Genomic DNA, 111,844 nt, shown 5'->3' on the forward strand with positions numbered 1-111,844 from the left:
CCTTTTAGGTTTTTTTTGGGGGGGGGTTAGGTTTACATTTAATGGTTCTATCTTTAGTATCTTGCTTGATGGCATCAATCCAGTGTGGGCTTTTTCAGCTTCAGCTTCTAGTACCTGCAACCATTCCTGCCGTAACGAATTATTTCAAACAAGTTAATTGCTTGAAATGTTCAAAGTTAGACCGACTTAGCTTGGCCATCTTAGCTTCTGGTGATATTTTTGGCTTGGAAGTGGTCTCAAAGCTTCACATTTGGTATTTTTGCTCTCCAAGGGATTCACTATATCTGTCACCAAACCCAGATTCCAAATCTGTTGGAAATCACTGCCCCAATGCTAGCCAGCCAACATGGGCATTAGAAATATTGGGATTTATCTTCTTGCAAAAACTATACAAAGTTGGACTACTTAGATGAGGACTGTAGGATAGACCTTAAAGATAGAAAAAATACCCCAAAGAATGCAACATTTATGCAATATATATTTCTCTACTCTAAAGCCAGGTTATAGGGAAACATTATGGCTGTGTTCACATAATATGCAATTCCCAAAGGATCCATATTATAGTGGGGTGTCCTGATTCACACAATATGCAGAGTCAAAGGCTGAGTTTCCTACCACCTACAGAACACCAAACCACCCAACCCTGTTTTAACCTAGTTTATCATTTTAAGAAACCATCACTCATTTCAATCATCATCCTAAAGCAGGACTAAAAAATTTCTTTTATTGCCACCATGTGGGGGGAAAACACATTGTAGATCTAAAAAAAAAAATTTTTGGTATTCTTTTTTTAATTATGTTGTAATCTTAACCCATTCTATTGTTTCAATACAGTGATACACACACACATATATATACTATTAATTGAAGATTATTAACACTCTATATATGTGAATATTAATTACAGTTTAGGATGTCAATGTTACTGAGCATAAGGTTATTTGGTTTTTTATCTGGGATTGAATATAACATTAGAAAAGAAACAACTGCAGATTGCATCGAAGTATTTGTTTTACAATAAAGGTTTTGGTCTCCATTGTATTGTTACTTAGTATTTTTTCTACATGTTAATAAAGGGGAAAAAAGTAGATAAACAAAGGGAATTTAACAATAATTAAATAATCAAAAAAATAAAGTGGAAAAAAAGAGAGAAAAAAACTATTAGATTTCTAACTTCCCCCTTTTTATGCATCTGCTAATTTACAATGTTGATAAACATTTACGACTCCTTAGATCTAACAAATCTTATGATACTACCATAGATGCAACTCCTTCTTTATCTTTATTCTTCCCCAGGTTCTGCTGCCCCTGAACAGACTTCCTCCATGCTCCTCTTCAACTATCTTTCCACCCCCAGATGTAAAACAAAGCATTATCCCTGGTTCTGAATTAAAATTTGACACCATATCAGAATTCATCTTCTTAGCTTGGGTCATACACCATGTTAAATAACAGCCACCAGATCTGGGGCGCAAAACTCTGATTGACCACAAGAGGGCAGCAGAACATTTCGGTCTCTTTCTGCCTTTGCTGCCCCCTAGAGGTCATTAAGAGCAGTATTTCTCAACCTTGGCCATTTTAAGAGGTGTGGACTTCAACTCCCAGAATTCCCCCACCAGCATGCACACATCTTAAAGTCACCAAGATTGAGAAGCATTCATTTAGAGTTTTGCAGTCCTGATATGGTAGTCCAATGCTAAACTCTAAACCTAGATAAAGCAAAGGGCTGGATTCACACATGTCAATGAAGATTCTCAGTCATCCAGGTGGAATTGTCTGTAGGTTGAGTCATGGCAACTGGATTTTCCTTTCTTTTTGGTTGAAACGTTTTGCTGCTTGTCCAAGCAGCTTCTTCAGTCTGGGCAAAGGTTCACACAACATGTAATGCCCTAACTAAAGAAACCATGTTATGGCTTAATTAATACGATGATCTGGTCCACAGAATTTGCTAAAATCACAGCTGAGGTTCCCTAACATACTGAACCACAAAGGTGCATTAACCGCATTTTAACCTAGTCAAATGTATTGTGGGGCGTCAGTTCTTACGTAGCATAGGAGGAGAAACCAGCATTGTTCACTCTATAAAAAGTCTAAGAACAGACTGGGGCACTCTTCATGTTGCCAGAGAATCAAACAAGAGGCTGGTTCACCCAGGAAAACAGGAGACAAGTAATTTAGGGTTATAGCTTTGAATCAATGGCTTTGAAGACAGTCTTCAATCCAGAATTATGTGTATCTATTTCATAGTTTTCTCTTGCTCTGTGGATTTCCCTTCATCTCTCACCTGTGAAAGTTAGTCTTGCTCCAAGGGGAGTGGAATAATCAGCTCTAACTCAATCCCACTTTATGAATTACAGTTAATTTCCATTGTGGCCTTGAACACAAAAGGTTGTTCTGGTTCTCCTGCTGGGCTGGAGATCCGTTTACTGTATTTCATCTTTCCCGCAGGGCTTAAAAAAAGAAAAGGAATAAAAATTAATGATCATGGGCTCCAGGAAAGATATGGATACAAGCAATTAGCAATATTATTTTTCTTACACATCATTAGCATAGCTTTACATAGAAATGAAGAAAATTGGTGCGCTGAGGTAGAAAGCAGGGAGGGATGAAATTTCTGCTTGCCGTTGGAGCAACTAGGAAAAAACTCAGGAAAAATGCAAAAAAGGGTTTGTTTTTTTTAATGATGTCCTTGTTTCATCTGGCTAGGCTACAGGTATTCTGTGTTTATCTGTTGTGTTTGTTAGGTACTACAGGGTGCAAAGCCCTTTAAAAAACCATTCTAATTGGTCAGGATTCCCTTCACAGCATCTCAAAGCACTTGCCCCCTTTTGTCCTGTGCATCTGATGGCCACATATAGGTTCCATATCCATAGTTGGCCTCAACTATTTCACAGAGGAAAATGGAGGACAAGTTTGCAGAAACTACACCCAAGGAACTGGATCTGGAGGCTTAATTGCTCTCTGAGATACTTCCTTAAATTGGGGCCATGACTCTGGAGGTGCTCCTAGTGCAGAGTTTCTCAACCTTGGAAACTTGAAAATGCTGGCTGGGGAATTCTGGGAGCTGGTCCACACATCTTCAAGTTGCCAGAGTTGAGGAACACTCGCCTAGTGTGTTGAAGGCTAGAGCTTCCTGACCTTCTTCTCTGATCCCCTCCTGACTGAAAGGCCCTTTGTGGACTGTAAGTAAACTTCATATGTGAATCCAACTTTTGTGTCTTATGCAACAAACCATAAATTGCCACCTCTGTATCATAATAAGGGCAAACTCTTCATTCATACACCACTAATTAGGAAGTGAGAGAGATAAGGAAGAAACAAGTCCATTCAGTGAGTAGGCCTACTGAAAGCCCTTATCCATTGATTCATTCATTATATATCATCAAGTTGGTGTCAGCTCTTAGCAACCACTTAGACAGACCATCTGGATGATCTACCACCAATCTGATCCTTCAGATCTTCCAATGGTCCATCTACCACCACTGTAATTGAGACCATCCACCTTGGTGCTGGATGTCCACTTCTCTTTGCTTCTATCTTTCCCAGCATGATAGATTTCTCTAGGGATTGTTTGGTGTGCCTGGATAGAGATTGATTGATTGATTGATTGATTGATTGATTCATTCATTCATTCATTCATTCATTCATTCATTCTGTGCCACCAAGTCAGTATTGACCCTTAGGGACTACATAGATAGATCAGGATGATCTGTCCCCAACCTGCTCCTTCAAATCTTCCAACCCATCACTGCTGTAATTAAGTCCATTTGCCTTGCTGCAGGTCATCTTCTTCTCTATCCCTCCACCTTTCCCAACATTATGGACTTCTCCAGAGAGCTTGGTCTTCACAGAATGCGTCCACAGCCCTTACCCAAGGACCCCGCAAAACTAGAACCAATATTCAGGAGGCTTTCTAGGTAGACAACCATGGTGGCTAGCTTGAACAACCTGGTGTATCTAGCAATCCTTTACATTTCCCATAATGCCCAAGGAAGGTGTTTTTCAGAGGCATTGTGGGAAAGCGGTGAGCCAGAAAAAGACAATTGAAAGGCTCCAGAGCAGATGCAGGTGTGAACTCTGAACAGGTGTGCTCAGAGATGCTTTGGGCTGGTGGATTAGCAAAGATTTTTCCAAGGATATCAAGAAAACTCTGATTTGTGGCTCCCTCTCCTGATTTTACTTTTTTCCTGATTAAGGCTTGACGTGTGAGTTTTCCCTTCCCAGGGACCTATTTTCACAGGTAGTGAGGAAGAAAGAAACCTCAAGTCTCCTGTTGAAAAGGATGCAAATGACTGCCTCACCATCCCTTTGAGGGCATTGTTTCCTTAATGCAAAACAGGGCAAGATTGCTGCATAATTAACAGTGGAAGAAAGGAGGAAAGGGGAAGCTGTTGCCAAAATAAAGAGGAAAGATCGAGATGCTTGACAGACAAAGGGGCCAAGTTCCAGCCTTGCAGACGAGCAGGGAACAGCCTCTTCGTTTCTCAGAAGGCCTTTAAGGAAAGGAAAGGAGGAAAAGGCCAGAACCAGCTGATTTTTCTGCAAAAAGAAACGTGTGCGTCTGTGTGTTGTTGAAGAAATGAAATAACCGCAGCAGATAGCACCAGCTTTAAAAATAAGAGTAGAAGACCAACTACCCCAGAAAAAATTCTGATAATGATAGAAGCAGTCCTGGCCCAGATTTTGTGACCTGCTCTGAATTTGATCTGGGGGCAGAAGTGGGCTTCTGTTGGGGGTCAGAGAGCCAGAAACACAGCAGGAGGAAGGCAACTTTGCCTTGTAACAATCCGGTCAATTGTCTGAAAGCAGTATAGGGTCGTTCTATTCTTTCAGTGGGCTTAAAACCTGAGCAAGCCATTCAGCACCAAGAAAAAAACTCAAAGCAGTTGGATTATTGGCCAACATTGTCATCATCGTTGATGCTGTTCCCATTCTTTCTATCGCTTGCCTTCTGTTAAGAATTTTCAGGACACCTTTCATAAGAAACGGTTGTATCCGAGGCCCAGTGCTATTTGGGACCTTGTTTAGTTGTATCTGAGAACAAAGTGTCCAATGCAGGGGTCTTGCAACCACCTGTTAGGACAGTGTTTCTCAACCTTGGCAACTTTAAGTTATTTGGACTTCAATTCCCAGAATTCTGGGAGTTGAGGTCCACACATCTTAAAGTTGCCACAGTTGAGAAACACTGTGTTAGGAGACCTGTAGCTGTGAGATCCCTGCAAAGTCCACAAGATGGACCTTCTAGTCCCTTTTTACCATCTGTGATTCTGTCTCATGCACTTTGAGATTTTATTCCAGTCAAACCAGCTGTCACAATAACCTCTGGAAATAATCTGCTGGAAAAACCTACAGGCCCCCTCAGAATGTAGCTTAAACCCTAAAAGACATTTCCCCTAGAGATTGAGCACCCAAAATCATGTTAACTAGCAAGGCATTGGTGAAGTAAACGGTAGCCCAGTTAAGCTATTACATCTATATCAATTGGCTAATAGATCTCTTTGTATATTGAAAAACTATAATTTTAAAACTCTGTTACATTTAATAAACAGTTTTAAAATTATAGAGTTTTTCGATACATAAAGAGATCTAGGTTTAGGTGGGGCTTAAAAAAGATATATAATTCCTGGCTATTCCTCTATGACAGCACAGTTAAGCTGTAAAATTTGAATAAACCTGCTTAGCTGGGAGGGAGGCTCTATAAAGATATAATGTTTTAAGATTATGAAGTCCTGTATATTGAAGAGACTGCTTGGTGTAGTGGTTCTCATATAGCTTAGGTTAGAAAGTGGGAGATTGTGAGTTCTAATCCTGACTTAGGCATGAAGCCAACTGGGTGACTTTGGGCCAGTCTCTCCCTCTCAGCCCTAGGAAGAAGATAATGGCAAACCACTTCCTTATAATGTTGCCAAGAAAACATAGATATGATTTCAGGTTGTGTGCCTGTGACAATTTTAGAATATAAGCAGCAGGGATCTGGCCTCTCTAACTAAGAAGTTATAAAACAAAACGATGATGTGTTAATGTGATGGACAGTAGAGCTCAATGTCTATGACTCTACTTGGTGATGACCATGGCATGCTGAAGATGATGTCTTGGAATGGAACGTGGAAAAATTAAATAAAGTCCCCATCAAGTCATAATTGAATCCTGGTGGTTCCATACAGTTTTCTTGGCAACGGTGGAAAAGTGGTTTGCCAGTGTCTTCTGGGATATTTTTTTTCATTTCCAAGCATGAATTAATGAACAGAAGGAATTGAAAGAAAAAGAGGTCTTTTGTGGACACGTGAAACAAAGAGAAAGGGGAAAGAGGTCATAGAACTGAATGATGGGGCTGATCTGCTGCAGTGGAATTGATTACCTACAGAGAAATGAAGGTAGACATTTAGATCTGAATGAAAAGGCAAAAATGTACATTGCAAACTATACCTGCATTCCACTTAGGTATAAGCACACACCAAATAGAATATTACTGTAATTCCAAAAACGAATAGTGTGCTTGTGCTATTTAAAATACTACCAGAAGGTGGTACCAGAACCAGAATATTCCCCTATTCTACTAGCCATACGAAAAACAAAACATCTATTTGAGACCACATCTTTATAGAAAGAGGACATTAAAGAAGGTATACCTTGTCCAGAACCTTTTCATCAAGCCAGAGAGCCATCCAGGCAAAGCGAAACGAAGTGGGGATGAAGAACAGGAACGCAGGAGGTGAGGAAGAATGCAGCTGGAGTCAAAACTGATCTGAAGATGAAATGTGAGAAAAAATTGGGGAAAAAGTTCCCCTGTTCCTAAAAATCTTGGTTGAGAAAACGAATATACTGTAAGTTGATTCCTCCCCACCCATCCGCCCATTTTTTAAAATAGAACATCCAACTGTTACAGAAACAGCTTTTACCCACAGATGAAATACACAGCTTCTTTAGTAGATGGAAGACAGAAGTGGGACTATCTAGGAGTTTTTATGTAAAAAATGGGGATAATTTCAGATTATCTACTAGAATTTTATCAGACCTGAACAGCCTAATTTTACAAAACACCCTGCTAGGAACTGCCTACATTCTCAGATGCTACCTTAATAATTCTTAGTTCCTTGGTTAGACTTGGACTGAATTTAATTGTAAATTACCAATAATAACAATAACAATACATTGCCTTTTAGAAAAACAGGCCTTTGCAACCGGCTTAGAAGCAACATGAACAATATGAACGTGCATTAATATCAACTTGGGCTGATCCCCAAAACAGGGTTGATCCCTAAACGGGATTCGACCTGTCTGGATAGGAGACCAGCAAGACTTTTGAGCCAGAGAGGACAGTTGAAAGAAACAGTCCGGAAGAAGTCAGTTGCAAATCCATCTGATGGCTCAGAAAAGGACCTGAGCATACCCATTAATGATTGCCAGGAATCAAGCTAATTTGAGGAAATAAAATAATTACTAACATGTTGGAAGGGGAGGAATAGACAAATACAGTAGCTTTATTCCTTGTTGCAGACCATCTTACAGCAAGATCAACAGCAATGTATTGCTTGGCAAGCAACACTGGCTTCTTCCAGCATCTGCCAGTTGCGTATATTATATTTTCCTTCTCGCTTGCTCTCTCTTTTTTAAAAAAAAATCAGTATCTCAAAAGAACACTCCACCAAAACAGCCCAGCGACCAATAATCTGCGGAAGGCTGCAACTTCTGGCCTTTGCAATTGAGCAATGCAAAATGTTCAAGTTTTTGAAGTCTGGGTTGTTTTGATAAGCAAATACTGTCAAGGGTTTTATTCTGTCATTGGCTGGGGCCGCTCACCACCAGATTTTGACACGAATAATCTGATTGAAAAATCAGGGAGGGGAATGAAGGGCCTGGGGGTGGGGGGGGGGGGGAGAGAGAAGAAGAAAACCAAGAGTGAAATAGACAGAGAAAGGGATCTACCCCTTGCAGATAACAGAAGTGTGAAAAACTTAGAGGCACAAAAGAACTAAGGATTCAGAACCATCACAAGCATCCCTTGGAGACAACTTTCAAGGCTAATCGTCTACCAACCGCCCTGTATGCAGGTGATTTCCCCTCTCCAAAGCATTAAAGAAATCTAAATTTATCTGCAGAGCTACCTCTTCTTGCAAATGATGGTAGTTTAGGAATAAAGTATCTGGGAACACATTGGTGGCAATTGGGCAGTGGAGGATCTCTCTCCAGGGGGATCCTGGAGAGTTTTATCCTCCCTCCCAAACCAATTTTAAACAGTTTTTAAGAAGTTATAGGAGCATCACTTGCAAAAAGATTGGGTTAGGACGAACTTAGCTGGGGAATAGGGACTCTGCGATACGTAGCTACCTTTCGGGGCTTCAGTAAACTAGTGTCCCCTGGTTGAGGCATGGGGGGAAGCAAATTAAAGGCTGTGTTTTCATTATTTTGTAACTTGCTTTGGGAGCGTTTCGGAGGGGATGGGAAAAACGCTTGGAGAAAACGCTTGGAACAATCAAGGAATATTGTGCAGTTGATCGTTTTGCTGATCGCTGGAAATAAGGAATTAAACAAAACAGTGTAAGAGAATGTGGCAAAGAGACCTTGCTTGTAAATTCATCTTGCATAAGAAAGCCTTAAGCCTGGGATCGTATACACAGGGGCTGCGAAAATCTGGACAGCTGCTGGGGGATAGCTAAGGAGTCAAGTTTTTCATAGCACATCTGGAGTTTCGCAGCTCAGATCTGATAGCTTTACCTTAGATTATTATTTCTGGTCTAGATTTTTATGGTTCCTTTAAGCCTTTTGTGTGTGTGTGTGTGTGCGAGAGAGAGAGAGAAATCTCTTTTTTATGTATATATGTACAATTATGTTATAGCGTGTCTGTTTTTAAAAATATGCACTACAGCCAAGAAGCTTAATTTGCACAGTTAATTTTGCTACACCTAACAGTTGCATTTACATAGCATGTTACGCTTAGTTAATTTTATTCTTGCCTCTGTTTGCTTTAATGGCTTGGCATAAAGTGTGAACTTCTAAACCTGTTTGGTTATTTTATAGTTTGGTAAAGTGTACAAATCCAAAGAGGTGGATTTAATAATCTAGTTAAGCATGTGCATGCCTATCCATATTTCTGCTAAATATCTATAATGGAAGGCTTCCATGAAAATTGTTTTTAAAGGGTGTTTGGGCAGGGCAGTTAAAATCTGATAAATGTTGCCTGTTTGGGTGGGACCTGTTTTCGCATCTCCTTATTTATTATCGGTTTCTGTATTATTTGCATTGCACACGTCCAACATTGATGAAAAATCCTTTAAGCACTAATTGGGAATGAACAGAGTAATGCAAGATAAAAATCTTAGGGCAACACTACCGCAAAGGGCAAAAAAATGCAGAAGCGAAAGTCAATGCTGTTGTAAACACCAAGTTAGGCCCATAAAATGTTGCGAGTGAATGAATGAATGAAGAGCAAAGAAATCTGCACAAGGAAGCGTTTTTTAAAAGCACCAACTTTAAAAGATTTTAATAACAACATTCAAACTATGAGTTAAGGGGCCAAGGAGAAAAACAATCAACATCCAGTGTTTTGGAAACAAACGTCTGTATACACATTTGGGTAAAAGTGAATTTGAAGAACGAGTGACCAATCGCTTATCCATACCATCTTGCACTCACATGTTGTACTAAGGCATAAAAATGTTTGATTTTGTCTTAGTGTCGCGTGAACCCAACCTAGAAGAAAACCAGTTATGGTTTTAATTGCACAGGGGTGATCCAAATCCTTGCAAACATGTCTTCCATTTCTGCAGTTCGGATGTGGAAGTTGGGAGGACAATACAACATCTTAAATCCTTCTTACTCCAGCTAAAACAGCGAAATCTCTTTTCTTCATATGTTAGAAGAGTTAGGCCAGCTTCTTCAACCAAGAATGAGGCTCTTTGGTTGAAGCATACCATGTTATGCTAATGTCCCATGGTTGAACAGTTTAATTGAATTAAACATTGTTTAAACTTGAGTTGTCCGTGTTGTGGGAACCCAACCAGGGTGAAGATGTTTCCTGGTGCCTTCACCACATGCACACAATGCAGGGAGAAAAACTAACCAAGATCTTTGGTATGCTTCAACTTAAAAAGAAATGCCATTGGGGTCTGTGGGTCTAACCCCTAGGTAAATCTGAATAAGAGTTCAGTTTCATTAGCAGAAGGCATTTTTTTTTAAGAGAAATTTAAAAAATCCAGGGATGACCACTGGACAAAGTTAAAACTGCTTTAACAAAAGCAGGATCGAATCTTAGGGTATTAAAGAAGTGAATCTATTTCAGAGTTGAAAGCAGTTTGGACTGAAAAAAGGCCATTCAGCTCTGATTGATCAAGTTTGAAAAGTTTCTTCACTGGAGGAATGTGCTGCCCAGGATGGAAGAGTGAATTTCATCTCCTGCCACCCAAGTTAAATTACGGGGTGAGGGTGGGGGCAGTTATTTAGGACATCGGAAATAGAAGATATCACAAACATTTTTTCCTTCAGAATAAAAATAAAGAATAAGATATTTTAACAGTCTGCCTGGGTGGAACTTTCCACATTATCAAAATCCCCAGTGAGAGGGATTCGTTGTTTAACCCTTGCACAAAATCCGATTTAGCCGTCCTGCAGACCAAAGATGATAGTTGAAGAACACAAAACAATGTAGAGGTAGTCTTCACTTAATGACCACAATTGGGACCAGAATTTTGGTGGCTAAGCGAAGCAGTCATTAAGCGAAACTGACCCGATTTTATTACCTTTTTTGCAGTGCTTGTTAAGTAAATTACGCAGGCATTAAGCGAACCAAATGGTTGTTAAGCGAATCACTTGGTTCCCCATTGATTTTGCTTGCCGAAGCTGGCCAGGAAAGTTGAAAATGGCGATCACATGACCATGGGATGCTGCAACGGTCATAACTGTGAACCAGTTGCCAAGTGCCCCAAATCGTGATCACATGACTGTGGGGACTCTGCAATGGTTGTAAGTGTGAGGACAAATGGTTGTTAAGTGAGGACTACCTGTATGTCTTCCTAGCGGTGTTTCGCAAAGTGCAGTTCACTTGCTGGCTTTGAGTTTGCCCAATATACAGCTTTGCTTCAAAACGAAGAGCATGCAAGAACTGACTATAATTTTAAGTTGGTCAGGGTGGGGGAAGAGGAAGAAAAAGCAGAGATAAGCATATGGAGAAGTAGAGATAAAACATTGCTGTGTCCTCAGGCCATGAGGTTGAAGTGAGCGTCCAAGGCTTTGAATAGGGACTTGGTTAGGAGAGTAAGTATTTTTGTGTATTTGAGGCTGGAAATGAAAAATTGCAAATAGAATATCCCAGAAAACAGACATGATTGGCTGGTTGGACCTCTGAACTGAATCTTCTGCAACGGCAAACTTTTTTTCAAGAGTGTGCGTCTGTGTTATTTTTTCATCTTTTTAAATTAAGAAGGAAAGGAGAGGAGAGGAGAGGAGCTGGGCTTCAAACTCTCAATATTGCTTGAACGATTGATTGATTGATTGATTGATCAGGTGCCATCAAGTCAGTGTTGACTCTTAGTGACAATTTAGTATTATTTATTTATTTATTTATTTATTTATTTTTTGCAAATTTCTATCACCACCCATCTTTCCCGAAAATTAATTAATATTGATGAAATGAAAACAATTTAGCAACAATTAAAAAGCTCCCTTCCCCTCCATCCTCACCTACGCAAGTTAGGTTTTTGGGCTTGGGAACAGAAGAAGGGGGAACAGGGATGTTTTTTTTTTCTTTTTAAAACAAAGTTCTAGTGTGGATCACACCTCTCTGGGCTGAATTCTGGCCAGACAAGCTCTGTTCCTTAATTCTTACATTGGGTTTCACTTTTGCCTTTATTTAAGCATGGTTTATTAAATAAGCCACGGTTTGCACATTCCACAATGTTCAGCCATGAACCACAGTTTACAAACCACAGGGGCTGTGGGCTAAGCCAAAATCAAACAAACCACGTTGTGCTTCTGCTGATGTGTAAATTCAGCCAGTGAGTATTTTGCCTTGCCTGAGCAAGCCTTTCCTACCTGGCTCCCCAAAACGTTGGCTGTTTCCTTTTTAAAGGAAGCACATCTCCCAAGCCTGAAGTTTGCTCTAATCTGGTAAGGCAGGCCCAAATTCAACAGGAGAAGCTTTCCACCTCCGCCATGCCAGGACAAGCCACACCTGCTGAATGTTTGCCTGGCTGAGAAACCTGGCCAGGTGACACCTTTAGCCAGAATGCATGGATGAGTTGAAGCAGCAGACCTCATCATGCTGGTGGGAGCTGAGACCCCAACTGGAAGACCCAGATGCTCCAGATTCGGGTAAATTTATCTGAATCTGCTGGAGAATGTTGACCTTATGGCAGAAATTGCCTTCCAAGGTGGGGTGGGAATCCATTCAATTAATTCCATTGCTTATCAGATAGCGGATGACCAGTCGTCAGCGATAAATTTCCACTCAGCAGAGCTTGGTGATAGCACATTTTTCTCATGCTGCTTTCTCGCTCTGACCCTGGCTGGGACTGCACCTTTAAATCATGGTTTATTTCCACCAGGGCTTACTCAACAAGCCACAGTGGGCTAGGCTGAGTCATTAACTGTGTGTGACTGTCCCTTGTGGACTGTAACTAGCAACTGAGGGTTCTTTATCAAGCGTGGCTTAGTAAGATATATAAACTAGGTTTCTCCGAATTGACCCTGATAGCAAATGCCCTTAAATCTGGGAGGAAAATCATATATCCTAAAAGCCAAGATTGTGAGTCTCTATTTCCCTGGGCAACAAACGCTAGAATTGTGTGTGTGCTGTTTGTGAACTGAGCCACTGTGGGAGAAAGCGCAAACATCCATGCAAATAAAAGCATACTTTATTGCCTTCCAGTTTATTACGGTTTTGCATGGATTCTGCCAACTGTTCGGAGGAAACAAAGATATCTCCTATGTGAAATGAGGGTGAGGGATGGCCTGTGGTAACTTTCCCTAACTCTGGTGCCTGGATTTCAACGCCCAGAATTCTCAGCAATGGATTTCAGTTCCCAGAATTCTCAGCCACTCTGTGATGAGGGAGGCTGGGAGTTGAAGTCCAAATATCTGGAGGGCACCCCATTTGGGGAAGGTTGTCCTATGTTGCTTTCTCCTCCCCAACTCATTGGTAGAGTGCATGCAGCACGTTAAACAAACATAGTTGGTTTGTTAAGCCTTAGCATATGAACTCAGCCTGCTGGGTTGTGAAACCATGGCTTATGGTTCCCCACTTGGGACTGTGTTCAACTTTGGGGTATGTCTCTGCCCCTAAAGCCTTACCGTGTTACATTGATCACAGAAAAAAAGGGGGGATAAGCATGATCGCTACTGAAAGCATGGCATTCAACAAGTCTTCGGCATATTTATATGTTGATTGATTATGTGCCATCAAGTCAGTGTTGACTCTGAACAACCACACAGATAGATTATCTCCAGGAGGATCTGTCCCCAACCTGGTCCTTCAAGTCTTCCAACGTTGCACCCATTGCCACTGTAACTGAGTCCATCCCCCTTGCTGCTGGTGACCCTCTTCTCCTCTTTCCTTCCACCTTTCCCAGGTTTATGGACTTCTGTAGGAATTGTACAGCTTGCCCAGATAGAAATGGATGAATGGATTGACTGTGTGCCATTAAATCAGTGTGGACTCTTAGCAATCACACAGATAGGCCTTTTCCAGGAGGATCTATCCCAACCTGGTCCTTCAGCTCTTCCAATGATCCACCCATCACCATGTAACTGAGTCCCTCCACCTTGCTGCTGGTCATCCTCTTTCTTTCTACCTTTCCTAGCATTACAGCCTTTTCCAGAGAGCTGGGTCTTTGCATAATATGTAGGATACCTTGAGCCTGGTCATTTGTGCCTCGAGTGAGAAGTCTGGGTTGATTTGTTTGATGATCCATTCTTAAATTAAATAGTAATCTCAGCACATTAGACTACCCCATTTGGGAAGAGATGTTATAATGAATGACCCATTCAGAAGAGCATGCAAAGGTCTGGAGGGCAGTTGGGGAGAGGGATGGCAGAGAGGCTCAAATTCTCCTTGGCTCCCTCTCTGTCTCTTACAGCCCGCCTTCCTGGATCTCTGATCCCCAGGTGAATGGGAGATGCCACGGTCATTCTTGGTGAAGAATAGGAAGGCACACGCTTACCATCACCGTGCAGTGGATGACAGCGTCCTGGTGCCCAGGTGGGATACAGGAACTTCAGCAGCGTTATCTGCTGGTAGGTTGGATGACTACACCACCAATAATCAAGCAAGGGTGCAGGCTGTGTACTGAGAGGAACTTCTTCTTCTTCCCCATTTCTCCAGTTTTTGTGCATACTTCTGTGTCCTGGGCCCAGCTGTTGGCTGTTCCTTCTTCCTTCTTCAACCCCTGCAAAGGAAGCCCTTGTCGAATATCTGAACCCCATTGAAATGCCACTTCTCTTACACCACTTCTAAACCATGGAAGTTGGGTTTTTGGAGAACCACGTTCTTTCTCCATTTTCAGAAGATAACAAAGCACTTCTCTCCCAAATTGTTCCTACTGGATATTTTAGTACCCTTTAGGCACCTCCTCCTCCTCCTCCTCCTCCTCCTCCTCCTCCTCCTCCTCCTCCTCCTCCTCCTTTCCTTCTCCTCCTCCTCCTCCTCCTTTCCTTCTCCTTCTCCTCCTCCTTTCCTTCTCCTCCTCCTTTCCTTCTCCTCCTCCTTCTCCTCCTCCTTTCCTTCTCCTTCTCCTTCTCCTCCTCCTCTCCTTCTCTTTCTCTTTCTCCTTCCCCATCTCTCCTTCTTCTCCTTCTCCTCCTTCCTCATCTCTCCTTCTCTTTCTTCTCCTTCTCCTTCTCCTCCTTCTCCTTCTTCATTACTGGCTGCCTTGGGCACCTGGTTGGATTGGAAATTGGGGTATAAATGAAATATTTGCAGGGCTGGGCAACTGTCTGATCTTAGAAGATTTCACTGACAGGTTGAACAAACTTTTTGAACTGGACCAGAACATCTGGCAAAAGGGGCTGAACGTTTTTTAAGTCCAGAACATCCAGATAACATTCAGAAGCAGCCCAGAGAGACACCTCCCTGATTCACTGGAGTATGAGAAGGCGGGGAGGTCCAGCACAACCAGACTTGCAAGATGCTGTTATTATCACCAATCTCAATAAAAGCAGTTTTAGTCTTCCTGTGGAGTTGAGTTCCTAGTCTGGTCTACCTAGTCGGGCTGACTTTCTGGTTTTAACACCAGGGATGTTTGTCGCTGCCCCATCACTCCCTGGTGATTATCTGGACCTTTCTTGATCTTAGGACTTCATTTGTGGACCACTTTTGATATTGCAGTTATTTCCGGCGGCAGCATCCCGGAAGAAAGCAAGGCCTTCCAGGCAGATGATGCACCAGGCTCTTCTCCAAAAGAAAAACAGGACTCCAAGGGGGTCAAGGAAGAACATTTTCCTGTTCAGAATGTAACACTGATAGCTCCAAAGCAGCCAAATCAAGGTGAGCAGCTCTGGCTGGATTTACATGCCTGGCAGGGAAAGGTGAGAAGTCACTAGCCGAGTCCTGATATTTGCTAGCCTCAAATGTGGAACCCCTCAGCTTTGCCCCAAATGTAAGAGCTTAAAAAAGCAGAGATGATATCCTAAAAAAGACAGGCTGATACTTTAAGGTCTGAGTCCTCCCAGTTGTGAGGAAAAAAATCCACCCCTATTGCTGGTGGCTCTCCTGGCATGCCCCCACTGCTGCTTGTAGCTGATGATGGAGTGCCACCATTGATCCCAAGTTCCAACTTCTCTCCACCCCCTTGAAACAAGGCCCTGTTGCTCTCCCTGTCCCTGCCCAGGAGGAATTCACAAACCTTTTAAAAGGGAATCGTATTGCCCTTTTAAGCAAGAAACACAAAGAAAACAAATTAGAGGAGCAAATTAAGAACCACAGTCATATATGCACATCCAAGACATTAATGGATTATGAAGTTGGAAAACTGGAATTTGCAGTATTGCTGATATGGGACGCCTGTCCTTTGGTCACACAAAGCTCTTTCTTAAAGGGTTTTTGCAAAATCCAAGAACAATAGAAACGGGTTGACAATAATAATTTCTTCAGTATGGCCTTGGGGACATAAATAGCCCCTTCCATATTGAATTGATTGATTGATTGATTGATTGATTGATTCGTTCATTCATTCATTCATTCATTCATTCACCTCTGAGGCTGTCCAGCTCCACAAGACTTTGAGTGGCTAACAACATTGAAAGGAACACACACACACACACATAAACACACACACAGTAAAACACTAAGAACAAAGATTTGTCCAGAAGAAAAGATACTTAGTCTAGTAAAATTCTGCAGGGGTTCAACTTCACCCTACCCCAAGGCTGTTCTAGAGGGCAGACTCTAAAACACAGAAGGCTCACTTCTTTGGCCTCAAAAGATGGCATTGCCTAATCAGAACTATCTGATGTTCTCTGATGCTCCTCTTCTCTTGTCCCAGAGATGCCCATCCTGACTTTAAAAGCCCAAGATGAGAATGCTCCCACTTTCTACAACTCCAGCTTTGCTTGGAATGCCTTCTGTCCTCCATATGGGTACAGACCAATGTCTTCTACCGTGCTGGAGCACTCCATTCACCTGTATGGGACCCCAGTCCTTCCTGCCACAGACCTCCCTCTTGACTACAGCATGCAGTTCTCGCCCGACATGGAGGCCTACCACTGTGTCATATGCAATAAAGTGAGTTACTCAGAAGCTATATCCTTGTTCTGTGGTCTCCGTTTACCAGGGACAATCCCAATCATATGGAACTTGTCCCTAGGTGTAGAGGGAACACTTGGCACTTGAAAGTGTGCTGGTCTTCAGTTTAAATAAATTCCAAAATTCTTATACAATGTGGTGTCAGGAGTAGGATGATGGATAATTATGTGCCATCAAGTTGTTGCTTGATTTATGGGACTAGTGACCCATAAATAGATTTTCTCCATGATGATCTGTCCCCAACCTGGTCCTTCAGGTCTTCCAACTTTGCACCCATCACCACTATTTATTTTATTTTTTTATTTTATTGATCAAATTTTATCACCGCCCATCTCCCTCCCAAGGAGGGACTCTGGGCGGTTTACAATAAAATAGAATTAAAAAGCCCAAACAGTTATAAATACAATAAACACAGTAAGAGTAAGAAGGTGATGGAATCAAGACGGGAGAGAGTTCTTTATCAGCCCATGAGTGTAGCAGGTCTGTCTGAAGTCACTCTAGGGCGCTAGCCATCCCCAAGTACGACTGTTCCCCCTTCCATTCCAAGCCAGCTGGCAAAACCAGGCCTTTCATCTTTTTCGGACGTCCAGGAGTGAGGTGGCCTGTCTCACCTCTGGGGGGAGGATGTTCCAATGGGCGGGAGCTACAGCAGAGAAGGCCCACTTCCGAGACCCCGCTAGGTGGAATTCTTTTATGGATGGGGTCCGTAGCGTGCCCTCCCTGCATGACCAGGTGGGGCTATAACTGAATCCCTCCCCCCTTGCTGCTGGTCATCTTCTCTTTCCTTCCACCTTTCCCAGCATTAGATCCTTCTCCAGAGAGCTGGGTCTTTGCATAATGCATCCAAAATGGGGTAATTTGAGCCTGGTCATTAGTGCCTTGAGTGAGGCTCTGGGCTGATTTGCTTCACAGTCCATCAGTTTGTTTCCACGGCTATTCATGGACTTCTCAGGAGTCTTCTCCAACCCAAAGTTCAAAGCCCTCAAGTCTTCCTCTCCTGCCTCTTCGAAGTCCAACTTCCACTTCCATAGAGTGTCAGGGAATACCATAGCTTGCCTGTATCTGTAGGTATAGACACATCCTGGCATTTGGCTATCTTTTCCAAGATATTCCAAGATATTTTCCCAGAAGTGGGATACCAGGAAAGTATTAGGTTTCTTCTAATGGGCTCTGGTATCACTGTTGCCTACAGAACAAGCTTAAACACAAGTGGCAAGAAAGGGTGGCCTTACTCTCTGCTATTGCAGAGATTGTTTAGACTCCAAAAATGCTGCATGAGGTCCTTCTGGCCACTTCACTCTACATCCTAGGACAATGCACCTTTCCTTTCTAGATGTTTTCTACCCCACATGGCCTGGAGGTCCATGTCCGAAGATCACACAGCGGCACACGGCCTTTCGCTTGCAGCGTTTGTGGGAAAACCTTTGGGCACGCCGTGAGTTTGGAGCAACACACCAACATCCACTCTCAGGTCAGTCTGGGTGCTGGGGAGCGGAGAAAAACAAAATCATGGATCAAGCTTCTGTGGCTTGTGCCCAGATCCTGCTGACCTGCCTTGTAGAGTAAATACAGCCATTAAAATAGATATAATGGGGCTTGTAAGGCTCAAGAACGAGGAGCAAGTTTTTCGGGGTCCGTGAACAGTTTCCTGGTCCAAGAAAGGCTAAAGGAATTGCTTGGCGGGGTCCTAAACCCCCAAACTTGGGCGGGGGGGCAGAGAGACCTCTCCCTGACCACCTTTGCTAAAAGTCTGCGATGTATTTTTTGCCGTTTCGGTGGAAATAATAAACTCAAACCGTAGCATCAGCCCCAAAATAAGTGTTTCGCTTTTAAATACACTTCCTTACCCCGAAAACTTTTTAAAAATTGCAAATCTCAGCTTGTCCCCATGATGTAGCAGCCTGCCCAGTTTGCATCAAAACAACTCCCCATGCACCTCCTCCCAGCCCGTCCAACGCATGAAATGCACCCCAGCCATCCAAAGGCACCAAAGGGGTTTCATTAGTAATGCTCATCATGCATAGAAAAACTGACATTGCATTTTTAAAAAAATCCCCTATTGCATATAAATATTGCAGCCCCTGGCCTCGTTTCTTCCCCTCCTTTGATATCGGTCATGATCCCCACGATTGGATTCTTCCTCCTGGGAGGCTCCTGCTGTGATGTTTTTTCTCAACCCTTTCCCCATGCCATCCTTATCGCCAGGAGAAAAGTTTTGAGTGCAAAATGTGCGGGAAGACATTCAAGCGGTCATCCACCTTATCTACTCACCTGCTGATCCACTCGGACACCCGGCCGTACCCCTGCCAGTATTGCGGGAAACGGTTCCACCAGAAGTCGGACATGAAGAAACACACCTACATTCACACAGGTGAGCAGGAAGGGATTCAAGAGAAGGGCCGTGCAAAGCCTTGGAAAGAGGGTGCGCCCTGTTTCAGAAGAAAGAATGCTTTGATTGGAGTCCTGCGCTGAGTAAGGGGTCAGACTGGATTTCTTCATGGCCCCTTCTAATGCTATGAGACATCAACAAATCCTGATGTGTGTATGAACAATCATATATATATACTGTGTGTGTGTGTGTGTGTGTGTGTGTGTATATATATATATATAGGGATGCAGTGGCGCTGTGGTTTAAACCACTGAGCTGCTGAGCTTGCCAATCAGAAGGTCGGCGGTTCGAATCCGCGTGACGGGGTGAGCTCCCGTTGCTAGTCCCAGCTCCTGCCAACCTAGCAGTTCGAAAACATGCAAATGTGAGTAGATTAATAGGTACCACTTCGGCGGGCAGGTAACGGCGTTCCGTGTAGTCATGCTGGCCACATGACCACGGAGGAAGTGTCTACGGACAAACGCCGGCTCTTCGTCTTTGAAACGGAGATGAGCACCGCCCCCTAGAGTCGGATGCGACTGGACTTAATGCCAAGGGAAACCTTTACCTTTACCTTTACCTTTACCTTTACCTTTACCTTTACCTTTACCTTTACATATATATATATATATATATATATATATATATATATATATATATTTTATATATATGTCATGAGTAAGGATGGCGAGCAGGGGGCTCCCATCCAGACTGTTAAGCGCATGCGTAGCACTGAGGAATTGGGCAGCCATTCAAAGAGACACAGATCGGGACCGCCTTAACCTTTGGGGTTCATATGTCTGGGTTTTCCCACGCTTCTTCAGTTTGTTAGGATTCCTGTTATGTACTAGCAATAAACATTAGAGACCAGTTCCTTGTTTCAGCGTGTTTCCTGGCTGTTAGGACAATATATAATAATATATAATATAAAATTATATATATGTAATTTTAAGAAAGAAGATAAAAACTAATACAAACTAACACAGAGTGAGAAAAAGAAAAGAAGGAAAAAAGAAATCAAAACAAGAGCTAAAAGGGCAAGAAAGGGGGGAAAAGAGAAAAAATAGGAAAAGGCAAATAGAAAAGAAAGAAAAAAGATACAAAGAAGTAGCTTCTGATTTTCTTTACAGCAGCTCTTTTTTGAATAAGAACTTTATTAAATTTCAAAATATATAATTAAAATACAAAACAGAAAATGCAGAAAAGCAAGAAGATAGAACTTAAAAAAAAGAAATAGCTATAAAATGAAAATAGATAGGAAACAGAAAGGAAAGGTGGCTTCTAACTTCTCCAATACAGATATAGATACAATTAAAAATATAATCTCTTACCATTAATTAAACCATATTAACGTGATTTCCATCAAAACAAACCATTTAATCACTCAAACCCACAATTAAAGCTTCATTTGTTTCCAGCACAAGCAAGTAGTCAAAGTGGTTTTCTTTACCGCAGTTCTCAGTCCATCGTCACAATGCTTCTATGCTTCGGAAACAGCATTGTGCATGCTCAGATACTGTCAAAGCACAGCTCGGTTCTTGCTTGCAGGCAAAAAACAGGCCAGCCCGCCAGCCCCACTGGCTTGTTTTCTGCTGGTAATAACAATTACTGGACCAGCTGCAGCCTGCTGTTTCTAGCCTGTTTGAAAGACACCCTCTGCTTGGATTTTTTTTTTAAAATCTAGGAATCAAGTTATGTCCACTGATTTCACTGGCTGTAATCCACGGTTTTTAGTCCAGTTGAACTAGAAGGCACGAGGAACGGTTGTGATATATTAATTTAGGCATGTAAGATTGGGTTTTCCTTTCTTAATTTTCCCCTTCTCTGTTCTACCCAGGGGAGAAGCCACACAAATGCCAAGTCTGTGGGAAAGCCTTCAGCCAAAGCTCTAATCTCATCACACACAGCCGGAAACACACCGGCTTCAAGCCATTCAGCTGTGAGCTCTGTGAGAAAGGTTTCCAGCGCAAAGTGGACTTGCGGCGTCACCGGGAAAGCCAGCACAGCCTCAAGTGAAAGAGGAACCCCATTGTGGAATTAGCTATGGCAGAGGGTCGGGAACGTTTAGCCCAAGAGCTGTAGACAGACCTTGGCCCAGATTGTAAATCCTGCCCACTTTGGTTCTAGCTCCGCCCACTCTTGCTTCTGATTCCGCCTACTTTGGGCCCTGGCCTCACCCACCGGTGGGATGTCGATGCCAGACTGGATCTAAAACCTTGCAGCCTTTAGCCCATAAAAAGCCTTTCCCTGCCCTTTGAGTTAAGAACGGTGGAAAAGTAATAATAATGCCTCCAAGAAAGATTATCTTTTTCACTCTCTTTCGCCAGGCCAAGACTGGGAGAAAAGAGTGGCAAGGATCTGTATTTGTTTCTCAAAGTCTGAGAGAGGGATAGAAAGAGGGCAAGTGAGTCTGAATTTACTGTACTTCTGTGGGCTTTGTCTGCAACGGTGCTCAGATTACAAGGCTAAAATAAAAGGAAGTGCTTAGTAGAAGTAACTGGGCTGTCCAGGCAAGGAAAATCTGTAAAACTACCCATAAAAACAAATCAGACACCAGGTTTCTGTTCTGGGAAACAAACAGTCTCATGTTCAGGACATTTCCATCTCTATCAATGATTTACACGGTCCGTTGTGCAAAGGTATCATGATTTTGCGTCTGTGTTTGAATCTGTGTTTCCTGAAAAAAAGAAAGCACCCCTTTTAGCTTCTTTTGCCTACCAAATGTGGAATTCCATTGTTTGGCAGAGAAACACCAGTTCTCTGTTGTTTTTCCATGTCAGGAGCGAGCCTCATCAGCCGAAAGTTGAAGATATGGCCTCCCCTGTTCGGAAGGAGATGTTACGCTGAATTTTATTTCTCTGTCTTCTGCCAAAGCTACACGTAGATTTACTCCCTCCTGAAAATTACTGCAGTGTAAGGGGACTGGAAGCTTGTAGCCTCCTCTGTTTTAAATCTCTTTGAACAGAAGTTGGACATTTTAGAATCAGTACACCTAAGCTTCTTCCGATATACTTTCATTCCCTGTTCTTGTTTAGTGGCTGTAATTTGGATTGCTCTTACCGTTCTTAATGGCTGTAAGTTAAAGTCAGTTTAAGACCTAGTAATTGCTTGTGCAGAACATGGTTAGCATTAACTGGGCTGGTTTGGGCTCAGGGGGCAGGCTTTTTGATTAAACACTGCCATTCTGGTTAATTCTGAACTCAGGGCATGGTGTAAACCCAGAATAATAATAACCAGGTTATTATCGTTCATACAGCAGTGTTTTTATATCCCTAGCTCTCGATTGAAATCATCAATGGCCTCAAAGCAGGGTCAGATGCCGGCTAGCCCTCGTATGGGAGACCACCAGGAGATCCCCAGCTGTCGACTAGACCAGGCAATCAAGCCAGCTTTCAAAAACAAAGCAACCGTTTCCGTATTGCTGCCAGAAAAGCAACATGGACATGTCAAGGCAAAGTTATCAGGCAAAGAGCAGGACTTAGGGAAGACTTCTTAGGATTTAGAGCTCACAACTCAGTGTCTCTCTGATTGGGGCAGCTTGCAAATATTGCAAAAAAGTGCATATTTTACAGCAGTCTCATAGGGATCATCCATTTTGCTCAAAACGTTCCTAAATTCCACAGGCCATCCAAATAACAATGGGTTAGGTCCTTTAGATAATCTTTTTTCCCATCTCCATAGACCTGATTGAGGAGAAACCATTTATGCTTGTTAAAAAGCCTCTGAATTTACATGCCAAGCTGCATGGAATAGATGTGGGTTCTATATTTTAGTAGGATGAGTGAATCAGAAAAATACTCCGTTATGCCTCTTTAGTTATTAAAGTAACACACACGTTCATTCCCAGACTGTTGTTTCCCACACTCTTATGATTTTAAGCTCCATTTGGTGAATAGCTTCCTAAAACCTTGTCTGTTAGGGTGGCTTGGAAATATGGTGAAGTAAATAAATGCTATTAACAAACATCTGAGCCATGAAATCTGTTTTGGTGTATGTGAAAGGGATCACTGTCAATGTTCGACGCTCCAAGACATATTCACACAACACATTGGACCCTAATCCAGGTTAACAGCACAGGATGGATGTGTTCCCACCACAGATGTGCCCAAAGAACAAAACCATCTTAGGGCTTAACATTGCAGGCTGGATCACATAGCAAACTAAGACATGGCTCGATTCCCACAACACAGTAAACTCAGGTTAACAAAACACAATGGTCACAATCACAATCTCCACAATGCCAATACAAGTAGACCAAACACAGCTTTTAATTAATGGCCTGTATCAGACAACCATCCAAAGTCATTTTAGTTTAAGCTAGGATTTTGTGTGAATCCAACCGAAAGGTGAGGGGTTTCTTCTCCAAAATCTCCAGACAGGTATTTAAAAAAAAAAAACAGCCTAGCTGGCACCTAATAATGTTGGGAATCCTGCCTCAGACAGAATAAGGAATGACTTGGTGAGATGCGGGGATTTTTGCTAATTTAGATCATGAGGATGAATATTATTTTTAGAAGAAGGACAAGTGTTTAATGTTGAGCACTTGCTTTCTATACAAAAGGTCCACTTTTTTATCCTTGGAGACTCCAAGAATGGCTGGGAAAATCCCTGCCTTGAAAATCTTTGCTGTGTGGAGTCCATGGTGCTCTCTAAGCTCAGTTGTTTGCTTGCAAGCATTGCATTGCATTATCCAACTAGGTAACATCATCAATGCAAAGGAGGGTGGATTTGCTGCCAGAATTCTTGGGAGTTGAATTCCACATGTCTTAAAGTTGCCACGTTTGAGAAACACTGGGCTTGATGAAGAAATGCTACAATCCTATCCTTGTAGGGCTATCATATCTTGGGCGCAACCATTCAGATGCCCATTAGATGTCAGCGAAGAGTTAGAGATTTCTAGGTCACACCGCTGCCCTCTACTGGTGATTGAGATTCCTGCAGCCCAGATTTGATCGCCCTAATATTATGTCCTCCTGTGTTCTGGTTCCATGGGCTCACTGTAAAGCTAGACTGCATGAGAATTTCATAAAGGTGAGATGTGAAAGGGATAAACTCTGGCTAACTTTTCTCCTGCTTTCTGACATTTTCCATCACATTAAAAAAACGAAGCAACTTTGTGTCACATCCTGTGTATTATTAACATAGTTGGAAGCTGTTCAGCCTCGTCTTTGGGCAGTAATCAATCCACAGCTTAGGTGAAGACAGCTGAAAGGAATAACAGTAAATACACAAACACTCACACACAGTGTTTTTCCTGGAAGCACCCTCCAGGCATCACTTTGCATGATCCTGATTTGCTAACCAAAGCAGCCCATCCAAATATTTCTCTCCAAAGACAGAGGCAGGGCGGTGTTGCGCAAGGGAACCAGAGTTCGGAGAACTGGTTTCTCTGCGGTTCCAGCTCAGATGAGATTTTGGCACCAGCTTCTGTCTTGGTTAAGTCTCAGTCAAATGTTGCAGGGGGAAAAGCGTTGGGGTGGGGAATGATAAAGAAGTGTTGTTGAGTGGAGGTGGGATTCAAATTTGCATGTTGGGGAACAAGAAGAAGTGGGTTGATTCACATCACAAGCTCTAATCTGGTAGAAGGTCTTGAGGTGGGGAGGACAGGTGGTCCTCAAATACAGGTGTCAAGCATCTTAAACAGGGAAGGGCTTAAAAAGAAATTTTGAATTAGGCTGAGGAAGATACAAGGAGGGGATATCATTGATGGAAGTCTCCCCTGAAAATGATCTTCTAAGTTCTTATTATAGTAGACAGAAATGTATATAGTGGAAGGAAGGGAATAATTAAATAGGTTTTATCTTTTGGAGGGGAGAAAGATGTTTAGGAGGTTTATATGAATTTTTTTTCTTTATTTTCATATAAGGGGGAAGAGTGTTATTGTGAACCACCCAGGGTCCCCCGAGTGGGGGGAGATGGGCGGTAATAAAAATATGACAAATAAAAAATAAATATATAATTTTTGTTATGTGATAGAGTGGAATGACTTATAGAAATAATGTGGTGTTTTGGTTTAATATAGAGTAAGAGATTGATTGTGGAAATTTTGTACATCCTTGCTGTTAAACGCCGGAAGCCACATTTTTTTGTCAATTTAAAAAATTTTCTCTTGTGTTTCTGCGCTTTTTAATTTTTTTTTCTCTCTTTGTGGTTTTTTTGGTTTTTGTAGTTTTTATTCTTTTCTTGAAACCTAATAAAATTTACCATTAAAAAAATGATCTAAGTTCTCTGTCTGAAATGGCCTCCTAATCATTCCTTCCCAGATTCCTGACTTCAGGAATGATAAGATGAACGCTCCGTCTGACCACCAACGAAGGAGGAGTTTGGAATACTCCTGGCAACACTTTTTCAGTCATAAAACTCCTTCATTCTAGGCAACGGTGTGGTGAATATTCTCATGTGCTGCGCAAGAGTTTCAAAATATAGAAGGAGAACGTTGGTGTTTTGGTTTGGATTTTTTTTTAAATGTTCCCACAGGACGTTGGAGTGGGCATCAAAATTTGGAGTGGCCTTTTTTTTTTTAATCCCCATTGAAAAAGCTGGCAAAGCAAAGAGGGTGGGTTGATATGGGAAAGTGCCGCTTGGAAATCTGAAGCCAGCGAGGGGCTGGCTGACGACCCGTGCTTGGAGTGATAAGGTTATCAAGCCTCGCCTGCTGTCAACGGTCAGAAAGCCTGTTTGGGAGGAGAGGGACCCACTCCCAGGGCAAGATAGGTCAGCCTTGGTCTTATCAGCCCCAGTCTGAGTGAGAGTCCAAAAAGACCTCTCTCTCCCCTCCACGCATGCAACAGGCAGACTGGCAGCAATGGGGAGAGCGAAACCAAAGTCCCAAATCTCTCAGGAACTCTCCTCCAATCCTCCTCCTCTTCCCCCTCCTCCCCCTCCTCCTCCTATAAGTTTTACTAAGAATTTTGATTATAATAGTAAAATCCAATACAATTCCTTCTCCTTCTCCTCCATTTTCTCCTTCCCCTTCCTCCTCCTCCTCCTTTCCTTCTCCTTCTCCTCCTTCATCTCCATCTCCATCATCATCATCATCCCTTCTCCTTCTCCCTCATCTCCCTCATCATCATCATCATCATCATCATCCCTCCTCCTCCCCCTCCATCATCATCATCATCATCATCCCTTCTCCTTCTCCATCATCATCATCATCCCGTCTCCTTCTCCTTCTCCTTCTTCTCTACCTCCTCTTTCTTCTCCTCCTCCTGCCCTTCCTTGGTCTCATCTTCCCTCTTTTCCTTCCCCTTCTTTCAAGGTGCTGGAATTAAGCCGCAAAGACTTTCAAAGGTTGGGACCACAGGACTTGAAGGAATGCCTTTTCCCATATATCCCTACCATTCTCTAAAATCATTCCCAGCATCCCAGCTTCAGCAGCTATCCTTCCAGGCCAAATGCAGCAAAAGGCTTCCCTGGACAGGACTTTTCAGTGGTGGTCCCTGAACTTAGAAATGTCTTTCCTGACATCAACTTTATTATATTTTTGATACCAGATAATTTTTTTTTCTCCCTGTGCCCCTTAGAATGCTCCAAGGGGCTAATAATGTAATATAAAATATCCCAATTAAAAAGCAAATAAAAAGATGATTGATGTAATGACAAATGCCTTACTGGCTGTGTTCCATGGTGACTGAATTGTTATTTGCTGCCTGCTGGAATGAAATGGGGAGGGGAGGGATTATGTGGAAGAGCCGTGGATGATGGGCTTAGCCAACCGGGTGTTCTCCAATGGCATGTGTGGGTCATGTGTTTGGCCCCCAGCATCCTTTGGCCCAGACAGAGGTTCCGTGGCAGGCAAACTGATGTAAAAACGGCTTACAAGAAAGCTTTTTTTTTGCTTTTCCAGATCATTTCCAAACGAGGTCGCTTATCTTCTCTCCAAAATTTGCAGCTTTAATTTCATTTTCCACTGTGGCTAAAGAACTGGCCTGCTTCTTCCTTTCTGCCGGAAACAAACTATCTCTCAGGAGCAGGAAGTTTTTAAAAAGAGCAAGAAAACCGCCCGGCAACCACAGCTGAATAAAGCTGTCCCTCAAATGATTGTATCCCCAAACATCCTGTTGGTTTAACCTGTCAGTCACACACTGCCGAGGCCACTGAAGGCACCGATAAATCCTTGGTGTTCAAGAAACTGGAGCGTGCAATATCACATCAAAGTCTTCCAGCTACCCTCCTTTGCACACTGACTTCTGCAAATGTAAATATTCTTGCTGGCAACCTGCTGGCAACCACCTTCTCCAAAATTCGTTCATTGATTTAAAAATATGTGCATGCCCTCCCCCACCCCCATTCTGTACAGCTCCAAGTGGCTTGCAGCAAACACAAAAACCACAGAGTTAAAACCATAAAAACAAAACTAAAACCATCTTCTTCCAAATCTCTTCTACTTTCCAGCAAAAGAAAATGCCGTGGGGCCTCCTGTACTGGTCAGAAGTGGGCTTATTTGTTTGTTTGTTTGTTTGTTTACAATATTTGTGTGGCCACCCATCTTAGAGCACAACTCTCGGTGAACCTCAATAAATAAAACCACCCACCCAGTAAAAAATCCAGAAAAGCCAAACTAAAACCATCTTCTCCAAAATGTATGTATTTGTTTTAAAATATCCGTGCGGCCACAACTTAGAGCACAACTCTAGGTGGCTCGCAACAACAATAAAACCACAACTGAGTAAAAACCATCAATGCCAAACTAAAGCCAGGAGCCACAGTCAACTAAGTAGCATCTTTCGTAGATGATCGGTGAAGAAGAACCAGATGCTATTTTCTTTTCTTTCCTTTGCATGTTACAGAAGGCTGATCTGGGAAAACCTGTGCATTCCAGCACCTGTTCTCCCCTCCTCAGCCTGCAGAAATGAAATTGCTTGGAAGGGCGCCCGGTAGCAGCCACAGTGTTATCACTTCTTGCCACCTGCCGCCATTTTCCTTTGCCTTCCCCGCCCGTGGGTGATTCAGCAAAATCTTCCTGGGGAGAAAAACAGGCCTCAAAGAAGCAAATCACAATGGCAGATGACCAAGAGGAAGCAAAGGAAAATTGCAACGGGGTGCCTCTTTCCCTGAATAGCAAGACTTATTAATATAAATTCTCCATATTGCCTCTTCTCTGAGCGATGACAAAGAGCACTGGCATTGTCAGGGTGGATGGATTTGGATGTGAAGTGGAACTGAAGCATGGAGATTTAGAACTGACGAAGAACATTTTACTTCCCTCAAGGCGCTGGGAGAATTCACGTCCCCCAGATGTGGTGATGGCTCCCCCTTTAAATGGCTTGCAGAAGAGAGCAAATGGCAAACCCTCACTAACTTTTTAATAGGATCTTTATGAAAACTTTTAAAAAGGGAGATAAAAACGAACACAAACTAATCTAAAGGAAGGAAGGAAAAAGAAAAGGAAAGCAAAAAGGGCACGAAAAGAAAAAAGATGAAGAAAAATAGAAAAGAAAGAAAAAAGACACAAAGGAGTGGCTTCTGATATTCTTCACGGCAGTTTTAAGCACAATTATATTTTAACCCCTCTCTCTAAAGTTACATCATGGCTCTCTTTGTTCCATAATCAATCCAGTCTAATTGTCAAAACCATACATCGCAAATTCATTTTTTTTTTCATTTTTACACAAAAGCCCATAAGGGGTTTCCAGTCACCAATAAATGTAGATAATGTCTTTGATTAGAGAAATCAAAGAAGTCAATTTATCCATCCCAGCAAGATCTGTCCATTTCACCAACCAATCCTCCATAGTGGGTAGTGCTGAATCTTTCCATTTCTGTGCTTGTAATAATCTCAGCACAGTATCCCATATTGAAAGAATCTCTTGCTAAATTTGATAGGATTTGGAAGCTAAGCAGGGTCAAACTAGTAAGTCTTTGGATGGGAGAATTCCAGCAATCCCAAGGCTGTGGGCTAGACTGGAGAACTGAAAAATAATCAGGAGGCAGCAGTGACAAAATTCTCCCCCAGATCAGGCTTGAATGCTAGTGGCTATATGGGCATATGCTATCTATCTCAGCTCTAGTGACTATCCATAACTCTTTCAAAGCTATTCTACTGATCCCATCCACTCATTTTATCCACTGCCTTTCTCTCCTTCTTCCTTCAACCTTGCCAAGCAAGACTCTTTTTTATTGATTGATTGATTTATATTTCAAATTTCATCACTGCCCATCTTGCACAAAGCGACTCTGGATGCTTTACAATAAACCTAAGAATAAATACAATTTAAAATACCCTAAAAAAAAACCTGCATTTCCCAAATACAAATGTAGATACAAATATAAGTATAAAAGACAAAAGATAAAATCCAAGATGGTGGTATTAGCAGTTCTTAATTTAAATTGGTACATTCATAAAATCATGGAGCCGCCTTAGGGCACTAACCACCCCCAGGATTGGCTCCCCCCCTTCCCGCCCCAAGCGAGATGGCAGAGCCAGGCTTTTTCTAGCCAATGGCCGACTCGCATCACATGAGTTTCTATTTCCTGATCATCACCTCAAGGGAGCAGTCAGCCTTGATCTGGTTCGGTCCTGATTAATGGTTTCTTTCTGCAGTTCTTGGCACTCTCTGCAATTGTCTCCAAAGCCATAATTGGAAGCTGTCTATTTCCTTTTTCCTTTGGCATCCAGCTTTCACAAGTGGACATTACCATTAAAAAGAGCATTGGTTTAACCCACAACATCTGCAACAACCCACAATGATGTCAAAAGGACTGTATGCAAAATGGAGCGGTATCCCTTTCTTCCTCCTGGAGGAACTACACTAAACCCAGTTGACACAGTTCTTATCCTTCACAATCTGGAATAAGATTCTCATCCCTTCCTCCTGAGGGTCTTCTCCTCTTCTGCAGCATGCATCCATCTTTAGCTACTCTCGAATCCAAGAAAAAACAAGACTATCCACTTGCTTTGCTTCCTCACCCTCGACTATGAATTCACTAAGCATAAGTTGAAATTACCTCTGTATTCTTAACATTGAGCAGTTTTTCACCTGCCGCTGTTATTTTTGTAATGAAGTCTTCTCATACTTGACTTTCAGCTCTCAAAGTTGTGTCAACCACATCTCCCAAATTGTCAGTGTTTTCCAGTTTGGGTTTCCATTTTGATTCTGAATCACTGTCTCTTCAAACTCAGTCTTCCAATGGTTCTTCACAGTACTAATGGGTATTCTGGAACATCCATCAGTCACAATACTGTATGTTCCACATTTAACTGCCAAGGAAACTATGCAAACATATTCATGAGGTCACCACAGGTTTTAAAGGAGACTTCAACTTTTAAAAGGGGACAGCAAGGAGTTCTGGAAAGTTACCAGAATTTCTAGTTGTGATGTCTGTATAGCACCTCCTGAAATACAGGCAGCATCCCTTGTAAATATTTAAATACCATTAAAATCTGTTACTTAATCTCAGGCTTCTTACTTTCTTAGGAGCCAACTGGGAAGAAAAACACTAAAATTGAAACCAAGTCATTGGCCTAAATACATGCTTAGAAGCCTTTTGTTTCTTAACAGTGAGTGTACATCCTTCCCCAGTTTTTCAGCCCAGCACATGCTTTTGAATCTCAGGATTCTAGTAACAAATCAAGGAACCCCAAGCTAATAATTTCTTTAAAATTCCAGTGTGTAGCTATTTTGCTCATACTTGTCAAACAGCGCCCCCTTGTGTCTTGGAAATCATTGCAACGGATAAATCTAGGACATTGCTCCCCCCCCCGCCCCCACTGTTTGTAAAACAAGTTTATAGAGGACTAGCATGAGGGAAGTGGGATGAGAAATGTTCAGCAGGGAAGTACCTGTTTGCCACCTTAACCTGCTATAACCTATTATTGGGGACTTTCAGGTGGGAATGCAGGGTTGGGATCCCAGGCCAGGACTGGCACCATCATCATGGCTCAAAGCTTCAATAGACCAATTTACTGTGGCACTGGCTTTCATAGACAAAAGGTCAATTTGGTTAGATTTATGAAGGTCTGGCCTTAGTAATCCCTGTGGAATTTCCTGGCCTGCAATTTTTATTTTTTACTAGTCTGTTAGTGGTCTGTGTTTCCATACCAATAATGTAGGGCAAAAAGACTGCATCCAAGATGGAAGCAATGATAGAAGCTGCTCTGGGGGTCTGTCTCAAGCCTTCTCCACCCTGCCCTCTAGATATATTCAGTAGAGGCCATGGGATGCGGTTGGTGGGGATGGGAGGGTACCGTCCAATGTATTTGGGAGGCATCAGGCTGACAAGATTCAGGATGACTGTAGTTATTGGGTGCTACGAAAGACAGAGGAAGGTAAAGATGGAAAAGAAAAAAGAGATTGGGAAATCGTAAGAAAGATTTTACAAATGAAGAGGAAGAGAGAAGAGAAATTACAGAAGAGAGTAGGAAGGAATGGAGAAAGAGAGAAGGGGAGAGAGGAAGGAAGGAAGATAGGAAGGAAGGAAGGAAGGAAGGAAGGAAGGAAGGAAGGAGGAAGGAAGGAAGGAAGGAAGGAAGGAAGGAAGGAAGGAAGGGGATGAGAGGAAGAGAGATTAAAGAAAGAAAAGGAAGGAAGGGAAAGAGATTAAAGGAAAAAAAAGAAGACAAATGAGGGAACAATGAAGAAAGAAGAAAGAAGGGAAAGATTAAAGAAGGAAAATAAAGAAAAGAGAAGAGAAGAGAATAAAAAAAATGAGAGGCATTACAGGGGAAAGAAAAGGAAGGAAAAGAGAAGGAAGGGAAGGAAGGAAGAAAGATGGCAACAAGAGATAAAAGGAAAGAGTATAGAAAAAAAATTACAGATAAGAAAGCAAGAAAGAAGATTAAACAAGGAAAAAAGAAGATAAATGAGGGAACAATGAAGAGAGAAGAACGGAGGGGAAGAGATTAAAGAAGGAAAATACAGAAAAAGGGAGAGAGAGAGATATAAATAGAGAATAAAGAAAAAGGAGAGAGAGGCGTTACAGAAGAGAAAGAAAAAGGCGGCTGAACCGAAAGCGGGAGCGCCGCCCGGGACGCGACCACACGCCTCTTGTTTCGAGTAAGCTAAGAACTCTCCTCCCTCGGAACCTTAGTTGCTGCAGCCGCTTGGCTCCGGGACGCGGGGGGGACGCATTCAAGGGACGGACCGAGGCGTTCTCCTTCGCGTCGGCAGCGAACGGGACATGGCGGCGGCCGCGGCGGGAGGCGAGGGGAACCCGTCCCGTTGGGCGGGCGCCAGCGGCTCGGTGCTTTCAGAGCTGCAGCGGGAGAAGCGGCTGGTGTGCGTGGAGTACCCCGGCGTGGTGCAGGACGTGAGCAAGACCCTCCTGACCCTGGGGGGCGAAGAGGGGGTCTCCCGGGTGAGGTTCCCCCCCACCCCCGCCTCGCCTGTTCCTCGCGAGGCAGCAGCCCCGTTAGCCTCTCTAAGCGCAGGAGCATGGGCAGGGTCAGGGGCGGCATTTCGTACATGCTCAGAGGAATTACGATTATCCTTATTGCTATTTTTACCAAAAATTCAGCTGTGGCATTAGGATTCAGAGAGAATGTTTCAGTACATTGAAAGTATATTTTAAAAAAAGATAGAAAGTAGGGAAGATGAAAAATAAATAAATAAAACATATAGTTATGCCTTCTGCCCTTCTTTCTATCAAGTAATTTACCATCTTATTCTTTTCCCCATCCTCTTTGGCCCTTTTTAATCCGCAGATCCAGAAATCATCAGTCTTTTCTTCTTTCAACAAAAAGTGCATACAACATTTTTTTAGATTTTTTGAAGATTTCAAAAAAAAATCTTCATTTTTTTTCCCTTGAGTACTAGGATTCCAATGACTAAAGGTATCTGAAAGTATTAGGATTCCAATGACTAAAATGTAAGGTTGGGGCAGAGTCCTAGTTTCAGATAAATAATTCTGTCTCCTCTCCCTTCCGTACTGATCATGAACTGGCCTGGAAAAAGATAAGTCATACGTTTATTTCTGCCCTAATAGTTTGCTGGTTAGCTAGAATTCTATGGCGCGGAGTGAATGTGTTGCCTTTCTCTCAAATTAAGATACGTCAGTTTGTTTTTAATCACGATTTATCATCTTGTTTAGATATGTCCATGCTACAGATACCTTAGAATTTTAGCCCTGTGTCAGTTTTAGACAAATAACAGTTCTAAAGACGCAGCTTATCTTGGTAATAATAGTGATGATAATATTGTATATTATTCCTTTAGCTTGTGTTTTATATTCAGTCCTCCTTTTTTACTTTTAAATAGTTGGTTAATTGTTTTGTTCTAGACTGATCTTTGACCGAAATACATTTTGACAGACATCTAGAGCCGACCAAATCAAAAAACTAATTCTGATCCTAAATGATGCTTGCAGGCTAGAATGTTGGTGAATTATGTGGTTGATTAATGTCCACATGTCTAAATGGGTTAGTCACTTTATCTGAAAAAGTAAACAACAGTTTTATAACTTGCAGTATCGTATTGTAAAGGACACATTGGGTTTAATTAGTTATTCCTTATGGCTGTTAGTCACAGCTCATGGCAGTGTTGGCTGATCTTATAAGAGGTAAGCAGGATCAGTCCAGGTTAATATGTGGGTGGGAAATGACTAAGAAATTGTAGGACTGTACGAAGACTGGAAAATAAAAAAAAATAAATCCCAGGAGAATATCTCTTCAGGCAAATGTCACTTCTGTCTTGATGCTAAGAAGAACTGCATGGACATGTCCATGTATTCACTGGGAACTGAGCTTGACCTATGGGCTGTTGCGTCCTTCTTAGACCTATGCCGATCCCAGCAAAAGACTTGAGCTGTATTTCCGTCCAAAAGACGCCTACTGTCACCCGGTGTGTGCCAATCGCTTCCCTACCTCTTCCATGCTGCTTAAAATAAAGAGGAAAACGAGGAAGAAACAGACAGAGGTGGGAGGGCTGGAAGAAGAAGAAATCAAGTTTGAAGTGGAGGTACTTGGTGTAATTGCCACCGTTTATAAGTTTCAAGGTAATTTGTTCTGACACATTTGGAGTTTGCGTATAAGTAAGCCCTTGCATCTGCTTGTCGTACAATATGCATTTTTTGTGTGTTTTCTTTCCTCCTTTGCTTTGGATGATCTCTTTCACAACCACCAGCCATGACAGTTTATGAATGAAAGATTAGGGTCACACAGCACTCTGGATTCTAAGAGGAAAACGTGACTTAGAATGTGCAGGGATGCCCATGTAACACCTATCAGCAACTCTTTAAAATCTTTAAATAATCGTCAACAAGTGGTAAGCACGCATCCATGCACACTCCAAATTGCCTTTTCTTCTTCCCAAGGTGGCAGCGCTGGTGATTTTTGAAAAGCTAAGCAGGGTTGAACCTGGTTAGAACTTTGATGGGAAACCATTAAGAAACAGAAATGTAGGCTCACCTGGGAAGTCTGCAAACTGGAAGAAGAAGAGGTGAATCATTTTGTATTGTTGCTAGGAAAATCACACTGTTGTGTCCAGAGGGTCACCAGAAGTGAAGGTCACCTTGAGGAAGACTTACCTTATGAGAATATACAAACACGCAGGATGAATAATTTTGTCAACTACAAAATAATTTTCTATTTTGTATAATTATTTTAAATAATACTATAAAATAATTTTGTAGTTTCTGGGAAGACCAATTTTCATAGACCTTTATTTAGTATATATCTGATTATATGGGTTTTCATTTATGTCAAAATACTCTTTCCCCTTAAATATTTTTGGTCAAGATAGCAATTCATTTTAGGCATTGATTGTATTTGCTTTTATTCAGAGTTAACCTAGTTAAAAGAAACTTAGCATTTTCAGTTTTAAAAAATCCAGTTAAAATAACATGGATTTAAATTTTGGTTAAATGTTGCTTCTAAAGTTGTTTGTTTATCTAGTTGTTTCTTTTTAGGGTTGTGTTTGTTTATCTAGTTGGGTTATAAGAGCCACAGAGCTGTTTCACAATCAGAATGGCTTATAAGCCTAGTAAAGATACATACATGCACACATAAATAATCTGGTATTTTTATTCTTGTCCACTCTGGCTAGCTAATTTGATAACTTTCCGATTTGCCTATTTCTTTCACCTGTTTCTGTGTACAGACCTAATATCTGATGGGCATTTTGCCATAGATAATTCTTAGTTACATACCTGATTCTAAGAATGTTAAAATAGCTTACTGTTTATATTGATCTATTTTTTTTATTGTGCTAGCTTCTTAATAATGCAGAGTGAGAGAAAATCCAGTTGCTGCTGAATGAATGTCCTGTATGTACTTTCATTTCACTCTATAGGTATGTCTGATTTCCAATACTTGGTAATGCATTCAGAGCCAGGCGGTAAACAAACATCAATGTATGACAAAGTCTTGATGCTCAGGCCAGAAAAAAAAGATTTTTTTATGAATGAGCTACCACTTTATATTCCTCCACCCATTTTCTCACGCCTGGACACTCCTGTTGATTATTACTATCGGCCAGATGTGCAACACAGGTGAGTGCCTTTCTTGCGATATAAGTGAAGCATCTATTGATATTTACTGGAATAGCCTATCTCTGGAGATATGGACAGATTTCTCTGCTTGTGTTCTGGAGAGCAGGAAATTCTAGCTCTCAACAGAGAGGGTTATAATTACTGTAAATAAATAGATGGTAAGAAATTTCTCAATAGTAGTAGTAGCTTGACTGGGAAAGCCATTGTGGAAGGATGCATTGAAGCAAAGGCTGGACAATCTTTGTCAAAAGAGGCCTTTGTCCTTGTACTGAATACGTGTTTTGATTTGATACAACTCTGGAATTCTATTCTTAAATTTTACAATGAAGCTGCCCGTGGGTTCTACCAGCTCAGCTGATCCAGGAGGCCATATTCTCTAAGTTGGTTTGTCCTCCACATCTTCAGAAGCCTCTTGATTCCAGCAAGTATCAGGTACTAGTTTTGACACTTGCAACAGGCAGCTGTAATCGATTCCAGCGTTCTCCACACCCCTGCTTACTCACCTGTGTTGCGGCCCCATAGAGGACCCTGCCGTTTAAATGACTGGTGCGTAACCGCGCTAATCCAAACTTGTGCATAAATGCATTAATCATATTTGAAAGAGTTTTCCAAATATGTGATGATGCCTGGGCTGAATTCCATTTGCTTTTGCGTATAGAGCGGCAGAAAAACATAATAGTGGGAGCTAATACAAGCAACTGCGTAATTTCTTTGATGTCAGTGCAGCTATTTCTCTTTTAGCAGCCAAATGCCAAGCTGTCTGGCATTGACCAGAAATGACCCTGTACCTCTTGCTTTTCCATTGCTCAGTGTAACATCTGGACGGCCTCCCATGCTCACATCTGTGCTTTTTCTCACTCTTGCCCTTCGTCCAAACTAAAAATCCTCCAAAATACATCCTCCAGAACGTAATGCATTCTGATTAATTACCTCTATTATATAATTCTGGGTGGCGATATGGCATAGTGTTTTATTGTAGTCTGAGGCTCTGGCGTGGGCTGGTCCGTGAAGTCACGAAGAGTCGGAAGCGACTAAACGAATAAACAGCAACCACAACAAGGAGTGATTGACCAAGCGTCGGAGGACCAGGGTTCCCTGCAGGGAGTCCTGCTCCCATCTTTCCCGCAAACTCTAGCATGGAGAACTTGGAAAACTGATGAAACTGTAGACGTCCTTTAGACCAGTGTTTCTGAACCGTAGCAACTTTAAGAGGTGTGGAGTTCAACTCCCAGAATTCCCCAGCCAGCATGGGGAATAAATAATCGACTCCTAGCTTTGGATGTATTAATACTGACACCTCGAACCTTTCTGCTTTAGCCTTCAGCTCTAGCTGCTTGGTATCCAGGCGTCCACGTGTGCGCTTTTTTGGGGGGGGGTAATTTTAATAGACGGCTTTCGTTTTACACTATTTCCAATTCAGTTGTTTCCCGTACACGGCCCGTAATTGTAAGATCCTGATTGATTTAGATCTGTTATAGCCACCCAACTTCAGTGGACTCCGTTCAGATCAAGGTGGTTGAAAATATTTGTTAAATACAGTAATCGAAAAAGATACCCAAGCCTGCCTTAGCTGGGGACCTTGGGCTCATCAGCAATCAAAATAAGGATGTGGCTGCTGGAATTTGATCATGGGGAGGCTTAAGGATAGGTCATCACAGGAATAAGCGGACAGCTGTTTTTTTGTGAGCCACTTAGAGTTGTTGAAAGTTGGGCGGCATCCAAGTTTAACAAATTATTATTATTATTATTCTTTTCTGTGGATTTTATTTATTTAATTCATTTATCAAATTTCGTCACTGCCCCTCTCCCCCGAAAGAGGGACTCTGGGCGGTTTACAATAAAGCTAAAAAGATTAAAAGACAGGAAAGACAAAACATATGACAAACGTATAAATATAATTCATATTGCCTGGGGCCTGTTGATTGTCTGCCCTGCTTGCTCCCTTTTAAGGTGGCCGTCGTCATAACCAAGCACTACATTTAGCTAGAGTTGTTTCCTTTGTTTATTTTGTCTTGCTCCCCAGGGAAGGCCATCACAACCCTCCACTTTCTAGCAACAGCCTGATTGGTCTCAGCAGGGCACGTCGACCCCACAATGCTATCTTTGTCAACTTTGAGGATGAAGACGTCCCCTCAAAGCCCTTGGAGGCAGCTGCACAGGCTTGGAGGAAAGTTTGCAGCAATGTTGTGGATCACCAAGCAGAAGAAGAACTGAAGAAAGTAGGTTTGCCTAAGCTCGCAACACCCGCTCCCCCCCAAAGAATCCAAAACGGCGATCCATACTTCGGACAGAAAACGCAAGTCTGCTGAGGATTTGGGCCTCGTGTTACTTTGATAGTGCAAGGCCGTAGTCCCGATGGCCGCAGAAGTGAACTGGGACATATAATGCCATTGACTGCCACGATTTCAAAAGCTGGGGTTGACATAAGGCCAGGAATTGGACTTTGGAATTCTGTGGCCCTCCCTACCCCTTCGTGACAAATGAAAAAAAACGACACTGCAAAAACAGGGTCTGTGTACAAATTCCCAGAGTTTAACAGGTCACAGAATTTTGCTTTTCCTTCTTTCAGGAAAAGCTGTGGAAGCTTTCCCTCTCCTCCCCCGCCCCACCCCTCTGTGTGTGTGTGTATAAAACAGTGTACATACACACACAAACACAAGTTTACAAAGCGGCCTTAGGCCCATTTGAAACAGAACCAAGCCATAATAGCCTGAAGGGAACATGTTGGAGATCATATTGAGGTAACTTAGTGGCAAATTCAGTGGGTGCTTTATTTTACGGATTTAATATCTTCACCCTCTTTTAGTGGAAGAGTTTGAAGGACAGTTCATAAAACATAGCCTGAAGTGGAAGTCTTTTTTATATTCGTTATTAGTTCACTCATCCATCCATCTATTCGTTCTGCAGTATTGACATACCATCCAGTTAGTTTCCAAAGAAAGCATAATAAAAATAAGTTCAACCACAGTATAAATATGTAAACCAAATCAGTCTTCACTGCCATCATGAACCAGCACAGCAATCTTATAAATATATTTTAAAAGGTAACTAAAGTACCCCCATTCTCTATTCTGTGGGCAATTCATAAAACGTGATCTGAAATGGCAGTCCAGGAGAAATGATTTATGGAGCGGAGATTTTTTACCGTCGCAATGCTAACCAAGTTTATTATGGTGAGACAGAAAGCACCAAGCTGACTTCTTGAAACTGTTTCTTTGAAAAAGATCGCGTATCGTTAAAAAAAAGGATAAGTCTGGCAGGATCTCACCTTTTTACTTTTTCATGTCTGTGTAATTTCTTTTCAGCTTTTTGAACTCCGTCCTGTGTGGTCCCGCAATGCAGTGAGAGCCAATCTCAGCATCCACCCTGAGAAACTCAAACTGCTTCTACCCCATTTAGCTTATTACATGGTGAGTCTCTTCTTTATCAGCATTATTGTGCCTTCTTATAAAAAACCTGATTTATAATAATTTTTAAACAGCAGCGTAGAAATCAGGGTACTTCACACATCATCTATATTGTCGATTCTTATGTCAGATCCCCCGATCAGAGGTTTCACAGAAACCCTTATCAGGGCATCTCCCATCATGTCATTCTCTCATGTTGCCGGATGGGAGGGGTAGGTGTGAAGTTGGAGTGTAAAGGGGTTTATTGTGGCTATGGAGCACATCAAGGTTGAGATACGACAGGAATACCATCTGGATGGGAGGGGGAGTGACACGCTTCGTGGGAAAGGGGACTAGGTAAGGGAATGTAGTTTTAAATTAGGTTTTGGACGGAAATCTTTATTCACAGCTTGCCTTCTGTACTGTTCATTATGCTTCATTAAAACAGTTCAAAGAAATCCAGTTTCTTTACTGTGTGTGTGTGAATGCTCAAATGAGCAGGTGCTGACACTTGTATTTTTCTGCATGCTTGCCTTTTTAGCTCACGGGTCCCTGGAGAAGCCTCTGGGTTCGCTATGGTTACGATCCCAGGAAGCATCCTGAAGCAAAAGTCTATCAGGTCCTGGATTTCAGAATTCGCTGTGGCATGAAATATGGTAAATTGGAGAGCCAGTTTGGTGTAGTGATTAAGGTGCCAGGCTAGAAACCAGGAGTCAGTGAGTTCTAGTCCTGCCTTAGGCATGAAAGCTGGCTGGGTGACCTTGGGCCAGTCCCTCTCTCTCTCAGCCCAACTCACCTCACAGGGTTGTAGTGGGGAAAATAGGAGGAGGAAGGAGTATTAGGGATGTTCCCCGCCTTAAGTTATTTATAAAAATAATAAGGGCAGGATAAAAAAAAATTGTAAACCCACCAGCCAGAACATTGCTCCAGCTTTCAGTCCCATTCTGAGTTTGGTGGGGGGCTTTTTTGTGGCATAAACCATTCTGGGCTTCCCCTGGTAACTGTAAAACTGGGGAACCTTTTTAAAAGCAGAAGGTTAAAGATAAAAGGGGAGGGAGGGAAGGGAAAACCCCCAGCCCTGCAAATCCAAGGCTTTTCCCCCTCCCCTGAAATTTTGTCCGCTAGCAAAACTGCAAACTAAGCACATCAGCTCCTTTTGTTAGAAATGGGACTCCAGATATGTGCCTCTGGAGAGGCTTTGCCACGTTGATCTGGTTTGCGCACGAGAGCTTTGAAGTCACAACAGAACCTCTGGGCTTTGCAGAAAATTGCAGAGAATAGTTGACCATCTGAGTTAATTCGAGGCACTGGCTGTACTCCGGGCCTCACCGGGGCCCCGTGCAGTGTGAAAAATTTGGCGCTGTCCTCTGCGCTGGCTCAGTAAAACTGTGGAAAGTCTCTCTTCCCCACTAATACCTCTTTTTCTCTCTCGAGGAATTGAAAATTGCTTCCAGAGAGGTTCAGATTTTGGCCAAAGTCCAAAGAGCCCATGCCAGTTGCACCTGTCCTGCCCTCCCCACTAGTTGCAATTAATTTCTTCTTCACTGACCATGTTTCTTCTTCTTAGGGTGCACCCCAAATGACATGCCGGTGAAAGCAAAACGCAGCACATACAACTACAGTCTCCCGATTACTCTTAAAAAACCAGGTACACCGGGCGATTGGGATTTTTGAGTTGTTTGGCAGCCCGTAAGAAATAGGAATGAAATTGCTTTGATTCCTGCTAGTAAGCAAGTTTCTTTTGGGCACCAGTCTGGACATGTTTGGGACAGGAAGCAAAGGATCCCTTGGAAAATGCCTGCTGTTGGCAGTATCTTAAATTAGGATGTCTGGTTTGTGTCTGTGGGACACATACTTTGTTCACAGGAGAGCCCTTAATGGTGCTTTACGTGTCATAAAATTTCTCTCCTGACCCAATCCGAGTATTTTACAGACTATTAGAAGATTAGCACCAATCTGTCTTACCAGGGCTGAGGAAGTCTTGTTCTGAACCCACAGAGAGCTTCCACTGGTCCACATAGATAATTCTTCTCCAGCCTGAATGCCCTCCAGATGTGTAGACTTCAACTCCCAGAATTCTCTAGCCAACAAGGCTGCTGCTGAGAACTCTGGGATCTGAAGGAACCCCCATCCCCCACCCTTCAACTCCCCAAGTTCCCTGGCCAGCATGCTTTTGCTGAAAATTCTGAGGATGATGATGATTGAATTTATACCCCACCATTCCAATTAAGTAGGCACCCCTGGCAACTGGCCACGTCAAAGGAAGTCCGCATACCTGGAGGCCAGCAGCGTAGGGGTAGGCTGGTGCAGACAATACCAAACCAAAACTGTCAGGGGTCTGTCCGAATGGAAGGCAGTATATTCAGTGAAGATTAGTTGTTACACAGTGTATGGTTTCCCCACTCATGTAAATCTGAATTAAAAAGGAAAAGGTTCAATTTAGAGATGCGCTACAGGAGTGGAAGGCCCGTAGCTGTCCAGAAGTCGCTGAACTACAGTTCCCAGCATCCTGCTCCCTTGGCCTGGCTGGCTAAGGCTGCCAAGGGTCATAGTTCAGCGACGTCTCAAGACTCAGTGGTTTCCCATTCACATCCCAATATGTTCTTGTTACCCTAAAGAAATTAAGATGCTCTTCTTACATCCCTTCCAGGAAGTCATACGCTTGGCATCCAAGACCTAAAACAAGGGCTGAGCACATCCGGGACATCCGGTGCGAAGTCCCCAGTTTTTAGCAAGTACAAACTTAAAGTAAGTATTTGGTCTTTGCACGTGTCTTCTTCTCTTTTTACCTGGGCGCGTGGCATACCAGGAAGGTCTTAGCTTCAGGCATCTTGTTTCTTTTTGGGAGATCTACTGTAGATTCACAGAAGTTTCCAAGATAATTTGAAGGGAGAGCTAAATAGATAATAAAAGCTAATCTGTAAAGAACTGTGTATTATTAATTTTATCTGCAGCGTAAGGATGAGCCTCCTTGGAGCTGGTGCAGATCTAAAAATTGGTACAGGTAGTCCTCACTTAACAACCATTCGTTTAGTGATAGTTCAGACTATCCCAACTGAAGTGTTGGGAAAAAGGACTTATGACTGTTCGCATGCTTATGACCATTGCAGCATCCCCGCAGTCACATGATCACGATTTGGGTGCTTGGCAACCAGTCCGCCTTTACTACCATTGCAGCGTCCCGTGGTCACGTGATCGCCATTTTTGACCTTCCCGGCCAGCTTCTGGCAAGCAAAATCAATGGGGAACCGTGCGATTTGCTTAACGACCATGTGGTTCACCTAACGATTGCCACAAAAGTCACAATCGGGTTGGATTTGCTTAATGACCACTTCATTTAGCAACCAAAATTCCGGCCCCAATTGTCGTTAAGTGAGGACTACCTGTAATTTGTCTTCTGAAGACAGTTGAAAGGCAATGGGTCAAGGAGTTTAAGTCCTCATAGGGACTACCGGTGGACCTTGGTAGAGAAAGATCTAAGGGGGTCCTACTTTTGGTGCTGAGACTTTCCATAGATAGGATTCAGTCTGGCCCTGCCGCTGATTCTCTGCCTTCTTCTGTTCCTAGGACTCCATTTATATCTTCCAGGAAGGGTCTTTGCCCCCTTATCGACAGATGTTCTACCAGCTGTGCGATTTGAAAGTGGAATGGTATTTGCATTGACCTTTGGAAGCTACTAAAATCATGTGTTTTAGTCACGTTCTGCTTGGGCAGCAGGGAGTCCTTTCTCCAGTTCTTGCTTACAGCTGGAAAAAACCTCCTTCGGCAGTGGTGAAAATTTGCTTCCCTCTTAGAAAGCTCGAGGCGTTTACTCATGGAACATTTGATCTGCAGAAGGAGAACACCTCCAGTCTCTTTCCCAGTAGCTCCAATTTCGGGTCCTGTCTCCAGAAACATAGACTTGGGATAGCCTTTCTCAAGGCACTCTCCGAGCTGGTCACTCCCAGAATTCCCTAGCCTAGCTGTTCCAGAGAATTCTGGGACCTGGGAAAGTGGGTTGAATGTGCTTATCTAGTCATCTGGAGGGACATTCAAGGAGTACAACTCATACCCAGAGCTTGTCCAGCTTGCCCAGGGCCCCTCCTCCCTGGTTTGAGTGGGACAGGAGGCATCTCAACTATGCAGACGAGACCAAACTTGGTTTTCAAGGTCCCTTATTGCAGAGTTGAGCTCCCCACCATGATGTCTTTACTTCCTTCTGCATACTGTATGGCTGCCATTAATTCCCATGGGATACAGTTAAACCCCTGAAGTTGGGAGTAGGACGCAGAAAAAGGGGGGAAAGAAGCTGGGGGTCTGAGAATAGGGAGGATGAAACGGGCAAGGGAGAGAGAATTATCTGTGTAACAACCAACTTGTAGAATTCGGGAGTGATTCGAGAGCATGGAATGAAGGGATTCTGTGGGTATGGATGGATTAAAAAACTTCATCTCTGTCTCTTCCAGCTGGCAAAATTTCATGGGATGTGGGGCAACACAATCTTACTGCTGAACTGTAGCTGAGAAGCCTAGTAGCTGCATTTAAATAATATATTAAGTTTAACTAATCTAGTTCCTTTTCTTCTGGCTAATCTGTGGTTGAAACCCAGACGGTTTATTGGTTTGGATGTTCTTTGCTTTACAACTCCAGAAATTCAACTGATGCTTTTCCTGGCTGTTTAGACACACCCCAACCCATCCTCTCAAGTAACAAGTGTACGCTAGCAAAGGTCGGGCCACCACCGTTAGCTACGTCTTCCCAAGAAATGGCTCTGGTAACAGCCACGGCTTGGAGGCAGGTTTCTCTTGACCCTAGTTGTCAGAACAGGGCCGGCCCTTGCTTCATGTTTTGGTTGTCGGATTCTCTGCACTGGGAAGAACAACCCTGAAATCAGCCTCTGTTCAGCTTGCAGAAGATCATCCACCGAAATGATGGCACGGAGGTGGCCTGTACGGAGCGGGACGGCTGGTGTCTTCCGAAGACCAACGATGACTTGAGGGATGCCATGTCGCTGATGATAAGGCAGATCATCCGGTCGCAAAGGCCAGGTAAAGGGGAAAAGGGGTGTAATGGGATGTGGGAAAGACCTTGGGAGATGGGGCGAAGAGATGCTGCTTGAGGATTGGTCAGATAAGAGGCAGCTGAGCCTGCAGCTGCATAATGGGTGGAGAAAGGGGCTCAGAAGGGACCCTCCCTGGTTTCCTGGGCTGTTAAAGAGATGGGGAGAGATGTACTTTTAGACTTGTAAGAATCTTGCAATGGTATGTGGGAAAGGCCTTGAGAGATGGGGTGAAGAGATGATGCCTGGGGAATGGTCAGATAAGAGGAAGCATAGCCCACAGCTGGATAGCAGGCAGGGCAAGAGGCTCAGAAGGGACCCTCCCTAGTTTCTTGGGCTGTAAAGGAGAGAGAGGCAGATTTGTACTTTCAGACTTGCAAGATTCTGTCAGTGTAGCTTTACAATAAAGTAGAATTAGCTCATCTGGTCTTGTTTCCTGTCTGGTCTACCTAGTAAGGCTGACAAGGGGCCTTGTCCCAGCCTCTAAGAGTTTTTAAAACTATTCTAAAAAATATTTACTGGTGAAATACAGAAAGCTATAAACACCAACAGGAAAGTAAAAGATAAATACTGGTTATACAGTGTAAAGAGAAAAAAAACTAAATCTAAATTATGGTGATTAAAATAAACATGACAAAAAGGCTAAACACAGAAAAAGAGATAGAAGATCCATATAATATCCATAGGTATTGATATAAAATGAATTCAGTCTGCAAGCTTCAGTGGCAACGGGATTTTCCCAAGTGCCAGATCCTGTACTAAACTGTCATGCTGAATTATTCTGAGCAGGTCTTCTGAGCCTTCTGCTTCTAATTTGTAATTCTCTCTTCTCTGGCCTGCTTCAGCTCTGTTCCGAAGCTCTTCCTGTGCTGCAGAGGGCAAAGAACGGCTGGCTTTTGAATCTGGGGAAGAGGAGGAGGAGGAGGAGGAAGAAGAGGAAGTGTTCAAGCCCTCGGACGGGAGCGAAAACGAAATGGAGACTGAAATTCTGAACTACATGTAATGGCCTGGAGCTGATGGGCTAGACTGGTTCTTGTGTGGGGGGGAAGTTTTGCTCCTAACTTTGGAGGAAACATGGAAGGAAGGAAGGAAGGAAACAAAACCAGCCAACAGGCTGCATTGTGTCTTTGACTTGACCGGCTTGGTGCAGAAGCATCGTTCATAGGCTGCGTCTTGCAGCGTTGCATGCTTTTTTTTTCTGAACAGCAACAGTTGGGTTTTGCCCTTTCCTGGATGCATCCTCCTTCAGCTGCTGTGTTCAAATGCAGATATGAAACCCTCACTTCGAGGAATCCCTCTGCCATTTCAGCATATTTGCAGTCATGGACTGAGCCCGTCTAACTCCAATTTTGACTCATGGTCTTATTCTGGATCGGCCCCGCAGAACTCCGAAGCAAGTCTTGATGGTTTCTCAGGCCTTCAAAACTGGCAAGCAAAATTACCATTCCGTTCTTACTATGACTTTGTTGTTCCTGCCCTTGTCAGACCAAAGTAATTTGGAATTCGTTTCACGAAGCCGTGAGAAAAACCTCTGTGATTCTATTGTTCTGGTTTTTGCGGGGCATCTGAGAAACAAATGGAAAGCCCAAGGGGTTTCCACTGTCTTGTTCAGCGAGAGAGATTTCTTTTTCACCTTGAGCGCGAGTAAAGGAATAGATTTGTGCCTTCAGAATAGTTTAAGTGAGATTTGTTTTCAGGATGCTTGGAAGCAACTTGGAGCTACTTTATTTGAAAATCCAATTTGGAGACAGCTGCCTTTGAGAACAACCCCCTGCTTAGTGCAGGATCTGGGCAAGAATATGAATGTTCTGGCCCAACACTTTGATCCCAACTTAAGAAGGAACTTGAAAAAGTTCCAGAACGTATCTACAAATTTGGAATTGCTGGGGTAGATGAATTCAAAATACATTCTACAGGTAGTCCTCAACTTACGACCACAATTAGGACTGGAACTTCCGTTGCTAAGCAAGGCAGTTGTTAAGTGAGTTACACCTGATTTTACAACCATTTTTGCCATGGTCATTAAGCGAATCCATTGATTTTGCTTGTTGGAAGCTGGCTGGGAAGGCTGCAGATTGCGATCACCTGAGACTGGAATGCTGCAACCATCATAAGCGCGCCTGAATTTTTATCATGTGACTGCAGAGACACTGTGACGGTCGTAAGTGCGAGGACAGTCGTAAGTCACTTTTTTCAGTGTCATCGCAACTTTGAACAGTCACCTAACAAATGGTCGTAAGTCAAGGACTACCTGTATATTCCTTGTGGAGGGCCAATAGTTTTTTTTTTAAGTATCTTTTTTCCTAGTTCTTCTAAATTTTTTACTGTTTGTTCTAGGAGAGAGTTTTATTTACTGTCTGTCGGGGGCTATCCATGTGAGAGCGCCAGCTGGTGGGTAGATGGAAGTCGAAGGGGAAGATAAGTTTTTCCATTTACAGCATTTACCTTGGATGTTTCCCCGCAAACCTTGGCAGCAAGCAAAGCAACTTTTGTGGCTGTTGTTCAGCTGCGCTGGGGGCAGCAGTGCCCTTGAGCTGCCTAGAGATAACTTGAGCTGAGCCTGGGGTATAAAGCCACCCATCTGGAACGCAGCGGCCCTGTTGGGAGCTCATCATGGGTCGCTGGGCTGTTCTGGGCTTTGCCTTCATCTTCTGCCTGGAGGCAGCTGGGGCTGCAAAGGTAACCCTCAGCTAGCTAAGGGATGCACAGATCTTGGCCAGGCGGGAAAAAGGTGTTCTGGAGAAGAGAAAATGGAATTAAAGCCAGAAGGGGTGTGGGGGGCTGGAAGATGCCAAGCCCACTGTTTCCAAATGAGATCATAAAGCTCAAGATTCGAAAGCAAAAAAAGGGGGGGGGGCTTTCCTCACTCTTGCCTTTATCTGGCACTCACTCACCTGGGGTTATCTTCATTGTTTCTTTGGATCCTGAAGTTTACAGCTCCAGCATTAGGAAGTGCATTGTGTTCGGTCTTTCTTTCTTTCTTTCTTTCTTTCCTTTCTTTCTTCAATGTTTAGTTGAATGAGTGTTATCTCAACTCAGATAGCCTTCAAAGAATCTGGATCTTTGCCCTCTTCCTTTTGGGGAGTTCCCTTTTATAGCAAGGCAGATTTGCACATTAGGGAAAGGTATGGGGCAGAGTGCATTTCTGAGAGCAGAGGTACTGCTGAATGGGTTTCTGAGAGAGTGAATGCCACGTCCTTACTGCTACGCGAGCCTGCCTCAAAAGGTCACAGGTGAGTTTCTCGGTACCTCCATTGAAGATTTTTAGAGCGCGAGGCCAAGGGGATGCTTGGAGAGCAAAGTACATAGCTGTGGGTCAAACAGCCTGATGTTTTGGCTTAATATAAAGCACTTTTCTAGGCCTGCACAAGTTCCTCTTGCGGTCATATTTTATGACCACACTGGTTAAGTATCCCTGTGCAGAAAACCGTTTCCCCATCCAGCTTGCCTGGAAAAAGTGAGGCCCCTAACTGCACGGAAGGGGAAAGAGTTGGGAATGAAAAAGCAGGGAAAGCAGGCTCCATCAGGGATGCAAATAGAAAGAGTTCTTCTTTGAAGTCGGACCACTGGTCCATCTTGGATAGTCTTGCCCACTCTTGGTCTGGGCCAGCTCCTTTGGGTCAACAATAAATACAAGCCTGCATTTATTCATTCATTGCAATTATACTTTGACTTTTCCCCGAGTTCAAGGCAGCAAACAAGGGGGAAATTCCTGATTTTTACTCCTGCAGTAACAACTCTGCAAGAGGGCTTGGCCACAAATCCCCAGCTTATCCCCTGGGTTGAGGTGGCCTTTCAACCAGCTTTAAGCCTCCTGCAGCAACTGAGCCGAAAACGCGCTCCAGAATTCAGCAGCAAAGTGGCCCACTTGGGGCAGCACGTTTGATTTGTTCTGCTTTTATGTTGTTTCTGGGTTTTCCAGGGGGAAAACGGGGGCAGGAGGTCCTTCCAACCTGAAAATTGAGCTTCCAAGATGCAGCTTCCCAAACAAAATGATGAAATTCTGTTTCCAAGATTGGACTCTTCTGGTGCCAAGACCCAGAGATCTGATTTGGGCCAGTTTTCAAATCTAAGAATGCTTGAAGGTCAAGAATGGAAGAGGTTGGCCTCCTGGGACTCCCAGGCCCATTTTCAGCCTTAAACTACCCACTTCCCCAAATCCAAAAAAAAATAAAAAAAATCCAAAAGATTGGGCCCTGGGATTTCATTCCAACCTCCAGCGGCTCCTCAGAAAGACTAAGTTGCAGTTAGAGACTGTGGATAATGTTCACTTTACTTAACGCAAAGTTTCTCAGCCTTGGCAACTTTAAGATGCGTGGACTTCAACTCCCAGAATTCCCCCAGCATCGGCATGAATGTTGACATTGCTATTTTCTGTGCAAAATTGCCGTGCCTTTCTCCGTGGGAGAAAATAACTCCCGCTTCTTCCCTCTTGTGGTGTGAGTTTAGCTGGGTGTTGTCATCACAGAAGGCGGGTTCGTGGAAGGTGTCAACAAAAAGCTGAGCCTTTTTGGAAATTATATGGATATCTTCAAAGGGATCCCTTTTGCTGCACCGACAAAGACTTTGGAAGACCCCCAGCCCCACCCAGGCTGGCCAGGTAAGGTGGGAGGAGGCAAAGTTCCTTCTTTTTTCAGCTGATAATGATGGTACTGAGAGAAGTCCCTTTGGGCATCTTGTTCTAAAGCTACTGAAATGCCTCTCTTACCAGAAACAATTTAGGCCCCTCTTCTGCACAACTGCACGTTGTACAAACCCACATAGGTGTGATTCAGCATCGCTTCTCCAGGTTTGTCTTAATTGTGGGTGAGGAACAAACTCACAAGGTTGGTAACTTTGGGGCACTAGAAAGAAAAAAGAATCACAGCCTTTTGGATCTCGCTAGACGTTCCCCAGAGGTTTTTGAAAGCCGCCTTTTGCCTCCTTAAGTTGGGGGGGGGGTTATCATGAAACTCTGGATTTGGGGAAAGCATTCTGCATTTCCTTCTGTCCTCCAAAATTAGCAGACTACTGTTGCCTTGGAAAAGATGCTGACTCAGTAGCGAAAGGTTTAAAGAAAGAGTTGGGAAAAAACTCATTGGAAGTCCCACTGCAGTCACTCAGGGTACTTTCCCCCAGTTTGGGCCTACAGCTGTGACTACAACTCCCATCACTCCCAGGGGCTGTTTTACCGCACTGGAGAGCCCAGTTTGCAAACTCTGGATGCCAGCAATCCTCATGAGCTGTCTTGGTACCCTCTTTCATGTAACACCCTTCAACTGAGGTCCACATTGACCCATTTTTTGGACCCCACTGGCTGGGTGACACAACATGTAAAGCCCCAGAAATACAAACCCAGGTCAACAGGAATCAAGCTTAGCATGTGGGGATGTTGCTAAGTTTTTCGGTGACATGTCATTTCAGCCAAGCCCAGATAACTCTTTATTAAATCCTTGATACTGCACTGGGTCCAAGCAGAGCTTCGCATCTCATGGAACGAATTTGGTAGAAAACCGCAGAGTAGTTCCCTGATTTTAGAATGGCTTGCAAAGAAGATTGAATTCCATACTTTTATGCTTGATGCTTGAAGAAGAAAAGCAGTTTCTTTTAAGGAGCGGCAGAACTCTGACACTTAACCAACACTATAAATCCTTCAACGTTCGCAACTGTAGGTCAAGAAAAGTCCCACCAGTGAAACAGAGGCAGCTACCTTACAGCTTTGGGTTGGTGCATTCGTTTTATTGGCTGTGTTTGCCCAATGTGCTTAACCTAGATATTGAATTGTATCTTGGGTTGGGTTGCAGCTAACGTGCCATCAAAAGATGAAACAAGGTTAGGATTAAACAAGGTTAATGCATGGCATAAGGACATCTGCTGAGTCTTACCTGACACGGCTTAAGGGCTAGCCAAACTCTGTTGTGCGAACACAGTCTTTATATGGCTTTACATATTGGCTTGCTGTTTCTGAAACCTGAAGATGCTTGTCATCAATGGGGTTGAAATATTAGATGTCGACATGTGCATTCCAAGAATTAAAAATCCCACAAAGAAGACTTCACCCCAAGGGATAGACAACCAATTCTGTGGTCTCCTTTATCTCTCAGGCACCCTGCAAGCTAAGGAATACAAAAAGCGTTGCATGCAGTCTACACTCACCCAGACAGATGTGCGTGGCTCTGAAGATTGTCTCTATCTGAACATCTGGGTCCCTCAAGGGAAGAAACAGGGTAAAGTTGTGCTAGAACTTAGAGTTTGCCCATAATTTTTTTTTCCTCCTCATTGGGCCAAATTGGCCAGCTACTTTCCCCATATAGTTGCCATATATATATCTGAATCTTGGCATCTTCCAAGATTGGGAAGATTCCTTGTCTGCTCCTATGGGCAGGCATATAAAGTGATGGGGCCAAAGTTTGGGAACCTAGGGAATAAAGGAAGGCAGCAAGGAATTTAGTCCTGGAGCAGTGATTTTGGAGCAAATTGAGGCTGAAACCTGCACTGGATTTGTGTTTCGGGGGAGTAGGCTAGATCTGTGTAACCTGTCAACCTCTTAATTGGGTTTACGTGCCAAGCCCTAAGTTCACATATGATGTGATGCCCAAAATGTTGAACCCTATTATGGCTTAACGTGGCCTCCACTCAGCATTTGAAGACCGTGGCTGGCTTCTTCAACAGGTTGAACGCAGACTAGCCAGCTGCGTTTCCTGCTCTGAGTTGAAGCTTGTTTCTTGCCTGCCTCATGCTTCTCTCTGCCTTGCCACCTCCTTGTGCTTCAGTGTCCACCAACCTGCCAGTGATGATCTGGATCTACGGAGGAGCCTTCATCTGGGGAGGCGGGCAAGGCGCCAACTTCCTGAACAACTATTTGTATGATGGAGAGGAAATTGCCAGCCGTGGGAAGGTTATTGTGGTGACCCTGAATTACCGTCTTGGGCCCTTGGGTTTCCTGAGCACTGGCGATGCTGCCCTGCCAGGTAAATGCAGCTGTTGGAGAAAGCTGTTCTTCTCCATCCATTGTAAGGCTGAGGTCTTGCAATGATTTAGTGTCTCTGTTTTAGCTTCCAGCATTGTTTTCAGTTGCTTTTGATGGCAAGGTTTTCATTCATTTGTTTGTTCATTCATTCATTCATTCATTCATCTTTTGAGTCATTCTTGACTCCTGACAATTACATGGACAAGTCTCTGCAGTTTTGTGGGAAATATTTTCAGAAGTGGCTTGCCCTGGCCTCCTCCTTCCCTGAGAGAAGGACTGGCCCAAAGTCACCCAGTTGGCTTTCATGCTAAGACGAGAACCTGGGTCTCCCATCTTCTGGTTTAGTGCTTAAATCACTACACCAAACAGCCTCTATCATGGAACGTGTCCTTTTTGTTTTCTTTAAAGAGCAATTTTGATTAAAAACGACCCAGGGATGAACAGAGATGAACTTTTCACTGTAACAGTTTAACATTCAGCTTTTCTAGACCAAGGAAAGAACACTGCCAGTTGCACAAACATACTCAAGAGGGTGTCTTGCTTTATGGGGTTACTCCGTAATTAGCCACCGAGAATCTTTTGGAGTAGGGTGGATATTATTGTTAATAATAATAATAAAACATCTCCTATCCGAGGTCCTTGGAAAGGACTCGATAGGTGGACAAAAATGCCAAATCCAGTCTAAACATCTGGCTGGCTGTGCAACCAACCGTAATAATAGAAGGCAAATGTCCTCAAACTCTCTTCAGTGCCTCAAAAAAATAATTTCTAAAGGGTAAGGTGCATTAATCTGTTTCTCCAAGCAGAGAGCCCTATGGCCTAGGAAGACATATACACATTGATTGTGGGATGAGCTTTCCTGGATTAATAAAGCATAAATAATGTTGTAAGAGAGAGAGAGAACAGTGGTTGCTTAATGCTTCATGTTCTCATCTTCTTCAAGGCAATTATGGCCTCAAAGATCAACATATGGCCATCGCTTGGGTCAAGAAGAACATCAGGAACTTTGGGGGAGACCCTGACAACATCACAGTCTTTGGGGAGTCTGCTGGAGCCGTCAGCGTCTCCTTGCAGGTGAGGGTGCTCAGAAGGCTCTTGGCTGTACGGCGGGTGTTTGTGAGAACTCTTTTCAAAAGATGGGATGAATTCTCGGTAGCAGGTCCTTGGTAGTAACACAGAAGACAAACAGGGCAACTTTTTAAGAAAAAGGGAACAAATGGATGTTTGTTTCATTGTCTTGTCATCGCTGGATTGCATTTAGCAAGCTAAATCTCCCCATTGGCAACCACCATTGGCATAACCCTAATTTTGCTTCGCATCCTCTGCAAACCCAGCCAGTACGTTCATCTGGAACTAGGCTAGGTCCAAAGTCCATGGTTAAGTTAATTCTGGGATTAGTGTGTTGTGTGAATGCAGCCTGCTTTGTCTGTTGGGAATCACGTCATTATTCCTGGAAGGTACAGTTGGGTTTCTCTCTCCAAGCATTCCCAGTCAGGTGTGTTTGGGATGCATTTCCTAGAAATCCTGCCTAGCACTGCCGATCCCATGGATTCCCAAAGCTTGCTCTGTGTTCCCTGCACGTAGACGCTGTCGCCGTACAACAAAGGTTTGATCAAACGGGCCATCAGCCAGAGTGGAGTCGGGATGTGCCCTTGGGCCATTCAAAAGAACCCCCTTTACTGGGCTACCAAGGTAAAGTGGAACCTACACATTACATTCTTGGGGATTGCCCCTTCTATGTTGCATCCAGTCCTGGCCCTGGGCCTACTTGGGTACCGGTGGAGGGTCAGTGGGGTTTTCCTAAGATTCCTCCCCTCATAAATGTGGATCGGAGGAGCCAGAAGGTTGGAGTAGAACAGCCATCCTCCTTGTGATCTTGAAAGACTGGCCCTAGAGACCACAGCTGGCCAAAGACAGATTGAGGACCACAAGGGATGTTCCTCTTTCAAGAGTGGCTTCTGCCCTTTTAAATCTCTCCCAAAAGAAGGTGTCAGTTAGATGGTTATGGACTGTGGGGCCACCTGGCTCTGGAGATCTTCCCTAGTTAGTTCTGGATAGGGTTGTACGGTCCTTTGATGTTGCTGGTGCACAATTTGAGGGTCCTCTGAGATTCCCAGCTCTAGGTGGGAGCAGTTGCTTGGAAGACCTTCGTGCTAGTTCATCTTGAGCGCCAGTCACACCCGTTCCTGGATCAGGAGGCCCTATTCACAGTCACCCACTCTCTCATCTGGTCTGCTGCACTGAGCTGCCCTTGAAGATCACCTGGAAGCCACAGCTGGTCCATAACACAGCGGCACAACTAGTTCCGAGTACTCCCACATGACGCTGCTAGTACATGAGCTCCACTGGTTTTCAGTGGACATCTGGATGCACCTCAAGGTGCTGGTGGTCACCTATAAACACCTTCATGGCACAGGACCTGAATATTTGCAGGACCATCCCCAGCTATCTCTGCCCGTCCTATAAGGTCTGACTGTATTGGCATGCTTTGATTCCCATCAATTAAAGAGTGTCACCTTATGGGGCCCAGGAAGCATTTCTTCTGTGTTTTAGCCCCTGCCCTATGAAACAGCGTCCCCCGTAGGATTCAGTTGGTTGCAGCCCTGCCTGCTTTTAAGAAGGCTCTGAAGACTGACTCTCTCCTTGCAGAACTGGCCCAGTTATAAGTCTATGGGTTGCATGTCTAGCCCTCAACCCGGCAGATGCTACTGAGTTTTATTATTTTATCATTTTCCTTCGAATCTGATGGATGTTTTCAGTCCTTCCAACTGCCCAGGCTTGCCTGGTGAGTGAGCGAAAAAACAAATCACGACAAGCCGATTTCCTTTGAAAGATGTCATTATTCCTATGAAGATCAGCCTCTCCCGCAACCGAATAAACACTGATTCCATCTTCCAGATCGCGCAGAAAGTGGGCTGCCCGACAGACAACACCACTCTCCTGGCCAACTGCCTCCGAATTACTGATCCGAAAGCGCTAACCCTTGCCTACCATTTGGATGTTCTCAACTTGCGCTGTAAGCTGGAGTGATGTGGTGGGGACACAGTCTGGGGACAGGGTTCAAAAACCCACCAAAAGAACAGTTGAGCTCCTCTTAACAGCTAAGTAAAAGTGTGACAGTTCCTTTTCTTTTTTTTTTTCTGTTAAAGTAGATAGATATTCCCAAACTGCTCTCCTAATGTTTCCACGATAAGGTAAAAAAAAGCTGAAAAGCACAAAGAAAAAGGAAGGCAGTCTGGTGCCCTCCATATTTTGGTCCTTTTGGAAACGGGCATCAACCCCTCTCTTTCGCTGTTAAGCCACGTCGAACAGCAGCAGAGTTTTCTTAATTCTCTAAATCAGGGTTGAGGATCCTGTGACTCACCGTCTTTTTTGGCTATTTTAGTTGAGGTCTTGTGGAAACGTAGAGCCCCTTTCCTCTTTTTCCAAGTCCAACCAAACTCCATAGTTTTCCCCAGAGGAAAATCATTCTCACTCCCACTCTTACTTCAGAATATACCAGTCTGGTTTATTGCTGGATCGGCCTTCAGTGTTTTAATTTCTAGCTTGCAAGTTTCAGAAGAGGAATCAGGAGGGTCTAAAGGTAGTGGAGATCTCTACTTGCTGATTTGGAAACTTGGTTCCCTCTGATTCCAAGGTATTAAAAACACCCTCTTGTGACAGTTAATCCTTTTTTCCCTCCCATCCTGCCTGCTTCCAAAATGCCAACCCTTCAGGCTTCCTGATTTGGCTTTTGCAAGCCATCGGGCTTTGAATGCCTGAAAGCGTTTCTAAACCAGAACCCTTTCGTTAAGAGTTAATGGCGAGCCTCCCTCCCCCCAAATTAAAGCAGACTACCTTTCTGCTTCAACCTATTTCATCACCGCCCTCCCAAATCCCAATCTGAGTTTTTCCTCTGCTTCCAAACAAAGTTTAGATAATTATTTGTATATACAGGTCCCATGTGGTCTTCAAAGTTTATTCTATGGGTAGTCCTCGACTTACAACCATTTGTAATACAGGTATGCCTCAGCTTATGACCATTCGTTACAAGTTACAATGGTGCTGGGAAAAGTGACTTACAACCAGTCCTCACACTTATAGCCATCACAGTGTCCCTGCAGTCACATGATCAAATTTCAGGCGCTTAGCAACTGGCATGTATTTATGATGATTGCAGCGTCCTGTGGTCACATGATCCCCATTTGCGACCTTCCCAGCCGGCTTCCGACAAGCAAGTCAATGGGGGAAGCCAGATTCACTTAACAACCACATGATTCACTTAGCAGCAAAAAGGTCGTAAAATCAGTCACGACTCACTTAATGATGGAAGTTCCGGTCCCAATTGTGCTTATAAGTCGAGCACTACCTGTATACTGGTGTACTCTAGGCTTTCACAGCTGGTATCCATGGGCAGTGTTGAGCTTTGGGGTTTAGTGACCGTGTTCTAGACCACAGATTTCCCGTTTTACTGGCAACTGTGGCTGGCATCTTCAGAGGCAGGGTGGTCTGCTACGCCTTGCCTCCGAAGATGCCTTTGGAACTTACCCTATGCCCCTGGCACTTTTGCTTGAGAGAGTTCCTCTTGCTTTCTGTCCAAAACGATGGGCTCATTGGCCGTCTTCCCCCGCAGACCCCCTGGTCCACTACCTCGCCTTCACCCCAGTGGTGGATGGGGATTTCATCCCTGATCTCCCAGAGAACCTGTTTGCCAACTCAGCGGACATTGACTACCTCGCCGGGGTCAACGACATGGATGGGCATTTCTTTGCTGGCATTGACATGCCAGCCATTAACCGCCCACTGGTGAAGATCACCCGGTAAGGAGGGAAGCAGAATAGATGCCGTGCGCCGGGTGGGGAAGGCTGGTGGGGCACCTGGAGATCTTGGGCTGGGCCGCCACGCGACTTGTTCTTAAGGCTATTGCGTGCTTGGATTTGCTATCAAAAAGGGGAGACATACATTTATGCCAGGAGGGGCGGGGGTTACCCTAAATCAGCCTTTCTCAACTTTTTGACCCTGGAGGACCCTTGAAATATTTTCCAGGCTTCGGGGAACCCCTGCCCATTCAGGCTCAAATATAGGGCAGAAGTTATAAAATTATTCTATGTGTTTCATGGGTAGGCCTGGCTAGATGCATCGACAGTGTTCCTAAACTGAAAATAAAGAGCGAAACTTCCCTCGTTCATGTGAAGTTGCCTGAATTTGAAAGTTTTTTAAATATATCATGGTCTCCCAGGGAACCCCTCGCGACCTCTCCCGGAACCCTAGGGTGCCACGGAACCCTGGCTGAGGAACCCTGGCCTAGCCACGCCATTGCATGTGAAGATGACACCTTTGGATAAAATTTGTCAATCTGAAAAGTGGCTAACAGACACTTCCCAATTTTTGGCTACCTTCGACTAACACAGCTCATCTCCCACAGTGTCTTCCATGGTGTCAAAAGTGTTTCTTGGGGAAGCCTTGCAAGATATGTTCCTGTGTTGGTGGGGGGCGGGGATAGGACGGGGGAGGCCCTGCTGAACCAGGAAGGCAGCTCCAACAGGGTGCAACGCTGTGGGTGAACCCAGCCTCTCTGGATTTGGGGGGGCAGGTGATCTCTTTCAGTCTTAACTTGCCCCACGGGGCTGTTAGTTGGAGAACAGGGGCAAGATGGATGATGAGCCATCAAGTCATTTCCAACTCCTGGTGACCACCGAGGTCTTCTCCATGACGATCTATCCCAGAGCTTTCCAAACTGTGTCGCGACGTTAGTGTGTCAGCTGCAGTGTGCAGTGTGCGTAATCGCATCAAAACAGCTGATTCCACATGACTTCCGGTGATGTGGCCACACCTGCAGTGTGTTAGTGTGTCACCAATATGAAAAGCTTGGAAAGCTCTGATCTGTCCTTCACCTGTTCTTTCAAGGTGCCCGGTGTTGGACTCGCCGCCACTCCAACCGCGATGGGCAACACACGATTGGGTCTTCTAGATTTGAATGTTCCTAAAATGGGGGGAAAATGAGATGTCTCCACACTTTTTTTCTTTCTTTCTTTCTAGGGAAGAAGTGTATAACCTGGTCCAGGGGCTGACCATGGTGAAGGGGGTTGCTGGAGCAGATGCAACCTATGCTTTGTACACGCAGGTGTGGAGCGACACGGTGGACCAGGAAGTCATGAAAAGAACAGTGGTGGATCTGGCGACCGACTACATATTCCTGGTCCCTACCCAGCAGGCACTTCAGCTGCACAGACAGAACACCAAGTGAGTTATGGGGGACAGGGTTTGGGGACAGGGAGACACAGCTGGCGCGCTGCAAGTCTTACCCTGTTTCTCTGTCCCCCCCGCTCTTGCTTATTCCAGGACCGGCAAGACCTACAGCTACCTCTTCTCCGAGCCCTCTCGAATGCCGGTCTATCCCGGTTGGGTCGGGGCGGATCATGCTGACGACCTCCAGTACGTCTTCGGGAAGCCTTTCGCCACACCCTTGGGCTACAAGCCACGGCACAGGAAGGTCTCGGAGGCCATGATCGCTTACTGGACAAACTTCGCCAGAACTGGGTGAGGGGCCTCTGTGTTCTGTGCGGTCAACAATGTCCTTGAATTGTCCTCCTGCCTGTCATCAGCCCTGAATCACCCCGCTCATGAATGGGGAAACTTCCTTTGACTGATGTTTGCTGGATATCAGGAGTTTGATTCTGGCAAGGGGTGTCCTAAAAAGCCAAAACTAAGTGTTGCATTCTCAACCTAGAAAACACCAGTTTGGGAGACACCAACCCACCTTTGTCTGAAGGAGGCTCTATTCTCTCTTCCGTGTTGTGTACAGGAACTAAGCTTGTGTGATTTTTCTCCCCCCCAGCGACCCTAACAAAGGAGAGTCCAAAGTTCCCATTGCCTGGGTGCCTTACGATACTGAAAACACCTTCTACCTTGATATCAACCACAACATCAACTATGAGTCAGTGAAGCAAGCCCTACGCACGCCTTATGTCAACTTCTGGAGCGTTCAGTACCGCGATCTCCCGGATGTTCCCGTCACAGTGGAGCTGGAATAAAACCGGTGTAGGAACGGAGTCTCTGCTGGCTGTACAAGAAACCAAGAATCCAATAAACAGATTGCGCTCAATGGGCTCCCTTCAATATCCCCCCCCCTCGCTCTGCCTGCAGAAAGTCCCGAGTTCCAGCATCTCCGTTTGGTTGGGGAAGACCCCCAGCTAAATTTTGCCCGTCCGTTTCGAAAGCCGGGCTGTCCAGCAGTTTCAGATCTAAAGAGTGGGGGGGAAATGGTGCTTTGGAGCAGACTGGGTGCTGCTTGGGAAACTCTTGGCAACCCTTTAAAGCACCTGCGTCTTTCCCAGGAAAAGACGCAGCTGCTTTAAGGTGAGATCGAAAGTGCCACGCAGCCCCGATGAACAGAATTTAAATCTTGCTCCGTAACAGGCGTATCTATGCTCCTGTTTTCTCCAAGCCATCCCTAGCAGCAGAAATTGGTACCCAGTCCTTATCTAACTGTATTACACTCCGGCTCCCCTCAGTTCAGTCCCCCAAAATAGGTTCAGCCTCTCAATTCACTTTAGCTTTGGCTTCCTTTGCTGAACCGGGATTTCTTCTGCACAACCCCGTTCTTTCAGATAACGTAGGATTGGAATTCCTGGCCCTGCGCGAGCCACACGGATGAGACACTGACATTTCTGGTTTCTTTTTAATTGAAAAGGCTACTTACATTTCTGTACACACATCACCCAGCGTTAGTGTGCTACTTCACAGAAATCAGAACAAAACATACCTCGCCTATACAGCTCGCTCACTCGCTCACGCATCCACCCACCCACCCCAGGACGCTGTGCAGCCTGCTGGAGGTGCCTTCCTGCCACCGCCCCCAGTTTGGAGGGGAGCAGAAAAAAGGCTGAGAAGTATTTAAAAGACAGGCGAGAATTAAAGCCTGCCCCCCTCGATCAGCATCTCGAGGTCGCCGAGGGATGGCTTGGCCGTGTCGCACAAGGGAAGGCAAACCCTTGCTAGTTTGGGGGCAGAAAGTGCTAGTCCGGCTGATCAACAGAGAGAAGGTAGCCTCCAGGTAGAAAGGACCACTTACCCCTTCCTTCCTCCCAGCCAAGCAGTTGAATAGGAGGCTGGCAAAGCACCCTTAGACAACTCACAGGACAGATTAGCAAGGAAAGCAAGGCTAGAAATGTTAGTGTTGTTTCCTTAAGAGCACGCAAATTCATAAAAGCAGCAGCTGCTAGAAAAATTAAGGAGGAAAGAGATTGAAAAAGGGGCGAGGAAGGGGAGAAAGGGACTTATCTCTGCCTTCAGGGTTATCGTTTCCTTCATAGGCAGAGAAAAAAATCCATCATCGTTATGGGGTGCCTCGGACTGGACTCCCCTGCATCTTCCTGTTGAACAGGGCAGTGGAAAGGCAACAGGGCGCCCCCTCCAGAACTCTTTGGGGCCCTAGAGGAGAGGAGAGGATGCTGTCCACTCAAATCCTTGCGGAGGCTTGGAAACTCCATTCCCATTTTAATTACTCGGTGGAGCCTCTGGTGTTCACGTCTCCAGATTCAAATCGGACCATACGTTTCTTGCCAAGGAACAGGCCGTTCAAGATCCTAAGGTTGAGATCCAAATTCAGGCCCTTTCAAAACTACACCCCACGCCTGCTTCCACTAGCCGCCGTCCTCCAGATAGGCCGTGCGGATTCAAGGCACCAGGAGGGGGAAAGCTCAGCAATCCCATGGACCCATCATCCCTGCTAAAATACACCTCCCGCCCAGCTGTCCTTTTGCTCTGGATTCTGGGCTTAGAATTTGCATTTGCAGAAAAGTGGTTTGCTTTTTCAGTTCTAGGGATGAACCCACCAGGCCTTGATGCATTTGGGGGTAAAAAAAGCAGAGGGGTTCCCTGCCTGACCCCCCCCCCACTCCAGCACTTTGCACTCCGAACAAGAACCTCTTTTGAAAGAAAGGCTGTGTTAAAATCGGGGTTTCTGCACCCCCCGCATTCACACTCACACCTGCACCCCTAAAGCCTTTTGCCATTTAAAACAGAAAAGGGCCTGAAAGGACTTTTCAAACAGGGTTAGTAAAATGTATAAATCCAACTGGCCTATTTACAAAGCAATAAATATTAAGGAAGGGGAAATTAGTAAATTCAGGAGGGTTGGTGGGCTGTTTACAAAAATCCGATCGCATCAGTCACAGAACCTACTTCACAGTCTGAAGTCCGTTAAAAACACGAGAGTGGCATTTTTGTCCATCGGGGTCGGGAACCTACATTGAGAAGGTGGCCCCATGTTTTAGAGCTATCGTTCACCCCTCTCCGGCTCTTCTTCCCATCCAGAATCCTTTATTTACAGCAAGTCTGTACAGAAGCTAAGCTTCGTTTACTCCTGTCCCAGTACATCAGCAGAGGGTCCATCTACAGAAAAAACAGTGCTGTTAGATCTTTGGTGCAGGTGCTTCTTAAAGAAAACAAAAAGGCCAGAGAAAAATTTGGGAAGTTAGTTGAGTGGGGAGACTTGGCCGGGCACCAAAAGGTCCATCTTCAGCTGGCAAAGCCGCCCCAGAATCTCCTTGAAGAACGAGGAGGATGGATCCAGCCTCTGCCTTCCGGTACCTCAAAAGTGCATTTCGGTTGCCTGGAATAAATCCAGGCGGTGAGTCGCCTTCGCACGATTGGAGAATGGGATCCAACTCCACGTCCTCCCTCCTCCTGGACGTCACGGTGGAAGGAGAGAGAAAAACTTTCGGTCTGCTGCTTAGAAGCACCACTCTTGTTGGTTGGCCAACAGAAGATAAGGCAGAGCGGTGGATGGTTAAGTCCACGCAGCCACAGGCTGAGAAGTCCTTACACCTTGGGAGGTGGGTTTTAAAAAAAAAGCTAAAAATCCTCCACGGGCCGGAGAAATGAAACAATGCACATCTTTTTAAAGGCAAGGACCAGCTTCTGCCAACACGTCCCACAAGCTCACGAGTCTGCAGAAGCTTGGCCGAGGAGAAGCCACCCACCATCTTGAGATCTTCACAAGCATTCCTAAGTTTCTTGGCAAAAATCCGAGGCTGCTGCAAGAAACCAGACGCGTCGTCCCACCCAATGGCGTGGCTTAAGACAGAATGGCCAGGGGGCAAGAATGCAACCTGGAGAGTCATTGGAGGGGGGTGGAGACCCCCCACCCGAAGTTAGAAGATGCCTTTGGCGATTTTTAGGCCTTTCTGTTTCACCCTCGGCAGAGTAGAACTGGAGCCATGCTTGATCTTGATCACCTTGGAGAAGCCTCGCTTCTTGAGCACGAAGTCGTAATTGGCTGCCGAGTTCATGGCGTAGAAGACATTGGCGTTGTCTGGAATTTTCAGCTCTAGGAGGGGGAGAGAAAGAGAAGGAAAAAAGGTCAGTTCCCGGGGTGAGCTGAGCCTTGTTCTAATTTCCAATCCCACCTGGAGGCATCGGTTTCAAGGCTCTGGTTACAGTTTGGCTAGGCTGCCCAACGGCGTGGGCTAGCTGAAAACCATTTTGGTTATCCGTCGTTCAGTATGAAAACCAAGCGTTGTGTGACCTGCACAACGCACAAAAGCCCAATGCAATTTTTGGGCAGAGCATGTTACGTGAACAAAGCCAAGGGCTTTGATAAACTAGGTTTCTGGTTTAGCACCCTGCTGGAAGCCAGATTCTGTTCTTGGAGGGAGGACAACAGAGGAGTGGGGGACGCAGGGCAGAAAGGAGAAGAGACAACTCTTCAAATACATTTTCCTCCGGAAAAAGCATATACGAAATTGCATTCGTAGAGGCAGAGTGCATGAAAACACAAAAATATTTCAGCGTAAACCCTTCCCACCCAGTGCATAAAACACCGTTTGTCAGATGAGACATTTTGCAAACGTGCAAGGGGCAAAGAATCCTAAAACAGACAGGAGGGACGGGGAAAAACCAGGAGACAGGGCCCAAGAGGTGAAGGGTTTTGAAAAGGTCTTTGCGGTGATCCCCGTGTTATGCAATACGTTACTCCCCATGGGACGTCTCTTCTTGCATTTAGGAAAATTCGCAATTTTGTGAATTTTCACAATTGTGAAAACCTCCCTCTTCCAGCAGGATAACTGGTGCCTGGGCATTTCTTTATACTTTTTGGTGATGGTTCTGTGTCTTTAACCATTATGCTACTCTCTGCATAGATTCTTTGTGGCAGATCATCCAGAGTTACGCGGTTCGGGGAGAGTTAACAAATGCAGTCAATAAAGGAACAGCACAAATAAACCTGAGAGACCAAATGGCATCTGTCCACCTTCCATACCTCTCTCTTCCGAGATGATCTGAATGAGCTCGTAATCTTCTGGCCGATCGCCGTCTAGATTGTGTTTGGCCATAGCCTTCCGGATCACAACTGGCGTTTTATCCTGGCTGGTAACCTGCATTTAAAAGCAGCACATCTTTAGACACGCAGTGGGGCAAAGCCAAGTTCCCTTAGTTACATGGCTAAGCAGGCTGATGTTCTCCAGATGTTTGGAGTTCCAATTCCCATCGTGACAGCCGAGGCTGCTGAGAGCGAAAAAGATGGAATTTAGGGAAAAAAAGAGAAGACAAAATGCTAATCTCCAGCTGGTAACACACAATGGTAACGTACCTATGGTGTGTTATATCCAAATCAGTCAGTCATATTATGACTTACATCATCTGCCACAACAATGGCTGGGGTCCCCCAAACGGGTTACCCACCCCCATTTTAACCTAGTTTAATATACTGTGTGTGCCCAGCCCTTGGGCAAGGAACTAGAGTAGATGATCTTCAAGGTCCCTTCCACTCCAGGTTCTGTGAAACAGATCTTCCCTTAAAAATATATACTTACAAATTAAATTAAATAACCGGAATCCTATACATGGTTAGCTGGGAGTAACTAGTCCCCTTGCAAATGTATGTTTGGACTGCCATTTCTCGCCTCTGCATTAGAGAACAGCAATCAGCAAGGTCATCAGAGATGATGATGATGATAATAATAATAATTTATTATATTTTTATGCCGCCCAACTCCCAGCATCTGAGAAGAGCAATCAACAAAGCCATCAAAGATGATCATTATTTATTAAATTTACATGCCGCCCGACTCCCAGCAGCTGCCAGTTCTTCGGTGCCTGAGATTAATCCCTGCAAATTTAACTGTGCCTGGACTGAAGGTCCAGCTAGAACATCTGCATTTGAGGATGGAAATCGTAACCACCATCTTGGAAAGGGAATGCAAAGGCTGGGTGTGTGCGGGTGTGCAAGAAGAGCACGTGAGAACCAAGGATTTCCACCAGCTGTGGTTCCAAGGGGTTCCACTGCTCAGGACCGTCCACAGCCCCGCAGTCTCATCAGGGGACGGACACTTCCGTCTGGCGCCAGAGCACTATTCCGGCGTTGCCAAGCCCAAAATCCCGCAAAGTTGGGGCACCTACCAGAATACTTTTGTACATGTTTCCATTGTCCACCGCCAAGCTGACCCGGATGATACAGCAGTCAGCAATCTGCTGGTTGTAGAGGGGTAACGAAAGTGAGGAATAGCTCGAAATGCCCGAGACGGAGCGCTTGTGCGTGCGGGACACCGTCACCGGCGTGGAGGAGACCGATGACGATGAAGCGCTGCTTGAACTTGAACCCACGCCCGATGTATCCAAGGAGGACAGTGAGGTGGATTCCCAAAACTTTGCAGGCAAGAGAAAAAAGGATAACCATGATTATTTAACGAACGAGCATAGTCTTGTCTATCCTGTGTCCTGGCTTCAAGCTGTCTTACAGGTCGTCCTCGCTTAACAGCCAGTCGTTTAGTGACGGTGCTGACAAAAGCAACTTACGACCCGTCCTCGCACTTACGACTGCCACAGCATCCCCACGGTCACGTGATCATGATTTCCGTGCCGGGCAGCCGCTTTACATTTATGACTGTCGCAGCGTCCCGTGATCGCCACCTTCAATCTTTCCAGCCAGCTTCTGGCAAGCAAGATCAATGAGGAACCACGTGATTCGCTTAACGACCACATGGTTTGCTTAACGCCTGAGGTGATTCACTTAATGTCCACCGCAAAAAAGGTCGTAAAAATCAGGTTGGATTCACTTAATGACCATTTCACTTAGCAGCCGAAATTCTGGCCCCAATTGTGGTAGTTAAGCAAGGACTACCTGTACCTCAGGACCCACCCCGCAATGCCCGGGAGGACAAGAATGAAAATTGATTGGCAGTGGACCACCTCTAAACCTTGGTGGGAAAAACAGCATCTTCCTTTTTCCCGTGCATCCCTTCCCCATCGCATCTGCCTGGGCACCAAGAAGAACGTTTCTGGATTCCAGCTGATTCCCCCCAGCTTCTCAGCCCCCCCGAGCTCTGAAGCCCCCCCCCCCGGTATCCAAGCCTCCCCCCTGAAGCGGGGCGCACCTGCCGCCTGACCCCCTGGGCGCGAGTGGGTCCCAGCAAGCCGTGGTCCTGTACCTTCTTCTCTTGGCCCTCGGGCGAGTCAGGGATGAAGCTGACGTTGATCTCCTCCACATCGGAGCTGCTGGAGCCGGCCGAGGTGATGCTGAGCGAGTCGGCCCCATCGCTGCTGCACAGGTACGGCCCACACTTCAGCTGGTCGAAGGACTTGGAGTGGGAGCTGCCGCTGGCACAGGAATCGGTACTGGGGGCCTGTCGGCTGTAGGGGCAACGGGGTCAGGAAAAGCGCTGCGGGGGAGCTGGCAACCTTGAGCAGGAGGGGGTCCTTCTATCCCACGGACGGAGGAGCAAAAGGGGCAGAGGAGCGATCCGAGCCACCCAACCCGAATCCCTCCCGGATTCTCGGCTGCCAACTCAGCCAGCCCAGTTTAAGCAAGTCCTCTCCCGTTTTTCGACGGCTTTATCCCACGGGTTCCAGGCAGGTAAGACCGATTTTGCGCTTAGGGCCCTCTGCCCCAATGCCCCCCCGCCACTTACTCGCTCCACCGCTTAATGATGCCCGTGTTCTTCTTGGCCTTCAGCGTGTTGCTGGCCGACTCTGACAAGGGTTCGATTTCACATGAAAGGCTGTAGCTGGAAGGGAAAGGGGGAGAGGCCCCGCGGGCATTTAGCCCCCTTTGCTGGAGGGTTTTCTCTGCTTGGCTTTGGGGGGGCAGCAGAGGAAGAAAGACGTCCAGGCCACACCACCCCATGACAAATCCCGTTCATTTTTGGCTTCTCCTCTGCCTGATTCAGGCAAGGATGGCTTATCTAGATGCATCGCCCGCCCTCTGAACTTCAACCCGACTCTATTTTTAAAAAGTCAGGTTTCCAGTCCTCAAGGGGACGGTGGTGGAGCACTGTTTTTCTACCTCACTCTCTCAGGAAGCTTCTGTATTTCTAGCTCATTCTTTCAAATGTCACTCGAGTGTTTTCAAGCTGACTTTTTTTGCTAGAAGCAGCAGAGGGCATGACCGCAAGCTACCCTGTGTTTTGTGACCCCTCTTTCCACCTTCTGAAGGTTGCCCAAACTTCCCAGGGGGCCCAGTCTCCTGGAATTACAGGCAGTCCTCGCTTAACGACCACAGTTGGGACCGGAATTTTGGTTGCTAAGCAAAGCGGCCATTAAGCAAATCCCACCCAATTTTACAACCTTTTTTGAGGTGGTTGTTAAGTGAATCACCACAGGCATTAAGCAAACCATGTCATTGTTAAGCAAATCATGCGGTTCCCCATCCATTTTGCTTGCTGGCTGGGAAGATCGAAAATGGTGATCACGTGACCACAGGATGCTGTGACAGTCATAAATACGGACCAGTTGCCAAGTGCCCAAATTGTGATCATGTGACCTCAGGGACACTGCAAGGGTCATGAGTGTGAGAACCAGTTGTAAGTCAGTTTTTTCAGCACTGTCGTAAGTCCAAACCATCACTAAATGAATGGTTGTTAAGTGAGGACTACCTGTAGAGGCCAGGAAGAGGGCAGACTGTTGGCATGAGAATAACATGTGAAAGGCAGATTTTTTTTCCTCTCAAACACACGTGCGCGCACACACACACACACACACACACATTCACCCCCTCCCCTTGTCACCAAGCTCCAGAGCAGCCGACAAAAATGCATGAGAATTTCACCAACCCTGCTCTTCAGCAGAAGACATTTCTAAAGCAGACTCTCTCTCATCCCCGTGAAGAAGAAACGGGGTGGGTGGGAAATGCAAAATCTTCATTTGCAGCAGCGGAGAAGACCAGGCGACTCACCTCTCGGCTTCGCTGAGCCGTTCCACGCTGTGAAACCAGGCACCGAAGCGGTCGTCCTTCTTGAAGCTGTAATTGTTACAGGCCGACTGAAGCAACTTGATCTGGGCTATGACTTCGAACTCCTGCAGGGACAGCGAGGACGTCGGTGTGTGGGTGTTCGTGTGTGTGTTTCAAAAAACCAGAGCCATGACTTTAAAACCAGCAGCAACATCCGGGTGGATTTAACCAGTCAGCCTGTCTTTCTGGGTTTTCTCCCACACACCCAACTGCTTGAGGCCCTGCCTCCCCCTTTCTCAAGAACGTTGTGGCCCTTGAGTGTGGGCAGCAGGAACAGCTGCAATCACAAACGTCTCACCTTCCTCCTTTTCTCAAAGTTGATCAGACCTCCCTGAAAAAGAAAGAAAAACAAAACAAAACAGATCTTAACACCCCATCTCGGTCCCATTACTTAATTTCTAAACATCTAAGAGATGAGAAAGGTTTAAAAGCAAGTGGCTTTTTTAAAGTTTAAAGGGGCCAAGTGGTTTCAAAACCCAGGGAAATAAAATGTAAACACCACTGAAATGTATAGCAAAAGGAAACTGTATGTCCACCAGGGGGCGCTGCGCTCTCTTTTGGCCTCAATTTGGGCAGCGCAGATTTCCCTAACGAAAAATGGTTTTGTGTTTGTTTTACAAAAGAAACGACAACCTCCCCCCAGCATCAAATTAAAAAAAAAAAACAGGCAGGAAATACAGGTAGTCCTCATTTAACAATAGGGACTGGAATTTTGGTTGCTAAGCAAATCAGTCATTAAGTGAATCTGACCAGATTTTACCTTTTTTGCAGCGGTCGTTAAGTGAACCACATGGCCATTAAGTGAATTACTTGGTTCCCCATTGATTTTGCTTGCCAGAAGCTGGCTGGGAAGGTAAAAAATGGCAATCATGTAACCACAGGACCATGCAATGGTCATAAAATACAAACCAGTTGCCAAGCACCCTAATCGTGATCATGTGACTGCGGGGACACTGCAACAGTCGTAAGTGTGAGGACTGGTCACAAGTTGGGTTTTTTACCAGCACTGTCATAAGTCTGAACCATCACTAAACAGATGGTTGTTAAGCGAGGACTACCTGTAAGTCAAAGGACAGAAGCAGCAAAGCCCCGAAATGACATTGTTCCTTGCAACAAAGAAGCAGAAGGAGAAATAGGACTGGGGGTACCTACATCTAAATAATCTTTCATGGCCGTGTCCAGCATCACCAAGTCGGTCAGGAAGGTGCCCAGGTAGGGGATGGTGCCTTGCATTACACCCTGGAATGGAAAACCAGAGTTAGGATCATTGAAGGAGGCAGAGGAGGAGGAAAAAACTGCAGGAGACCATGATTGGCTCTCAGGAACCTCGCAGTCCAGCCTCCAGCATTTCCTTGGGAATCCAAAGCTGAAAAGCTGCTTTGAAGCAGGCCTGGGCTCCCACGCGCCCTCGCCTCGCCCTCCTTGAAGAAGGCACCTCTTTTCCAAGATCTGCACAGAAGACATCCATGCTGCACCTCCTTAACAGCAACGCATAACTTTCCTGGCACTGCACGGCTCACTGCGCAGGCCCAGGAAAAGATGCAGCTTTTCCAAGGATGCCGTGAGAAGCATGCAGGCGCTGTTCCACGCCCAGAGACACTTCCCAGCTTTGCCAAATGACTCCTGGCCAATTCAAGGACAAGGCCTTGTGCTTTCCTGGGCTGCGTTTTCCAAACCAGGAACTCCTTCCAGAGAGGTTTGCCCAGCGCCACCCAGCTGGCTTCTGTGCCTAAAGACAGGGAGATCTGAACGCCCCCCACAGGAACCAGTTTGGCTTTAGATTCTGCGATATTGCAGCCTGCCAGACTCCTAGGCATCTCTGGCCACCCTCAACACCGCTGGGGCCCCATGCTGGGGAAGCTGAGCCCAGACCTCAGCCTGGGTTTTGTTGCACAGACACACACTCACCATTTCTCGCTGCTGCTGCTGGCGCTTCTGAGCTCTTTTGGGGTTGATCTCCAGCGTGGCAAACTTGGAGGTGCCCTCCTGAATGCCCAGGGATGAGAAAGAGAAGGAAGGGCCAGAAGTGAGTTGAAGCTTCACTCATCACCAAACTCAAAGGCAAATCATTAAACCGGACGCCGAAGTCTAGAAGAAGCCGCTTCACCAAGCCTGGCAACCCTCCAGAGTGCGGACTTCACTTCCCAGCATTCCTCGCATGCTGAGAATTCTGGGAGCCGGAGTCCGCACATCTGGAGGGCACCCCCATCTGGGAAGGCCAGCCTATCGAATTTCGAAAACAGGCACAGGTGGCCCAAGCATTTCGCAATCAGCAAAGAAAGAAATAGGGGAAAATCTACCAAGCCGAGCCAAGTAAGAGTTTTGCAGCTTTCTTGCCAAGTTAGAAAGCCAGCAGGGCCAGTTCTCCAAAACCAGATCCCCCCCCCCTTTTTTTTGTTAATCGCAGAAAGTGATTGGGTCAGGGAGAGGTCTGCGCTGCCTGGCTTTGATGCAAGCACCTCCTTGTATGTGGGGCAGGCTGAGTGGCACGCAACTGATTTATTTAAACAGGACGTTTGCCTCTCCCCGGGCTGAGACAGCTGGGGAAAATATTTGCAAGGCATAGCAGCTTATCGACTGGGCTCCAGAAAGAGATAAGAAGCAGGGAAACCCTTGGATGACACGACTTCCTTATCTTCGGCCTCCCCGGGGGGATTCCTCAGCCCACCACGTTTGGGAGTCTCTTCTAAAATTAAACAGATAACTGAGATATCGGCTCTAAACAGCCACTCCTTCCACCTACTTAAGGCTTTAGAGTTCAAAGCAAGGAAGAATGCAACTGGCAAACCTCCCCAGCCTGACATGGCCAATTGCGACTCCTTTCGCTGACCCATCCCGTGAGGCAGGACTTTTAAATGGGCAGAAATCCAACAAGTGTGGCTTTTAGCACTCCTTGTGAACCCACACAAATGTTATTTGCTGCATTCTTATTCAACTGTTTCCTCCCATCTCCCAGGCCACTAATGCCGATGAGTCACGAACATGTTTATATTCAGAAGGCATCTTGGCTCCAGCGCATTCCTGGAAAAGAGACGTCTTTATTTCTTGCAAAAAGCTGTCCTTTTCACCCCCTCCAAGAATGCAAAGGCTGTTTAACTTATTGCAATTCTTTCGCCTGCAAGAGTCACCGATCCTTCCCACCCAGCTCGTCCGACAGGCATTTTTCCTGCAGCTTTCTACAATCAAACCGCATTTCAGCGTTGCCACTTATTTATCTATCAGATTGATAAGGCTGCCTGACTCTATAGCAGCTTCGGAAGGTGTGCGATAATAAAGGCATTATGCAAAAATACAAACAAAACCACAGGCATCCACAGAAGTGGGTGGGTGGGAAGGACGGAAGGAATTCTGAGAGTGAATGAGAGGGAAGGAGGGAGAGAGGGAGGGAGGGAGAGAGAAATTCCAAGAGGGAATGAGAGAAAAGGAAGGAGGGAGGGAGGAAAACAAAGAAATTCCAAGAGTGAATGGGAGGCAGGCAGGCAGGCAGGCAGAAATACCGAGAGTGAATGAGAGAAGGAGGGAGGCAGGGAAGGAACAAACGAGAAAGACAGAAAAAAAGAAAGAAATTCTGGGAGTGAATGAGAAAGAAAAGGAAGGAAGGAAGGAAGGAAGGAAGGAAGGAAGGAAGGAAGGAAGGAAGGCAGGCAGGCAGGCAGGCAGGCAGGCAGGCAGGCAGGCAGGCAGGCAGGCAGGCAGGCAGGCAGGCAGGCTTTCATGGAAGGTAGGCAGGCAGGCAGGCAGGCGATGGGAATGAGAGGGAGGGAGGAAGGGAAGGAGGAAGGAAGGAGGAAGGAAGGAAGGAAGGAAGGAAGGAAGGAAGGAAGGAAGGAAGGAAGGAAGGAAGGCAGGCAGGCAGGCAGGCAGGCAGGCAGGCTGGCAGGCTGAGAATGAATGGGAGAGACAGGGAGGGAGGGAGGGAGGGAAGGGAGAGAGAGAGAGAGAAATTCCAAGAGGGAATGAGAGAAAAGGAAGGAGGGAGGGAGGAAAACAAAGAAATTCCAAGAGTGAATGGGAGGGAGGGAGGGAGGGCAGGCAGGCAGAAATACTGAGAGTGAATGAGAGAAGGAGGGAGGCAGGGAGGAAGGCAGGGAAGGAAGGAATGAGAAAGACAGAAAAAAAGAAAGAAATTCTGGGAGTGAATGAGAAAGAAAAAAGGAAGGAAGACCATAACTGACGGGACCTGCCCCAGCCTACCTCAAGGCCCGGGGGAAAGCCCAGCTCTAGGGTCCTTTCCAACAGAATCAGAGTCTCCAGGGAAACGTCCCCAAGGGGAGGGACTGCAACAGGCAACAGAGGAGGCGAAATCGGTCCCCAAAATGACCGATGAGCGAAGACAGGCATTGAAGGGGGAGGAGGAGGAGGTTCTGCGGCTTATCATGGGCCCTCCCCAGCACCTTCCTGACGTCACAGCCTCCAGCCAAGTGGTGCCGAGCAGAGCACGTTTTCCCCGCTTTCCGAAGGGCAGCGATGCCAGCCGAGGCACCCTGCCGGGGATCTCACCTTAATGAGCAGCTCCCGACTGAGGGAGTGGTTGTTCTCATCCGAGAAGATTCCGGATAATTCATGGAACATGCGGCAGCTCTCGCTGTCGACAAAGGAACACAAAAAGGGACACATCCTTATTAAATCCAGCTGTCTCTCTTTTCCGTACACAGATCTGCTTGCTGCACTGAGACCTGACTGGCACAGGGAACTTCCAGTGGCTAGAACCCACCCCAGTCAGAAATCATCAATCCTGAGCTAAAACAAAATTAAGGAGCAGTAACAAAGCGCAGGAACAGCGGGTTCTTGTAAAAAAGAAAAAGAAAAAAAACAACTTCTGCAAATATGCAGTTGTAACACCCGACATTCTCTGCATGCAGTTAGGAAAAGAAGAATTGCAGCTGAAGATGCAGAGGACGCCAAGTTGCAAAAAGTGACGCGAATGCAAGCTTTAAAAAAAACAACAACTTTGCTGATCTCCCTTTGCAATTAAATGTTTCAATATTCAGCCCACCGAAACATTTCGAAACGTTGTCTCCGGAAAAGGCTTTTGTTTGGCAAAAGTGTCTGCTTGCCGGCTTCCCACTTTAAACAGATTCACTTTGTTTTAAAAACATTTCCCTGTAAGTGAAAGTCAACTAAGGAAGGGATTTAGTCCTTTAGGGTACTTAAAACACTGCAAAAGATTCTTAAAATGCGCACAACTCATTGTTCCCTGCCCTTTTCACAGACAGAGCAATGGCCCTCCCATTTCTCCAAGCATTTTTCAGGAGCTGAGTTTAAGGTCAGAAGAAAGAAAAGCAGAGCCCCTTGTCTCATTTTTTCCTCCATTTCCAAATAACAGATACTGACTTTTTCTGTTTTTCTCTATTGGCAAGAATCTGTTTGCTCCATAATATTATAAGCTGGTTGCTTGGTGCACGGCAACATGGGCAATGCAGAGTTCAGCCAGGCAGGCCTCAACTTATGACAATTGGGATCAAAACTTCTGTTGCTAAGCGAGGCAGTCATTAAGTGAGTCGTACCCAATTTTACCACCTTTTTTGCTGCAGTCATTAAGTGAATCCAGTTTCCCCCATTGACTCTGCTTGTCATAAGCTGGCAGGGAAGGTTGCAAATGGTGATCACGTGACCCTGAGATGCTGCAACCATCGTAAAAACATGACAGTTGCCAAGTGCGAGGACCGGTCGTAAGTCATTTTTTTCAGCACTGTTGTAACTTTGAATCACTAAACAAATGGTTGTAAGTCGAGGACTACCTGTATTCTTTTTTTTATGAACTCCTCCCATTTGATTTTTTTCTCTCTCGTTGCCCCATTTAGCACTTTTCTCTTCTGCATTACTATCATCATGTTCCTTCCAGCCTTCTTTTCCCCTTATCACCCTCAATTTGGATCACAGTATCCGACTTGCTTGACTCCAACAGCCCAACTCACCTCACAGGGTTGTTGTTGAGGGGAAAATAGGAGGAAGGAATATTTGGTATGTTTGCTGCCTTGAGTTATTTATAAAAATAATAAAGGCAGGAAATTAAAATAAAATACAATATCGTCCAGCATTTCGCCAGGAGCCACAGAGAAAAAAGTAGGCAGGCTAACTCTGAGCAAGCAGCTTTGGGCCAAAAATAAATCCAATGCAAGTGGCATTAATCTTGGCTGCCAAATGAGCACGCAGAGGATAGAAATGAAGTTTTCGGGGAAGCTAAATGCAATTTACATTTTCTACTATTCAATGCAATTTTATTTTTACTTTTTTTCTTAAATGGAGATGGCCACAGGGAAGCCTCAGGAGGATTTTCTTGCTGACTCAGCCACGCTGAAAACTTTGACGTTAAACCACTCCGGGATGCAGAGCGCCCGCCCTCCCCTTTCCTCCTCTCACTCACCGTGACACCTCGTCCCAGGTCCTTTTCAACCTGTGAACCGCGTTGCACTGGAGGGCAGAGAGAATGGCTCGGAGGGAAGAGAAATTCTTGAGGATGCGACATTCCTGCAGAGGAGAACAGGATGGGTGTCAGCAGCCGCTAAGATCTCTCTGTCACCCGCACAGGGACATCCAAGCCTTTTTCGAGTCCTCGTATTTCGCTCAAGTGAACCTGCTGCAGGCCCTATCCCATTACGCACCCCCAATTTGCAGGCAGGCATTACAAACGGAATGGCAAGCAAGATCTTGAAAGTATCTTTTAACTTTGCATGACCAACAGCGATGAGCAAGAACCGAGGAACTGGAAAAGGACGGAGGTCGTAACGAAGGAGGTGTGTGAAACTGCAGACAGAGGGTGGTGGTGGTCTCTCTCAAACTGCCACCATTTGAAACTAAGGGCTGGTTTTAAGTAAGATTAATGCTAAGCCTTAAAGCCCAGTTTACAGAACGCAACAGCTGGCGCAGGGGCTCAGGGGTTGAACTTTAGGATCAGGAACCCTCGGCTTCAAGTCTTCAAAACTCACAAGGGCCGGTCACGCTCTCACAGCCCAACCAACCCTGTAGGGCTGTTGTTGTGGGAAAGGGCTTGGCATGCTTCCTTGAAGGGAAGATGGACTCTCCGCCCAGAGTCCCTTTTTCGGGAGAGATGGGCGGTGATAGAAATTTTAAAAATAAATAAATAAGCTATCTATCTTCACAAAGGAGTTTTAAAATATAACGGTGGCATAAAATACTGCATTCAAATAAACAAGGCATGTGTTCCTGCAATTGGCTAAGACAATAGCCTGGTTTCCAGAGCATGTTGAACCAGAGATGCAATCCTGGCCAGTCTTTCTTTGACTCGTATGCAAGAAAATAACAAAATGCTAAAGACTGCATTCGCTTTGACTTCACATTTTCTTAAACTGCACTAAGAGAGAGAGAGAGAGATTTAATGGGAAAGGGTAAGACAATCAGATGATTCACGTACCCGGGCTACTTCAATCCACCGCTCGATCACTTTGGCTCTCTGCTGTGGCTTCAGCGTCCTGTCCCCGAGACACGTGGCGATGGCGCAGTTGGTGACGCTGTTAAACTGGGAGACGGTGGCCCGGATACTGGGGGCCAAGTGCTCCTTCCCTTTCTTGTCCCGCTGGGACCAGATGCAACCGAGGCAGTGATAAGGCACCACTTTCTTAAAGAGTTCCTGCATTGGAAAGGGCCACGGATCAGCCCAGGGGAGACGGGCTCGAGACCGACGGAAGGTGAGGATCGCTAAGGGCAGTGGGCCTCGCCAGGAGGATGGGACTTACAGCATCCATCAGGGTGAACTGCTCAGCTGCCATCTCCGGAGAAAAGGAAAGGAAATCCAATTTGCCTTCACTCAGTCCATTTTCTTCCTCTAACTGAGTGCAACTGGGATGATCCACGGCTGGAAGGGATGAAGGCAAGGATTAAGTGGCTCCTGTTCACACAACCCCCTTAACTTGGTTTTGCAACAAACTCATGTCCTGGGTTCATGCGCAGGAGACAGCAAAGTGAACAGGCTGGGTTCGTCCAGCCCACAAAGCTGCAGGGAAACTACAGCTAGCATAACAATATCCTAACCTTTGCTAACCAAGTTTAGGATATTCTAACAATGCTGACCAAGTTTAGGATACTGTAACAATGCAGCCACTGGACAAGTGAGGGGTTGTATGAACACAGCCACAACAAGGTTTAGCAGAGGTCTGACCCCTGCCTTTTCCCTTGGGACCGGCAACTCGGACGTTAAGTGAAGTGGCTGCTAAGTGAAACCGCAACGGTGCTTACAATCTGACTTCAGCTTTCCTTTGCTTCACAGACCTGCGAAGGTCATCAATGCGAGGACAGGTTGCAAAGTTACTTTGTCATCCCCATCGTAAGAGCGAACAGTCACTAAACAAGGACTACGTTGGTTCTACTCTGTTAGATGTGTTCAAATGGAGGTCATCCATCCATCAGGATGTTTTAATTTGGATTCCTACTCTTCTGAAGTGGCTGGCCTCGTGGCCAAAATTACTTTTCGAACGCTGAGTTTCTATCCATCTCTCCCCTCCAGGTTTAAAGAGCTACCCATTGCAACAGGCTAGCTGTCAACCTCTCTTTCAGGGGAGGGGAAAAGAAACAGGGCATGATGGCTGCCCCCCCCCTTTTTCCAATGAAAGCTCCAAGCCAAGAACCGCAGTGCCAACCTGGGGCACCCAAGGGGCACAGCAGCCCTCCGCTCACCTTCCACTTCCACCTCAGCACGCTCCTGTTGCTGGAACTGGGTGAAGAGTATGCGTGCTCGCCGCTCCAGATCCGAGCCGGGGAGATTAAGCCGGACGTAAATGATCAGCTGCTTCAGGCAGGCGTAGTCGGGCGGCTTGCGGAAATCTTCGGAATATTGATCCAGCCAGGCCCCCAGGATGGAAGAGATGGTGCTGAGGACCAAGAGGGGAGACTAAGAAGGGAAAACGTGGGACACCTCTTTGCAGCAACGTTCAGAGTCAGAGCCCACGGGATGATCCTGAAAAGCTAATAGGTCCATTTACAGCTGTGGTTTCCTACTGGTTGGGGTCACACAATCTTCCCCTGGACAAAATGTCCTGCTGGCTAGAAACCTGAAAGAGGGACAGTGCAAACGGGCGCTTACTTTTTCAACTCCAGCCTCTCATCCACCGCGTGCCTGGGATGGTCCCCGTTGGCTTGCAGGGTGAACTTCCCATACCTCACAAGAAAAGGGAGAAAATTATGTGTGTGCAAAACTTTTTTTTTTCCTTTTTACAGTACAGTAGCTATTTGTTAGCCAAGCGAAGTTTCCTGATACTTTATACATTCAACCCAGGGAGATAAGCTTTGGTTGAAAGGTGGGGACCGACCCAGATCGTTCAAGGAGTTAACATCTGACATCAAGAGTAAGCAAACGTTTGGGGGCCCAGAACCCAAAGCAGGAACCACTCCCACAAGTTTGAGAATAAACTGTTTCAGGCTAACGAATCAGCTCCCTTTGCAGGATGTCAGTTCATTAAACAGAACAATTCCAACATGTTTCTGAAGTTTCTAAGTTTATATACATTTCATGGAAGGATGGATGGGCAGATGGGTAGATAGAGAGGAAGCTGGGTGGGTTGAGAGAGGGGAAGGAAGGAAGGAAGGAAGGATGGAAGGAAAAAGAAAGAGAGAAAGAAAAAGAGAGAAAAAGGAAGGAAAGAGAGAAAGGAAGGAAGAAAAAAGAAAGAAAAAAGAGAGGAAAGAGAGAAAGGAAGGAAGAAAAAAGAAAGAAAAAAGAGGAAAAAAGAAGGAAAAAGAGAAAAAGGAAGGAAGAAAAAAGAAAGAAAAAAGGGAAGGAGGGAGGAGAGAGAGAGAGAGAGGAAGAAAGAAAGAAAGAAAGAAAGAAAGAAAGAAAGAAAGAAAGAAAAGGGAGAGGAAGAAAAGGAGAGAGGGGGAAGGAGGGAAGGAAGGAAGGAGGAAGGAAGGAAAAAGAAAGAGAGAGAAAGAAAAAGAGAGAAAAAGGAAGGAGAGAGAGAAAGGAAGGAAGAAAAAAGAAAGAAAAAAGGAAAGGAGGGAGGAGAGAGAGAGAGAGAGGGGGAGAAAGAAAGAAAGAAAGAAAGAAAGAAAGAAAGAAAGAAAGAAAGAAAGAAAGAAAGAAAGAAAAGGGAGAGGAAGAAAAGGAGAGAGGGGGAAGGAGGGAAGGAAGGAAGGAGGAAGGAAAGGTGGCTTGGTGATGGATGGAGGCAAATTGCATTTCCCTTGTAGATGAAGCCACGAAGAACACCAACCACTTCAGGCAGGCCACGTGCGGCCCACAAGAGAGGGGACCCATCTCCTGTTATTGCTCCCCATCGCAATTGCTCAGACGTGAAAAAAACAGGTCCCGCCTCCCTCCCTCCCTCCCTCCCATGCGAAGGGAAAAGGATTACCGGTTGAGGAGGAGGTCCAGGACCTGCTTGGTCGTGGCGAACGCTCGGTAGGTGCACAGGAAGATGGTGACGTACGTGGAGTCATTGCCTTTGAATGCCGAGACCAGGTACTCCACCAGCTTCTCCAGGGTGCCGGCTTTGATCGTCCGCACCTTGCATGTCTCGTAGAGATTTAAGGCGGATTCGTTCTCAAACTGGAGAGAGACGATCATGAGGAGGGGAGTTCCGCAGGGTGTGAGATGCAACCCTCGACCGAGGACTCCATCGTACCCTCTAGCGCCTCTCCCGGCTCCAAAACCACTTAAAATCAAAGCTAATTCTGTCTCTCTCTCTTTGGAGAGAGATGCAAATAAAAACAAGACAAATTTACCCACCGGTGCCAATTCAACAACTAAGAAATGCTTCTCTGCCCCCTCCCAGAAGCGAGAGGTGGTGGAGGATGGACCTCCCAAAACCCTCAAGCAGGGGATGATGGGAGCTGTCTATCAACCACAGCTGGCATCCAGTTGAAGAATAAATATCTATTTTAATTAAAACTGATTTTTTCTCTCTTTCTTCAGAAAGGCAAACCACGTGCATTTTACTTCCAGCTGCAATGAAGTCAGCAGATATTATTGTTGTTGTTGTTATTATTATTATTATTCACAACCATGTGAAATCACAGCTACCAGTTCTTTAGCTGGTGTTGGCCTTCATTTGCATAGAGTTCTTCCCAAGAACCTAGGATGTCATAAATAATAATTTAAACAATTATTTAAACAAATACAAGTTTCTAGTCCCTATGGGGGCAAAAATAGCCCTGGGCTAGAGGGACCCTGCAGAAATCAAAAAGAGGGAGCTGTGGAGAGAACTTTCCTCCACTGCACATCAGTTTTCTAAAAAAGTGGCTATTTTTCCTTGAAGGTTCCAACAACCAGATGTTAAGCAGCCTGTGAATATTCATGCAGATGGGTGACTTGAAGGAGGAAGCAGAGACAATCATTTCCATACAGGTGACAGATGTTTTGGGGGGCTTAAGAGGATGACGCTGATGGAAGAACACCAAAATTTTCCACAATGGAGGAACAGATAGTGAAAACGACTGGGTGACTTTCGGCCAGTCCCTCTCTCTCAGCCCAACCCACCTCACAGGGTTGTTGTTGTGGGGAAAATAGGAAGAGGAAGGAGTATGAGGTGTGTTCCCCGCCTTGAGTTATTTATAAAAATAATAAAGGCAGGATAAAAAAAATTCTTTTAAAAAAATCAGAACTGGCAGAAATGGCAAAAACTGACCTGTTTGGTCAGGGAGAAACCGATAGATACTTTTTTTTTGAAAGACTGGAAATCTTTTATGGCCTTTTTGCTAAAAGAAGGAAGAAATGATGCTTTATGGATTTAATAACTGAAAAAGGATTAAACAAGGGGCTGAAGGCATCTCTGGAGCAGCTAAGAGGGAGGAGGGATGATGAGGTTGTAATCATCTTTTATATCATTTAAATAATCATTTATATCTTGACTTTCATTTCTTTCATTCTCTTTCTTTTCTTTAGGTTTGTCTTTTACTTACAATTTTTAAAAATAAAAATTATTTTAAAAAAGAAAGAGAGAGAGAATCAGGATGAAGCGGAAATAAACCCACGGCAAGATGATTCCTGCATTACTGAACATGTGAAGTGAAGGGACGGGGGTTTTTTTCCGCAAACACAGCCCGAATCCTTCCACCAGCCCAGAAAGGGCAGAATGCACACCTTGGTCTACTCTGCAGGGCTACTGTAGTGGACACGGAGCATGCCCAAATGCCACCCGAAGTGCACAAGGCACGAGGGCTGTGCCAGGACCGAAACAATGCTTTCGTTCCGACTCTCAAGCCAACTAGCCTCTCATTTATTTTCTCAGCTGTGCTTACAAAAAAGAAAAAAGAAATTCAACATGTTTTCTGCTGGTTCACAGACACCACAGTCCATTCTCTAACAAAGCAGTGGGTGAAGGCCCAACTCAGCTGCTCAGGTCTTATCGTTCTCCAGGGCAAAAGCTTCAGCACTGGACTGCCCGCTTTCCACCACCACCCTCTTGGTCTTCATGCCAGCTTTCGGCCAGGCTGCAGTCCAGCTTAGCAGCGATTAAATAAAAAGGCCCCAAGGCCCTAGTCCTCAAGGCTGGGCCACAGCGTAGGCGAGAGAGGGAAAATCCAAGGGGGCAACAATCCATCCTTGTTTGTTGAGGGCCCCTTTCCAGAATGAGTAAACCAGAATAAAATCAGGCACAGTAACAGTGTTGCAAGACCCCATGAGGCTTTTGGGGGGATGGAGCCCAGAGTCAGCTGCTGCTGGGTGCAGAAGTGAAAATGGAGACCTATCTGCTTCCCCCAATCTCTTGGAGATGGCCTCCTTGTTTAAAAACCGTGATTAACACTCATGCTAAGGGGACGCAAGGATTGGAATGGGCCGATTTCCCCGTTCGGAGTGGAAAGACACCAAAAGACTCGGGGCACAAAAGACCTCTGGAGTGTGAGTCGCACCCAGCCCAACATGCCCCTTTGGGCTCCTTCCAAGATGAGGTTTTCTCGAGTTTAGAAAGTTGCAGGAAAGGAGAAAATATCTCTTGGATCTTCCCCCTCCCAGGTCTCAAGTCCCAGCTCCAAGCAAGAAGCTTGAGAATCCAAGGAATCCAATTCCCTTTGGCATGCTTCGGCTTAATGGGATTTTCAGAAGCGGCCTCCCTCCTTTGGCTAAGAGACGGCGCTCGCCAATCAACTCAAGCGGGGTGGGGGAAATGCTGGGGTCAAGCAATCAAACGCACTTTCTGCCTTTCCCTCTGCATCATAAGAAAGCTGATTCCCAAACCGGCCTACTTCGCAGGGCTGTTGGAGTTGATGTAAACATCAGAGAGGCTTGGAATAATCTTGGGGCAGACAGGAGGCATACAGAGGGATTTTTCATTCTACACACATGCAGGGAATCAGGGCTCCCTGGTATACAAGTTTAATTTTGTAATTAGCCGAAGTGGTAATATTAGTAGAGGTAGTCCTTGTTTAGTGACTAAAATGGGGACTGGCAACTTGGTCATTAAGTGAAGTGGCTGCTAAGTGAAACCGTGACAGTGCTTATGATCTGACTTCAGCTTTCCTTTGCTTTACAGACCTATGAAGTTCGTCAGTTTGAGGATTGGTGGCAAAGTTACTTTATCATCACAGTTGTAACTGCAGATGGTCGTTAAACGAGGCAGTCGTGAAACGAGGACTACCTGTATTATTATTATTTGCTTAAAAGCTTCACTTCCACCCAATATGTACAATGACAGGCTTGTGGAAATCCACGGAATAATCACAGAACCGGGCATAACTACCTTTTGTGTCTATAGAAGTGTTCCATCCACCCCCCCTGTCTCTTTCCACAGCCCTGCAAGGTAGGCAGGCTGCTGTTCTCAAACGCCCAAATGATAGATAAGGAAGAGCGAGGATGGAAGAACGCTGAACTGGCCCACGCTTACCCCCAGCCATCGCTGGCCTTTGTTGGCTGTGTGATGAAGCTGAACTTTCCGAAGAGAAATGCTGTAGATTACGCCATTTTCAACCTCTTCTCCGATCTCCTGGGTGGAACTCTGGAATAAGAATCAGAGAAAAGTTTCAAACCATTTGGACAGTTTTGACTAACATGGTGCACCCCAAACCGCAAAAATATTCCAACCCGAACCTGGAGTGAAAGCAATAAAAACTCAGAGGAGAGTCTTTTCCTCTGGTGGTTTCTGAAATTGTGCAAATGTGGTTTTTCCCCCCCCCTCTTCCAAGCATCTACCACATCTCTCCCTTCTTCCTCAATAGGGGCACTCTGCTTATCAAGCCATCGAAACTCAGCTCTGGGTTTAATTGGCCCTTTAGAAACTCACACGTGGAGGACCTGCCATCAGTGACATTGCTGGGGGGCGGGCAGCCTGCACACCCTACTGTTGCTGTGGGGGAGGATGATGGGAACTGTAGTCCCAAGTAAGTGGAGAAGCCCATCTGATCCTAAAATACTTTCTAGACAGGGTTAGCTGCTTATCCGGTGCTGTAATCCAGCATCTTCCGGAGCTGGTGCCATCCAGATGGGATGGGACCGCCGTTCCCATCGTCCTCAAATAGGTTGAGGTTACGTTAAATCAAACTTAGGTTACATTAAATTGGATTTAGGTTAAATTCAACCTCGGAGGGTTGTTGTACGCCACTGTTTACAGCCCAGCGGAGAAAGGTGGGGCTGCCAGAGGCAGGGAAGCTGAACGGGTGTGGCCGAGCTTGGATGGATGCCTCTGAGCGTGACTCGCCTGTGCCATGTCACGCCAAAAAGGGAGGCAAGTAACAGAAAAAGAGCCAGCAGCGTGGCAACAAAGGAGAAAGAACTGAGAACGAACCAGCTGCAAGCATCACGGGATGTTTTTTACTCACTTGTTGATCTAACCCAGGTCAGACCCCCGCCTTCGGAGGTCTGACAGCCTTCGTTTGAAGAGGGGAGGGGAAGATAATCTCAAACGTGCCCTCAAATCACAGACTTAGACAAACTTCTGGACCCCAAGTTCCCCAAAATTTGTCTCTTTATCCTAGGTTACCAGGATAAAGCAATGTTGAGACACTTTCTCTCTTCCAATATGGAAGGGGGGGGGGGGTGACCAACAGAGAAAAAAACCAGTATTTTGCTTTACTGCCCAGAAACCTTCCAAGAGCTTTTCACGTGCCTGAACTAAATCCGCCTGTGCTTTTCACGGGAACGCAATCCTTCCGCATTCCTTACATCAAAACCAAAAGCCAACATCTCAAATTCTTTGCCCTCCCGCTGCCCACGTTCACAGGACCAGCTTCTGGATTACGGTAGTGTCCTACGTTGGAACGCTTGAAAATACTGCGTAAAAGTACCGTTTAAACCTACCAAAGGGCTGGTTTGACATACTAAGTCCTGCCTGAAAGCTGCTGAAATTCCTTTCCGATGATTAAAAGTCTGAGGCCGTGCAGCAGAACAAATCCTGTTTTCTAAACCTGCGTTGAACTAAACCTTCATTCAGAGATCGCATTCCAACGCATGCCACCTCGAGCGCAGGAAAAGATAACCCTAAGTTATAACATGTGCACGATTCTGTACTGTCCTTCCTTCTAGCCTTGCCTCGTCCCCATGGCTATGAAAGAAAGTGGGAAAATTTTTAAATTGAGTTGAGCAATGCCCTGGAAAGCCTCAGATGACCAAACTGGCCCAGAAGCTTTTCCCCTTCCACTGTGCAAGTGATCGCAAATGAAGGATGTTTATTTTTGGGATGTACCCCACAGCAACGGATTAAAGAAATGCAATACAGGCACGCTCTTACGGGCCCGCACTATGATTTCTGAAATTGTCGTGGGCATGTCTGGGTATGTGGAAGGGTTTTAAGTTTGGTGCTCAGCTAAAGGGCAACATGTTCCTAACTTTGGGCTCATAAACTGAGCAGGGTCAACCTGATTATTACTTGGATGGGAGACCACTAGGAGATCTCGTGGTTTGTTACTTGGAGGGGAGACCACTAGGAGATCTTGTGATTTATTTATTTTTTAAGAAAATCTGGAATAAGGCCAGGGCAAACCCCTTCTCTATTGTTGCCAAGAAAATGTCAAAGTCACTTAGATTAAGTTGCCAGGGCTTGACCTCAGCTTGAAGGAGGAGGTTTCCTTCAAGTCTGGTATACTTCTGATCTGCCATATTCCAGTGTCTCTGTTTGACTGCAAAGGGCATAGTCCCACTGGAGCGGGAAAGTGGGAGACACTTGCTTCATCTTGCCCGCGATCTTGCTAGCTCTCTACCACTCATCTTACAGCTGATCAGTGGAAGAACAGAGGAGAAAACAGGCTGTGTCTTCCGCATCAATTAATTGACATAGGACTAAATAACTTTATGAGCTGTTTTGACCCTTATTCCGCATCAGTGTTTCTCAACCTTAGCTACTTGAAGATGTGTGGACTTCAACTCCCAGAATTCCCCAGCCAGCATGCCCTACATGGTAAAAGGGGCACTTTAGAAGCCTTATTCGATTCCTTTGTGGGCAAAAGCCTCAGATGCAACTTCAGAAGCTTTTTTCTAGGTGCCCCTTCCCACAAACAGGCTGGCGGTCTGAAATCCGCTGCAGCCAAAAAGCCCAACATGATCAAGCCTCGATCAAGTGGAACTTTTAAGGATCCACATGCAGATCGTGGCTCAGGCACCCCCAGGACCAGCCCAAGAATTACACCACTGACGGTATGCTCCTCTCTCTCTGGCTTTTCAGCTGTTTCCATCCATGGGGTTTCCCCGCATCAATACCCCCAATTCTTCAGACTGTTCCTGGAAACTGCTAGCCAAACACACCAACTTCTGCAGAAGTGTGGATTTTTTTCAGTGGAAGCAACATGCAAGCTCTGGGGGGAAAAGAACGGCAGAGTTGGCACGCCCGGCCGTGCCCAGGAAGTAGACAATTTTGCTCTCGATGATGCGAGGACACCACAGCAACATGGCCTTATGGAGAAACTATAAATCAAGAATGGAAGCCTGACGAGGCACTTTCGGCAGCTCACGAGGCTGCGGGCCAGGAAGGAGGAATGCCTCGGTTTGCTGAATGCGCTCCCTCCACTTCCTTCCCCTTTTTCCAAACAGCCCATTCAGTTTTACGGCTAGGCTAAGGGTATTTCGCTGACACCCCGGGGGTGGAGGGATCTGGGGAAGCTGCGAGGGATTCACGGCGGCACGTGATGGCGATCTCGTGTTTATTGCAGCTCTGGGGACAGGGGAGGACCATCTGTTCTTGGCACCAACTCAGTGCCTCCTTTACCCTTTTCTGCTGAGTTATGGTCTTGGCTACATTTCCCCGAAATGAAAGAACAAAAATGCAGCAGAAACTGAAGCCCAGCCTGGCACCTGTAACGTCACTGGGGAGTTGGGAGGAAACGAGAGAGGGAAGATAGAATTGGATCGCGTTCAACCATCTTGTCGGGATCTGGGTTCGAAATCTATTTGCCCTCCTTTTTCCCAGCAGAGACGTGGTTCTAGGGAATATGACTCTCTCCAGGACAAGCCTGTTCCCATCAATGACAGCAACAATAATAGTAATATAACCCCATAATCTTTGCTCTTTCTGAGAATCATATCAGCTCTTTCCAGCATTCTTCTAGAACAGCTTTTCTTAAAATGTGGTCTTAGGACCCCCGGGGGTCCCCCAAGACCCTCTCAGGGGGTCCACAATATCAAACTTCTTTGCCAGCCTATGCTGAAAAACAACACAATACAGGTAGTCCTCACTTAACGACCACAATTGGGACTGTATTTTGGTTGCTAAGCAAGGTGGTCATTAAGTGAATCCAACCCAATTTCAAGACTTTTTCTGTGGTGCCTGTTAAGCGAAACACCATGGCGTTAAGCAAACCATGTCGTTGTTAAGCAAATCACAGGCTTCCCCATTGATTTTGCTTGTCAGAAGCTGGCCGGGAAGGCTGAAAACGGTGATCACGTGACCACATGACACTCCAACGGCCATAAATGCAAACCGGTTACCAAGCACCCAAATCATGATCACATGCCTGCAGGGACACTGTGACGGTCATAAGTGTGAGGACCAGTCATAAGTCAGTTTTTACAGTTAACTCACGTAAAGGTAGATTCTATTTACATCCTTGAAACTCAGCACAGCGAATGGTCCCAAGATTCCACCTGGGGTTTGACAAACATAGCCTGCAGGAGAGTCCCCCAACCGTGGCAACTTCCAGACATGCAGACTTCAACACCCAGAATTCTCAAGAACACCCATGTTGGCCAGGGAATTCTGGGAGTGGAAATCCACACTTCTGGCATGGGCTCAATCTCCCAGTTTGCGACACTGGGCTTCTTTTGAAACAGGAAAATATTGTGTGTGGGTGGTTTTGTTGTTTTGTTTTAGCAGCTGCTAACGTGTTTGGTTCACGTTAAAGAGGACCAAAAGGTTCCGATTAACCACATTTCATCAAGCTTAGCGGAAACAACTAAACATTGGTCACAGCTGACATCCAGTTTATTCATTTTCATAGGATTTAAAAAGTTTTTTTCAGGCGTTCTGGAACCCCTTTACGGACTTTTTGCTGACAACTGGACTGAAACATTCATGATTTATGGATTTGCAAATTGATAAGGGATGGGCTACGGGGAGATATATGCATGCAACCTTATAAAGGGGGGAAGAAACATTAAGTTTGCCTGTTGTGATGAAGATTGGAAGTCGCTTCTTTAACTATTTCTCTTTTCTCTTTAATCTTTCTCCCTTTCCTTGCACTTTCTCTTCTTTTTCTTTTCATTTTCTCTCTCTCTCTCTCTCCTGAATTTGGTTTGTATTATCTTTTATTACTTTTAAAGCTTTCAATAAAAATTATTTAAAAAAACAACAACCCTGCCAGGTAGAATAGGCAGAAGACTTGGAACATGCCTGAAGTCACCCAGTAAACTCCAGGGCTGGGTAAGAGACCTGAGCTTCATGCATTATGCGGCAAAACCCAGTCCATAATTTCTCTGCACAGGGATCAGCCTCTCACAATTAGAACATCAATGGGGGGGGGGGGGGAGTTGGCTGCAGACCTGAGCATCCATGCATCCTGCCAAAACCTAGATTAGGCGGATATAATATTGGTGAGGTGGTTTTAAGTAACTTCTGGACAGAATCGCCGGGTACCTAAATCCATTAGCGTATCGTTGTGGGTCTTAGTCATCAAAAACAAATCACAAAATATTATTGCCCTCCAGGCAGGAAAAGGCACTTAAGAAAAATTATTTTTATACACCGACGCATTCTGGAGAGACATTTTGCTGCAGGATGATTCCCAGCTTCTGTCCCAAAGGATAAATTTAATTGGGGAGGAGGGAAATCCGCTGGGGCAGTTACCGGCCCCTTTTGAGAGCATTCCCAGCTCCTTGCAATGTCTCTGCTGAAAGAGCTCAGCGGGTCAAAGCTTGCTTGCATGCAGAAAGCTAGCCCTACAGGGAAAGGGCAATGCGAGCAGCAGCAGCTTTCCACCGCAAGAAACTCTTATGCACTTTATTCTCCATTTTGTTGCAAAACATCGCAATTCTCCTTCAGTTTACAAACTCAGAACCTGTAATGAGATCACATGCCCCCCCCAATGGAAACAAAACACGTCCCACTATTTGAGAAGAGAAAAGGAGTGGGGGGAATTTGCCTATAGAGAAGTCTTAAATGAGTCACAACTTCCTTATTTACCTCCTTCCGTTCCTGTTATATAATTGTATTCTTTGCTCGGTGTTACTCCGGCTACAGTATTTTTAGGACACATCGCAACCCTCCCCGCACAAAGCTACCTACAGTTGTTGCAACAGCAACGGAAACAGAGGAAGGTGCTTATTTTTAAGCTTCCACGGTTGTTAATTTTCACAGTCAAGCCTGCAATTTCAAATATACGATGTTCAGCCTTGAGGGCTAGAAGCTTGTTTTTTTGAAACACCCAACATCGGGCGGCCAAGGTCAGGTCATATCCGTGTCTTCTTACGGCATGAAAGAGAATTCTTATGAAGGCCTCAAGGTCAGAAACTATCAAGCTGGTGGCTAGGGATGATGGGCACTGTAGTCACACACACCTAAAGATTCCCCAATTGAGGACCCAATGCAAGAAAGGCCTTTAAAAACAATTAATGCTTACATTACAAATTATTATTATTATTACGGTTGGTTGCACCATCAGCCAGATGTTTAGACTGGATTTCACATGTTTGTCCACTTATCAAGTCCTTCCCAAGGACCTGGGATAGGCAGATGTTGTTGTTCAATAATATTAAAGGTATTGTCACAGGATGTAAGCTGTTCCTATTATTATCGTTGTCGTTTTTTTTTTTTTATTATTATTATTATTATTATTATTATTATTATTATTATTATTATATGGCCTTTAAGAAAATTTTGGGTCTTTGCATTTGCTTCTGGGAAAGAGTGAAGGATGGAACATACTTTCCTGAACAAAATGAAGTAAAATGAAATAAATATGTATTTCCAGCTGTTAAATGCAAATGAGCAATGCACATATTCTTCGGTTAAAAAAAAAGTTAGCAGCCCTGTAGTGTAAACTCAGTTTGGGCAAAATAACACACCATTTAGCCTGTGTTTATACTCACCCCTCCAGCCTAACTTGGTTTCTACTTCCAAAGAAATGAAAACCTTCAGCGAACATCTGCAGCTCAGCTACATCAGCTAAAAAGTCCGTGAGTCAACAAAGAACATGGGAAAAACCGACAAAAGCCCCCTCTGTATCCAATTCACAGAATCTAGTTTTGTTTTCTCTGGATAAAAGCTTTTGAAAAACAGTAACAACACAGAGCTATCTGCTCTTCTCTAAAACAGGAACAATTCTGCAGCCAGTACAGTTAAAAAAGGGGGGGGGAAAGGGGGGGGGTGAGGGGAGGAACACACACATACGCACGCGCACACACACGCACGCACACACAGACTCCCCTCTGCACTATTTTTCATGCATACTTTAATTCAATTCAGCAAGGCAGGAAGTTCAGTTTCGTTTTCCAGGTTAAAAAAAAAAGTCACCTAGGGGAGTTTTTTAAAAATGCACGGGATAGATCCCTTATCAACAAATTCAGCCATGTACTTGAGGGGCGACCCAGAAGCACGTATGATATGCAATCCCTTCTCTGCCTGTTGCACCGCCTGAGCGTGAAGAACGAGGATTCGATTCCCAAGCGGGGCTCCAGAGAACAGAGGCGGCTGTAAACTATTGGCTGCAACCAGTGGAACACACGGATGAAACACACAGCCTTGATCCATCGGGAATTATGCTAAATTTGGGGGAAGAAGGAAATTATGTCATGTAATCTGGGGAGGTAGAAATGGAGTTAACTCTGGAACTGCTCCGAAGAAGACTGGAGCACGTTTTTAACTATTTCTTTTTTCTTTCTTTGTTCACTTTCTCTTCTACTTTTCCCTTGTTTGCTCTCGTATTCTTTTCTTTTTACTATTTTTTTACTCTTTTGGACCTTTTGAGTTGGTGAAAAAAATCTTTGATAAAAATTATATAGGAAGTATGTTAAGTTTTTCGGCAGGAGGACTGGCCCACCATCCCGGTCTTGGGCTGGCAGATCAAAATACATTTTCTGGAGTCCTAGATGAGGAGGATGAAAAAGAAATGGTACATAAAGCAGAGATCAGGTGTCCCAACTTGGAGCGCCAGGACGGGGGAAAACAATATTCCTGACTTTACTCACAAATGCCAGACCACACAGGCCTGTGTCCTCATACAGTTAGTTCTTGCTTAACAACCATTCATTTAGTGATGGTTTGGACTTACGACGGTGCTGAAAAAACCATCTTATGACCAGTCTTCATGTTTATAACTGTCGCAGCATCCCCACGGCCACCTGATTATGGTTTGGGCGCTCGGCAACCAGTTTGCATTTATGACGGTCACAGCATCCTGTGGTCATGTGATCGCCATTTTCGACCTTCTTGACTGGCTTCTGGCAAGAAAAATCAATGGAGAACCACATGATTCACTTAACAACTGCATGGTTCGCTAATGCCCATGGTGATTCGCTTAACAACCACTGCAAAAAAGGTCATACAATCGGGTTGATTCATTTAATGACTGCTTTGCTTAGCAACCAAAATTCCAGTCCCAATTGTGAGGACTACCTGTATGGCACCTCTTCCATAAAACATGTTTTAAACACAGGGGTAATAGGAAATTCTTCTCCCCTGACTCACTTTTCCTTCCAAAGCAAAGATCCAAAGAAATGGCATCTTAAAGAGGCCTCTTAGTTGCCAAAGGGAGGGTGGCTAGGGGAAAAAATCCAACAGGTTTGTACTGCCAAGCCCCTGCTCCATTCAAGCCCCCTTACGCAGCGATCTGTCACTGTTTTTGGCTGATGGTTCAACGTTTTGTCAAACCAGGCCTCTCTCTTGCAAATGTCCTCGCTGCTGGTTTTGGAGCAAAAGGTCCATTGGGGGCCATCGTGCAAAGACTGCAGAATATCCAGGATATCTTAAAAGGACTTTACCTTTAGATTGGCCAGGAAAACAGATGAACAGCTCATTAAACCAACCAACCCAGAGTTCTCACTCAAGGCACAAATGGCCCGCCTCACTGTGGACACATTATGCGATGATCTAACTTTCTGGAGAAGGCTCTGGTGCTGGGAAAGGTGGAAGGAAAGAGAGGAAGAGGATGATGCAGCAGCAAGATGGAGGGACTCAGTTACATGGTGATGGGTGGACCACTGGAAGAGCTGAAGGACCAGGCTGAGGACAGACCCTCCTGGAGAAGGTCTAGCTACGTGGTTGCTAAGAGCTGACTCTGACTTGATGGCACACAATCAGTCCGTCCGTCCATCCATCCATCCATCCATCCATCCATCCATCAATTTCTATCTAGGAAAGTCATATAATCCCCAGAGAAGCCTATAATGCTGGGAAAGGCGGAAGGAAAGAGCAGAAGAGGATGACCAGCAGCAAGATGGAGGGACTCAGTTACATGGTGATGGGTGGACCACTGGAAGAGCTGAAGGACCAGGCTGAGGATCGATCATCCTGGAGAAAAATCTATCTAAGTAACCACTAAGAGCCAACACTGACTTGATGGCCTCCAATCAATCAATCAATCAATCAATCAAATACCCCTTAGATGTGTTGGACCACACCTCCCCTCTTTCACAGCCAGAGCGCCCAACAGCCTTTGGATTAAGGATTATGCTATTCCGCCAACTGGGAAATACCTCTATTTTCTCTGAAAACACCACGGGCCCCTGTAAACAACACAGCCTTGTTTCTTTTTCTCAGAAATGACAGAAAAAGCATGAGAGAACAAAGCTTTTGTTCTTTTCTGATAATACTGGACTTGCTACTCTCTTTTTAAATAGGAATTTGATCAAGCTTCGCTTTTTAGAGGACAGGGAAAGGATAGGAAAGAGAAGCAATGTGTAAATAAATCCACAGAAATAACATCGCCAGCAAACAGAAAGCAAGTGGTTTTAAAAAGATGCCCCCTTCTGCAGCTTCTGCAGCGGCTTGGCTCAACCTGCTAACTTCAATTACTGAATGAAATCATTCTGGGGTTCAGGGAATAAATGGAACTGCAGTCTGACCAAAGAAATGGAGGTCACCCACAACGCTGGGCCATAAAAACCACAGTCAGGATTAAAACAAACCAAGCTGTTAGCAACTGGTGCAAAGGCACTGCAAGTTATCAACTGACCTGATCAAGTCTTGCTGCAGGAGCCAATTCCTCGGCTGGGCAGAGGGTTGGCCTGGATGATCTCTAAGATCCCTTCCATTCTCTGAATCTGGCCAATGGCAGCTCCTTCCAGATATCCTGGGACAGCAGGCAGGGTGTCTGGAAGGAGGGCACCAGATTCCAGAAATCAACCTCATGCCCTCAGATCTCTAGCCACCATTTATTTGCAGTGTGTGGGAACGACAAATTCTCTCCCATTTATTATATTTGTATGCCGCCCTTCTCTCTCCCATCACAGTTGCACCAAAGGGAAGATCTTTTGGCTCAAATCAGGCACAAAAAATGGTAATGGCTTTATTTAATTTGCTTCATTTCTATCGTGGCTTCGCGTGGTGTGCGAAAACTCAACCCACTTTGGCTAGTTTAGCATCCGATGGATTTTGCGACTGCAGGAAATGCGTGACCGCAATAACAACGTTAAGTGTATTGTTCAACCCAGCCAGACTAGCTTTTTATTTCATTTATGCAACAACTATGGACTGGACCCTTGATGAACCACAGTTTGTGGAACCTGCTAGTTGTAACAACTGCAGACTAGGAACAAGATGACATATTGCTTGGGGAACCTAGTAATTGTGAAAACTAAGGACTGGAACCTTGATGAAGCAGTTTGTAGAACCTTTGTTGTTGTTTATTCGTTCAGTCATTTCCGACTCTTCGTGACTTCATGGACCAGCCCACGCCAGAGCTTCCTGGCAGTCATCGCCACCCCCAGCTCCCCCAGGGACGAGTCTGTCACCTCTAGAATGTCATCCATCCACCTTGCCCTTGGTCGGCCCCTCTTCCTTTTGCCTTCCACTCTCCCTAGCATCAGCATCTTCTCCAGGGTGTCCTGTCTTCTCATTATGTGGCCAAATACTTCAGTTTTGCCTTTAATATCGTTCCCTCAAGTGAGCAGTCTGGCTTTATTTCCTGGAGGATGGACTGGTTGGATCTTCTGGCAGTCCAAGGCACTCTCAGAATTTTCCTCCAGCACCACAGTTCAAAAGCATCCATCTTCCTTCTCTCAGCCTTCCTTATGGTCCAGCTCTCGCAGCCAAATGTTACTACAGGGAACACCATTGCTTTAACTGTGCGGGCCTTTGTTGTCAGTGTGATGTCTCTGCTCTTAACTATTTTATCGAGATTGGTCATTGCTCTTCTCCCAAGGATTAAGCGTCTTCTGATTTCCTGACTGCAGTCAGCACCTGCAGTAATCTTCGCACCTAGAAATACAAAGTCTTTCACTGCTTCTACATTTTCTCCCTCTATTTGCCAGTTATCAATCAAGCTGGTTGCCATAATCTTAGTTTTTTTGAGGTTTAGCTGCAAACCAGCTTTTGCACTTTCTTCTTTCACCTTCATCATAAGGCTCCTCAGTTCCTCTTCGCTTTCAGCCATCAAAGTGGTATCATCTGCATATCTGAGATTGTTAATGTTTCTTCCAGCGATTTTAACTCCAGCCTTGGATTCCTCAAGCCCAGCATGTCGCATGATGTGTTCTGCGTACAAGTTGAATAGGTAGGGTGAGAGTATACGGCCCTGCCGTACTCCTTTCCCAATCTTAAACCAGTCCATTGTTCCGTGGTCTGTTCTTACTGTTGCTACTTGGTCGTTATACAGATTCTTCAGGAGGCAGACAAGATGACTTGGTATCCCCATATCACTAAGAACTTGCCACAATTTGTTATGGTCCACACAGTCAAAGGCTTTAGAATAGTCAATAAAACAGAAATAGATGTTTTTCTGAAACTCCCCGGCTTTTTCCATTATCCAGCGGATATTGGCAATTTGGTCTCTAGTTCCTCTGCCTTTTCTAAACCCAGCTTGTACATCTGGCAATTCTCGCTCCATGAACTGCTGAAGTCTACCTTGCAGGATCTTGAGCATTACCTTACTGGCATGTGAAATGAGTGCCACTGTTTGATAGTTTGAACATTCTTTCGTGTTTCCCTTTTTTGGTATGGGGATACAAGTTGATTTTTTCCAGTCTGATGGCCATTCCTGTGTTTTCCAAATTTGCTGGCATATGACATGCATTACCTTGACAGCATCATCTTGCAAGATTTTGAACAGTTCAGCTGGGATGCCGACGTCTCCTGCTGCCTTGTTATTAGCAATGCTTCTTAAGGCCCATTCAACCTCACTCTTCAGGATGTCTGGCTCTAGCTCACTGACCACACCGTCAAAGCTATCCCCGATATTGTTATCCTTCCTATACAGGTCTTCCGTATATTCTTGCCACCTTTTCTTGATCTCTTCTTCTTCTGTTAGGTCCTTGCCATCTTTGTTTTTGACCATACCCATTTTGGCCTGGAATTTACCTCCGATGTTTCTAATTTTCTGGAAGAGGTCCCTTGTCCTTCCTATTCTATTGTCTTCTTCACACTCTGCTTCGGAATGTTTCCAACAAGCCACCTGTAGAACCTAGTAATTGCAATAACTAAGGACTAGAAATCTGATGACATTTTGCTTGTGGAACCTAGTAACTGCAAAAACTAAGGGCTAGAACTTTGATGAACCATAGTTTGTGGAACCTAGTAATTGTGAAAACTAAGGACTAGAAACTTAACAATTTGCTCAAATGCATAGTTGGATGAGGGATGCCCAAATATTTGCATGTAAACACAGCCCAGGAGCTTGGTTCCTGTACCCCCTAAGGCAGTGTTTCTCAACCTTGGGAACTTTTAAGATGTGTGGACTCTCCATGCTGGCTGGAGAATTCTGGGAGTTGAAGTCCACACATCTTAAAGTTCCCCAGGTTGAGAAACACTGCCCTAAGGACTAGAACCTTTAAATATAGACTTGCGAAGCTGGCAAGGGAATTAACAGCTGAAACGCACATTCTTCAACTATCCCGCCTACGCCTTCTAGCACACAAATGCAAAGCGAGGCAGCACCCACACACCGGTTTTCAGGCCAGATCCCGTGGGGTGGGAATGTAAATCCACGCATGAGCCTCTGCTATCCTCAGCCTGAGAGAGAGAGAAATCTCAATGGCTTCCCACTGAAACAGGGATTAAACACATGCAACTTGTTGTGATGACATTCCCAGCCCTGCAAACAAACACTGACATAAGATTATCCATAAGATTGTAACATTGCTGAACTACAAATCCCAGTATCCCCAGAACAGCGGCAAAGGATGCTGGAACCTGGAACCCTTCCAGATCCATAGAACTAGGGGTCCCATGTCCTGCACAGAATTGCTAGTCGATTCCAATCCGTAGCAGACTAAGTCCCAATCCGGCCAGGTTTTACCCATCTTTCAAAAACACTGTTTTTATTGGCCTTCGTTGTCCATTTGTCTCCCTCTTATACCAGCCATGTAGTTTTTTTAGTTTTTACAATATTGTTTTTACAACGGCTGCAAAAAAGGGGGGGGAAAATCACACTCCGCTTTGGAATGTTTCCAACAAGCCACTTGCAAATACAGTGCTTTAAATCCTCAATTAAAGATAATAAAACGACCAATCAATAAACAATCAAGGGAGGGCTAATTTAACTGGAAAAGGGCTGAAAGCTAAAAAGGGGCACAATTGCTTCCTTTGAAACAGGCAACAAAGGTGCTTTAAACAAAAGCATTTACACAGGCCTGGATAACACAAAGCTTCTCTTTTCACCAATTACTGCTGCAGATGTTAAGCAGAAGTCCTAACTATGAATACAGGAGATGAAAACTGAAATAAGCGATACCACGTTGGCACCCCCCGCTCAAAAAAGCCGTCGGAAGGCATCACCCTTGCTTCAAGCTTGGCACCCGAGCCAGCCAGGTCTCTGGCACCAAGCGCATCCATCCTTTTCTGGATGAATCCATCCGAAGCAGAAAACTATTCTGGCTTGCAAAGATTGATGGCAAAGATTGCACGCTGGAAAACCACCAGGTCAGTGAACGCCAGTAACCCCCATTTGCCGCCACTGTTTCTGCTCAGTTCCCCAACAGCAGAAGCCGCTGAGTCCGCCGAGGGCGCAGCCAATCAGAAGCGGGGGAAAACAAGGCAATTGCTGGATTGTCTTCCCCCGACTCTCATTCCTGCCCCTCCTCCCCATTTCTGTAGCACCCTGGCCCAGCGAGCAGCTGAAGCAGGAAAACCCAAGGAGCGTTTCCACCAAGCGGGGCGGGAAGACACGGCAGCTGGCATCAGCCTAGAAGAGAAGCATTCTTGTTTCCTGGCAATGCCAGCCAGCCACCCACGCAGGCCGCCGCTGACACAAGAGCCTTGCATTTCTCGGAGGGGCCACCCCGTCAGCACTGGCCAGCAGCTGCCTGGTACTCCCCTTGGAGACATTTGGGCTTGAAACATTTGCCACAAAAGCCGGGAAGTTTCTGAACCGGCACCCCAGAGCCATGCACATCTGGCTTCCGTTGCGATGGGTGTTTGCTTCTTCTAAAACAATGCAGGTAGTCCTTGCTTAACGACCACAATTGGGACTGGAGTTTCGATTGCTATGCAAAGCGGTCATTAAAGGAATCTGGCCCGATTTTACTACTTTTGCGGTGGTTGTTAAGTGAATCGTGCAGGCATTAAGCAAACCACATGGTCATTAAGTGAATCACAGTGTTCCCCCATTGATATTGCTTGCCAGAAGCTGGCCAGGAAGGTCAAAAATGGCAATCATGTGACGCTGCAACAGTCATAAATGTGAACCGGTCGCCGAGCGCCCAAATCGTGAGCATGTGACTGCATGGATGCTGCGACGGTCGTAAGTGTGAGGACTGGTCATAAGTTGGTTTTTTTCAGCACTGCTGTAAGTCCAAATCGTCAGTAAATGAATGGCTGTTAAGCAAGGACTACCTGTAGTGTGTCTTGCTCATGGGAGGGGAGGAAAAAAAAATCTAGAGCAGGGTAGTTCCATGGAGCAAAGTTCTATTGTGTTTTTACTCGTCTGCATTTGATTTGAGGAAAGAGAATGGGTGCTAGAACTTGCTTTCCAAAGAGAAAATAATGAGGGGGCCATTCTCAAGCCTTCTAGCGACTGGGTGGCTAAATTATGCCTGTTTCCCTGGGATTATTCTCTTTCTCTGCAGTCTCCCTGGCTTCCCGTCCTTTCTTGCAATCCCAAAAGGAGAAAAATCCTCCCGCTGGATCTCGTGAGACTGAAAGATACGGACAGCCAGGGGGGCTGCGGAGAAATGGAAAGACACATCACAGGGAACAATAATCTGCCTCATCACCAATTCCAGCCTAAAGGAATCGCAAGAACGCTGTCCCTCCATCACTCCTGAGTCTTTGCGTCCCGATGGGCCTAAAGAGAAATTCAAAAGGAATTCTCAAGCGCCCTGAAGATAAAGCAGAAAAACAGAAGCCTCCAGGGGTGAGCAGTAAAAGTTTATCGGGAGACACGGCATTGTAATTTAAGATGGAAACGCCAGCCGGTTGTTAAGGGAACAAGTAGCTGGTTCCACCCAGCAACCTGCTGACTGCTTCTTCAACAAAAGCATTACTTATTTACTCAGCCTCTGGCCAGCTTTCTGCTATATCCTTCTTCACGTGCCAACCTGATGCCCAATCTTCCTGTGGGCACAGTCAGGCTGGAATTATGGCTTCTATCACCCACCCCAGCACTGAACCTTTAAAACTCAGTTTGCCTTTAAAACAAGTTCCCAGTCCTCTTGATTCCCATGGCAGAAGAACCTGGGGTTTGGATTTATCATTTCATTTCTCTTAGCCCAGTTTATAAGCCACTCAAGAGCAGGGCACAATTCCTGACTCGGTCAACTCAAATTAAAACCAGATTTCTTCTTTTTTCCCCTAAGGCAGCTTCAAAACTTTGTAAACTTGGATTGTGCCCACGTTTGCCCCCAGATTGGGGGGAAGCAAGGCTGAAAGGGTTTTTCTTCCTTGTTATGCCAACATTTAAAGGCTTTAAATGAAAACAAACCAGAAGCGCTAAGTATTTCCAACTTTGTTCAGCTGGGGCCAATTAAAATGGGGCCAATGCACCCGCTCTAAAAATAACAACTTTAAAAAAAGGATTCGGGATTATGTTGACTGAACAGCTTTCTTTCCAGGCCTCAATCTTTTTTGCAAGTCAAAGCGCAGATGAAACACACACACACACACGGCATCGATATCCGGTTCACGACACACAGCCTGGCAGCGGAAAAACCAAGTGATGTTTTTCCTGCCTTCCCAGGCACAGGCAAATGGACGGTGGAAATTGAAACCAAGATCCCAGCTGGATCTGCAAATAACGCCCCCGGAAAACCCCCTGGGCCCCATGAAAGATGCTTGCTGGCAAGTACAGGTAGTCCTCGCTTAACAAGGCACCTTCAAGTAGTACATTTGTGGGACCCCTTCCCCCTCCAGGAATAAAACCAATGATTTTTTTTTAATTGGGATCACAGCTGGAGAAAAAGAAATATTCCCCACGTCTTTGATCGTTCCGTTCTGATCTGTGTATCGCAGAGCTTTCTCCAGCTCTGTGGGCATCCAGCTGCCCACCAAAGGCTCGTGCAAAACAAGACGACGAATCAAATCTGATTTTTTTTAAAAAATGTGAACCCCGAGAGTCCAAACACTGGAACTTGTTGCAGTAAACGATCAAGGTTCAGTTCGCACAAACATTTTGGGCCGAATCGGTCCAGGGAAGCTTGCTTGAAGACACAGGTCTGAAAGAGAGGGTGTGTTGTCACCAACTCAAGACACTTTTAAGATCTGCTGTCCGGTTATGACGTTAATACAGCAGAAAGTGTGCATATATGTGTGTGGGGGGGTGGTAATCATTAAACATACGGGCAATGAAATCCTATTTAAGAGGATTAAATTCATGAAATGAAGTTGTTGTCTCTGTTTCAAGTCGTTCTTTAGACTTACGACCGTAATAAAGATTGGGTGGACAGATTGATATGCCTATGGTCCACAGCACAGCACCATCCAAGGGTCAAGTCCAGTTTCCTGCACAAAGTACACCCCAGCATCTAATTTTGTGATAAACCACCACTGGCTGGAAAAGCCACAAGTGTACACACTCAGACCACTCGCTAAGGCAATCGTGGTTTTCTTCGGCTAACCCCAATTGGACCAAGCTACGTTGCAGCTTAGCCTGGGGTATGAACCGGATTGGAAACATCTCCTTCACCTTTCGGACCGCCATCCACCGGATACCAAGAGTCCAAAAATAGATAGGGATCTCAGAATCCGGTGGATGGTGGTTCAAGAGGTGCAGGAGATGTTTCCAGTCCGATTTAAGTCCCAAGTAGGAAGAAACCCAGACCTGGTCAATGGCTCAGGCTAAACCATGGCTTGCCTAACTAGAGGGTGATGGATTCCTTGCTAAGGCATCCATCTTGATCTGCTCCCATCTGGAGCTGCTGGCAACTGAACCATCTTGCTGTTGGGCATTATGGGACCGGCTGTCCCACCCCTGCCCAGGCAGCTGTAGGGTGGCAGGTCCAGAAGTAGCTTAATCCACTCGGAGTAACTGTAAACAGCCCACCACAGAAGCGGGAACGTATCACAGCCACATTTGGCTTCTTCCACAGCTCCTAGACAGAACGGTTCTTCGCCCAGATCCTCCCCGAGTTATGCACGCAGCGGAGTTCTTCGCCCAGGCCCTTTCCGGATGCCAAGTGCCAAACGCTCACGCCTGGAATTGCCTGACATTCAGAAGGAGCATTTGGAGAATGCAGAGCCCGCGTTCGCCAAATGCCTCTCGCTTTCTAATTTTACCGAGGATCTTTGTCTGCTGCGATGCTGTTAGCCTCGTTACGGTTTTTATTGCTCTGCAGAAGAGGATCTCTTTTCTGTACCCTCCCTGGAACTGCTTTATAAAATAGACCGCGGTGATCCCCACTGGGCAGCCGATACGAGGCGCAGATTTTGCAAAACCCCCAGAACAACCCAAGAGTCGGCTCGCGTTTCTTCACCATGAGATTCAAGCCAGTCGTGAAGCAGCCACACAGGCATTATTTTAAGCACGCAAAGCAGGCCTGATCCATTCACGACGGAAAGTGCTATCGAACCAGCCTCTCCATCGATTAACGAAAGCCGAGCATTGCCGATAACTAGACCGTGGAAATACATCGAAAACGTCCCGTTAGCAAAACAGGTAGTCCTCGACTTATGACTACTCGTCTAGAGACCGCTCGAAGTTATGACGGTGCTGAAAAAAGTGACTTACGACCGGTCCTTGCACTTACAACTGTCGCAGCATCCCCGCAGTCACATGATCACCACTTGCAACCTTCCCAGCTGGCTTCTGACAAGCAAAGTCAACGGGGAAGCCAGCAGGGAAGGTCGCAAGTCACAGTCAGGTGATGTCTTGCTTGATGATGAATTTTCCAGTCCCAATTGTGGTCATAAGTTGAGGACTACCTCTAGCTGACCCGTCTCTTTTTCTCTCTGCCAGGATCTCTCAATGCACTCTTTGCAACCCGCAAAATCAGCAGCGGGCATCTCCAGTCATGAGAAGCTATAACCTTACTTCTGTAGTCTTTCCTTGCAGTGTCACATTGGGCAAACCCAGCCCCTACGGTTTGTAAACCATGGTTTAGGGATAACATGTATACAACGCGCCATCATGACTTGCTCAAACCACTGCTTAGAATGGGGTCCGGAGAAGCCACCAAAATTGCCAGCACCCCCAGCCAAAACACAGTCCCTTTTCTCTCCTAAAACTCTTTTATAAAACTGGGATCACCGAATATCCTCTGGGAAAAAAATATATATATATATTTGTTTGCTGTGTCGGTGGGAAGGGAACCATCAAACACATTTGTTTTCCTTCTTGACTCACTCCAAAGAAAGAAAAATAGATCTGGCTCTTTTCCTGTTGCTTAAAAAGGTGTGGGGGAGAAGAGCACTATGCCTGGGGTAACAGCCCCCCCAAACTTGGCAGCAGAGGGTTTTCAGGCAACTAGCAAAATAACCTCACTCCTTCCCCACCAGCCTGGGAGCGAAAGAAAACTATTAACAGCTGCGCAAGCGGCTGGTGCCACTTCAGTACACGCTCTTAGAGCCTGCAGAATGAGAAATTAAGGGCAAGATCACATGCCTGACCCAAAGCAGATGGGATATTTCAGCCTCCCCCTCTAGAATGTTGGAACCAAAGGCCAGTAGCAAGGTGCTAGTCCTCATGATCCCTCCTTTCGGCTGCAGGGCGGAGGCTGGGTTTTTAAACCCCAAACTAGCCATTGGTGTTGCAGTTTTGTGCGATGTGTAAGAGAGGGCCTTGTTCTCCCGTGGATTGTTTCTAGAAAACGGGGCACACGGCTCTTCCTTGGCTGGATCATCCCGACGAAGAACCCCTTCAACCGGAATTCCTCACACACACACACCCGCAAAATACAAAGGGGGGCACTGGCCTTCAATCCTCCCACTGCTGCTCGGCTGACGCCGCATCCTTAGCAACCGGCCCCCCTTCTTGCCCTGTTTTCTTCCCAAAGGCTGTGGCCGAGCGCCATTCTGCACTAGCCACCATCACCATGCAGAAAGGGAAAAAAAGGGGTGGGAAGGTGGGAACCAAGACAAAACACCGCCAGGCAAACAAGGAAACGGGAAAACGGAAGGGTGTTTTCCAAGATGCACCATTCTGGGCTCAGGAAAACAAAGGCTTTTTTTTTTACAGCTCCCCCCGTAACCAAGTTAGAATCAGAAGCAATCCAAGATGGCAGAGCCATCAAAGCCAGTGCCAAGCGGATTGGCGCAGGCAATGGGTTGCTGAATGCATCCGCGTTCCTTTTATTATTCCTTTCGCCCTCCTGTGAGCCGAGCCCGCAAGGACACAAAAGCAAGACAACACCCCTTTTGTGATCCCGGACTGAGGAATCCCTTGTCCGTCCCCTGAGCCAGCACAGAGCTCACGCTGAGCTCCCCTTCCTGAACATTGGCCTGACTTGCTCGCCGAGAAAAATCGAGAAAAATCTCAAGATCTGGTTCTCTTGCTGGAGGAAAAAGAGCGAGAGAACCAGAAGGGATGGGAGGGTTAATCAGGCCGGGTGGGATTTGGGTAAGCCCTTTTTCGGCAGCCCCAAAGACTTTCTGATCAGAATTGCAGGAAATCAGCATCTGGGTTTCTGGGCATTTGTAGCTAAATCTCTCCCATTGTGTAAACCTTTCGAGAAGGTTTAATGCTGTTGCCTGAGCCAAGCCACGCACATTATGCACAAGCAAGACCCACTGCATGAACCTAGTGTGTAACTGGGGGTGGGGAGGAGAGAGAAGTGGGATTCACTGTTTAAACTAAACCACTGCTGGCTTCATCATGGCTTGTGGACGAAGCTGCAGTCGGCCAAGTTCACACACTGCTCTAAGCTGTAAACGTGGTCTGCGAGCCACAACGGCTGGGTTTGCGAGATACAACGGGTGAATCTGGCCGAAGTGTGAACTCAGCCAGTGGGCTGGATTAAACACCTGGGCTAGTTAACTTTCATAGAGTAAACAAGCAATTTATTAAACGAAGAAAACCTCTTGCATCATATCAGCTGGGACTTCTGGAGTTCAAATTATGCCCTGATTGCGAGGCTGACTCCAAACAGGTGGAAAATCTTTAACACAGGTACAGAGGTAAGAGAAGAAGGGCCATTTCCCCCGTCCTTCCACAGGAGGAACGGAAAAAAACTGTGGGACAGACCATCCTCTAAAGCTAGCCTTTCATGAGCAATCACCCCAGAAGCATGCCAAATATTTTAATTCAGCGAGGGCAGCACGAAGGATTGCTGGGGACAAATGGGGGGGATCTTGCTTCTGAAAAATTGGGAGTGGGGAGAACCAACAAACAAGTCACAGCCTGCCAAGTCCCAACACGGAAAGGCGTTTTTCACAGAGCGTAAAGCACTGTGGTTTGGTTTGGGTGTTTTTTTTAAGGACGAGGGCAATGCAAACAAGAGAGACTTGAGGGGGTCCCACTAGGTGAAAACGTGTTCATGCTTGGAGATGGGCCAGAGAGTGACACCGAAAGTTCTGTACTGGAAACATTTGTGTGTGGCTCTGGATTGAGAAACAGGAGATAAACAGTTAGAAAAGAGCCACGGGAGATTATTTCAATATGTGGTTATTGTGGCGGGATTATTATATGCACAGAGGTGGAAAGATTCAACACTACCCATGATGGAGGGATGGCTGGTGAAGTTGAACGATCTTGCTGGGATGGATAAATTGACTTCTTTGATGAGAGAAAAGGCAATATCTACATTTATTGGTGACTGGAAGCCTCTTACGGACTTTTTGCATAGAACTGGGGAAAAACGATGTGTGATTTTTGGTTTGGATGATGAGACAGGATAGATTACAGACAGAAGAGTATTATGATGTAACTTTAGAGAGAGAGAGGTGAAAATGTAATTGTGGTTATAACTGCAAGTCCCTCTCTTGAGGGAGATGGGCAGTGGCTAAATTTGATTAATAAATAAACAAACAAACAAACTGCGGTGAAGAATATCAGAAGCCACTGCTTTGTGTCATTTTTTCCTTTAACTTTTTTCTTTTCTCACACTTTTTGGTTTCTCTTTGACTTTTCTTTTTCTCCTTTCTTCTCTACTTTAGTTCATACTGGTTTTTTAATCTTCTTTTTTAAAAGTATGTGTGTCTGTGTGTGCATGTGTGTGTGTGTGTGTGTGTATATATATACAGTATATATACATACATACATATATATGAAACAGGAGGCTAATGCAGTGTCCCTTCAAATGTCACCGTCCTCACTTTAGGGGCCAAACCTAGACAGGATCAAATGGATTGGGACGGCATGGGAGTCTTCCCCCTGCAACTCTGCGTGATTCCCTGTTCCAAGTTTGCTAACTTCTACTCAGTCTCAGAAATGAGGTGGACATGTTCAGGACAACATTCTACATTCCAAGTTCAAACTGTAAAACTACACACATGGGCTTTCTCTTCCTCTCTCCAACTGCAGCTGGCTCTTTTACAGCCCGAGGGGGAACCCTTCCAGTTGATAACTTGCCTGCTCCTTCCTTGATCCTATTAGCTACACGCACTAGAGAGGTGATCTATCTGGCAGGGATTCTTACTCACAAAAATTGAGCTGCAGTGTGGTTGTTTATAAGCTGGGTGTCTGAATTCGGCTTGCAGCAAAAGCAACAATGCCTACTTCTAACCATCAATTAAAATTTTTGCTCACTAAGGAAGACTTCAGTCTTTTGGCTATTCTTTCAAAATTACCTTTGCAACCCTAAATCTAAAACAAACAAACAAACCTAGAAGAGTGCTTGACAAACTTAAGAAAAGCTGACATTCTCTAACCAAGCTTCCCCGTTCCCCAGCAATGATAACATTGCGGAACGGGCTGAAAAATGGATAACTCTGTAACAAACAACCATTTAATCAGCCTGAAAAAAGGAGGCTGGTTGAATAAAAGCCAAATCACACGGGTTAAAGATCCACCTTTCTTTGTGCAGTTGTATTAAACAGGTCCAACTTCTTACCTTGTTTCAAAACAGGCCTATTAATCCGCTACATATCGTTAATCCTTTGTGGTCAGCTTGGATTGTTAGGAATCACATTTTTAGCCAAGTAAAGCAAAGTTTACAGGCAAACTGTCCATATGAAAAAGGGAGAATGTGTTAAGTGTTATGAGAGAAACAAGGTAGGCATGTTCAGGACAAAATTCTGTATTTCAAGTTCAAACTCCAATTTGACCATTCATACCTATCTGAAAGAGAGTGGACAACAAAATGCAGACTACAGACATCGAAGAATGACTTTTCAGAATTGAGAGTATTTCAGCACATACAGTTATTGAATCAGGGAAGTGACAGGAAAAATAAAGGGGAAATACACTCCCTTTAATCTCCCTTAAATATTGATGATGTTGGCACATAATGGAAAGCAGGAATCTGTTTTAACATGATGTGCTGAGCAAATTCCCAACAAGGCAGAATTAATTTTGCCGACAAGGGCTAAAAGAGGGGAACTTTTCACCAGGGTAGTTCAAACTTTGAACGTTTTTGCCTTGTCTCTAAAGGTTGCCAAATCCCAGTGCCGTGCAGAAAAATTCTTCAGCATTTTCTCCTTAGCACATCATCCAATTTAACAAAAAACAGCCTGCTTGCTAAATGACTCTTTTCCTCTTTTTCTTTTTTACAAAGCAAAAACCTTTCAACAGTGTAGCAATAAAACTACACTGCTTAAAACTACAATAAACAAACTACAAGGTTTAAGATGACACAGGAACAGATGAAGGCAACCAGTGAAAATGACTTTGCCGAAGTTTCTTTAAAGCAGTGTTTCTCAACCTCTGCAATTTTAAGATGTGTGGACTTCAACTCCCAGGTCTGGCTGGGGAATTCTGGGAGTTGAAGTCCACACATCTCAAAGTTGCAGAGGTTGAGGAACACTGCTTTAAAGAGATTTTTGGAGAAATAGTCAAGGGTGGATTTGGTTATCTTATACTTATTTAGTGCCAAGATATTGCAATAAGTTTCCCAACCAAGTCGGCAGCTTTAAGTGTTGTACAAGCTTGGTGAATTGCAGCTTAGTCCATAAACTGTGTTTAAAACTCCTGTGTTTATTCTTTTTAATCTTCCCCACGCCATACCACAGAAATCGCAGTGCTGTTTTATGCTCCACCGGCCCAACCAAACTCTGCAGAAGTTGTGTGTCCCCTCCTAAGCATCAGATTTTAAAAACTGTTAGGGGGGGAAACACTGCAAAGAAGAATGAAAACAATAAAAAAAAAAATTAGAAATGAAGCAGAACTGGGTAAAATGTCTGCAGGGAGACAGTGAATATAATAACAATTTTAAAGTGCCTGAAGGGCCACCATGCCACCCTGTACTTTATTAGTCCAGAGTACAGAAAATGGAGCAAAGGTTTTAAGTTACAAAAGAAGGCAGAATCTCTTTGAATGTCAGAAAAATCTTCAAGGCCCCAGGGGAAACAAAGAGGTAGCCTTGGGTTAGGAAGAAATAGGCCAATTCTGTACTTTTATCTGGCCTTTAGCCCAAGGACTCTGGTCAAGCAGACGTGACCTCTCAGTGTTCATATTATCCCCTCAAATAATCCAGCAAGGTAGGACCAGCCCAGACAGAATATGCCTAGGTTAAGGGTCACGCAACAGCCACCTAGTTGAATGTTAGGGGGAAAAAGTCTCCCCAAAACAATTTAAAAGTGGAATTAGCGACTGAGAGAGATCGCTAGGAACTCTCTTTGCTGAATATGTCCATTCCTGGCCAGAATGCTTTAATCTGGATTCTTGCACTGAAGAAGGGCTGGACTTGATGGCCTCAAGTGCCCCCCCTCCAACTCTAAAACTTTGTGATTCTAAGACAGCCAATTGGGCTTTCCTTTTTTTTTTTTTCCAGATTGGAAAGTGCAGGCAGCAGGGAGACTTTCAAGGGAGGGCAAGGAATGTCACATAACAGCTGTTCTCCCCTGCTGCTTTTAGCAAACACACCCCCAAGAGAAATTCAGAAGGAATTCTCAAGCAGCCTGAGAATAAAGTGGAAAAACAGAAGCCTCGTTTGCAGGGGCAGAAGACCACAAGGCAGAGTTTGCATCATAAAAATAGCTTTATTTTTGTGGCAACACAGGCAGTCATAAAAGTAGCTTTGTTCAACATAAAAATGGCAAATATAAAAGAGCATCTGTGAAAAGATAGCTAACAGGAGAACCTCTGCGAACGTATTCTCTGTGTTTCTGCCTTCACTGCAGTTGTGCTTTTTAAAAAAATATTCACTGAAAAAAAACAAAAAAAGAAGAGGCTCCTTGCAAACCCATTCAAGGAAAAAACCTCAGCAAGTCTCTACAAACACAGCTCTGGAGGAATTGCCCCAACATCCTTGTAATTCATGACAGATTATCTGCTCTTTTTTCAGTTCCATTTCAAGCCTAAATAGCTTTAATTATTTAAAAATAACTTCTCTTCCCCCCCAAGAGAAAGTCTGCCTCCTCTCGGCCTAATCCATTAGGCCAGACTTCATAGCAACGGCTGCCTCCAGTCTGTTAAATCAGATCAGCAAATACCACATTTTATGGACCCTTGTAACAATGGAGAGATAGAAACTACAGACCACATGCTTCTCCGTTGTCCTTTTTATAAAGAGCTCAGGAGTAAACTAATATTACCTTTGATTAGTAAATGCCCTAGATGGAAAGATATAGATTGTATGCAAATGTTACTTAGAGATGAATATCCAACTGTCACGGCGCAAGTAGCCAGATTCTGCGCAGCCACTATGAAGATACATCAGATTATGACTGGAAAAATGTAGTAATGAATCCCTTGTAATAACTTTCAGTGGTCTATATAACACATTTTATATATGATATTTTACTCTTTTGATCACTCCTTTTAATAATCTACATACATTTTTATAGACATTTATACCTGATAGAATATTAGTCATGATAATGCAAATTAATCAGATGATTAAGGGGCTCGCTTACATTGTGATCCAAACGTATTTTAACACTTAATTGGAACTTGTAAACCCAAATTTAAAATTATTTTAATTTAGATGGCTCATATTTTATGGCTAATGGCTAATGTGCATATTTTTATAGAATTGTATCTTGTACTGGTCAGTGACCGTAATAAAATCAACTGAAACTGCACATATTATGGCTAGCTTTGTTCGTTCAACCATGGTTAATTCAACAAACCACAGTTAAAATCTGGCTGAGGGTGATATACGGTTTGTATATCGCGATACAAATCAGGACTTTGCTGGTGGCAAGCCACACTGAACTTTGCGGATTAATGCAGGAGTAAGGAGGAGGACGCGGTGGCGCTGCGGGTTAAACCGCTGAGCTGTCCATCGGAAGGTCGGCGGTTCGAAACCGCGCGGCGGGGTGAGCTCCCGTTGTTAATCCCAGCTCCTGCTCACCTAGCAGTTCGAAAACATGCAAATGTGAGTAGATCAATAGGTACCGCTTCGGCGGGAAGGTAACGGCGTTCCGTGAGTCATGCTGGCCACATGACCCGGAAAATGTCTACGGACAACGCCGGCTCTAACGGCTTAGAAACAGAGATGAGCACCGCCCCCTAGAGTCGGACTTGACTGGACTTTACGTCAAGGGAAACCTTTACCTTTACCTTTACTAAGGAGGAGGAAATCCAATGTAACCTACCCAACTCATTGTATCACAGGGAAGAGAAACTGGGTTTGTGCATGGCACTAAACCATAGCTTGTTTAAAGCCACAGATCTTGGTTTACAAGCCAGAGTGGGCAGGGACCTCAAAGGGAAAATCAAACGATATTGGAGCGTCTGGTGTTTTGGCTGAACACAAGGGTGCAATCAGACGAACGGGGTGGTTATGAGGGTCCCTGAGCTTATACGTGGGAAGGGATGAGTATGTCTGGATTAGCACCCACCACCCTGAGGGCTTTAAATGTTCTGAATCATAACGTCCATCATTCCAAAATGCAATAACCTTAGCCTGCCTTTTTTACTGAAATCTGCACTCATCGGAGCTAAGCATAATAGGCATTATTGGAGATACTTCAGCTAGGTAAAGGTAAAGGTTTCCCTTGACATTAAGTCCAGTCGTGTCCGACTCTAGGGGGCGGTGCTCATCTCCGTTTCAAAGCCGAAGAGCCGGCGTTTGTCCGTAGACACTTCCGTCGTCATGTGGCCGGCATGACTACACGGAACGCCGTTACCTGCCCGCCGAAGCGGTACCTATTAATCTACTCACATTTGCATGTTTTCAAACTATCACGTAAAAATATCCAGAGGTGTTCTAACTCCAGGCATACATTTCCAAAATGTGTCTTTTTCTCAACCAGGCTGTAGTTCAGTATCTTACAGACCAGCAACCTGCAAAGAATGGAGAAGCAGAAAACCATTTTCTTCCCCCTTCCCAACAAAACTTGGAGAGTTCAGCCAATAAAAGGGATTAATACATTCCATTTGCTCAGGCCTGGCCAAGGAAAATGCCGTTTTACATATCCCCTTACTTGCCAGGGGAACTCCCTGCCACAAGATGAGGATGCTTCTGCTCCCTTAAAGGGGGGGGGGGAATTACAGGAACATTTAGAGCTGTAATAAAGAGGGAGAGCGTCTGTCCGTATTTAGGGACAATATTCCCCTGGAGGGGTGCACAACAACAGAAGACTTCTGCCTCTGCAGTCTGATGGGGCATTTCCTAGAATCCTCTGGCTAGCCCCCAATGGAAACAGGATGCTGGGTTAAAATGGACCTTGAAGCTAGTCGAGCAAAGGACTGTAACGATGACTGTTCTTGCAATATGCAGCATCCCTCTCCAGAGACAGCAAGGAATACAGATCACACCAGGGCAAGGAGAGGGAAAAAATCCCAATCTTTAGGAAGGAAGCAAGCAAAGCAGGGGATCACCGTTTTAGCAAAAGCTGAAAACGTACTGAGCCGAAGAAAATCCCCCCCCTTTTTTTTGCCCAGCAGTCTCCATTAATACACTCCCCACAGCCTGCAGAGGCCTGAAAATAAGGCCCTCCTTTTCTTGCCAACTCTGAGGTAGAAGAACCAGGATTTCATGGGAAGCAGATGATGTGAGTTTGGCATCACTCAACAGCCCTCTCCCCACAAGGGAAAGGGGGAAAGGGGGAAAGGGGGGCCAGCCCACACGCAAAAAGCAGACCCCTCCAATTCCCATCCCCACAACACAGCCAAAAAAAAAACAGGAAAAGGGAGGGTTGGGGGAAGTTTCTGAGAAGTGCTGAAGTGATAGCTGGGGGTGAAAAAAAAATCAAAGCAGGAAATCTGAAGAGGATTAACAGTTACAGGAATGAATGAAGTCAGCGCTGCCCTGTTCATTGGGGGAGAGGAGAAATAATGCAAAATTTACTCAAGATAGCACCTTTATTCCATCGAAGAACCACTGAGAATTCTTCATCAAGCATGCTGGTTGCGACAGAAAGCAATACAGAATCAGAACGCTTGCTGAGATTTTGCATTAATTACTCATTCGCGGCCTTAATCCGCAGCTCCGTTAGCTCGCCAAGCCTAAACTGGTTCTTCTGTTTCTTTTGCAATAAAACTACATCCCTTAAAAAAAAAAAAACAGGCAGCAAAATGAAAGCAGAGCCCAACTTCAACAGCAGCAACCAAATGTTCCTGTCTATTCTCCTGCAGTGAATGCTTGATGCACCCCGGGGGACTACGACGGATTTCTAAAGGAAACATTCTGCAGTTTGTGAAGTGCAGAGATTTCTACCAGTCAGTGGGAGCCAGACCATCTGTACACCTTGAATCATGCTGCAGTGGCAGCAGCACCTTAACCAAACTTGGCTGATCATAAAAAGCTAAGCAGTGGGAGCTCTGATTAGTTTCTGGATGGGAGACCACCAGGAAATCCTGCTTGTAGGCTTGGCTGGGAAGTTGGAAAAACAGCCCCAAACCACTTCCATAGCCAAGGAAACATGTCTGGAGTAGCTGAGCTCAATTCAAAGCAGCATTTCATCCCTCTACAAAGGCCTCATGTCCATAAAATGACAATATCAAACCTCTTGAGACCTTCTGCTCCTCCAGCTAATAGATGTTGGTATTTCAGCGGGCAAGCCACCTAACCAGGGTTCAGGGGAGCTAATCTAACATCAGTTTTAACACTATCTCCAAATCTGGCTCCACCCAAGAGCATTTTGGCAGGCAGGGAGGAATGGCTGCGAGCAGAAGGTCCGAAAAAAGGTTCCAATCAGGAAGTCTGTCGCCCTCCGTTAAATGCCTCGGAGGCGCCAGACCTGTGCGCTCTCCCTGCAGAGTCTCTGCTAAGAAACATTTCAGCCTGGCCTCTTGCCTGTTGGAGCAATTCACAGCCGGAGAATCTGAAGCCAAGCAAGTTGAGGGTGATTTTACTGTAGTAGATAAAACACCAAAAATCTCTTCGTCATCCAGACTTATTTGACCTGTTGGTCAGAAGAAAAAGCAATGGACCAATTTAGCAAAGAAAAATTATGCTGGATTAGACAGGAGACAGCCTAGTTTACCGTCCTGTTCCCAACAGCAATGCACTGTTGCTTATCTTTAGCTTAATACTTTAAGGTAAAGTGCCCCTGACTAGGAAGGGTCCATCGTTAAACATCCATCTCCTGTTAAAGCAGTCTATGTCTGTAGTGATATTTACATATAGTGTTTTCAACAAAACAGTACTGGTTTAGGAAGTTGTTTTCCTGCATCAGTTAGTTTGTATTTCATGGTGTTTTTGTTTGGGCTTTGGGCTTTCCAGAAACGACAACAGAATCAGTTTCATGAAAGGGTACTAATGCTGGAAAACCCATGATTTTTATATACCTATTACAGTTCTCTTTTTTAACATAAGAGAGCCAATAATGCAAAAAAGGGCTTAAATCCTACCATACCACCACCCTATGCATTAATCCCCCACCTCAATTAAACACAAGATTAATACTTCGATGGGAAAATCAAGGCTGGGAAATCAGAAAGGATTTTTTTTTAAAAGGCAATTCTGTCAAGAAAGCTACTTGCTTGTGTCCATGAACCCATAAGGAGCTGAATGCAAGTGAAGATGCTCTACCACCACCATTCTTCCAATGAGCTACAATATTTTAACAGCATAGAAAACTAGGCAACATTCACTGATTCAGACTCATTTCTGCCATCAAGCAAATAACAACTCATAAATTTCACCACCCGCTGCAAGGACATGTTTCAGTTAGAAAATGCACAACTTTTGTGCAGATTGCAAGAAATATTCTTTGGATTGTATACAGATAAACAGCTGCCTTGGAATTCCAGAGTACTAATGACTGTACCTTAATATATATATATATATATATTTATTTAATTTTTATCCCACCTTTATTATATCCACAGCACTGAACAAGCTACAGCACAGCTGTCCAAAAAAACTGTCCATCTCGATAAACACACACAGCTTCCTAAATCCCTAGGGAACGATTAACTTTCCTGGGTTTCCCTTGGAAAAATGGCTAGAGTATTGCTCTAGAGTAAAAAATGGCTAGAGTACAGAGGAAAACATCCCAAGATTCCCGAGTCAGATATGTAAAGCCTTACTCCCTGTTAAAATCAGAACTCACATTGTTTCATCCAGAACATTCATACAAACAAAGAGGACTGGACACTTAAGGAATGCAATAATGCACCCAAAGATTTCATTCATCCAGATCAAAGAAACAAATGTTTGGGTGGGGGGAAATAAGCCAGCATTTTTCACCTCCTGGTTCAATGAATGCATGAATCTAGAAAAACCAGAACAAGCTGGGTTAACCAGGGATCAACACACGTAACATTTAAAGAAACAGGGAAGGTGGTAGGTGATGCAGTGATTTCTCTCAGAGGCTGGGCAGGGAAGAACCAACTCAGCAGATCAAAGCAAAGTTAATTCAGCATCCTTGTTCTACAACCAACATTTTTACTTCTTCCAAGAAGCAGATGAGCAGATAGCCAAGTGCCTTGGGGAGCTAAGCAAGACAGAATGGGAAAGGTTTCCAAAGTTTAAAGAATAACACCCCCCACCCCCACCTTCCCCAAAAGATCATCCTGTCTCCAAAAAGAGGTCTGCGCAAGATGCATCAAAGGCCCCTTTTTTATTTAGGCTCAAAAAATATTCAGCCCTCCACACTGGCAGCTAAACCTTAAAAAGTGTAAATTCTCTGAATTTGCCGTTACCATATTTGGCTGGATTCACAGCTAAGCGAAAAGGCCGTTACGATTTGGGGGTCAGCATTCAGGGTCAGTGTGTAAACCAGTTTGGCTAAGCAAGCTTAGTGTGTTGCACCAACAGAGTGGCATGGTTTGGCTGAATCTGCAGCAAGGATTTATTGCGGGGGCAGCTTGGTACTCAGATTAAAGACCAGATAGGATGGGATGCTAAATCCCAGTGCCCTGCAGAAAATTTCTTCGGCATTTTCTCCATAGCGCAACATCTGTCCCTTTGCATGTCAGGCAAAGTCACGGTTTACTTAACCGTGCTGTTACAGAATAAGCCACAATTGTTTAGCTCCACACAGCACAGTGTGCTTTAATCGTGGTCTGCACGCGCAACGCGCTGAACAAGAGCCAAGCACCGTGCGTGACTGTTCAGGGAGACGCACAAACCCAGTTCGCTCGACACACTACGGCTCTTTGTTCAACCAGGGTTGCCGGAATGAACCCCAGCTGCACGGGTCGATTATTCCAAGCCCCGGAACAAGCAACAGCTCAATTCACGCAGTGGAAACCAACAGACCAACTAACTAGCCGGGTTCACACATCCCGCTCCGCCGAGTCAAGGAAAGCATCGCACCGGCGCCGCGGAACCGACCGGGGCTCTGCGTGCGCCCCGAACCCAGCGCGGAGGGAGAATGCCCGGCGCCAAGGCTCGTCGGCCGGGCCAGACCACCAGCTGACTCGCGACCCCGCGTGCGCGCGTCGTGTGAGTGCGCCCCGATTCTCCCCCACCCACCCCGGGTTTGTTACCTCCAGCGGGGGCAGGTCCGGATCGAGCTGGGTGAAGCTGTGCAAGACGACGGGGCCGGCGTCCTCGGCGGCCACTTCCAGCCTCACCGCGTCCCAGAGGCTGCGGAGGCGCCGGCAGCCCTCGAAGAGGCGCTCGGGGCTGGGGCTGGGGCTGGGGCTGCCGCCGCCGCCGCCCTGGAGCGCCCTGGCGGAGCGCTCCTCCGGCAGCAGCTCCGACCACATGAGGACCACCATGAGGCCGCGCCGGCGAGCTCGCCCGGGCGCCTTGGAGAGGGGCCGCCGGGCGCGTCTCCGTCCGGCCGGCGCGCTTCTGCCGGGGCAGCCAGCTGCGCGCGGGGCTCTTCAGGCGCGCCGCCCCCGGGGAAGCGGCCCGCCCCCTCCCGCAGCCCTGATGTCACCCGCTCGCCGGGGGCGGGATGGGTGAGCCGAAGCGGAACCGGGCGGGCGCGCGCAACGCGTCCGGCGCCAGAGCCCAGCTGGGGAGGAAAGGAGGCCACGAGGCGCCCTCTGCAGGCCGAGAGGCTTGCTTTCGAGGGGCCAGGCCGGAGAGCCATTTTTGGAGCGTGGACGCGGTGTTGGGTCGGCGCACGGTGCAAAAACCGTGGTGCAAAAAAAGAGACTTGGCGGGTGCGGTTCGCTGCGGTTAGAAGGAGGGCGATGGGCAGCCAGGGCCCCAATCTCATGGCGCGGAGGGTTGGCTGGGTTCACACGATCCGCTTTCCCCAGCCCAGCCAAGCAGATGCAGCCTCCCAGCGGGTTGGGTTGGGTTTATTTTATTTTATATTTTATATTTTATCCCGCCTTTATTATTTTTATAAATAACTCAAGGCGGTGAACATACCTAATACTCCTTCCTCCTCCTGTTTTCCCCACAACAGCAACCCTGTGAGGTGGGTTGGGCTGAGGGCGAGGGACTGGCCCAAG

At 45.3% G+C, this 111,844-nt stretch overlaps 4 protein-coding genes across 4 annotated transcripts; 3 read left to right on the forward strand and 1 right to left on the reverse strand.

Moving 5' to 3' along the window:
• Window positions 1-14,054: 14,054 nt before the first annotated feature.
• Window positions 14,055-21,791, forward strand: GFI1B (growth factor independent 1B transcriptional repressor). Its single transcript, XM_063316202.1, has 6 exons — window positions 14,055-14,226; window positions 15,317-15,475; window positions 16,473-16,711; window positions 18,066-18,203; window positions 18,938-19,103; window positions 20,938-21,791. The coding sequence occupies exons 1-6, from the start codon at window positions 14,109-14,111 to the stop codon at window positions 21,114-21,116; spliced, it is 999 nt and encodes a 332-aa protein (XP_063172272.1). The 5' UTR covers window positions 14,055-14,108; the 3' UTR covers window positions 21,117-21,791.
• A 10,423-nt stretch (window positions 21,792-32,214) lies between these two features.
• On the forward strand, window positions 32,215-45,976 carry GTF3C5 (general transcription factor IIIC subunit 5). The gene is made up of 11 exons (XM_063316476.1): window positions 32,215-32,396; window positions 33,812-34,031; window positions 35,327-35,525; window positions 37,549-37,744; window positions 38,831-38,935; window positions 39,453-39,567; window positions 40,479-40,559; window positions 41,562-41,659; window positions 42,479-42,561; window positions 43,796-43,938; window positions 44,795-45,976. The coding sequence occupies exons 1-11, from the start codon at window positions 32,220-32,222 to the stop codon at window positions 44,950-44,952; spliced, it is 1,575 nt and encodes a 524-aa protein (XP_063172546.1). The 5' UTR covers window positions 32,215-32,219; the 3' UTR covers window positions 44,953-45,976.
• CEL (carboxyl ester lipase) lies at window positions 43,840-57,934 on the forward strand. Its single transcript, XM_063316477.1, has 11 exons — window positions 43,840-43,938; window positions 48,399-48,549; window positions 50,033-50,155; window positions 50,702-50,899; window positions 51,842-51,972; window positions 52,483-52,590; window positions 53,797-53,914; window positions 55,511-55,697; window positions 56,917-57,120; window positions 57,220-57,417; window positions 57,716-57,934. The coding sequence occupies exons 2-11, from the start codon at window positions 48,471-48,473 to the stop codon at window positions 57,909-57,911; spliced, it is 1,542 nt and encodes a 513-aa protein (XP_063172547.1). The 5' UTR covers window positions 43,840-43,938; window positions 48,399-48,470; the 3' UTR covers window positions 57,912-57,934.
• A 605-nt stretch (window positions 57,935-58,539) lies between these two features.
• RALGDS (ral guanine nucleotide dissociation stimulator) lies at window positions 58,540-111,160 on the reverse strand. Its single transcript, XM_063316547.1, has 18 exons — window positions 110,921-111,160; window positions 79,882-79,992; window positions 76,414-76,607; window positions 75,147-75,221; window positions 74,741-74,934; window positions 73,804-73,922; window positions 73,482-73,697; window positions 72,474-72,577; window positions 70,607-70,691; window positions 68,015-68,092; window positions 67,259-67,345; window positions 66,405-66,437; window positions 66,050-66,171; window positions 64,788-64,883; window positions 64,254-64,509; window positions 63,280-63,525; window positions 62,141-62,255; window positions 58,540-61,210 (listed from the first exon to the last, which is right to left on the reverse strand). Exons 1-18 carry the CDS (start codon window positions 111,152-111,154, stop codon window positions 61,035-61,037), a joined length of 2,541 nt encoding a protein of 846 aa, XP_063172617.1. The 5' UTR covers window positions 111,155-111,160; the 3' UTR covers window positions 58,540-61,034.
• Window positions 111,161-111,844: the final 684 nt, after the last annotated feature.

The sequence above is a fragment of the Candoia aspera genome, chromosome 16 (assembly GCF_035149785.1).
Source record: "Candoia aspera isolate rCanAsp1 chromosome 16, rCanAsp1.hap2, whole genome shotgun sequence".
NCBI classification, from domain to species: domain Eukaryota; kingdom Metazoa; phylum Chordata; class Lepidosauria; order Squamata; family Boidae; genus Candoia; species Candoia aspera.

Coding starts and splice junctions, on each gene's coding strand:
- CEL (XM_063316477.1), top strand. CDS start 48,471: ATGGATATCTTCAAAGGGATCCCTTTTGCTGCACCGACAAAGACTTTG. Junction 48,550..50,032: donor GCCCCACCCAGGCTGGCCAG/GTAAGGTGGGAG, acceptor TTTATCTCTCAG/GCACCCTGCAAGCTAAGGAA. Junction 52,591..53,796: donor CCCTTTACTGGGCTACCAAG/GTAAAGTGGAAC, acceptor TCCATCTTCCAG/ATCGCGCAGAAAGTGGGCTG.
- GFI1B (XM_063316202.1), top strand. CDS start 14,109: ATGCCACGGTCATTCTTGGTGAAGAATAGGAAGGCACACGCTTACCAT. Junction 14,227..15,316: donor TTCAGCAGCGTTATCTGCTG/GTAGGTTGGATG, acceptor TTGATATTGCAG/TTATTTCCGGCGGCAGCATC. Junction 18,204..18,937: donor ACACCAACATCCACTCTCAG/GTCAGTCTGGGT, acceptor CCTTATCGCCAG/GAGAAAAGTTTTGAGTGCAA.
- RALGDS (XM_063316547.1), bottom strand. CDS start 111,154: ATGGTGGTCCTCATGTGGTCGGAGCTGCTGCCGGAGGAGCGCTCCGCC. Junction 63,526..64,253: donor CCCAGGGGGTCAGGCGGCAG/GTGCGCCCCGCT, acceptor TTGCCTGCAAAG/TTTTGGGAATCCACCTCACT. Junction 62,256..63,279: donor ACATGTACAAAAGTATTCTG/GTAGGTGCCCCA, acceptor TTTTAAATGCAG/GTTACCAGCCAGGATAAAAC.
- GTF3C5 (XM_063316476.1), top strand. CDS start 32,220: ATGGCGGCGGCCGCGGCGGGAGGCGAGGGGAACCCGTCCCGTTGGGCG. Junction 35,526..37,548: donor CGGCCAGATGTGCAACACAG/GTGAGTGCCTTT, acceptor CTTGCTCCCCAG/GGAAGGCCATCACAACCCTC. Junction 43,939..44,794: donor CATCCGGTCGCAAAGGCCAG/GTAAAGGGGAAA, acceptor GGCCTGCTTCAG/CTCTGTTCCGAAGCTCTTCC.